Source organism: Mytilus edulis, chromosome 6, assembly GCF_963676685.1.
Source record: "Mytilus edulis chromosome 6, xbMytEdul2.2, whole genome shotgun sequence".
Lineage (NCBI taxonomy): Eukaryota > Metazoa > Mollusca > Bivalvia > Mytilida > Mytilidae > Mytilus > Mytilus edulis.
The window spans coordinates 23,009,741-23,114,694 of NC_092349.1; the positions used below are offsets into that span (position 1 = coordinate 23,009,741).

The 104,954-nt window shown below is 32.4% G+C and overlaps 2 protein-coding genes across 2 annotated transcripts; both read left to right on the forward strand.

Moving 5' to 3' along the window:
* Positions 1 to 4,735: 4,735 nt before the first annotated feature.
* Positions 4,736 to 5,698, forward strand: LOC139526283 (endonuclease domain-containing 1 protein-like). Its single transcript, XM_071321412.1, has one exon. It carries the CDS (start codon positions 4,736 to 4,738, stop codon positions 5,696 to 5,698), a length of 963 nt encoding a protein of 320 aa, XP_071177513.1.
* Positions 5,699 to 17,091: 11,393 nt separating this feature from the next.
* LOC139526031 (uncharacterized) lies at positions 17,092 to 79,035 on the forward strand. The gene is made up of 6 exons (XM_071321202.1): positions 17,092 to 17,131; positions 25,892 to 25,935; positions 49,564 to 49,640; positions 50,789 to 50,883; positions 57,159 to 57,358; positions 76,983 to 79,035. Exons 2-6 carry the CDS (start codon positions 25,923 to 25,925, stop codon positions 78,530 to 78,532), a joined length of 1,935 nt encoding a protein of 644 aa, XP_071177303.1. The 5' UTR covers positions 17,092 to 17,131; positions 25,892 to 25,922; the 3' UTR covers positions 78,533 to 79,035.
* The last annotated feature ends 25,919 nt before the right edge of the window (positions 79,036 to 104,954 follow it).

Sequence of the window (104,954 nt, forward strand, 5' to 3'; positions counted from 1 at the left end):
TGGTACCCTCCCTATTCAAGTAAGGGGGTTTCTGGCTTATCACGAGGTCCTTTATACTCCGTGGTTTAGCGGCCAGACTCAGACCTCTTGAGTCGACCCGTTGGAGTTTAACGGACCCTTGTTGTCCTGGAAGGTTACTTTTTTACCCCCAGGTCTAGGAGAATTAGACCTTTGAAACTTTGGGCATTCCCTTTTAAAGTGACCTACCTCCCCACAATGGAAACAACCACCATTACCGGCCCGAAGAGAGGGCTCCTGGATGGGGGTATAGCATTATTGCGGACAGCAAAAGATAGCTTTTGTATTTCAGACATGATATTGCCCAGGGTTCCGCTTACCTCCCCTTTGAAGGCATGAAATTGGTCCCTTAAATCCTGGACATCTTTAGGGGGGTGTTCTTTATGGGAAATTTTGCAAGGTGAAGCATTATTGGAGACTGGACCTGAGGTGGAACATACAGTATAGTGGTCCCCACCCCTGCCTCTGGTCTCCGGGCTTACACTTTTGACTTCCTTTCGGGCACTGCGGCCATATATGGTTTGGTGGTTATGTTGATGCCAGCGAATTTTATCCACCGCCTCCTCAATACTCTTAGGTTTAGTATTGGAGGCCAACATTCCCCCCTCCTTATCTGAGGCCTCTGACATAATCTCATGATGGCTTGTTGGTACATATGATCCTCCGGTAGGTGACGGAAGGCTTTTGTGGCAAGGGATTGGACCCTGTCGGCCCAGTCCTCTAAGGTTTCGTCCCCACCCTGCCTGGCAATGTTTAATTGGACTTGGGCTGTTTCGGGCAACTCATTGAACCCAAACCGTTTAGCTAACTTACTCACCAAGTCCTCATCAGACAAGTCATGCCTTCTTTCCACCAGCAAGGCATAAACCTCACTGGGTTTCCCATCGAGGGACCAGCACAATTGATCTTTGCACTCCCCTGAAGACCAACCACTGACCTGGCATAATCGTGAGAATTTGGCATAGAAAGCTTGCCAGTTGGTTTTCCCATCATACTTAAGACTTCTGTAGTATTGGAGGTCTAACCCCTGTAGACCCCCTTTGTCTTTGGTTATATAGCCCTCCCATGTTCCCCTGGTGGTCATATGCATCCCGACGAGAGCTTCTCTGGTCCCCAGATCCCCGTCTAGGTTCCCCTGACCCGGTGGGGTACCCCATGCTGCTGGCGTGCCTGGATGCTGGAGCCTCACTCTCTACATGGGCATCTCTAAGCCTTGGGCCCTCATTATCAGTATACCGGTTTTGAAAACCCCCTCTTTCCCTTCCTGTATCCCCGGCATTGTCAGTATACCTATTTGGAAAACCCCCTCTTTCCCTTCCTGTATCCCCGGCATTGTTATATCGAGATCTAGGTGTTTCCCCTTCATACCTGTAATCTTTTGTAACCCCAGAAGCCATCATGGGCCTGTCCCATTGGTCCTGGTGGGTCCCCATGTCTTCCCTGAACCGACGGTTAAGTTCCCCACCATCTTGAAAATTGAGATGCTGGGATGGAGATGTGGACCACGCCTCCCTGGCTCTGGGTGTTTCTACTGATTGACTGGGATACTCATTTTCATTTTGCCCTCTACCCCTTGCCTGTATGAGGCTATCAACCCGCTGCACCTTTTCTTGATGCCCCATCTCCTCTTTGCAAAATTTATTAGACCCCCTGTTGGTTGGCAAAGAGGTACTGAAATCTATAGATTCTAGAGCTGCTTCCGTTATCCTCATATAAGGTACCTCCCGTAGGTCCTCCAACTCTAGAATCCCCTTCTCCTCCCTCAATTCCCAGATTTTCGCTGCAATCTTAGACCCCACCCCTGGAATTGATAACAACTCCTCAAAAGTGGCAGAGTTTATGTGGACTCTAGCCATGGTTACCCTTGAAACACAATTAATAAACAATTTAGGGTTAAATTAGGGCTTGGGCAAGGGTATCTACTGAAAAGGGGTATTTATACTATCGAACTGTTTTGTATGGTTTTACAACAACAACAAACTTTTTAACTGGGGATCAAGCTTATAAGTTGACCCCAGAGGTATGTATGTAAAGGGCAAGTGTATGTGTGTGGGTTGTTTAAATTGACACTTACAATTTCTTCTTTCTGTTTGCAACTGGAAGATTCTTTCCAAATTCTGTTTGCAAATGGAAGTTGAACTGCGTAGGTCAACTGAGTGCAATACGCGGCGGAATTGGATTGGGGTTTACAAAATTCCCTAAGAGGGTTTTGCAGAACAATTAAGGGGTTTACACTTGTTCCTCCAAGGGCTCTGCAAACGGCCAAGTGTGAAAAAATCCCTAAAAATAAAAACCCGTGACTAAAACTTAGCCACAAAAGATTCCTTTCCCGGTGCTCTAACTTTTCCTCCCAAATAAACTAACCCAGCAAAGCTGTGGTTAGCGAAAACTGAAAATAGGTGACCTGTCAGGGATCCCCTAAAAACAAAATGGAGGTGCTGGTCTGGCCCCTTTAAAACCGCTATTTCCGATTTAAAATTTAACTCCCCGAGTAAATTTGTTCGAAAAAATGCTCGCAGCGCCAATGTAAGCTTTGTTAAAACTTACCGTGGCGATTTGTTGCAAGAATTAGCTATTCTACGGTATAGTTAGTCGTCCAAAGTCAGCGTCTCTGCTTACTGGTTTGGCTCTAGGTTTTCGACTGACAGATCCGAAACGAGGCTCTTACGTCTTCCGGATCTGTCTCCTCCGTCAGTGGAGCACCACCGACGACCCCGAGGTACTACAATATTGTTCCGATGCGTTGGATAACCTTTCTATCCGCCTTCTAATAAAAAAAAACACTCTCATTTCCTTAACGAGCAGCTGTATGTGATCGTATAGCCATTGTTTTATGTATATAAGAATACATGAATATCAAATAAAAAAAGAGAATTTTGTATAATATCTAGAAGAGTCTAGCGAGTAAATAATTAAATTTGACATCTGTGGAAAAACAATGCGAATGTTGTTTACATATTTTAATTAAAGCTCAAGTCTGATATGAAAACTCTTATAACGATAATCTGTCATAAGCAGACCTATTTTACATGTTTTTAAAGTTGTTTTTCAAATGAAAGAAAGACGATATTCAACAATGTACTGCTAACCGTAAAAAGTTCATATTATTCAAAATAATAACAACCAGGACGATTTTCAATAGAAGTTTTCATAAAAATAATGAGGAATCAATCCCGTAAATTATACGACTCTTTGTTAGTTGACGGTTATTACTTTTCTACATTTGCTAGAGGTATAGGGGGAAGGTTGAGATCTCAAAAATCATGTTTAACCCCACCGCATTTTTGCGCCTGTCCAAAGCCAAGAGCCTCTGGCCTTTGTTAGTCTTGTATGAGTTTTAATTTTAGTTTCTTGTGCATCATTTGGAGTTAAGTATGACGTCCATCATCACTGAACAAGTTTATATATTTGTTTATGGGTCAGCTGAATGAAACTTCCGGGTGCGGGAGTTTCTCGCTGCATTGAATACCTATTGGTGACCTTCTGCTGTTGTCTGTTCTATGGTCGGGTTGTTGTCTCTTTGACACATTCCCCTTTTCCATTCTCAATTTTTTTCAATTAAACCCATTAGATTGGTTATGTATAAATAGTAGAAGAATATCAATATTTCAAGTGAAACAAAGGTAAACCATTTCATTGGCTAACTCGATCCACACAGGACACATTCTTATACAAGTAAAAAGATAATCAACTTATGTTTAAATCTAAAACATGAAATCAAACAGACCTAAAATACAATCTAATTGCAACGAAGTTGTCGGTGCTATATAGTTTTACCTTTGTCCGTCATTCTGTCATTCCATAATTCCGTCATTCCCTCATTGACTAATTCCGTCAACCCGTCATTCCGTCATTCCGTAACAAACCATTATACGGAGTTTTTTTCTAAACGCTTTCACATATTGTGCCGATTTTTTAGTTGACCCTGACCAGTTACAGATCAAGTTTAAGTTTTGTTTCGCTCGGCTAATTTTTGCCGAAATTACGGGCTTTTGACATTGATAAATTGTTTTAAATCACAGTTATACGGACTTTTTTAAACGCTTTCAGATATCAGGCTTTTTTTTGGTAGGTGAGTTTATCATGAGGAGTTACAGATCTAGTTTAAGTGAAGTTCTGCTCCACTGATTTTTGCTAAAATTAAAGGTTTACGAAATTTGTTGAAAATCACAGTTAAATGCGTACGTACTGTTTTCTGATTTTGAGCTGATTTTTTTTTATATGTGAGACTATCATTATGTTTGTGTCCATATGTTATACTGAAATTGAAGATTTTTCAACTTTTTTGAGACGGGGATATTCATGTCGCTTTGACACATCTAGTATTATAAAGAAATGATAAAAAATTAAATTGCAGATTTAAAATAAGAATATGAAAAAGATTGAATTAATATGACACCGCAGACGACGAAAATCAGTAAATGGAAGATTAATTCAGCTGATCACTTGTTGTATTGTTTTAATGCGTATTAGCGTCAGTTAAGTCTTACATAAGTCGTTAGCTTTGCCCAAATTAAATTTGTATTACTGTTGCCTCATAATATCTTTTCTTCCGCTGACACAAACTAAACTAAAAGGATGTATAGATAATTCCATATATTGAGTAAAGGTTATGTGTACTGGCCTCATGTTTAGCACGTGTATATTCCTGCTTATAGAAAACATTGTGTGTTACGTGTTATGTAATTTGACCTTTTTATATAATTTCAGGCTAAGCATGTCTGTGAAGGCAGTATTGTCCTGTTGTCTTATGTTCATTGTCCTGAAATATATAATAGTAGATGTAGATGGTGGTCCTGCCCGCAGACCGAAAAAGAAAAAAATTACTTCCTACCCACATGTATATTACAAAGACCAATTACCTAGATTTAGAGGAGGAAAGCCATCGTATTATAAACGTATACCTCATACCTATTTTGAAACAGTTTATGATACAAAAAACAAACTCCCTGTTTACAGTGCATATATGCTGTATAAATGGAAAAAAGAATATGGTCGTGTAGATGGATGGAAAACCGATCCTCAGCTTTTGAAAGAAGAACAACCCAAAACGACTGACTTTAAAGATATAGCAGGACAACAACTGAATGGTGGACATTTATATCCACAGTTTTATAATTCTCGAGAGGAGAACAAGATAGAAACGAATTTTGTAACAAATATAGCACTCCAGTATAAAAATTTTAACCAAAACACTTGGCTTCGTCTTGAAAACGCACTTTACAAAGTGGCAAATACAATGTGCAATTTTAGGAGAGCCAAACGTCAATTTATTACAGGTGTTGTACCTAGTAAAACCAAATTCTCAAAAAAAGGTTTAAACATACCAGAGTCGTTTTGGACTGCTGTATGCTGTGATACTTCTCAAGCATTGGCTAGAGGTAAACAGGCGGATGGTTGGTCATTTGTATACATTATCAAAAATCAAAAACCCGATGTGAAAAGTCGTAATGTGGAAATGTATTTTGTTGATGATTTTGTAAAACAACCATTCTCTCCATTTGTGACCCTCTTTGGAAATATTGAAGGAGTACGAAGCTGTTTATTTAATGAAAACAGAGTTGTCGACGTTGTCAAACGAGTTATTGAACTAAACGGTCGCAGAGACAGATTTTACTTGAAGGGTAAATTGAACACCCTCTACGAAAATAGTTTGAAACAAAAACAAAAAAAAACGTAATAACTGATACTTGAATAAAATTTAATTACAATATATTTTTTGCCCGTAGTAATTCATTGAAAATTGGTAATTATGAAAACAATAAATTAAACAGTACAGTACAGTGTTGAGTACGTTTATATCCGAATATTCAGAATATGTAAAATGTGATTTAAAAATCAACGGAATATTTCTTTAGGAAAATAGCTTTATCATGTTTCATCTATTCAGGTGAGGTTGCATGCAGACTGATTAAAGAAACGACCTGTTGACTTCAAAGGGGGAGGGGCTCAGGTTATATTTGGTTTTCTTTAAAAAGAATATTCTGATCCCAGATGTGATGCAAAATTACTAAGGTAAATCAGATGACAGCATAAATGTGTTAGAATGTTTACACAATCACTGGGGTAAAGCTGATGACCGTAACTGCATTCACGGTCATCCCAAGATGTCGGATGAAAAATTAGGTCAGTTTCTGTATTGTCTGTTAAAGTGTTTCTATATCATTTTCTTTATAAATCATACATTGAAACGATGTAAATTTATAAAAGAATCACTCGGAAATCACTAATTACTTCTGAGAAATGTGCATGAAACGGGAAATTCGATTTGAAAAAATCGCCAAGATGACCGTAAATCACAATCGAGATGACCGTAACAGAATCAGCGATTTATAACAAGGCTGACCGTAACTGCTTTTAAGATGACCGTTATTTGTAAATGATGACCGTAACTTTTAAAGGATGACCCTCAATTCTAAGAAATATCCGTACGTATATAACTATCTTTTTGTATCAAATGATTAATCGTGTTGGTATACACATATTAATATGAAAGTTTTATCCTATAGGTAGAAGAAAATAAGACGTGCTTCAAATGCAAAGATTACCATATGTATCTTTTTTACAGTAGAGGGTTCAATTTTTTAAATGAATTTGCCAAAAGACATGCGGTGCACAGCCTTCAACTGCTCGACAAAAGATTTTTTGTTTGTTTCTGGGATTCCTTTTAATGACATATAATAAATACACATTTTAAAAATGCCAAAAAATTGCATGTACACCCATTGATATTATATCGTCTTTCATTTTGTAGTGCAAATAAAATAACAGAAATATTTTGAAAATATCATTCGAATAAACTAGTGAAGGTTAGCTCCAGCAAAGTAGATCCTTAAAATAGTATTGTACGAAAAGCGTATCACAAGGCGGGACGTTGTCAATTTGTATATATACAGAAATGTTATTCATACAGTCAGGATTCTACTTCTTCAAAATTATCTCCCCATTACGCCAGTTCATGCTCACAGTCGTAGAAATGGAAGCCATTGTAGGGATGACGCTCTGCCAATTTTGCTCTTGAAAACTGATAAATTTATCCACATAGCATAGATAGGTATCTCAATTGACCCATATATTTCATCTTTTCGTACTGTCATTTTTTTACGTTATAAAGTCAACCTGTAGCTTTGATATATAATAATGATAGAATCTGAAGCGAGATGATATATAAAATACTCTTGCTTTGTACGTTTTTAAAGACAAAATATACACCCCAAACATGCCCTAACATAAAAAGGTGCACTCGATTTTTCTCTTTTCGATACAATCGTTACCTGTTTTGGGGAACTTTTTCTTGATTCACATAATGGAAGGGCAGACACGAAAATTTCTGAACTAAAAGATTGATATGTTCTCCGTCCGTGATAAAAATAAATCGGAGGTTATGCATTTTCTACATCCAACTTATAGATACTATATATAAAAAAGAAGATGTGGTATTATTGCCAATGAGACAGCTATCCAGAAAAGACCAAAATGATACAAACATTAACAACTATAGGTAACCGTAAGGCCTTCAACAATGAGCAAAGCCCATACCGCATAGTCAGCTATAAAAGGCCCCGATAAGAACCATGTCGTCGACTTGATATCTTATTGTTTTGCATTACTATGTAATAGATACATTGACAACTTATGCAAATGGTGTTTTTAAAATAAGAAAATTGTCGTTTTATTAGTTTCTATTAACTTTTTAAAATTTTGTTACTATATCAAACATTACAGTTAACTTTTATCGCTTTCTCGATAAACACAGAGCTTCGATTCTTTTGTTCTATTTCAAAAGTGTTTCCGCCTGCATATATCAAGACAAATTAAGATTTTAATCTGCTTCCTCTGGACCCATACACATGGGCTCGATTACCAAATATTCATATGTATTATTAATGTTTTGAATGCTCCATTTATTGGCATTATGTTTTTCTGGTCTGTGTGTACGTTCGTCCGTTCGTCTGTTTGTTTGTCCGTTTGTCCAGCTTCAAGTTAAATAAAATTGAAACTTAGTACACATTTTCTCTATGGAATGATCTTTTTAATTTTAATGCCAAATTACAGTTTTATCCCATTTTCATAGTCAACTAAACATAGAAAATGATAGTGTAGATGAGGCATCCGTGTACTAGGGACACATTCATTTTTCTTCAAATTTTCGTCGTATCGCTGTAAATTTGTGTTAAAATTTTAACGTCGATATTAATAAATATTTCATTGTTTACGAGAAATATGCAATTTACTATCATTGTTATAAATCCTAAATATGGCCAATTATATTATAGTTTAAAAAAAGAAATTTATGAAACATATCCGCTAACCGAGCCCCTATTGAGACCGACAAACTCAACAAAAAAGCTTTGAATACAATACGGATATTTCTTAGAATTGATGGTCATCCTATAAAAGTTACGGTCGTCCTATATAAATTACAGTCAGTCTTTACAAATTACGGTCATCCTTTACAAGTTACGGTCATCTTTTTACCAATCACGGTCATCCTTGTTTTATGTTACGGTCATCTTGAAAATATTTTGATTATGATTTACGGTCATCTTAACGATTTTTTCAAATCGAATTTCCCGTTTAATGCAAATTTCTCGGAAGTAATTAGTGATTTTCGAGTGATTCTTTTATAAATTTACATCGTTTCAATGTATGATTTGTAAAGAAAATGATATAGAAACACTTTAACAGACAATACAGAAACTGACCTAATTTTTCATCCGACATCTTGGGATGACCGTGAATGCAGTTACGGTCATCAGCTTTACCCCAGTGACAATGAGTATGAAAAAAAGATGTGGTATGATTGCCAATGAGACAAAAATGACAATGGTTATAAAAAAGAAGATAGGCATGAGTTCAAATGAAACAACTCTCCATAAGAGACGAAATGCCACAGAAACTATCAATTATAGGTCACCGTACGGCCTTCAACAATAAGCAAAGCCAATACCGCAAAATCAGCTATAAAAGGACCCGGAATGACAATGTAAAACAATTCAAACGATAAAACGAACGGACTAGTTTATGTACAAAAACTGAACGAAAAACAAACAAGTAACACATAAACAAACGACAACCACTGGATTACAGGCTCCTGACTTGGGACAGGCACATACACACAGAATGTGGTGGGGTTTAATATGTTAGAGGGATCCCAACCTCCGTCCTAACCGGTGACAGTGGTATAACCCTTTATAATGTTAAATGAAAGCGGGGGCATCATCTGTTATCAATAGAAACATTCCCTTTTTATTGATCAAAGCCTTTGATATAAATTCACTTTCCTTACAGTTATATTAATTTAAATTTACTGTCTTATTTGAAGAAAAAAAAAGATGTGATATTCTTGCAAATGAACCAATGCTATCCAAAAGCGTTCAAATGAGGAAGATATATTAACAACTATAGGTCACCATACGGTACAAATTTTTCCTATAAATACCCCAGTAAAAAAAATCATTTACAATCTGCATCTTGTTTTACATTGTTCGGCTGTGCTTTTTTTATGTGCTGATTTAGGTTGTTTTAGGGTTAGGGTGAGGGTAACCCTAACCCTAACCCTTATTCTAACCGAAAATACCAAGATTTAAGCAGGCAGATAACATTAGCCGTATTTGGCACAACATTTTAGAACTTGTGGTCCTCAATGCTCTTCAACTTTTCACTGATGAGTCTTATGTAAACGGAACGGGCGTCTGTCGTATTAAATTATAAGCCTGGTACATTTTGATAGCTTATTTGTGTATTTCTTTGTCCTGTATTTCCTCTCATTTATTTGTATTGTTTTCCAGTCATGTTATGTTGTCATTTAAATGATTTATTAAACATTGAAGTAAAAGCGGGAGGTCTGGCTAGCAACACAACCAGGTTCAACCCACCATTTTTCTTAAAATGTCATGTTCCAAGTCAGGGAAAAAGCATTGTTATATTAAAGCTCATGTCTATGTGTGTTGCATTTCAGTGTTGTGTTTCTGTTGTGTCTTCCTCTTTTATTAGATGTGTTTCCCTTAGTTTAAGTCTGTAACACGGATTTGTGTTTTTTTTTCTCAATCGATTTATGAAATTGAACAGCGGTTTACTACTGTTGCCTTTATTTAGCTGTTGTAAAATATCAGCGATGCTTTTCTGTTCTCGCTTATCCCCTCATTTAATCACAGTAAAGCATGTCATGCCAATCTTCATGATGTTCATCTGCTATTCAAACAAGAGAAGGAGCTAGAATATCATTTTGCTTTTCATTAAATTTTTTGTTTCCTCATATTATCAACTTTTTTTCATTGTTACACAATTGGTATTCCTCTTTCAACAATCGTCCTGAAATTTTTGCCACTAGACGTTAAGCATGAACCAACAACCAATCTTAACAAACTACAGATAAAAAGATTAAGCTGTGGAGTACCGTATAATTTTGGATACATTAAGTCCATATATTGATGATCAATGGTGATGCTAGCTGCGGAACCGTAGCTCTTAGGTCCTTATGTTATTTTTTTGACTATTTGCGGACCATAGAGCTTCGGATTTGTCCTATTTCAAAACGTTCGGAATTGCGACCAAGGTTCAGGTCGCACTTATTTCTCAAAAGAATATTATTTATCACCATGCAACACTTGTCAATATACATATAGTTCGTTTCGTTAGATATTTTTCTAGGATATGACGTACCTATTTATGTTTGAATATTCATTTCCTTAACACTATCATCTAATTATTTCCATTTGTATACATTCTGCGTCTCTTTTATTCGGCCATATTGAATCTCGTCGTGACGTCATGAGAATCAAGAAAAGATAACTCAAATATCCTCGATCTCCTATGTGAAAAACAAGAACAGATTACTCTTTTAGAAAAACACGTGTTGGTTTGTTTACTTATTTCTATGCGAGAATCGAGTGTTTTCAAGACTTTACAACATTAATTCATTCGAAATATTTAAAAAGCTTGAAAGAATTAATTTTTTTCCATTAGTATTTAACCTTAATTAAACGTACTTTCATCATGTTCATTCAAAAAGTCATGAAAATAAAATAAAAGACAACGTACACAAACCAACACGTGTTTTCCTATAAGAGTTATCTTTTCTTGATTCTCGTGACGTCACGACGAGATTCAATATGGCCGAATAAAATAGGCGGAGAATGTATACAAATGGAAATAATTAGATAATAGTGTTAAGGAAATGAATATTCAAAAATAAATAGGTACGTCATATCCTAGAAAAAATATCTAACGAAACGAACTATATATATTGACAAGTTTTGCATGGATTATAAACAATATTTTTTTGAGAAATACGTGCTACCTGAACCTTCGTCGCAATTCTGAACGTTTTGAAATAGGAAAAATCCGTAGCTTTATGGTCCGCAAATAGTAAAAAAATAACATAATGACCTAAGAGCTACGGTTCCGCAGCTATAGTGATGCTAGATAATCACTAAACATAAATGGGATGTTTTAAAATTAGCACATCTGTTATAATTTTTTTATTGTGATCTAACATCAGTCCTAATTTGAAAGTAAATGTTTTAAGTATAAAGCAGGAATAATCGTTGTCAGTTATTGGTGTCTTTAATTTCTAGCGCACTGGTCTATGATATATGAGTGATATAAAAGACTAAAATTCATATTAAAACATTACTAAATATTTTCTTTAACAAACATTTTCTATCCGTTCTTCATCAATGTTCAATGTGCTGTTAAGTCAAATCTTTTTGTTTACAATTCCTGGAAATAGCTGAAAAATAAATGGTCAAATGCATGCGGTACAAATATAACCCTAGGGCCCAGTGAGACAGATAAAGTAATCTAAAAGAGATTGGCATGTTGGCATTCCATAATCGTAGATACATAATTATATATATTTAGTTGAAATAATGAGATAATCAGCGAGTGTAAATTAACCAATATGAAAATATGTAAACAATTTTATTACTGTGATATTCTTTTTAATGACCATGTAATGATTCTTTTATAACTGAATCTGATTAATTTCCACTGATTTGATATAACGGTTAACCATGATATAAACCAAGTTTGAATTTGAGGGAATATATTTTGATTTTTTTGTAAAGTGTTACTTGGTCTGTCTCACTGGCCATGGGCTCTATAGTTACCCCAAGGATTTATACATTACAAGGTAAGCTTGGTGTAAATGTGTCTCCCAAAACGCTCTACAAGTACTAAAAGTGTTACATGTCCGGTCTTGCAGGTTCCTACAGTTACACTAAGGGTTTATACATTGCAAACTAAGCTTGTTGTTAATGTACCTTTACCTTTCTACTTTGTGTCAATCCCTGCTAAAATTGGCAGGTCCTAAATCTAAGATTATTTGTCTTGCTTTTTACACATTTTGAAAGAGAGGGGTGCACATGATGTAGATGCAGAGAGTATCCAAAAATGACCTTTTTTAATGTCTCCCTTCGTAACACTCTGTGCTGTACCAGTATCCACACGACAGGCATTGGAAATCCACTAGTTCTAAAGGGCAATCACAGAACATTTCATTTGGGGAGGATGACGATAATTTATATATAAACTAATAATTCAAACTGGCAAAACATATCCAGCATGTTTGTGGACGAGAAGAACCTGGTCGATGTTATTTTTCTGGACAGATGTTTTGGCTGTTCTCTTGCTCCTTGATATTTTCCCATAAGTTATAAAAAGCTCTTTTGGACGCAAGAAATTATTAAACGTGTTGTATTTATATACATTGATCATATCTTGAACTTCACAAGTGGTTTTTCTTTTTCTGCATTCTATAAAGCTTTCAATGTGTGTTCAGATGATGGTTGCAAATACATGGTATTATTTTCAAAATTTATTAAACCAATTGCCAAAAGTGAAGCTTGTGATTCATCAATGGCGGATCTAGAAATTTTCATAAGTGGGGGCCCACTGCCTGCCTCAGAGGGGCCCCGCTCCCGTCACGCTTCAGTGATTCCCTATATAATCAATCAAAATGTTTTCTCAAAAGAGGGGCCGAGACCCCTGCCTCCCTAAATCCGCCTCTGTTCATAGTTGAAAGTTTTCAATAATGTTTCAGTGTTTAAATGTCACACAATATGTCAGGAAATTGTTTTAAAACAGGACAAGCAACATTCATAATTCTTTAAATCACATGCTGTGGAATATTTCAATGATAATTGTTGTAAAGCTTTCAAACAGGAAATAGTGATCCAGATATAGTATAATCAAATTGTCTGCTGGATATTATTGCTGATACAGTTTTTTCTATCTCCTATACTTAGATTGTCAAAAAGGGGAAGTCACTCAAATTTTAAAGATTACATCCCGATTAGCTCGAGCATAATTTGTTCAATGTCTGGAATATGTAATAAGATATACGGACCCTCAAACATCTAAATTAGTTTGTTTTTTTTTTTATAAAAAAGGACTTATTTAAATGTGAAGGCGTTTTTTTAAGATGTTTAAAATGACAAAGTTCATGCAGATTTATGCAGATTTATGAGTTAGACGAGCGTTCTTATGTACCAAATAATCTATTTTCAATGGTTGATATCTTCTCTGATACCCGTGAAAATAACAAAAAATGATGCTTTATCTCTTTTTCACCATAACATGTTATGTTAGCCATTTCACCTAGCTATACTAAAATAAACATATGATGTCATATTGTTTCCATGGAAACCAGACTATACAGACTTTTTTTATTGATTTTTTTAAAAGTTTGCTTGTTAATTTTGACCATTTTAAAACAAGAACAAATCAAGTACTGTTAAATACATGTACCTAAATATTACAATATTTTTTGAGTAACAAAAAAGTACTGAATATTAAAAGTAGATTTCCCGAAATACAGATTTTTGGCACAGTAATAGTACCTATGCTGACGTAGGTGTGTTTGCATGATATGCTTTGACTTGTCTGCTTTCGCTTTCAGATAAGAAAATCGCTTCGAACGCATTCAGTCTCTATAGTACTATTTTCGTACCAAATGGTCGTTACCGCTGCAGATGGACAATTTATTACAGAAAAATACGCAAAGATCAGTGTATCAATAAGTGTTTTGGTACTGGCATAATTTTTGTAATATCTGGTCAAATATTCTGTTGAACAATTTGGAAATTATTAAAGAGTCAGGTATCACTTCCACAGGCAAAAGTGACCTTTCATTGATATGGCTTTTACGTGATCCTGTTTAATGATCTGATTCTCAACATGTTGATGTACCTATACATCATAGCTTTATAGCAGTTTGGTTTGATAGTTTTCAATGCTACTCAATAAAAAGAAAGCGCTTTGGTTACACGTGTTATTTAAATTTGTATCTCCAGTTTATTTATCAGTGTTTTGGTACTGACATGTTTAACAAATTTATAACATACATTTACCTTTCTTACACTTTCCACTGAAAATGATAAAACTTTGATTCCACTTACAATTTATATAGATTTTGTCAAGTCCCTTCCGGCAATATAGTTCTTAATATGTTTAAATATATATAATCCTTTGTAAACCTGTCAATAGCATTGTAATCACATGTGTTAAAGAGACCATAACAACCTGACAAAAGAGCAGAAAATAGCTAAAGAGAAATCCCGCATACAGAGGCATGCATCAGCTGACCCTGTTACAAAAATGTGTACTTGTTTCGTGATATAAGACGTCATACTATACTTCAAAAAATATATATTTACATACATTAAAAATCTTACAAGACTAACAAAGGTCAGAGCCACCTGACTTGGACAGAAGCACAAATGCGACTTTGATAAACATTTTTTTGTGAGATCGCAACCCTCACCTTTACCTTTAACCAATGTAGAATAAAAAAAAACACACATCAAAACGCACAGTTAATCTAAAAAAAAAGGTAACAAAGGACAGTTAAAAACATGAGAATGATACATGAAATAACAAAAAGACAACTAGAAGTTGCTGACCTGCCATCTCTAGACCTCAATTAAAAAAGATTATGTTTCCATCATATGCATATCAAGCACAATCCCTCCCTCTACGGGTTTAGTATCATGCCATCATAAAATATTTAAGAAGAACATGACCCGTATCATGTCAGCAACTGGTTTTAGAATAAATGTGTTCATTTCAGATACAAAGACCCTATAAGTGAATCTATATTAAAGCCAAAATATGCCATTTTTAGTGACCTGACTACAGTATTGTAACTATATATCTTCTTAATAATTCTGTTTAGAGGTTTTGTTAGCTTTTGAGGTGAATACAGACATTTTTGTGTTTGAAAAGAATTTACCATTAAATATTGAGTGTGAAATACATAATGCAGGTTGTAGTTTATGATATCGACTACCCTGGTTTAACAGTTGTTCAGTAATGAAATATTTATTTCGGGAAAATCTAATACGTGGTTACATACACGAGCAAATCGAACAAGTTGAGATATATTAATACCATGAGGTAATGACAAGGGAACGTCAACATCTAAAAATGGATATATAACTATAGAAAATGAAAAAAATCTTCTCAGTTCTCATATTTTTTATCAAGCTTCCCGGTAATGATATAGAAATGAAGATCCGGGAAATGGCAATGGTCATAATAAGTATTAGCTTTATTTAAAGTTGGTTCTACAGGATAATTAAAATTTAGTGTGCAAACTGAAGTCCTCATTATTGAAAGGCAATATATCATCCAAATATCTAAATGTATTATTAAATTTTTGTATCAGATTTAGTTCCAATTGTTATTTACTGTTTTTAGTCATAAATTGTAACTCATAAAAAAACAGAAACAGGTCCGAATTACAGTCCTTGGATGGTGTAAACTTCCCACTTACACCATACACAATTACTCCATACACCATACCCAATTACACCATACACCTTGTACCATTACACCTTACACGTTACACCTTTACACCTTACACATAAGGTATATAAGGTATAAAAACACATTTAAATCATCAATATAAGCATACAATTTATTAAGTGCTTCCAACAATTTTTTCACTATTTTCAAAGGCCGTATTTGAACAATTTATTATCAGGTTTTTGTTTGTACCAAGTGATCTAGTAAGTGGTATATACTGTTTAATAGTGACACAATGGCTTGAAGACGAATATATTGGCAAGGTGTTTTGTGAAGCTTCGGAAGCAAGTACAAGTTGAAACTTTAATTGCATTTTGTTCTGCTTGTAAAGAAGTAGCTAAACTTTTATGTGTGTTACAGTTGTCATATTCCGAGAATAAAGATGAGGAGCATTGATTACCCAAAATTCCAAAAAGTTGTCCCAAATACGACTAAGGTTATCAGAGCCTTGGATACGAAAATCTATAGCATATAGAATAATTCATATTTTTGCAAACAGTAATTTTATAGAAAAAGTCATATGATTAATATACATGTTAACACCAAAGTGTTGATTAACAACTTAATAAAATGATATTAGTGTTTAGTCGATAAAGATCTTCTTGAGTGTGACCGGGAGATGTCGACTGATGTGAAGGCCTGTTTTTGCATTTGTAGTCACTACACGCTTAATGCTTACCACATTTACACTGTTGAAGGATAAACACATCATTTATAGTCTTGCAATTAACAATGCGAAATATGTCAGACTTGCTAGCAAACACAGAATACCATGACTTTTAACAGTCAATCATCAGGTGCGAAATAAACAATATTTTGTAATTTTAACTTTTTTAAATAGTCATTAAAATCTGCTTTCCGGTTTAATATACGTTAATGCAATTTTGAAAATACTATTATTTTGGACCATTCTTTGATTCCTAATTGCGTATCATTTTCAAATTCTAAAGTTCTTATTTGGTAACTGATAAAAAATCTTAAAATCGCATTTTGAAAGTGTTTCAGCGATGTTATGATTTCATTTCTTTTGGGTATTATAAATTTTAAAGGAAACATAATGCTAATTTACAAGTACTGAAACCCCAAAAAGAATCCGACTATATAGATATTTTTATTTTATGTTATTGATATTTTACTAGATAGTTACATATATTAAACCAATATAATATCAAATAACGTTATTTTAAAAATCAAAATGATACGAATAACAATATGTTGCATCACCTCACGCTAGGAAGTCACGCGATTCGATTTATTTATCTTTTTCTGAAATACATTTTGCAGGAACAGTCAGAAAGTATTGGTATGTAGATATTGTTTGAATTTAATGTTTAATTTGATAAAATATAATCGAAACTTCAATATTCATTGTAAAATTCGAAGTTGGCTTGTTTACCCAAAAAAAATAAAAAAATAATAAGTTCTAAAAAGAAAGTTTAATCCAATTAGACTATCATTTATTATTTAAAATTAAATCAGTCAGTCATGTTTCCAACAATAAATGCAACCACGATGTCTTTGTCCTATATATCTATTACAGCGTTTTTGTTTTGTTTTTGTTTCTGCGATTCAGTACTTATTGTCATGATAATCTTACATGTCTTAATATCGATTTCTCTCACATAATGATTTTTTTCTGTTACAATACTTGAAGTATTATTAACCATTACGTTAAGCAATTCTTTGTCTCTCTTACACTTATTCATTGATATACATTGAATATACTTTTTTTCGTTCAAAATTTTGACAAGCAAAAATACTAATATCTTAAAAACCTCAGAAATCTTTAGGCCGAAAGAAGCCCTAACCGGACCTTCTTCTAAATGATCTATTATCAAATCATGTGTAAAAAGTAAAATCACAAAAATACTAAACTCCGAGGAAAATTCAAAACTGAAAGTCTGTGATCAAATTGCAACATCAAAAGATAAAACACATCAAACGAATGGACAACAACTGTCATATTCTTGACGTGGTACATAATGATTCATTTTCTTTTGAAAAATTGTCCCATTAATAAACAATTTGGAAATTGTTCATGTTCCTTATTCTTTAGTTTTCTATGTTCTAGCATGTGTACTATTATTTGTCTGTTTGTCTTTTTCATTTTTAGCCATGGCGTTGTCAGTTTATTTTCGATTGATAAGTTTTTCGTCCATCTCTTATATATAAAGGTTGAGGATGAACACGGATGTGGCCAGTTTTATTTTTGACCAAAAAAAAACCACCTGAAAAGTGACATTTATTTGCATATTTGAGAGAGTTTTTTTATTTAAGCTTGAACCGGAGCGTTTTTTAAATGAGTTATTCAGTGAAAATCTTTCACATGAACTAATTGAATCAACTGAAATAGACACTTTTAAAAAAAAGTGTTCAAAAGTGTCTAAAATCTTTCGTAAGATGAATCTGAAATTTAAAGCCAAATTCGGACCGGTCCTGAAAAAAAGTTATCAAAGGTACCTTGATTTAATTTAATACACCAGACACGCGTTTCGTCTACATAAGACTGAAATATGTAATCAGATATATACCTCGATGTACTACTTTTTGAGTAAAATGAGTTCGAAATTTCAGATATTTGCACAAAATTCGAATTTGAGGACGTATTTTTCCTTTTCTAAAGAAATACATAACTTTCTTATTTTAAAAGATAAATTCGAGCTGTTTTTCGTTAAATTATCTGTAATTTCTTTTTAAGTTCTGTAAATTTTGTGCATTTTATTTTGACCAATAACTCGTTTTTATCAAATATTTATAAATGTACAAAAAATGTCATTTTTTTCTGTATATTTATAAAATTAAAAAAAAAATGAATTATTGACACTTTCTTGAAAATTGGTACAACTAATCTTCATTCGTCATCAAATCAATTGTCATTTTAATATTTTAAAAAAGAGGTGTCCATTAACTCGTTTTCAAATTAAATCAGTTTTAATGATAAAAATCAGTGGGAAAAGGAATCTTTTCCCGATATGTCACAGTTTGACGACTCGAAAATAACATTTTACGTTAGCCACATCATTACCTCCTCTGTTATTGTATCGTATGCCCTTAAGGCGTGAATCAGCTTATGAAATTAAACTTATAAGTTCCTGAATTAAAACTATAAATGTATAAGACTATAATATTTTAGCGTGTTTATTGTATAATCTTAAACATTTATAAACGCCTGAAAAAGTGTACAAAACACCACCAGTAATAAAAACAGGAAAACATTAAGGAGGCTCGCGGGTATAAGATTTTTAGGGGAAAAAAATCAGTTTTTTTTTTCATTACAAATTTTATTTATTAACTTTAATAGTTGTTACTTTATCATATGGTACAAAAATCATTCCAAAAAATCAATTCGTATTGGCCCCAGATGACTTTTAAAATGCTGATATCATTTGTAAAAGCTCCAAATTATCTCCCTTTGGTGCAAAAATGCCATTTTTTAGAATTAAAATTGAAATATCTTTTATAGCTCATCGGTGACCTATATTTTTTATTGTTGTTTTCGAATAAACTGTTCATAAACTACATAATTGTAAAATTTAAGCGATTTCTGTAATTTTGTTCTTTTTTTCGATATTACTGCTATTTATCCTATTAGTTCAACAGAAAAAAAGGACATTAACAAAAATGTTTTTTTTTTTTCGAAGACAGATTGTAAGCGTAAATGAACGATGACCCCACTATTTTATTTTATTTTTTTATTAAATATAAGATAAAGTTCATTTATAGAAAAATATAGCGAAATCCTACATTAAATTAATAAAATTGATTTAGACCCGTGAACCCCCTTAGGTGTAATTATCCATAAATGTTTCGGATAACAGATTTCGTTCAATTGTATGCTTATGATGTAAAATGATTCATACCAATTTATTCTAATTTGACTATAACAATCTTGAAATTTAAACAATAAAATAGTTAAAACCGAACACAGAGACGTTTGTACAATTTCAAAAAATGACGTTGGCTATATAGCTATTTACAACAGAGACGGCAAAGATATGCGTCAAAGAAGTATAGCTTTGCGTGATATATTAACCTGGTAAAATTCTCAAAAAAATCCAAAAAGATGACAATTTGAGATGCTTCAACAACGATTGCGTGGAAAAACATTCCAAAGGAGAGATCTCGTGTAGAGCTTAGCTCATCGGCCTACTTACACAAAGATTCCTGATTCGGTCCCCGATTCGAAGATAAAATGTTAGGAAACTAAATTTGCGGCTCTTCTTTGACACCATTTGCGAGTATGATCTTGACAAGCGATGATAGTCTGTCGGAAGGGGATGATACATGGCTGACCCACGTTAATAGAGAGCAATATCTCTTCCATGCTAAATGAAACCCTAGTAGATTCCGAAAAAGAGCATGCAAATGCCGCTACAAGGCAGCACGCGCACCCACAAAGTGGAAAAAGATTTATATCAAAAGTTGAATTAACTTTTGTCCCTACCACTATAAATAAATATGTTTAAACTAACGATAGACGAATAAACAGCACTGATCGATCGAGTAAGTAAATCAAAACATTGAAAACAACACGTTTGATAATTTCCTGCGTTCGAAGCGCTTTTCTAGATTTACCTTCACCAGGAACGCTCAAACTCATACATTTGAAATTCGAAGATGTATAAGAAAATTTAGAGTTTACAAAGGTCGAGAATGTGTGATTTTTGTCTCTTGTGGAGTTGTCTCATTGGCAATCATATCACATATCCTTTTTTTATGCTATAGGTATATTTAATACCAGAAGAAAACAGTCGACCGTCATCCCATATAAACATTGCTTCCTATTGAGACATATTTATAATCAACTTACGGTGCAGTCCCCTCATCTTCAATTTTCAGTTTATTTTTTTTTTCTCTTGTACGCACTTCATTTTATCCTTAATATTGGAAATGTTGAAACAAATTCAGGCCCAAATTTTCGTAATGGATCGAACGCATAGCCAGTAAACAAAACACAACCACAAGAAAATTGTATATCCATTTGTAGTCTCAAAATAAGATCCTTGATAAATAAACTAAATATTCTAAATAATTTTGGTTAAGAATTTGATATTTTTACGTTGTTAGAAACACGCTTAGATCCCAACATTGCTGATGACGATGTAACAATTGATTCTTTCTCTAAAAATATAGTCAGAAATGATAGAGATAGCTTTTGTTGTGGTTTACTCATATATGTCAAAGGTGGTATCGGACTCAATCAAAAAAGGCACTCGAAAACAAAAGAAGACGAATATTTTCTTGTCAATTATCATGTCAGAAGTCAAGGCTTCTTATTGGGTCACACTTGTCGATCGCCTAATTCAGATTATAATTACCGGACACTATTTAACTATGCAATCGGGATGAGTTTGCAGGTCAATGAGAAGATAGTTATTACGGGAGATTTGAACTCTGATTTCCGTACTACACATAATAACAAACTGATTGACACATTACATTTGTTAATCTTACCAACGTTATTGAATTGCCTAAAAGAGTAACGGACCATAGTACATGTAGTAGCACTCTGCTAGATCCGATTATAATAAGTTACTCTATGTCATGTTCTTTAGAAAAAAATATCTGAGCGTCACTTGTTAGTCTTTAGTGGACGAAACACACGTCTTGCGTATTTAAATTTTAACCTGGTACCTTTTGTTGGCTATTATGTGTGTGTTTCTCTGTTCTATATTTTTGCCCATTCATTTGTATTGTAGTCTTGTCATGTAATGTTGTCATTTTAATGTTATAATCAACATTCTCATTAAAGCGGGAGGTTTGACATGCCACAAAACCAGGTTCAACCCACCATTCTTTTCTTAAAATACCCAGTACCAAGTCAGGAAAATGGCCATTGTTGTATTATAGTTCGTTTCTGTGTGTGCTAAATTTTAATGTTGTGTTTCTGTTGTGTCGTAATTCTTTTATATTTGATTTGTTCCCCTCAGTTTTAGTTTGTAATCGGGATTTGTTATTTTTCTATAGATTTATGAATTTCGAACAGCGGTATAGTACTGTTGCCTTTATTTAAAAACTCCATCTGAAATTAGAAATCATGATGCTTTTATTGCATTTCTTGAACGTTTAATGTCTGAGTTTAGGTCTTTTAAAAGAGAAATATGGCTAAATGATCGGGCTGATAAAACAAACTTTGCTGAAAAATTAAAAGAAATAGACTGGAATACCATGCTTCCGGACAGTAAAAACACTAATGAGATGTGTGAATGTTTTACAGTAGAATTTTGGAAAAAAGCTAACAAATGCATTTCTACTAAACTAGTAACTCTACGAAATAATGACAAGCACTGGTCCAATAATGACATCAGACGTGAAAATCGAATTCGAGATAGATTAAGAAAAAAGAAAACAGTATTAAATCTAATTGTGAAAATATTATATAATGAAGTACAAAAAACAGAAAAATATAGAAAATAGTATGAAAAAAAATCGCCAAAGAAAATTTTGAAACAAATTTGAAGTTTAATATCTAAACAACCCGAAAACTCAAAACAGTTATTGCAAATTAATGGAAACGTTAATTGAACCTAAAAAAAAAGGTTCAAAAACCATACCCCCTCTACAAAATATTATAAATGATTATGAACTGAATGATACAGTATACATATGAAGATGAGGAGAAATGTAGTTTGCGAGACAAATATTTAAGTATGATTTCAAAGCTAGATGGAGAACATGTTGATTTAATCGAATTTGATACAAAAACTGAAAGTACGTTTTCAGAAATCCAAGTAAGTATAAAACGAATAATAGATATTTTTCAGATATAAGATCCAAAAAAAACATCTGGCCCTGATCTGATTAGTCATAAGATGCGAAAGCTGTGTCCGGAAAAGGTAGCAGTTCAGCTCAATATTATATTCAATAAATTCTTAAGAGAGGGCATATACCCGACTAACTGGAAGTCTAATACCTTTTTTCAAAAAGGGAAATTCATCTTTGCAATTAAATTATAGACCGACATCGTGCTTTAGTTGTGTAGTGAAGTTATGAAAAGAGTTGTGTTTAAGCACTTATACAATCATTTACATGCTAATGAATTAACTATGAGTATCAATCAGGATTTGCCCCTTAATATTCAACAGTCCACCAACTCTTAGAAATATATATTGCATATTAAATTTCTTGGAAAAACAGATATAGATTGTTTTGTATTTTGTGACTTCTCTAAATCTTTCGACAAAGTGTGGCATAGAAGCCTTATATGTAAAATGAAAACTTATGGTATTGACGGAAACTTATTGAGCTAGTTTCAAGATTATCTTCACGACAGATAAAAGTGAGCACATTTTGTAGAAGTGTATGACTCGTCTTCTTCCTTTTGTAATGTTTCAACTGGTATTTCCCAGGGATCAGCTCTAGGCCCTCTGTAAGGACGGTGAATAGATTGAATCTGTTATCGATCGTCACCCGAAAGAGCTGAATGTGTGTGTATCTAAATTGCTTTTGTCAGTTAACTAAGATAAAACGTTTTTTTTTTCAAATATTGAGACTACAGACCCTAGCTTTTCCTTAAATGAGACAAATATACCTTAAAGTACAGATAAAACCGAAATTATGATTATTTTTTAAATATTGAGACTCCAGACCTTTGCTTTCCCTTAATTGATATACATATAACTCATAAGTACCAGGGAGTTAATTTCAGCAGTGGCACAAAATGAAACAATCATATTGAAAGTAAATTACAAATGTAAAGAAACACTTAAATGTTACACGTTAACTTAAATACCGATTATTTCGAAACAATTAAGAGAAACTATACTTAGTTTTTATTCGACCCATTTTTGATTATAACACGAAAGTGTGGGATAATTGTGGAAAAGGCCACTCACATAAATTAGAAAATTTGCAATTAGAGGCCACAAGAGCAGTAACCGGTCAACCAATATTTACTTAAATAGAAAGGTTGCATGGGAATCTTTTTTTTTTTGCAAGAAAAGGAGAAGAAAATTACAGATGTTTTGTAACATGAACCAAAATCATGCACCAGAGTACCTATGTAATGTTGTACCTCCATGTGAACAAAGTATTATCAACTATCCGTTTCGAAATGGTCATGATAGTATTGTTGCATTTTGTAGACTATCCTTTACTACTAAATCGTTTATTCTCTCTACAATACGTGTATGGAATTAAATATATATATTAGTCCGGCCGATTGCTGTAGATATAGAGCAGAATTGCTCACTTGATGAGGAAAACATGAGACTTCGAACAGTAGTTTTTGATCGTATACTCTTTGATTTCAGCTATGGACTCACTCAGAAAAATCCAATATGGCTGCCATTTTTTAGATGACGGAAAAACGTTATAAATATCAAGATTGTCCACAAAGCTTTTATATAATTACGGATATCGAAGAAATTATTCTTTAAAAAAGTCTGAATGTTCTTGAATTTGTTATCAATAAATTTGAAAATACAAATAAAATAGTTTGATTATTTCTAGAACACATACATTTGCAAATATGTCTGCATATACAACAACAAATAGTGAAAATCAAATATGTAACATGTTATTGTAAATGTTTTTTAATCGCTTTCAGTTGTAATGGTTGGAATGAAACAGGTTTAATTGAGGCGATTGAACGTTGATCTAGGTCGGTTAAATGTGGTGGCATATAAGTTACTTATCTGAACTTTGAGGTATTGTCGAGGGTTCCATGTCTCGTGTTTCTTCATGCCATGTCTTACGTTACTTATCGGGTTTTCATCTGCCGTACCCACCATAACGTCAAATTATTATATGTAACCATTGGGTGTACCTTTCTGCAGGCGTATGTGACGATTGCCATCATTTAAAATGGTTAAGGGAAAACTATTTTCTTTTCCAACTACGTGCAAAACCAATACGCATTTAGTCGTGGACTATGGTTTTAAAATGAACTGCATGGTCAGCGCTTTTGTTAGTTTTTATGATAACAGTCATTTAAGAGTTTGGCGAAACTGCGGAAATTTTAAAATATTTTGAATTCAAAGATAGATCTTAACAAAATCTTGCTCAGTACACCAAATCTTTCAAATATGTTGAATTTTGTGCTTCTAGCATCAAATCCACTATGGTTTGTGCAGTACTGGAAAATATTTTAGAATATATGGCTGCCATCTTGAAATAATATTGTTCAGTCCTCAAAAATGTACCACCATGCATAACTTGGTGCCTTCCTTATTATTTGAGCAAATTTCCAACCGATCGGCCGGACTATACATGAGTCTATAAAAAGAACCAACCAGCAAATTTACTATGTACCGGGTCGTCTAGAATAGACGATATTATGCAGTCTTAAAATTTGCACATCGGTACTAATATAAGATGTAATGATACGAAGAATGGTTATGAAATTTGATAACAACATATATAGATATATATATATATATGCGCTGAAATTTGTTTTACATGCACACGTATACAAATTGTGTTTTTTATCTAACGCAATCATGGGTTTAAACGTAGTTTTCAATTTAGATTTGTTTATATTTTTTAGTTTAGGCGTTTATCATATTTTCCCTCCGGTTCATATGATCCGTTCATCCTATATTGACTCTTTGAATTTAAAAGTCTTTTCTAAATTGAGGTAACTTATATGGCCTTCTAAATACCGTTTCGATCCCTAATGCACTAAAGAGACATTTATTGTCGAAATCCAGATCTGGTGTACAAAAAAATATTGACACCTCATGTTTGTGGTGTAACATCTTGGCCACAAGTTTATTGTTTTATGCTTAGTATTAAATTTATATTATGATCCATTTTATTACATCTTGTGATCAATTTTATTTGGTAATCGCCAATTGCAGTCAGCAGGGTTTAAGAACATTATTTGTTCGACCTGTTAGTCAAATGCATTTTGTTAAAATATACTTTTTCATTTTTTTGGTCTTTTGGAGAAAATATTGTTTGTGCTGTATTTAGACCCTTCTACAAAGAAATTTGTTTTACATGTACAAGGTTTTTATCAAACGCAATCATAGGTTTTAACGTAGTTTTCAATTTAGATTTTTATATATAAATAAATATATATATACTTTTTTCTTAAATAATTATTATATCTTTATTACAGGAATTGAAAGTATTGTTTGCTGTGTTCCAAAATGACGAATAATGGTAAGTTGGCCAATTATTGTTCAGTAGAACGACATGATTTAAATGGGTATATCAATTGTTAACATTTGGAAAAAAAAACAAACATTTTCTTCAATTAAAAACCAATTGTTCAGAAAACAATTGAAGGTCTTCCCACATCAATTATCAAAGTTATTTAAAAGAAGCTAGTTCCTCTTTGTTTAAAATTGAATTTTGTATTCAATCACAAGTTTTGTCATACTGATGCAATGAACAAGTGGTTTCATTTATTATGTCTGTTTAGTTCACACATCATTGTAAATATAACGGAATTTGATGAGACTGTCATTAAAGTGAGAGGTTTAGCGCTTTGAAACCAGGTTTAATCAACCATTTTCTACTTTTGAAAATGCCGGTACCAAGTCAGGAATATGACAGTGCATATCCACTCGTTTTTGATGTGTTTTGTCATTTGATTTCGCCATGTGATTATGGACCTTCCGATTGGATTCTCTTCTGAGTTCAGTATTTTTGTGATTTAACTTTTTTCTATATACTTTTGAATATAAAGTGAGATAATATGCTACTTCCGGTCTCATCACATAGCTTCTTTCACACTGATTCCAAAAATATATATTTTTTTTTTAATTTTTCATGTAAAACAGGAAATATTTGACCACTTCCGGTTGCTCGAAAACGACAAAAATAAGCCCTTTTTGGCTTATTTCGCTGGTTTAAATAAAAAAATATGGCAACATTTATAATTTTTTGATAATTGTTCCTAGTAAAACATCACATTATGTGTAAGAATACATACAAATAACAATGCTGTCTATTAAGTGTATGTATAATCTAACCGTTTCATTATGTCTCATTTAGTCTCATGTCCAAAATGGCTGATTTTGGTCATCTTTCAGAGCCAAAATACTCATATTATTATTGTAAAATAACATATCTACTTGCAAAGTACATGAAGTATAACTATATATACCCTATCAAAAAAAATATTGAGCTCGGCAAATAGTGTTGGTGTCTAGTATATGCCACAACAAAATGGGGTAGCCTGCATATTCAAATTTTGTCAATTTTGCCGTCTCATTTGTAACATCTGACATTTGATAGGATCTGGACTTATAAATAAGTATAACAACAAATGGAAAAGAATAATTAATGTTTCATTTAATACATTAAGAAAATAATCATACATAAATACAAATTGTTCATTATAAATCTATAGGCTCCAAGGAGCCGATATAGCTTGCATTGACCATGTTGACAAAGTGTGCACTTAAAAACGACAAAAAAAACATATTTAGAAAACAAAAAATTAAAATAAAAGAAGTTAAACACTTCAGAAATAGTTCAGACTGTAAAAGACATTTCTTCAGACCATTTTTGCAATTTATTCTTATAATATATTGATATATCTGTCGGGTAATAGCAAAAAAATGTGTGAAAATTTGTAAAGAAGTCGGTAAGGACCGATTTTGATCTCAAATTTCAGGTTCAATTGTCGAAAGATTTTGACTACTTTTTAAACACTTAAGTGTCTATTTCATTTGAATCAGTTAGTTTATGTGAAAGATTTTAGTTGATTAAGTCATTAAAAACATTACGATTAAAGCTCAAATATGAAAACTATACCAAATATACCGAAAAATGTCACTTTTCAGATGTTTTTTTGTCAAAAATGAAAGTGGCCGCATCCGTGTTCATCCAAAACCTCTATGTATGTTATGTATTATCATCAAATACAACTTACATTTCAATATTAAGGATGAACACGAATGCGGCCACTTTCGTTTTACATGGAAACCGCCTAAACTTTAACTAAAATGCTAGAATTGTGAAGACTTCAGTAATTTAGCATGACTTAATGATCCTAGTACCCGATATATGTGCATTGTATTGTCAAAAACAGTCCATATTTATGTAGCAAAAGCATTCTACTGTCCAATAAATAACTAAAATTTTACTTTGTAAACCTGCTATATTTTGGGGCCAAAAAGGGGTCTTACTGGACCTACTCCTTTACACATTTCAGGGACAATAGCTCATAGATGTTATGTCCAATCATTCAGAAAATTTTTGGGTACTTGATCTTGTCATGTTGATATTTTATATATAATATATATGTATGACACTTGTTCTTAAGTTATTAAAATAATGGTTTAAAGGAGAAAACTTTAAACCATGGAAAACAGTTACAATATAGAGATGATTTCTACAGACACTAAGAGATAGAAATTGTTTTATGAGCCTTTGAGCCTAGTATGCTAACAAGGTAACATTTGCCAGGTACCTATATCTATGGTGCTGCAATGTGATCAATACAAACATGAAAATCATAAATGCATCTATAAAAAATCCCACAACTAGACGAAAAACAAATAACCTAGTCTATATAAACTAGTGCGAAATTTATAAAGAATTTTGAATGAAATTGGAAAGCTGTTAAAATTGCTGTACCTATGAGGCTCTCCTGGGAAAAAATAAGTCACATGAGTTTTCAAATTTAAATTTACATGTAGTTGAATATGGGTTTCTTATACTCGAATGGCAAGGTTATACTATAAAACAAGTGTACATTAACTTTCTTGTAAAAGACAAACCATAACATTAAAATCTCCATAAATGATGAACTGCAATTTTTTGAGACATCATCCCATGGAAGATTTAACTGATGTTTTAAAGTTGGAAAGTTTCTGTTGCTTGTTTGGTTGGTTAAAGTTGTTTCTGTCATAAGTATTATCAGTCTCTCAATCTGATGTTGACTGCTGTGAAAGTTCAGTTGTTGTTGACAGAAAGGTTAGAAGCAAGCCTAGATCTGAAAACCACAAAAAATACATACATAAATCAGGCTGATAATTTTCATATTTTTTCATTTTCTTATTTTGGGGCCTTTTATGGGTGAATATACATATATATGCAATATGGGTCTTGCTCATTGTCGAAGGCCATAAGGCGTATGAAGACCTATAGCTTTACTTCAATGTCATTTGTTCTCATTGGCAATCATACCACATTTTTTTTTATTTCATATATACCACTGACAGGAAATAAAATTGACATCTAATACATCTTTATGCATTATTAGATTTAGCATATTAATTTAAAGAACCCAAATAATGTATTTATTTCAATTTGTTCTAGTCCTAAATATGCATGAACCATTTGACATTGGACATTAGCAACCAACAACCAATCAATTAATCAAACAGGTGAAATATCATCAAAAGTACCAATAAAAATCTCCCCCTTTTATATTCATTGATATTTGAAAAGGAATGTATGAACAGTTCATTAGTCATTGTTAGCTGTTGAATGGAAATAGAAGCCGCCCAACATTGTACTACAAATTAAATAAGTAGAGTAAAGTTAACATAGATCTGTTCAATAAGACTGATGTATAACATGCATAATAATGTTATTATATACTTTATGATTCCCATATATTACATTGTATACAAACAATTAAATTAATATATAAGTTAATATTATCATACCAATATCTTCTTCTATATATTATTTAGTTTGACCTGGCTATTGTCACTTTCACAAAAAATAAGAAGTGTGAAACTATAAAAAAAATTCTTCAATTTTGTTTTTCATGAAATAAAATATATCAAACAGGAAATTTAGGGTTGTGTACATGTAGCTTCACTGTGCAAGTAGTTTAAATATATATTTTTTTCTTTTAAAAAGGGCACTATAAGTAATCTACATACATCTAAATGTACAAATGTAGGGTCCTAAAATAAAAGTTTACAAAACTTTGCAATGCTTTTGTTGTTTTTTTAGTCTCCATGGCCTACAAGAATGATTAGTTCATTAAAAAAGATTATTCTCTGGATACAGTTGTCTAGTGTTACATGTACATTATGTTGTATTTAAAACATGTATTTTTATGAGACTTTTCCACGAGATAAAAGTTTTTTCAGTGGACAAATTTAAAGAGATAAACAACTTCCAGTTAGAACTGAAAATATAACTTAGGGGAAGAGAAAAAAACCCTACCTGCTTTATATTGAATATTATTATAATATTGAAAGAAATTTTGATTATTATAATGATTATAAATTTGTTTTATTTATATAAGCATAAAATAAATATATTGTACCCTGGTTAATAGCTTGAAAATTAAAATTCTGTCCTTAGCTGACAAGGACATAGCTATTTTGACCCTCCCTCTTTTTTTTATAATCAAATGGTCCAAAGACAGAAAATGTATATGAGGGATATAAATTATTTGTATGCAATTTGTCATTGGAAATAAATAAGATGTCTTAGAAACTGGTTAGGTGTAAAAGAATATTCCCATACCCCTTCCAATCCCCACCTTTTTTAATCTAGCTATATGATGTATCAAATGTTGGTTCCCTAATTTCAGATTTACTATAAGGAACAATAAAAAATTATTGTAAGATTTGTACCTGTTCCTACTGGAGTAACTCCTCCTGTGGTTGTATACAACCTGTTATGAAATAGTGAAAATCCTTGGTCAGCTTTGGCTTTGCTGGAAGAGGGTTGGACAGGATGTTGACATGTTGCTTGACCATAAAAATGTATTGTAATGTCAATGAATTCCATCAAAGTCCCTGTACTTCAAACATATTCTAACATGTATAAGACAAGATGTTATAACAACCATAGGAAAAAAAACCACTCCTCTTTTTATGTAAAATAAAAAGTCTGGCTGTAAATTCTACACCATAGTTTTCAGTATTTTCAGACTTCTGAGATGAATGGTAGTCTGTATCTGTACGAATATATTTGTTTACCAATGCTAGTTTCCAATGCTACTTTTAATACAACGGTAGAGAGAGTGTCTTTGATTTATTTTTGGTGTGCCAGACTGTTGTAAGATCTTGTAAAGCCAGACAGTTTTGACACTCTCAATCTCAATTTTAGTGCAAGCATAAGCAATGTCTTCAAGATTGTTCCATTCGCTCACTTTATTCTACGAAGAATGATTTAGAATATTTTTGTTTTGCTAGTTGAAATCTAAGAACACCTTTTGCAGTTCATTAACTTATTTTTTCCAATCAATATTTATCATGTTTATTCACTAAATTATTGTCTGGTAAATTATTTTCATTATTGTCAAATTTCTTGGCAGTTGTTATGCTATTTGGTCTTTAGTGCATTCAGATATCTTAAATACTTTGTTATATCTATAGTACTAAAATTACGAGGTCCAATTTGTCAGCCGTCATCGGGTAAAAACGACAAATCAAAGAATTCAACTCTATATATAACTAATATAGGACAATGGTGTAGATTCAAAATTACACCACTCCAGACCCTTTTGTTTTCCACATAATTAATATTGCCCATAATTAACAAGTTCCGGGTCGAATTCGATACCGATATCAATAGTATATTCACTTGTTAGCTATTACCTTATCTGTACGTTCCGCATTTGACAGGCGCACCACCAAACGGTGTATTTAGGATTTTGCTATATACACGAATCATAATCAAAGGGCTGACACTACTAAATTCAATCATTGTCAAATTGTTCCCTATTGTAGTTTTATTCAGCAATCAGCAAGACTTTCTAAGATAACTAATATAGGACAATGCTGTTGATTAAAAAATACTCCATTCCTGGATAGCCAGGACCTTTTGTTTTCCAAATAATTAATATTACCAATAATTGATAAGTTCCAGGTCGACGGGTTCAAACAGAAAGCAGAGAAAACTTTATATCTTATAATCGACATGACTTTATCAGATGACAATACTAATTACTAAAATAAGGCTTAGGCATAGTTATATACTTTAATTCAGTCACGGACCCGCGATATCACGGGTGTGTACTTGTGTAGTTGTATAAGGATGGAATAGCCAACATGCTCCTCCTAGATCATTCAAGTCACAAACTTCACTGTAAACATTTGTCTGCCAAACCATCACTGGGAGCTGATATGTTGCCCAAGGGAGATAAGTCAATGGAAGAGCATAAAAGATGTACTCCCTGGTTTCAGACAATTTATTGATTTTTGCACTTGCAGTACAAAAACGTTTTATTTCATTTTTTATACAAATACATTTTAAAATGATTTTATGAGCCATTTTATTACTAATTGTGTTTAGAATTTAATTAAAATCAAAATCAAAATGTGTCAATTCTGGACTTAAATCACCATTCTTCCAAGGCATGAAGTAACATGTAATAGTCATTTGCCAAGCTTAACATTTTGTTTTAATATAAAAAATACCCTAAAATTAAAACCGTTTTTGGTTACAAACATATCTGGAATGGATCTTGCAAGTTAGAAGCAAATAAAAACCATGTAAATTCATGTATGAAAAATCCCGCCTTTGTGTCCGTGCTCCTGGCAATGTGCCAAATCGTTTAAATTTTCAATTGTATTGACCATAACATAGTAAAATGGATGGGTTCCAACTTACATTACTCTAAAAACTCAACTACCCCATTTAATATGCTGCTGGGTTATTCTTAAAAGGCATAAAAACGTTGGATTTTTCCTTGAATTCATTATGAATTTGGAGAATTATGCAAATGAAGCTGTTACTAAAAATAGATACGATTCTGGGAAAAAATAACTGGCCAAATTCTTTTATTTTTTGTCAAGGATTAAGATGATGTATACAAATTTGTCAAGTAATTGTTAAAAGACGGTCAATTTAACATGTTTAAGTATTATTCTCTTTTAATAATAAGAACCATGCTTAAAAAATCGAAAGAAATTTGTTTCTGACCCTAATGGCAAGTAAGAAACAGAAAAAAGAAAAATTTCCAAATTGGCGCCAAATTATTTTTTCCACGAAATTAGCGCAATTTCAGAATGGCGGGTTTTAATATCAGTCCCATTGTTGTCTTAAGAAAGTAGCAACAACGGTCGTTTCTAAGGGCTTGCTTTCCGACTGCTACAAATACAAACCAGAAAAGTGGAAAGACATAATTAAGACTAATGCAAGAGTAAGAAATATAAAAATAAAAATGAATAGAAGGATACCAAATTATGGTTGTTAAATCTGTCTACATTCGAACTGACATATTATTTCTATTAGGCGTTGTCTTCACCTTCTAAACTTTCTAAACTTTGGAGTAAGTTCACCAGATTTACACTTCTTTGGAAAAAATTTTCAGTGGATGTTTGTTAAAATTGGAAATTTAAACTATAACCCCAGGATGAAAGAAATTGAAAATATCATAAAAAGGTGGACTTAGCAGTTAATACTCTCAGCAATTGGAAAAAAATAACAGTGATAAAACTCTATAAAAACATATCAAAATTGAACCATCTTTTCCTGTCCATACCTAGTCCAAATAGCACAAAGTTTAAGCATTAAATGAAAAAATATTTTCCTTAATCTGGGACAACTAACCAAATAAAGTGAATAGGGACACCTTAGCCAAACAAAGTAAATAGGGACACCTTAGCCAAACCACACCGTGCAAGAGGACTGAACTTGATAAATATTGAAGACTACATACAAGGTCTAAATTAACCTGGATACGGAGAATAAACAGAAATAATTCAAAACTAGTGAAACTGTTCAATTTTTTTTAGAAATTTTGAATTATTTTGGCCCCTATAAAAAGCTAAATAATCCATTTTGGAAAAAAGTATTTGATGCTTGGTAAGATCTTCAAAATGTACCAAAATAACTCTCAAATCAACACATGCCCTATATGGAAGAATGATAGAATAAAGATTGGTAACCATTCAGTTATACGTAAAGATTGGACAAACAAGCGGTTTTGCTGATTAATGACTTGTTAGAGGAAGGTTGAAACTTTTGATCACTTAATCATGTAAACAGTAATTAAACTCATTTTCTCACATATCAATGCCTAATTTCTCCAATAAAAAAGTATTTAAAAGAATGTAAAATATGTCCAAATGACTTATAGAGAGAAAACGGCCCAGTTTTGCCCTCAGTGATAAAGATGGGTTTTTTTTAATCCCAGAGAGGTTCAAAATACATGTATAATATTTTTAATTGTAAAAAGTCAAATCCTAAACAAAAATGTGAAAAAAATTTTCGTTATACTCAATACAAACTTCAATTAGAAAAATAGTCATTTATTGCCTGTATATATTACAAAAAAAAATCAAAATTGATGTGGTTTTAATACAGAAAAATACATCGAATTTTAGGCACGAATGAACATTTTTTGGAAAAGAAATTGAAGATAAAAATAAATGTAGTTTTTGGTGCGGAGGGGTCGAAACAATAGAACATATATTCTGGATCTGTCAATATATCAAAATAATGGGAAGACCTTAACCCCCTGGATATTTGGAAAACAGATATAGAACTAAATTTAAATATTGATTTGGTTTATTTGGTATTCAAACAAAAACAGATAAAATTACATAAGAAACTTCTGTTAGCAAAATTCTGCATTTCTAGAAACAAATTATCAATTGAACAAACCAATATAATTGCAATAAAATAACATTTATTATTTTTATATAGATTTCAAATAAATATGATAAAGTTTTAAAAAAGTTCACGAAAGGTTAGAATTTCCCCTTATATTGGGATGGTTAAATCAGACAAAATACTACAAGTTTCAACAAAAAACATTGTGATATTAAAATATATTATACAAAATAGTTTCATTTTGGCTCATCAAATTGAAAAATGACGAAAAATTAATTTCTAAAGTACTAGTTTACAAGTTTCGGTATTTTAAGTACTTGCTTGAAAGTCAGACATCGTATGTTTCTGCAAGTTTTTATTCATTAATAATTACATTAGATGTATGTTTCATTTAAACACGTTATTCTGATTGGCTACACTGCAATCTCGCGTTATTCCTCAAGAAATTGCATCACACAATAAAATTTACCACTCATGATGACTCATGCTGACACGAGGTCCCAAAATAAAGTGCACAGATAAATTTTTAAAAAACTTTATAAAAATCGTGTTTTCATGATCTTAGCTTAAAATGTAATTAAAAGTATTAAATGCTTCTTTTTGTAACTTCATACGGTTGTAAAAGCGTTGACTGTTCGCTTTGTAAAAAATGTACTCCGGTCAACGCTTTTACATCCCAATGAAGTTACAAAAAGAAGCATTCAATTCTTAAGTGAACACCTTTCCCGATTCTGTAACTCCAATTTATTTAAATACAATCACTTATTGTAAATAAAAATTATTCAAAGTAAAATTAAAGGTTTCATTAGTATCATGAACATAGGAATACAAATTTGCCACCAAAAAAAACCTACAAAAAATATGTACATGTATTCAAATGGTTATGCTAGTGTATCGTTTAAACCAAATTCGGAAAGTTACAGACAAGTTACACCCACAATAATAACCCGCTATATGGTATTTTAAAGCCTTGAAAAAAATAGTTATCAGGTTTAACATTTGACATATCTATTGTATACCAAACCTTCTAATAACATTTTTTATATTGGAAATTGTGATAAACATCATAACATGTACATGGTACAAAAGGAGGAGCGAAAATACCACAGAGACAGTAAAACTCATAAATCGAAAATAAACTGACAACACCATACATTTTGTAACTAGAAAATAAAAAGACGAACACAAATAGTAGTACAACAGACACAACATTGAAAACTAAAGATTTAGCCCCATTCAAAACTGGGGGTGATCTAATTGCTGAAACTCTATACATTTTTGGGTCAATCTCAACTCATTTCTTTTTAAACATATTTATATCTAATCTTTTATTATTCACATTTGATTAGAAATAAAACTTACTTATCCAGAGACATTTCAATACCTGATAGTTAACAGTGGTGCATAGATTTTAATAATAAAAAACAGAAGTATTGGCTTTTTAAACAATGCGAAAACAATTTCAGTTTTATTTTACATATATTTGTATAATTATTATATAAGATTAGGTAACAAAAACATGCATATGTACAAAACATACTACATTTTGTAATACGATGTTAAATAATGTCTTTTAAAATAAATCAATAATTACACATTTCAAAAATATATAGACATTTGAAGTGACTGATTACAAAAACGGTGTATTACGGTCATTGTCACGGTAACTGTTGAAAAGAATCCGTTATGTAAGTGAAATAAGCTTCAATTTATCGATTACCGATCATCAAAGGACATTTTAGTCCACGTGAAACAGGAGCGCTTAAGGCTGCATGTACTAGTGATAGTTAACAATTAAACGTTATGTTTGTATAGAAGAGGGACGAAAGATACCAGAGGGACAGTCAAACGCATCAATCGAAAATAAACTGACAACGAAAAAAGACAAACAGACAAACAAAAGTACACATGACACAACAACAAAAAACTAAAGCATAAGCAACACGAACCCCACCAAAAACTAGGGGTGATCTCAGTTGCTCCGGAAGGGTAAGCAGATCTTGCTCCTCATGTGGCACCCGTCGTGTTGCTTATGTGATAAAAAGACAATAACAATCAAAACATGGAGTAAACAAAGACTCACAAAACCAAGGGACATTTGCATCAACAGTTATAAATAATAAATAAGAAACAACACGAACGCCACGAAAAGCCGGGATGGAAATCATGTGCTTAGGAAGGGTAGGCATTTCCTGCACCGTATACGGCACCCATCGTTTTATTTTTTTGTTCAGTTCGGTAATGATGGAAGGTTTTATGACTGAGGAAGAATATCAGATCTGAATTCTGACACACTTTTGTCATAGTGGCCAATAAGCTCATGCACTAATCCGGTAAATATTCTCATTCGGTAGGTCACATTCATGAAAGGGAAGGGGAGTGCTTGTAGTAACGACGTAAGGAACATATCCGATATCATTTGTGAAACGGTTATTCAATAACGGTCAATCAACTCGTGATGGCGTCCGTAAAATTTACGAAGGGATGATTTCAACTTCACCATTTGGAACTCTTATGTTTTGTTCCTTGATATCAATATATCGGGCATTCAACAAACAAACTAGTCAGTGCATTCAGCTACATACGTCACTGGTGTTGTGCTTCAAGTGATAGACATATGTTGTGATTTAAATGTTTAAAAACAATATACACCGTACTGATTCCTATTTTTTTTTAACAGAACGTATTTTGCATAATGTGATTTTGTGCTTTTAATATAAATAAACTCATTATAGATACCAGGATTGAAATTTTGTATTTACGCCAGACGCACGTTTATTCTATAAAAATGTCTCATCACTGACGCTCGTATAAAAAATGTTACAAAGACCAAATAAAGTACGACGTTTAAGAGCATTGAGGACCAAAAATTCCTAAGAGTTTAAAGGACAATTTACAAAGCCAATTAATTTCGGCACCAGACTAAATCTTGCGACCAATTCAGCGATCACTTAAGAACACATTATGATTATTTGACAACTAGATTCTTAATGTGTTCTGTAGTGGTCGTTGGCTTAAGTTTGGTGCAATAATTGATTATTTTAAGGAATTATATTTTCTGACAGTTAGATTAAAATATACAAATACTAAAAAAAAATTTCCACAAATCCAATGCTTTGCATGCTATAGTTTGTGCGTTTAGTTTTCCTAAGGTACAAAGATCTCATTACTTTGACACGCTTCTGTGATATGTTGTTATGGGGGAAATCTAATAAATTGATACGTAAAAGAAACGAGGGAAAGCAGGACTGAGATGGCTAATTTAATTTTTCCGGCTTACTATTCAATAGGACAACAAAGGATATGAGTATCAATCTACGACATGCTCAGTAGTAACCGCAAAATAAAGGAAAGAAATAGCGCTGTAATTGTTATAATATAAATGCGCGAGCACAACTTTGAACTCTATTTGAATATTTTCATCATGATAACATTCTTTCATGTTCAGTCTTCATATCTGCATTTTAAAGCTTTGGACTTCATTCAAACTGCCAAGCGATGTAGGAAGGGTATTGCTTATATCATAGAGAATAAATGTTCTTACATCATGAGATGTCTTTCATTTACATCAGTGAAAAATTATATGTTTACTGTATATACCAGTATATAACAGTACTGTAAGAAGTTCACGGTACCTTTCTATCAAAAAATCATGTATTTAGTTTTGATGTTATATTTGTTATCCTCATCGGATTTTGTCTAATGCTAAGTCCGTTTCTGTGTGTGTAACATTTTAATGTTGTGTCGTTGTCTCCTCTTATATTTAATACGTTTCCCTAAGTTTTAGGGTTTTTTTTGTTTGTCCATCGGTTTACGAATTTTGAACAGCGGTATACTACTGTTGCCCTTATTTAATTATCCCTTTTTTTCCAATATAGTAAATGATTTTCTCCTTATAATTGACAACAATCGATTGATTACCTGCAGATTGTGGTATTTATGGAACTGCAAAAAGTCCATTAGGGGGTTGTTTCCTGGTCAATGATATAGTCTTTGCTGTTTAAAAAGATGAAAAAACATCCCCACATGATAATTGAACTTTTTTTATATGGAAATTTGATTCTATAAAACAAGATTTGCTTTAAGACTTTTTCATAGTTGTATTTTTTCTAGAATTATTGTGGTGTTAACCCTTAATTTCTATTTGATTAGGAAATATGATATTTGGTTCTATCAGCTTCAAAAGAAATTTCTAAATACAAATGTCATACACAACCAGAAAAGGGATTTTAAAACTTATGATTTATAAAAAATGAATGTGAACACAATTGGTGACATTACTATCTATATAATTATGTCAGTTTCACTTTGTTTTGTCAACACATTGATGTCCATAAAATAGATTTTTAGATTGAAGTCTGAAGTTTAGCTAGCTATACAATTTGGTTTAAGATCACCATTGTCCACACGAAGAAATTGCTATACTAAGTTAGGAACATGACAGTTTGTTTCACATTGTTTGGTGTGTTTTTTTTATTATTATTTTACTGTTAATATATTTCACCTTTGACCTTGATTTAACGAAATTGCACCATACAACTGGCGTCCAGCAAATTCATGAAGTGGAGATACTAAGCATTCGAATAAAATGTTATGTAGCCGTATGTTAGATGGGTATATTAGATTCATCAGCTAAGCGTCTTTTAAACAATGCCACTGTCATAGGTATTTTGCACTTGTTCCGTTGATGTTTAGCTTTAATATGTTATCTTTTTTTCAATTTGCCATTGAGGTAAGTATTTTTGTAATATTTTTGTAGAGTACAAAGACTAGTGTACATGTATTCTAATAGAAATTTCCAATAAAATGACTTTACTCGACATAACCAACCTAACTCAACGTATTTCGTCCTATTGCATTGAAGCATGACGGAGGGGAGCAAACACTGCATGTATTATTTGCTCTTTGAACACGCATTGTTTGCTGGAATATATTTTAAGTAAATTCAACCCTAACTAGTTTTTTAATCTTTGAATATTTTGCCATTAAACTTTGAACGATTTTATTGACACAAATATTATAATAGAATAAGTAAGTTAGAAACTTGTAATCAAATACACCCATCATTTCTTGTCATCACTTGACCCATATTTTAATTCTTCTCCAATTATGAATTTTAAAAACTTCCAAGACAAAATTTAGCATGAAAATATTAAAATAATGAATTCCGAACCTAGAAGGTTGCCTTTTAATTGTTTTTACAAGTTTTAACATTCAAAGAAGATTCCAACACACCCGAATGTAAAAGGTGTACTCAACTATTTATAATTTACTTGAAGATAATTTGATGTGGGCAGCAATTCATATCATTAATATATTCATCAAATAATAGTACTTTTTCGTTTTTACCTATACAAATGTACTATGTCCATGTATACCTTAACATGCATTCGAGATACAGGATAGAGGGCATACCCCCACCTTTTCAATCGCTGAAAATCTCATGTTTCCATAATATCTATACAAATTTTTAACGTATAATCGTCCACATTATTTTTCGCATCGCTTGTCAGTATGAATTCAATTATCGACAACTACAACATCTTTCAAATATCTTGGATCTGGCCATAATCCCAAATTGTATTGCAAGAAAAAATTTAAACGATTATCGTTCGACTTTGATAAATACTTCTGAAAAAACAATGTCTGAACATTAGGCATCTCGCATGAGATTTAAGAGTTAAGACTACATACTGAATTGGATTTTTTCCGTGATTTATTAGCGCGCTAAACACAAAAATGTGACACTCACGTGTAATATAATGGACACATGGAAACTACATATGATCTGCTATACAGTTATGACCACTAATGGTCCTACAGACACTGTGCTTTTGGCATGACGAAAGATATTGCTTTTCTAGACTGTCAATGAATTTTATATAGTTAATTTGTGATATGTACAAAAACCAAGGTGTAATATGATTGCCAATGAGTCAACTCTTCACAAGAGTCCAAATGACACAGAAATTTTAACAACTATAGGCCACTGTACGGCTTTCAACAATGAGCAAAGCCCATACAACAAAGTCAGCTATAAGAAGCCTCAAAATGACAAATGTAAAACACCTAAAACCAGAAAACTAACAGCCAAATCAATGTTAAAAATTTTTAACGAAAACACAACAACAAACGATAAGCACTGAATTACAGGTTCCTGACGTGGGACAGACACATCCATACTAGGTCAATGGTGTAACAGTACGAAATAATTGATCGGTATTATAAACTTGATAATTATTCTTTATTTATAAGTTGTAGTTGTTTTTAAGATAGTGTTCTGCAGCTCTGGTTACTATCAGATCGATACATAGTTTATTTGGAAATACTAGAAATTGCTGTTTTTATGCTTCGTTTCAGTCTCACGAGTCAGCCCTTTCTTACTGTTTTAATTCTAACCATTTGCTAAACATACTTGCATGATCTCTCTTGGCTTTAACTTTTGATATTCATTAATTGGCTGAAATATCATATTAGAATTAAGCTTCAAGTTATAATACTTACGACGAAGAAGCCTCAAGCTAAATATATAATACATGTACTTACGACGGAGATTTAGCCTCAAGCTATAGTACTTATGAGGATGATCATACTTATGTATGTCTTTTATCCAGCGACAAATATTACATACTAGTATATATATTAAGGATGCTGAATTGATAATGATAAATGCATATTCCTTTTTATACATGCCCAACACTTAAAGCCGCATGTTCAGTCGTGTAACACCTTCACTGGAGATCCTGTCCATGGAACTGTGGCATAGTTGTCACTTTTTATATATATATATATACCCCCAAAGCGAAACAAAAATGGAAACTAAAAATTTCTGCAAAATCAATCAATATACGTAATAGCTTTAAAATCTACTTCTATTTGGACAAGTAAGAGTACAAGAAAAGTCCCGTAAAGACTGAAAATGTAACAACTATGTAAATTGGCATTTTCAATCATGTTTAATCAGAGATATTTGGGGACAGGATACTTTTTAGCCAATTACTATGTACTATAAATTGATAGTTTACTATCCACAGTGGTCAATGTTTATATGCAGATTATTAGTTATCAGTTGCGAATCAAGTACACCTTCCAAATTACAATCTATATAACGAATTGATGTACACATGTTTTTACATACATTATTTTCAATTACAATACTTATTTTTTAATGTTCGTTGACTTTCATTTGAAAGAAAAGTGTATGTCAACTATTAAATTTTAAAAAGTACAAGACCTGTATTATTTATTTTTTAAATATACACTTCCCGTTGACGTATGTTTTCCCTATTGAAAAAAAAATCGGAGATGGTAAATTAAGGAGATTAACTGCAGAAGAAGCGAGCGTTTGAAATTATGCTTAATAAAGTATGATGCCATCCCAATTATCAACTTTAACAGAGACGCATTCCTATAAAACATTAAAAAATGAAAAGAAGAAGAGACATTAATCTGATAACGACAAACAAAAGCAATACAAATATCAAATAGGTTCATTAAATTTTGCAAAAGTATACCGGAAAAACAAAGTCATGGTCAAAACCATTAAAGACAATTCAAATGAATCGTATGATAGGTAAAGATGCGTATATACGTGGTCTTATGACAGTGAAGTTTAGGCGGGAAACTCAATAATCACGTGATACATAAAAATCATGATTTCTTTCGTTTTTCATCATCTTAGAAATATTTGATATTGATAAAATTTATTACGAATGGGTATCATAGTTTAGGAATACTTAATTAAAACCTGAGTAACGCATTTAACAAAATTAATTGGTTAGAAATAACCGGTCCCGTTACGTGCGTACGTCGAGTTAGATACGTGTAGATAACTTGTACTATACTACTTGTAATGCTTGTAGTCTGAAACATATGCATAATTGAACATGTTGAAGCAAATCAGTTTTAACTAATATTTAAATAAGTATAGTAAGAACAATTTACAATGTTATGATTTATCTTGAAATATTGAATTACTGTCATTTGAATATTTGATAAACAATTTGTAGTTCATGTTTATAATTTACCAGTTCAAAGTAATAATCCACTGTATTATCCACAACTATGTCTTTTTTGTGAAGATTCCTTAGTAGCAACTGTAGGTGATCGTAGTAAAAACACGCACCTGTGCTTGAATTTTATGAATGAAATGTATTGACATGCGAAGTGGAACCCATGTGTCACTTGAGCCGATTTTTCAATACAAACACTATTTTTACGTTGTGGCAACTGTTTTCACATACTCCTTGTAATTTCGTTTAGTATTTGTAGTCAACGTCTTCAATGTTTTGAAGATGTTAATGCTCACTATCCTTGATATTTCTCATTTTGGTCCGCCGGTGACACACATTACTTTTCTGCAAAGATGTTTAAGTATTGTAACTTCCGATGAAAAGTAAAACCATAAAAATACCGAACTCAGAGGAAAATCTAATCGGAAAGTCCCTAATCACATTGAAAAATCAAATGACAAAACGTATTAAAAAAGAATGGACAACAACTGTCATATTCCTGACTTGGTACAGGTATTTTTTTTTCAAATGTAAAAACTGGTGGATTAAACCTAGTTTTATAGCGCTAAACATCTCACCTGATGTTTTATTGGTGTATTTTTAGCTACTATAGAAAATGGTTCAGTACCATGCAAAAGTTGTTTATCATATGACTGTTACTAAAATTGTATATAATTAGGGTTTTTGCAATTTATTTGAGAATTCAAATTTTTCGTTGGACAACAAGCGCGCGACCCAACAACTTTTCAACTTTGCCAACAATCCAACATTGACGTAATGTCGACGCTCGTTCGTCAGTTCTGTTTAAAATTATTGTTATCACAGTTAGTAATTTTTTTTGTTCGTTATTAATTTTAGTCAAAATGGTTAATTTTTCTTAGAAATTTCATTTTTTAAAGGTTTCACTGTAAAGGAAAATAGTAAATTTAGCGTTTTCAAAGTTTAAAAAGGAATATTTCATTTTAGCGGACTCTTTGGAGCCATCCCCTGTAATTTTATCATTTGCCTAAGTATTGAATTCTTTTGGAAAATTTAGGAAATTTCTTTCAACTGTTTTAGAATATATTTTGGATTAATTATCGTATTATTGCTGGCAAAGCTTTATTTCTAGTTTATCTTTTAAAGTTAGGATTATTGAAATTGATCATTGTAGTTCATGTTTACTGTTAACGTTTGTCTTTTTCTAAATAATAGAATTAAATAGGAAACATTTGGAAATTAAGGGATAATTTGGCCATGAGCATCACTGAAGAGACATGTATTGTCGAAATGCGCATCTGGTGCAGGAAAATTGGTACCGTTAATGTTATTCCTAAAGGTCTGGAAATTATAATAAACAAAACAGTTTATTTAAGGTATAAACTGTATTTCATTGTTAGCTATTCAGGAAAAAGTAAAATCACAAAAATGCTGAACTTACAGGAAAATCAATTCGGAATCCATATTCACATGGCAAAATAAAATAACAAAACGCATAAAAAACGAATGGACAAGAACTGTCATATTCCTGACTTGGTACAGGCATTTTCAAATATAGAAAATGGTAGATTAAACCTGGTTTTATAGCGCTAACCCTCTCACTTTGATAACAGTCTCATCAAATTCCGTTATATTTACAATGATGCGTTAACTAAACAGACACAATAAATAAAATAGTCAAAATATGGGTAGTGCAGTCATCATCGTGTTACAATTGTAAAAGGAACAATTTAACAGAACACTAAAACTTCTATCTACAAACACATTCATTGATTTGAGTGCCTGACGTCATAAAATTTTATACGTCACATATATTTGTCGTTCCATGTACATACAAACAATTTTAAAATTTTACATAGGCAATGTTAGCATACAGGGTTAAAAAAATCAAAAGTATGTACGAATAAATTTCAGAAATAGACCGAGATTTAAAATAGTCCAAAGGTTATATAGAATTTATTAGAATCCACAAATAGTTAATTCCACTACGCGATTGAATAATTTTGACGTTTGTGGTTCAACGTATTTTGTAACTCATAATAGAAATATTTCATAGTGACATGAAATAGAACAATATCATACTAATGGGATCTTTTAAAGTACAGAGTCATGTTATAAATCCAAAGAAATACAAAAAGTCGCATATACAAAACACACTACCAAAATATGAAAGACAATACAAACACATTGACGGGATGTTTAAGTACCGAGCAACATTAAACGGATATCACATAAAACAATCCAACAGTAAAAGTAATATAAATAATAAAACAAAGAAAAATGAAAGAACACTAAAAACACGTTGTTAAGATGATAAACAACATCAGTACGAAGAATCTATACATAAAGACCATTATGTATTATTTGTGACGTTGATACGAAATATTTATCAACAAGGTCTTGGTACCTTCCGATGAACTTTAAAAAAAAAAGAACGAGACGTTCTTTGACATATCCCTGGTTCATCAACTTTCTACTCAGATACTGATGACGTTTTACAAAGTCTGAGTAGGAGCTGCAAGCTCTTGAATATCGAATAAGTTGGGAAATATATATCCCATATTCAGAAGAAGTTGGTATATTGCTACTAAGGTGTGGGACATTTTTATTTCAAAGTTAAAATCGTCTCGTTTGTCATAGATTCTGGTGTTGAGATGACTGTGTAAGTCAAATTCGAGATATAAGTCTAAAAATGAGGCGACGGAAGCCGTGTCTGTTGTTTCTTTAATTTCTAGTTCTGGGGGATATATTAATGGAACCCAATCTGAAAAGTTTTGATTGTTTATGGAAAGAACATCATCAATATATCTGAAAGTGAAATTATATAATCTGGCTTCTTTGATCCTCTTGTTTTTGACATGTTTTGGGAGGAACTCCGATTCATATGAAAATAAGAAGAGGTCAGCAAGAAGAGGCGCACAGTTAGTTCCCATAGGAATAACGACAATTAGTCGGAAAAGTCTACCTCCAAACTCAACAATTATGGTGTCGATAAGAAACTCCAGCATACTGATCATTTGTTCTTCTGTGTAGCATGTTTTATCTTTTTTTTGTCACTATTAACGAAATAAGCCTTATGAAATCCCAAAGTAATAAATTTATAGAGTATGCTACCATTTTTATGTTGAAAGGCATTGTGGATTATTTCTTTTAGGCGATTTTTCAATTTCATATGGGGAATGGTGGTATAAAGGGTTGAAAAATCAAAAGTTTTGATAGAACTGGGACAACATCCCTAATGCGCCTCGAAATGAGGAACTTAAAAGTCACGTGTAAAGAAAAAATCTCTGTGTAGTGATATTGGACATGTTTCTATTTTTAACAAATGACTGAACTTAATTATTTGTGGTGATTAGGAAAGTAGAGGAACATAGAATAAATGTGTAAAAACTATGGAGCTATTGAATATGTTCAAAGTATTAAATTTTCAAAGAACTTATTGTGTTAAAAAGGGGATATTTTACCACAAGGAGCCGCATCACAAAAGGATGTTCGGGGTTTGCTAATTTACGGAAAAAGTAATCTCACTTCGTACCCCGAAAATTTAACCACATATGTGAAAATGTCACAGCTTCGAAACGAGCTATCATACATATCCAAGTTTACGATATGGACTGAGCTACAGGAAAAAACGTTACCATTACCGCCTATGTAAAAAGATATTGAGCCAACTTATTTTCAGAAAAAGACCGAGATTTAAAATTGTCTAGAAATTCTATAGAATTTTTAAGAATCCACATAATGTTAATACCACTACTCGAGTAAACAGTTTCACAGTATTTCTGAAGACCCTCTTTCACTGCGGACAGAATTTTAGTCAATCTAATGGACAATTCTTTAGTGGAACATGAAGATGAGCCAGCAATATACCGTTGTTTGTACGGAATTTTATGAAGCTTTGGTATCCAATACAAACAAGGTAAGTCCTCCGATTCGGTGTTCAATGTAATGTTTATTGAAGCCATGAAGGACTTATGATTTGCTAAAATATCATCCTTGTCAAATGATATGTCTTTGAATGTGGGATTACCTGAGTGCTCCTTTATACCAATTCTTTTACAAGACATTCTTAGTAATACGATTTACATACAAAGACAATATTATTTGAAGCTTTGTCCGCAGGAACAACAACATACTTATCATGAAGAGATGATAGACATTTCATGGCCTCTTTGTCTCTGAAAACGGACTTTGGTCGATCGTTCACAGTTTTTCAACTTGTGAATGCGACGTTGTATCAGAAACCTGATAGTTTTAACCCATTCTGACAAAGTGTCCAGTTCAACTTCTTCTCGCTTAGCCAATGCTCTGGCGTAGTCCTCAATGGAATTCATAATTATTTTGAAATTATGGTTCTAATTGATGTCTTGGGGTTCTCTAAACTTAGGATCATGAGATATCACCTTTCGGAGATTTTCATGTTGACATGGTTGAATTATGTTTAGATCCCCAGTTATAACATGAGCAGAGGGGCTGTAATTATAAGGCGAGTGATAACAGTCACATGTCGGAGGTTTTTTTAGGTATTGTTCTAGGTAAAGGTCCTGCACTGCTTAGTTATAGTTAAATATTTTAGGTGCAAAGGGTTTTGGTGTAACTTTAAGATACAATAGGAACAGACTGATTTTGAAAATAAATAGGAATTTTAGATGTTACCTCCTTGTGATGTAGAACGTTGCAGATATTGATTGCATCAATTCCTCTATTGGCAAAATCAATAGGAAGGAATTTCCTCTTTTCCTCATGTAAAGGTTCCAATCTTACTGGTTTGAAAAGACGGAAAAGAGCTACATCACAAATAATACTGACTAGTCTGTGTATTGCAGAAAATGTATTGGTGCCTCCTTTGTCAAATGCATAATCTCTCAAACGTTTTAGAAAATTCACTGGCAGTGAAAAGAGAATATTTCTTATGTAATGTAAATCTAGTGGACGATGAAGATGTGAAAGAAGGTCATCAAAGCTCCCAGAAGGAAAGGTTCTGAATAAAACTAATAATAATAAACATTTTTTTATGTAACTGATGAGGTATCAGTTATTACTAATTATTTTTGATAGAATTGCATGGACAAAGTTACCCATAATCATTAAAATTATAATAAGTATTTCTTGAGTGTAAAGATAGGTTAATCAGTATATCTTGAGTGTAGAGATAAACTTTTATATGTATTATACTGAATAGATTCTTGTCATATCATCTAAAAGTCTATAATTTAAGTATATTATTATTTAAATTTTTGTTGTTTATCTTGAATATAAATGAAAATACATAATTCTTGTAATGAATAAAGTGTAAAAACTTATTTATGTAATTTTTAGCAAATGCCTTTATTGTACTGACCAGATCATATCTTGTCATACTAACTTTGCAATTTATATAATACTCATAAAGTATGAGTAAAACATTTGAGTCAAACATTTCAAGCCCCTGCCCGCTACACTTTTTTTCATATTTATTTAAAATGTCTATTTAGCAAATAGTATTGAGACTTATCCAACTTTTTATGATAGGCATGTTTAAGTGTTTACCACTAATGATTAAATAACTATAACATTAACCAGAGTTGTCTTACGTTATTCCTCAAAAAATGGCTAAAACACAATTTGTATTTAAAACAAAAGAAATTCTAAAACTATTTTTCATTGAAAAGCATTGTTACTTTATTCAATCACAAGGACTTTGTCAAATCTAGTAATTGTATTGAATATTGTAACAGTTATGACCATTAATACAAGTGTTGAAGTAGCATTGTCAATAAAAAATACATTGATAATGGAAAAACATTTGGTAGAAATGCAGCAGTATACAAAGGAAAAATTATTTGTTAATTGATACCAGTAGATAGATCCGATAACACAACTAGTAACTGCTAATAAATATGTAAGAATTTGTTTCTCTTATGATGAATAAAACATATTTTCTTTTTGTTTCAAATTAAATCTCCTTTAAGTGCATTCTACATTCCAAAAAGTTGTCAATTTCATAAACACCTGCTAGCATAGTTTGATTCATCCAGTGAATTGATAAAGATTTTTACCATGAAATTAATTCAATCATTTACTGAGATCATTGGTAATAACAACGTGATTAATGTTTTTATATATGCAATGGGTTCGGAAAGGTATAACATGTATAACATTTCATATAATTAGAGAAAACTAGGTTAACGATTCAGTAATGTTTCCTTTGACGAGGATAAATAGTAGACACATGCTTGATAATAATGTTAAAGTTGATGATAAATGGTTTTACAGCTAATAGTTTATGCCACACTGTTGAAATGCCGATTTTGACAACAGATAGTGTTAAACTTAATACAAAAAACTGCATCCCTCCAAATGTACGCCTGGAACAATTCATCTGATTATCATGTCTATTTTCTAAAAGTAAATTATCATATCAGTAACAAAACTGTTTTTAATTTACCTATTTATGCAAAACATAAATGATGTCTGAAATGTATAAGAGGGACGTCAAATACAATAGGGACAGTTATCTCATAGATCGAAAATAACCTGTCAAAGTTATGGACAAAAATAGTACACAAGACACAACATAGAAAACTAAAGACTAAGCAACACGATACCAACTAAAACTTAGGGTAATATCAAGAGCTACGGGTGTGCATATCCTGCTCCACACGTGGCACTCGTCGTGTTGCTCATGTTATTAAAAACTCGGTAAATCGTCTAATTTAGTAGGTCACATTAGGGAAAATGGAGGGGATTGTAGTAACGACATAAGTAACATATCCGACACAGTCTGTGAAACGGTAATGCCATTACGGTCAATCGACTCTTAATGGCGTCCGTCAAATTAAAGAAGAGATGGTTTCAACTTTACTATTTGGAACTTTTGGTTTAATAACTTCCTTGTGAGCAAAAACCCTATATCAGGGAAAAAAAATTGGATACCATCCTGGGAATATAATATTAATTGGGAAATATATACTCCGTTCGCCAACGCTTCTAGAATGTTGCTACATAGAAATAAAAAGTTAACAATTCGGAGGCTGAAATCATCTGTTTCGTCGTTAAGTTTTGTTTCAACCGACCTGCATTGTCAATTTCTTAATTGTAGGTCAACCTATGAATGTATGAGGCAGACTTAAATGTATCTTTTGTATCCTTTATTCCAAGACCTATCATCGAGGTGCATGATGCATGATAGGTTATCCTATGAAAGTTCCTATATTATATTAATGCCGTCTTATAAAAATCCAACGATATTCCAGTTATTCGTGCTGTGTGAATCTTTGTTATATTTAGAATTGTTGTATTTCCCCGCAATCAATTGGTTATTTTATTATTGTAGAACGATTGAAAAATAAGATACGGAATGACATCGTCACTGAAAACCAGTTAAAGAACAAGGACAAATTGAAAACAGAGGTACGATATACACATGTGCCTGTCTTCCAAAACCATACGTATCTTGTCTTCTTGACTTAAAAAAAGCTATTGCTATTTCAAGCCAAAATTATCAAAATGTACATACTAAATAAACATAACACCATTGACAATAACATAAAATCTCCCTATATGTCTATGGATAACTATCTGTCTTATGTTTTACCGGTAGATAAATGTGCTTAGGTTTGATTTTGCATTGCTGTTTGAAATGGTACATGAAAAAGCGTTACGACTGATTTTAGTATATCTCTTTCTTTTTTGGATTCGAGCGTCACTGATGAGACTTTTGTAGCAGAAACGCGCGTCTGGCGTATAAACAAAATTTAGTCCTGGTATCTATGATTGTTCTGAATAATAAGGATGTTCTTATCCCAAGCGGCAATCTTAGCAGTATTTGGCACAACCTTTTTCAACTTTTGATACTCAGTGCTGCACATCTTTGTACTTTTTTTTACTTTCGAACTTTTATATCTGGGCTTCACTGGTGAGTCTTGTGTGGACGAGGCGCGTTTATGGCGTATTGGACTGTAAACCTGATGCCTTTTGTTAGCTATTATCCATGTGTGTCTTTGTCTAATATGTTCTCCTATTTATTTGTATTGTAGTCCTGTAATATTATGTTGTAATTTTAATGTTATATTTAACATTGCCATTAAAGTGCGAGGTTCGGTATGCCACAAAACCAGGTTCAACCCACCATTTTTTTCTTTAAAAATGTCCTGTACCAAGTCAGGAATATGGCCATTGTTATATTATAGTTCGTTTCTGTGTGTGTTACATTTTAACGTTGTGTTTCCGTTGTGTCGTTCATTTTCTCTTATATTTGAGTGTGAATTCATATTACAATAAGACGTATCACCTTACTTTTCTATCCCAAATTCATGTATTTTTTTTTTTTAATTTTGTATTTGTTATTTTCATCGGATTTTGTCTAATGCTTAGTCTGTTTCTGTGTGTGTTACATTTTAATGTTGTATCGTTGATCTCCACTTATATTTAATACGTTTTCCTCAGTTTTAGTTTGCTACCCCGATTTTGTTTTTTGTCCATAGATTTACGAGTTTTGAACAGCGGTATACTACTGTTGCCTTTATTTATTTTCTTGTATTTTCTTCTGTTTATTGTAGGTAAAGTGTTTAACAGGGAAACTGTTACTTGGCTTGATATTCATTGGAGTATCATGTATTGCTATTTTTTCTACTGTTAAGCTACACATGTCTAGGTAGGTCATCATTTTACTATTTGATAGCATAAGAGTGTACTTAACAATTGCAATTTGAATCAGAATTGTTTTATAATTGTTTTCTATGTAAATTACTTGAATTTAACGTTGAAAGAATATTACGTTATGTCCCATTAAAAAATTTCTCATTTTAATGCCCATAGTACAATTCAAATTTACGGTTTTGTAACTAGCATTTGCAATCCTATTAAAACCTAACAAATGTAAAATTCTGGAGTAAAATTGCTTTTCTCCTGGAATACCGACAAAACAACTTCTATCTAAAACTTGATATCTCACATTGCCTTTTGGTTATTCAAATTTTAACCAATATTTTTTAACAAATTGCTATGTTTAAAGTCCCTGTTATATTTTTCGTATTAATTAGATATAGGACGATGGGGTATGAGTGCCAATGAGACAACGCTCCATCAAAATAACAACTTGTAAAAGTAAACCATTATAGGTCAAGGTAGGCCTTTAACACGGAGCCTTGGTTCACACCGAACAATAAGCTATAAAAAGCCCCAAAAGTAACTAGTGTAAAACCATTCAAACGGGAAAACCAACGATCTAATCTATAGAAAAAAAAACGTGAAACGAGAAACACGTATAAAATACATAAACAAACGACAACTACTGTACATCATATTTCTGACTTGGGACATGTGCAAACATTTGTAGCGGGATTTAACGTTTTAATGGTACCAAACCTTCTCCCTTTTCTGAAGCAATAGTATAAAATCACAACATAGAAAAAACACATGATAAAATATCAATTGGAAGGCTTAACTCAATCAAAAAAGTAAATTAACACATTATGAACGAAAAAAATTGATCTGCGATACCTGAATGCATTATATACAAAGTTAATAAAATTATAAGGGAAAAATTATTAAATACAAAAGTAAATAAACAGATTTAAACAAATATGAAGTAAGATACTACTCTGAAATATTTAACATTTATTTAGAAAATCATCACTTTTGAAAAATATGTCGAAATAGCTATTAATCGTTAATGCATTACGATAGTATCTGAATTCTGGCAAAACATCATGTTATCATGCATTCTGTCAAAAAAAATCTTCCAAACATTGAACAAAGTCAATTTCTATAAAATATGCGTTGGGATACCCACTTTTCAACCCACTGTCTGTGTAGTTCTTTGTGGCAAGGGATGACTATTCTTTGATAAATATTTATCGATAGTTCTCCAATGGGATAGCAAAGGCCGAACCCTGTCATCAAACAATAGAAAACTACAATTTCACTTAAACAGTCGAAAGAATTGCCCATTTTGAACCAATTGTCTATGCTTTAACAAATAATTATCGGATAGTGAAATAACGATATAGTTAACAATTTGGGGATAAGTATTTTTAAAGCCCCAACAATCTTGATATTTTATTTTTCAGTTAAAACATGATTCAGGAAGTCGCAATAATGAGATTTGCAGTTGCATTGAAAAATACGATTGTCGGTATTACTTGATAAAATTAATTAACTCTAAATTTTGCACTGTAACATGTGTAAGGTAGTTCAGGGGTATAGAAAAAAAATGACAGAATGTTCTTATACTTTGTAAAATTTAACTTTGAAGTATTGTAAATGAAAAAATGCAAAAAAAAATTGGAGGTCACCGGCCATCTAAGAGATATTTTGACCTCTGAAAATGAGTGCAAATAGGTTTTATGGAAATATAGGGAAAATGGACAAAAATACACTTTAATTGAATTTTCAGAGCAAAATAAATGACAGAAGTTGCTCATTATTTCAAACTGTAAAGCTTGATGTCTCTATTTTATAAAATTGAAATAAAATTTGAGGGTCACCGGCCATCCAAGAGATTTTTTAACCTTTGGACATTTACAATTAATAAAATTCCAACTTGAAGAAATTCGATCCAATAATAAAAAAAGTTATTGCAATTTGAATAATTTTAGTCGTATATTTTCAGGACTTTTAAGGTCTTTTCCGGTCTTTTCAGGTCCACTTTCAGGTCTTTAGTGTAACCCTTTTTGGGGCCCTTTATAGCTTGCTGTTCGGTGTGAGCCAAAGCTCCGTGTTGAAGGCCGTACCTTTGCCTATAAAGGTTTACTTTTACAAATTGTTACTTGGATGGAGATTTGTCTCAATGGCACTCAAACCACATCTTACTATATCTATTGACACATCTGTGTCATCTATGATATCGTTCACTAAAATATCGTCATTTGAGCTTGATGGACCAGCAATAGGTTGTAATTTAGGTTGGATTGGTCGGTCCGGCATCTCTGCTTGATCAGGATTCGTTACTATCAGACTTTCTGGTTCTATATCAACCCCTACCACCACGTCCACGTGTTCTAGTAGATTGTGGTGGCATGACTGTATTGTTTCCGAGAAATCTACGTATTTATTAGAAATAGAAGGAATGGGACTGTATTGATATGGAACACGATGTTGACGTTGTTGCTGAGAACGTAGTAAGATCGCGGTATGAACGTAGTATAATCGTGGTAAGAACGATTTATAATCGCAGTAGAAGCGTGGTAAGATCTTGTTGCAATAAAAAAAATCGTGGTATGGTCGTAGTGAGAACATAATGAGCGTAGAAAGATCTTGATAAGCGTAGTGAGGTCGCAGAATAAGCGCGGTGAGAACGTGGTATAATCGTAGCGGGATCGTTGTTTCAGCGTATTGAGGATGTAGTAGCATCGTGAAAGCAACGAAAATTTACATGTTCATGCCGCTCATACCGCGACCTCACCACGATCTGAGTTTATTTTAGATCGCGGTGAGCGTGGTGCGATCGTGATCTAGTGGGACTGGGGCTTTAGACTTTTCAATACATAACGTACTGTTAAATTATTACATGTAATATACTATGCCATTTGTAATTTCCTTTCTATTTAAAGTACATTTTGTACATATGGGAGCATTCAGAGGCGGCCCTGGGAAAGATTTGGTTAATAATATAGGGAATCACTGGAGCATGACCTGAGCGGGTCCCCTCTTAGGCAGTCAGTGAGCCCCCACTTATGAAAAATTATTGATCCGCCACTGGGATTATTTATTCAACAAAAACATTCACGAGTTTTAAATTGCTGGAAAATATCAAATCTTTATACAAGACCTCCCCCCCCCCCCACTCCCCCCCTTTTCATTCAAAAACCTACTAAACATGCTAAAAGGCACATACTCATACATTTTTATAATTTTGACTTTTGAATAATTTTTAATTTTTATACATATCTGATTCATGAACATCAAATTAGTCTTGAAAACATTTTGTCTATAATATATATCTTATAATTGCCATGAAACTTGGTCAACAGACTTTTAATTTAGTAAGCTCTGCTCACACAACGTTGGTTAAGATCGGTTAATTCCTAATATCCTATTAGATTGGGGAACATAGTTAATTTATTATCCTTTGATTTTATCTTTATTTACAAAATATAGCCTCTTGTGTGAACATTACATATCTTGCAATGCATGTAATGTTCACAATACATTTGTAAATAAAGAAAATAGACATGCATGTAACAATGAAGAAAAACGGGGTGTTAAATTATAAGAAGTACAGAAAAATGGAAAAAACAAAAAATAAATAGAGATAAATGGTATATATTTTTTTATACAAATAAGGCCGTTAGTTTTCTTGTTTTCTTGTTTGAATTGTGTTACATTGTCATATCGGGGCCTTTATTGCTGACTATGCGGTATGGGCTTTGCTCTTTGTTGAAGGCCGTACGGTGACCTATAGTTGTTAATGTCTGTGTCATTTTGGTCTCTTGTGGATACATTGAAGTTGTCTCATTGGCAATCATACCACATCTTTTTTTATATAGATGGAATATGTTCTAAATTTTAAGTGTGCATGCTTACCCAAAAATGTTTCAACTAGGTTTACAACAAGAAAATTCTGTTTGCATATACATGTTATTATATAAACCACCTACTTGCATAAATCATGACCTTTTCTCCCAGAAACCCAAATGGTCTGAACCCTAAGCAGATGACATATTTCTAAGGTCTATGCCTATGGTTACATGTATACTTAATTATATTGTTTTGAAATTATTTCCTCTAATTTTACGCTTACATATTATTTTTCAGTGATCGTGAATCGCTCTTTTAGCATGTATATTCAATTCATTAGTACTTACTTTTCAGTGTAAATTTCCCCCTTTTCATAATTTGTTTACATCCAATCCATCTTTCTCATGTTTGTCGGACCTTTTCTAGTGTAAGACAAGGGTGAAACTGCTTCATAAGCTACCAAAATGAAGATCGTTATCTATAATTTCGATCTGCATTACAGTATTCATGAAAAGCAGTTCACGTGTTCGATTATTAATATGAGTTATTTACTCTTCATTCTTCTCATGCTTATCCCATATTTATTTTTAGAACGGAAGTACTATTTCGACAATGACAATTGTTACAATAACCTTTATTAAGTTTTAAAATTGCATTTAGAAGTTATTCAACTCTTTCTCAATGTATTTAAATAAAAAAGAAAATTTAAGTGATCATATTTTATTGTTATGGAAAATTACGACAATGGTAGTACTTCATTCGCCACAGCGGCTTAACCCGGGTTAGGCCGGTCGACGCTTCCTGTATAGGCACAGTCGCTTCATTTGCTGTACAGTCAGCCGCCGGCGCAAATAGGCATACGCCGCCCACGCCGATCTTCACTCACCGGCAGGCAATCAGCAGTCATAAGTATGGCGGGAAGCGTAATTTTTGATAAATTGTCGGAATTTGAAGATTTGATTTTTTCCAATTAGACTATATTATATGATACTGCATTGGTCAACTATGACGATAATATATTGCCATGCTATATTTTATTTTCAAGTTTATAAAATTTATGTCGGAGAAACGTTTTTATAATGAATAAGGCCTAAGTAAAAAAGATTGCATTTTAAAAATATATATTTATATTGTTAACAGGTTCATTTTTTATATTCCCGAGCTTAGAAAGCTAAACAGTATAAATTTGAACTTCTGTCGCCATTTTTAAATCAGCCGGTTCCACTCGTTTTATTTTCAGTCATCTTTAACCCGGTCACGTTATAGGGCGAACCGGGCATAGCCCGACCTAGAACAAATGAAGCAGCCCCAATTGTACATGACTTACGATATCATTGCGCAACTTTATGCGCAGACGGCGTGAAAACTACCTTAAAGTTGTTTAGATGAATTAGAAATTCGCACTAAACGTCCATTTAGAGGTGTTTTATAGTATAACAACTTTAATGATTATTGTTAATCGCAGGTGTATGTATTGCTGAATGTATAATATTTGAAATAATGATAATAATAATAAGAAGAAAAGACACATTTATCATTTGAATCAGCCTAAAAGAAGGAAAGATATTATTTTTATCCATTTTCTTGGAAATGTTAACCATTATCAATCTGTTTTCCTGATTGTATATTTGGCGCCTACTTATATATGTAAGCAAAAACATTTGTTGGCGAAGGGCATTTTGAATATGATTTCATCAAATTTTCAACACATTTTCGAAGAGGAAAAATTCCTAATTTCTAAGGGTTTATTTTCATCTGTAGAAATGTAACATTCTTTTAATCTTTTAATGAGTACATTGATAAACAGAACATTGTGTTTCGTTATTATGAAAATGAATCAATTTATGGTATGACATATTTAATATATGCTACGCTACTGGTAAATAGCAAGAGGTGGAGTTATTCGGATCAGTTTCTCGTATTTCAACAAGGATTTGTTTTAAGAATGTCTTTACGTAATGTTTATTTAATAGTGAATTTTACTGTTTTAATGATAATGTTATATAAAAAAATACAGTTAAATGGAGAACAAATAATGTTTATTTAAAGGATGATAGTGAATAATGATGTCACGAACACACTAAAAATTCACTAAAGTATTTTCCTCTATGTCATGCACGAAACGTCAGTATTCACAGTTTCGTGATAAGTTCCCAGTCATTGACGCTGATGAAATACAGTTTGTTTGTAAAATAGGCAAAATGTTTTCCATTTGATTAGGAACTTTTCGTTTGGAATTTTCCACGGAGTTCAGTATTTTAGTGATTTTACTTTCAACTTGCTTGTGTATGATAGTTCTTACCAATTAACATTACGTCAAGTAAAGCTACTTTATTTTACGCTTACAGTTTTGTTTTTTAAATTGTCCTTTTTAGAGTAAATTGCATTATTGCAGAAAAACGCCCGAATTCAGAATATTGATGTATCATATTGCTGTCGACGCATCTGTATAATATTCTTACTTTGCAGTGATAAAAACAATGAGATGGATTTGAAACGAGATGTACAGAAAACAGAAAATTCAAACTTTGATAAAGTATTATTGAAACTTCTTTTGGGACAAAAGAAACGCAATGTTCAGACTGAAACAACAGAAAAACCAACAATAGTTAGTGTAATAAAAAAACTGTTATCCGGAAAAGACACATCGAGTTTTAATGTAAATGTTGGTAAGTGGAGATCATCTTAATATTTGTACATACTCATGTATTGTGTGATATTTCAACCAATTCTCAGTGGTAGGTGATTTTAAAATGTACCCCTGATTAATTTGGATGAGGTTTGTTTGAAATTTGGAAAAAAACCTACCATGTTGATACAGATGTACCGATTACATAATCAATTTTACAAATACACATTTTCTGTAGTTCAAATTTTGTCAGCTAAAAATAATGGAATGAAATTTCAACAGGTTAATGTAAATTTAGTTGTTCATGCAAGAAATTTTCTTTTTGTTTAAGAAATCATCTCTGTGTTCAAGAATAAGAAAAGAGTTTTTCCACTTAACGTTTTTTTATCCATAATATACGTCAATGTTAAAATATACGAAAAAATTAAGTCATATGGTTGCAATAAAGATTCACCTCAGTCAAAATCATCTCCCCATGATGCCATGTAATTTTTACATTCGTTAAAATGAAAGCCATTGAAGTGATGATGCACTGTCAATTTGGCTCTGGTAAAAGGATCAAATTATCAACACAGCATCATTACGGGCCTTATATTCAGGTTGGATTTTAAGGAACGAATGTATCTACTGACTATTTATCATCAGTTAATGTTATTGTTTGGTCCTTTTTAAACTATTATGTGATCGGAACTATTATGTAATCGGTTGTCAGGCAGAATTTCCAGCTGTAATTTACTGGATCTTGATCAGACTTTTAGAAATATTAATCGGGAATTATCCTATCAAGAGTTGCAGTAAAAATCGTGAATGTGAAACACCGTCTTTAATCTTGTTGATGTTTACAGCTCTCTTCTTGCTATCTACTATAGTGTCTGATAAAAAACAACATGAGCACTGACATATCTCTCTATCTGTCATATATTTTCATACAAAAAACACAAAAATTGTGGAAATAGTCGTTTAATCGTTTTTTATTGGTAAGCGTATCTCATATTCCCTTTGTATCCTGTTCTATCTTCAAAGGTAATTTTAACTTCTATAATGTTTAAATTGTCGATTTGTTCATTAATTTGGCCATTTATTTTATGTTTTTTTTACATATAGCTCTTCAACGGTTTCGGTACTTATACATCTTCGGATTTTGAAAGTTTGGCTTTGAGCGTTCCTGATGAAGGTAAATCCAGAAAAGCACTTTGGACGCAAGAAATTATTAAACATGTTGTTTTAATTTTTTTGGTTGGACAAAAATTGCTGACCCTTCTGCTTTTTACAATTTCCCTTGTTTCTGCTATTATAAGTTCCGCTATAAATTTTTTAAAGGTGTAATACTACTAAATTATGGTACGTCATACCCGGTTTTTTACTAAAAAGGGTCGACAAAAATATTTCCTTGAATTTGACATGTGGAGTCAATTAATCCTACATTTCATTGCATTTAACATATATCTGTGGTGTTTCAAAGCACCATTCTTTTTAATTTGGTGTTTCTATATAGCAAATGTATAGAGTATTTAAGAAGCTTTGGGTTACATTATTACTAAAGCTATGTGACTTTGAAATACAGGACAAAACTGGAAATTTGGAGGAATTCAGCATCCATATGAACTTAAATGAAATGTTTATATACGTATTGGGAGAAAATGAAGGAGGAAGATAATTAATAAATTTATCAAACCATATTTTGGAGATTTTCGTAAACCTTTTCTACCACAAGAACATCTAAAGATGACAACAGCTAGTGGGAAGTGATAGCCATAGTGAGCTAAAATGTGCTTTTCCTTCCTGATACCTACTATGAATCAATGCCAGAGCATAAAATACAAATAGGACAAAAGAAATTTACATGCTAGTGATTTAGGTTTATTGACTTTACCTTTTACAAATTAGTGGTTTCTACAAAGCTGTCAGACAAAAAATATGTTCGATACATCTGGTTTACCTGTTCAAAACAAGACATGGAAAAAAATCTATTTCTAATTATTCTCACCTGTATTGTGTGTAATGAATTTATAACAGCATCAGCATGTACATGATGAGCAACAATCTTTGCTCAAAAATGCAACAACTTATTTCATTCGGGATCCAAAATGTGAAAAATAATATAATGATGAAAGCTTCAACTTAAGTTTATACTTTTAAACGTTACTTTGAATATCAAGCCTATATTGCTAATGATCATTATGTCATGTGGAACTCGCATATTTAATCGGTCATGCATGAACTCATAAGGATTTGAATAGTTATCAAAGGTACTATGATTATAATTCAATACGCCCGACGCGCGTTTCGCCCTCATAAGACGCATTAGTGACGCTCAGTTCAGAATATTGATAAAGCCACAAAGTTAAACAGCATTGAGGACCCAACATTCCAAAATAGTTATCAAAAGTACCAGGAGTATCTTTTAGTACGCCAGTTGCGCGTTTCGTCTAGATAAGACCCATAAGTGACGCTCATATCAAAATATTTATAAATCCAAACAGGTACAAGGTTGAAGAGCATTGAGGATTCAAAATTCCAGTTGTGCCAAATACAGCTAAGGTAATCTATGACTGGGATAAGAAAATCCTCAGTTTTTTGTAAAATTCAAAGTTTCGTAAACAGGAATTTTATAAAAATGACCACATTATTGATTACGACTAAGCTAATATATTCCTGGAATAAGAAAATTCTTATTTTTTTCAGTTAAGTCAACAGGAAATTTACTAAAATGACCACATGTCATGAAAATATGCAATGTCTCAGAATTGGCTCCACTGCTAACAAAGATTTTCAGACTGAGCATGTGCCTGTCCATTTCCTAACGTCTGGCATGTTTGTAAATTCTTCCCAACAGAACTCAATTTTCATTTCCCAATGTCCGCAAGATCATCTCCTGAAATGTCAATTTCAATACGGTCAAACCTGAGTAAACTGGGTTATGTTGAGTCATGTATATAAACACTGCATAATCCTTAATGCTCTTCAACTTCGTACTTGTTTGGCTTTATAAATATTTTGATATGAGCGTCACTGATGAGTCTTATGTAGACGAAACGCGCGTCTGGCGTACTAAATTATAATCCTGGTACTTTTGATAACTATTTTGGAATGTTGGGTCCTCAATGCTGTTTAACTTTGTACTTGTTTGGCCTTATCAACTTTTGATAACTATTTACACCACTGGGTCGATGCCACTGCTGGTGGACGTTTCGTCCCCGAGGGTATCACCAGTACGGTAGTCAGCACTTCGGTGCTGACATGAATTTCAATTATGTGGTCATTTTTATAAATTTCCTGTTTACATAACTTTGAATTTTTCGAAAAACTAAGGATTTTCTTATCCAAGGAATAGATTACCTGAGCCGTATTTGGCACAATTTTTTAGAATTTTGGATCCTTAATGCTCTTCAACTTCGCACTTGTTTGGCTTGATATATATTTTGATATGAGCGTCACTGATAAGTCTTATGTAGACGAAACGTGCGGCTGGCGTACTAAATTATAATTCTGGTACCTTTGATAACCATTTGAAAGCTGGTGCAGTTTTAAAATGAAAAGTAATCAGATACTTTACGTAACACTAGTATAAAGCATTTTTGAGATTAATATACTTCCAATCTAGGGGATATTAGCTGTTGAATTCATGTTCACTCATTTGACTCCATTCTCATATTTGATCTAAAATATACTAAAATGAATAACAAAATTATAATAAGTCTGAAATAAACAATAAACAATGCATCGATCCGATTATATAAATCAACATTAAGTGTGTATTTTAGTTTAAACGTCATCTAGTTAACCATCGAGACGACATCCAAAGACTACCGAGGTTCACATAACCTGATATAAACATAAATATAAACAGATTGCGACCATATGCAATTGGAATTTTCTAGGGCTATTTGATTGCATGATATAGGTAAAAAAAAGTTTAACTATCGTCTTTACATGTGTAAGGATATTTTTGGAGATCAAATTAGTTTACCTTTCTTTTAGTTTCAATTTTGACATTCTTTTCTTCTTCATGACTGAACACGCCTTATATATGCGTAACCAATCTGTAGCTAAAGGTAGCATAAAGACGGATTCAATCAGCTCGAATTATTTACTTGCAAGGGAATAATTCATCACTGATGTTTCATAGCTTATTTTGTTAAATCAAACTAACCTACATGCTAATAGCGAGATATAACTTCACTATTTTACGTTCATTAATGATTGAACATGTTTATTTATATCTTTAAGTCATTTGTACGTCATTTAATTATATTTCATTTTTATTTCTATTAAGCTTTTTCGGGCTAAAAGCACGTATTACTGTAGCTTGTGTTTATCTTAATTGATATGTTCCTCCTATTCATGACGGGATAATTTTAATCCATTGCGACATTTATCTTATAGAGATAAAGGGAAATTATAAATTGCATGGTAAGTTCGTTTCTGGGATCTAAATCTACCTGTCGTTGCTAATTCCTTGACCTTGAGTAATTAATATTATGATTTTGATTCTGGAGCGATTTTCTTATTTGTCCCCAGATTCTTCCGTAGTGATGTTTTGAACTTTAACTCGATGGATAGCTACGCTTATCAAAAGCACATTAAACCTAAACTGGTTTAACCTCATCTTTGGTAAGCCGTTCTCGCCAAGACTATGTTTAAAACATTTTTCGAAAAATTTACGCACTGAGAATCTAAAAAAAAACGTGAGATTATAAGGCATAAAAACACACACTGAGAATATGATATTACATACTGAGAATTGAAAATTATACACTCAGATTTCAACAAAGCACAGTGACATGAAATAACTTGAAAAATTCACAATGAGAATTCAAAATTATATTATTATGTAAGGTATACTACCGTCATTTCGAGGTAGCCTAGTCCTAAAGACAGATAGATTGGTTATCTTCTCTTAAAGAAGGAAAGAAGGGTAGTTTACTTAACATAATAATGACTTAGCGCTTCAGCTAACAAGAAAGCTAACCAAAGATATAACATTTGTCTACACACTTAATGCAATCGGCTGTAATGAAACACATACATTACGTCAACCCATATACAGATCAAGTTATATTAAAAAGCAGTTTGCCCAATGACACAATCGCATTAAATGATATTAAAACTATATTAAGTAATGACAAACCGTTTGCAGTGCAATACGTAACCATGTCCTGATGTTTAAAATTTTAAATGCTATTTAGTTTTTGTAGATAAACCAGTAAAAGCTCTAGGAATTTATATTGAACATGATAATCAATAATATGAGAATTTAATAGACAAAATGGGTCAATTATTTAGTCTTTGGAAAAAGCGAAATTTCACTATCCTAGGAAAAGTTTTGATCATCAAATCTTTGATTATACCACTCTTCACCTTTTTAGCTAGCTCATGTGTATATCCAGAAAGATCTAAAAAAGAAATAAAAGAAAATGTTTTAAATTTATCTTGAATGACAAACCTGTTCGTTTTTACGACTGAGTATTGTATGAACCTGTGTTACCTCAGAATGTGTATTGCAGTCGGATCCAAATGACGTATTGTTTGACCTTATGAGAATGATTATTTTTTTACGTTCTGTTTGTTTTCAAACTTATCTTTAGAGCAATAAGAAATACGTCAGTTTTCTGAGAACATACACAGTACACATGAACAGCAGTTTTTTTCTACGATGAAAATTATCGATTTCAAAACTTGAATGTGTATGATTGTGTAACAAAATCAACCATGTCAATTTCAGCATGCATGTTTCGTGGATGTCAAGTCTGAAGCGAAGGACAACCCGTACTCTTCTGTTTCAAATTGGACAATATGTTTTTTTTTATTTATTTCGACTGTTGACATTAGTTGTTATGTTAAAATGGATAAGTATTCACCTTGAGCGATGTATTATAGTTGACCCTTAGGGATTTTAAATCGAAAATAAATGCACAAAATGAGAGTTTTTGTGTCTTTCAAAACACAAACAATATACAGAATTAATCGCAGGATAAAGACAATAACTGATTAGTGTCTTTAAATATCAGCTGTATTTGTAATCGGCTCGAAACAGGAGCAATAGCCCGCTGCAGCTCGCATTACACCTGTTGCTTACCCTCGTACAAATACAGCTGATATTCAAAGACACCAAACTGTTATTGTCTATCTTACGACAAAGCAAATATGGCTATATACTGGGGAAAATGCTTATGTATTTAATTCAAGTGATTGGGGAAAATAAAAATAATGAATTCCTAATTCAATGTAAGGAGAAGTCCATTACTAGTTGTGGACTTGTGATGTAACCTTTGATACAACGTTGTCCAAAACGCACCAAAAGTTTATTTTTCTATTAAATTATATGATATTTGTACCTGCATTGCAGTTCAAGTTATTATTGTTTCTGCATGAGAACAGTGCTTTGAGAATTCTTCCTTCGTTATTTTCTTTTATTTTTCAATGAGCATATAAAATATATTAAAGTCAGATGTGCCATTTCTGGAATGTAATAGTCCTTCACAATTCTCTAATATAGCCATGCAAGATTTCCAAATATTTCTTTTAAAGCAAACAACCATATTAATCTTTTCCCAGTTCCCAGTTTCTTCTGCTTAAATTATTTCTTGATTTGACCAAACACATACAGGTGTATAGTGTGTTTCTCTTTTTTTATTAGATAGAATAATTAATAGTACCTAAAGTTATCTCAGAGTCTGTATCATACTCTATCATTCTTTGATCAGTTCCAAATAGTCAATCAATTTGTATATGAATAATTGCCCTTCAACAGCTATTGTGTGTATTCATTTTTGTTTTATTCCAGGCAACTTAAAAACCAATTATGGTGTGTTTCTATAACAAAAATAAATGATAAAAAATTTGCAAACATCAAACTGATCACAAAAGGAACATGTAGAAATAAATTGACAGTTTTATGTCATTATAAATTTATATTTTTAAGGACAGAGAGATCCCTAAACATGAGATAAATTGAGTACAGTAGTATTTTTTCATTTATTGAATATTGCTTGTGACAATAAAACAAAACGATACCAAGCTTCTCTTTATGTACCCTTTTAAACTCCACCGACTTCCCAGTGAATAATCAGCTGAATAGATTTATTGACATATGTATACAATTTTGTACAACTGTAAACACTACTAAAAAATATACATTGCTTATGTCAGAAGCATTGGATTTATTCCTTTATGTTCATTAGTATTGGTGTCTTCTCCTCTAAAGTAATCATTCACAAAATTCGGTAGACATCTATGTTTTGTGGTTTTTTTTTTTGGTCTTCAGCTCAGGTACATAGATTACTTACATGTAGAAAAAAACAAACTATATTGTAAATATAAAATTTATTGAGTAATACTTGTTGTTACTTATCTGTATCAAAATATTAGGTGTTATAGTTTTATTACAAAAGTCTATATTACTTTTTTTTTAGAGATCTTGTATCTGTTGCGGAAATCTGTTAAATAAGAACAATTAAATAATAATGAGCATAGTCTTCTTCTAGATTACAAAATTGACACTTACTTTTTTTATTTTGCGTTGAAATAAATGTTGTCTTTTTTTTATTTATAAAAAAAAAACGTATACAGTGAAATTATAGTATTTTAAATGTTATTAATGAAAGAAAACTATTTTCAAAGTATTTTAAAATTCATGAAAAGTATGGCAGATGCATACATTTTTTTTATTTGCAGTGGTTAATATCTGCACTTTCTGTAGAGTTAGTTTAGAGTCGGCGTGATGAACTCATAATAGATACTTGGAGGAAAATTTGTATTTGTGCCATACGCGTGTTTCTTCTTCAAAAGACTCATCAGTGACGCTCGATTCGAAAAAAAGTTAAAAGGGCCAATTAAAGTACGAAGTTGAATTGCATTGAGGACCAAAAAATTCCCTTAAGTTTTTTTTTAAATACAGCTAACGTAATCTATTCCTGAGGTCGGAAAACCTTAGTATTTCAAAAACTCAAAGTTTTGTTACCAGTTGATTTATTCAATGATAATTCTTGTCAACACAGAAGTGCTGAATTAGTGCTTAAATGAAGCGCTGTTGGTACGGACAGTACTAACAATTTTGAACATAAATATCGTGTTATGGAGTGGTATTTGAAAAAATACGTGTTAAGTGGCTGTCAATTGTCCTTAGACGGTAAACGAGGTAAATTTGGTCTCAAGACTGGTATTTTTGGCAAATATTCCTCCTTAACATGATATATCTGTTTAATTACATTGAATGTATTTTGACCGAAACTCCTTTTAAGTTAAGGTATTTGGTTTTTTTACTAGTAAGCTGTAAGCCATTAACATTTATATGCATAATGTTGGGGATAGTAGAGACTACTATAGTACTATGTGATGATACATGTACGTATACGCGTTAGCGCGAAATTTATGTGACACGTAAACATTATGTATCTATGTGTAAATGTCATTTTTATTCTATCATTAAATTGGCCATTTGTATAAACGTCTTTTCCCGCCTGATATACGCAACCCATTCTTAAATATACAAGATTGTTTCCGTAAAGTCAGGTTGTGTGGCATTTTTGTTTAAAGTTTTCGGATTACCTGTTTCAATTAATCGATATTGGTATATCATGTTGCTTTAATAACTGGGATAAATATAAAAAAAAATAGAAGATTTAGTATAATTGCCAATGAAACAACTCTCTACAAGAGACCAAATGACAGAAATAAACAGCTACAGGTCACCGTACGGCATTTAACAATGAACAAAGCCCATACTGCATAGGCAGCTATAAAAGTTCCCGAAATAACGAAAGTAAAACTACAGTGGCGGATCCAGGGGGTGGTCCCACGGCGCACCGGACCACCCCCATGACGAACCTCATTTTTTTTAAAGTGTCTATTTTTTCAATAACTAGCTAATTAATACATTAACACTTAAGATTAATCCTTTCATCGCACTAATTGGTTATGAATTACCTGGATACCTGGAGGTGTCACAATGATAGAATACGGATCAATGCGTTTCACCTGTATACATGTAATTAAATTGTCAAAACAGCTCGTCAATATGAAGATTAGTTGATTGTTGGTTGCTTAACGTCCAGTGGCAAATATTTCATGCCTATTCAGGACGAGAACAAGTTCACTAAAAAATACAATAGGTAGGTGGATACGATAGAGGCCATCTGGGATGATGGTCGGGGGAATTTGGACTGCCACTGAAAAATGAGGGTATATTGGATAGGGACAGAAATTTTGCCTTGCAACAGGCCACCTACGGACCCCTCAAAGAGTTGTTGCAAGGGTTCTTAACGTGCAAAGAGCGTGGCACTCTCTTTACACGAGGCATCGGATTTAACGTCCCCCTTCTGACTGGACGTGACTGCGAACTTGATACATTCCGCACAGCCAAACGGACGCCCCACTTCGGCAAGCGTTTTACTGCCGGTCAGGAGAAGACCAAGTGACCATATTTGTATACCCCAGTCACCTTAGGGGTTTCAATATGAAGAAGTTGACTTTCCAAATATTTCTGTTATCTTAAAAATCATAGCTACCATGGGGGTGACGAGTTGCGAATGTAAGCGATCCAAGAGTGAGTTATCACTTTTAAAAACCTACCTGAGAACAACTATGGGGCAATCGCGTTAAACGGACTTGCGTTGATGCATGTGCACTACAGTTTGGAACTTAACATAAAACAAATTATAGATAACTTTGCAAGGAAACACCCGTGATGCATGATGTTGAATGACCTGATAAACGACTCTTTGTTTAATTAGTAAATTTTGAACAATTTTACGTAGAACTATTTTTACCGATTCGGAACATTTTAGCTAAACTTTTTTTACAGCTTGCCTAATTCAGATGACAGTTGTATGTTGTGCTATTTTAGATTGCAAGATATTGTATAGAGTCTTAAATAAAAATCAGTTTTACATGTCTTTAAATTCCTTTACCTAGGAATATGTGCATTGCATGGTGTTGTCCAAATTCATGATCTTCCATAATGTCGAAGGTATTTTTTAACCTTTTTCATACCATTCAATATTCATTTGGGACCACCCCCAAATTTTTTTCTGGATCCGCCACTGAACTATATAGACAAGAAAAAAACAGGCCTAATTAATTTACAAAAAATGAACGAAAATAAAATATGTAACACAGCAACAAATGACAACCAACGAAGCTGTTAAATACCACGGCATGGAGGTGAATTCGAAGTATAGGAGTAAGGGCTATAATGGCCTAAAATGGCACCAGATTTACAAGAAAATAAAAATTCTAACATAGCAGATTTTTCTCCATAAATTATTAGAATATGAGTCAATGATTTAAAAAAAAAAGAGGTTTTTATCTAACGAATAAAGGTTAAATGACGTCACAATGGTATGTGCAAATGACGTCATAATTGAGAAAATAAGCAAAAATATAGAAATTTGGATTTTTTTTCTTACTTTTGATCACTGCACCATACTTGCACCAATTAGAAATTTTAACATTTTGACATGTTCATACATATCAAACTTCGGATAAAAATCTTTTTGGTTCAAGGTTGGTGCGATAGTTTACTTTTATTTTTCATAGCCAAGCGGAGCAAAAAAAAAAGCTGAAATTTGCCGTCCAATTGGGCCTGCTCATCTGACAAAGTTTAGTTTATACATTCTTATGCCTATAGGAACTTTATTTTTTTTTTTTTTTTATGAATGTAACGTGTATTCCTAATATTATTTCCGTAAGTAAACTAGTTAAATTTCTTTAAAAAATCCAAAAGCAATGAACTACATGTGTAAGGGAGTCAATAACAACTTTGAGGACATTTTTTTTTTTAATTATGAAATTTAAGATAGACCTTTAATACAACAAAATCTGTATATTTCTTATGTTTCTGCTAATTACCAACTCAAAATCTGGTGTTTGAATCGGCAATCCTCTCTATCTGGTATAAGGGTCGGATCCATGATTTATGTTATGAGAAAATGGGGGGGGGGGGGGCAAATTAAAAAGATTATTTTGCTTAAATTTACATAATTGGCGAGAAACACAAAATTTATTTTCAAAATGAAACTACCTATATTCTAATTGGATATGTCTTTTTTGGTAATGAGCAACAAGTTCTATAAAATTTGATGGTAAGAGAACGGAAACGGCATAAGGTAGACTATCCATATATCCGTATATATATATATGAATAGTTGACCTTCTCATGCATAGAAACAAGTGCCTGAAGTCTGTAAGCATCATCCATGTCTATTACCTTTTTAAAGGTTATGTTTTGCATAGTTTTATAATCATGTGTATAAATAAAGTGTAATTTTAAAAATGTGACCCTGTTTTGTTGTTACGCCCCATTTGTGGGTATTATGTTTTCTGTTCTGTGTGTCCGTTTCTCCGTGCGTATGTTTTCCCATCGTCCTGGTGTCCCGCTTCAGGTTTAAGTTTTCGGTCAAGGTAGTTTAATCTGACTTCAGACTCAGACTTCTTTTAAACAAAGTTTTACTGTGCGTATTGCTGTGTGTTTGATTTTTTCTGCTTTGGCTAGAGGTAAAGGGAGAGGGGGGTTGAGATCTCAGAATAACATATTTAAGCCCGCCGATTATTGTGCCTGTCTCAATTCAGGATTCTTTGGCCTTTGTTAGTCTTGAGATTTTGGGCATCCAAGTACTAAAGACACATTCTTGCTTTTAACTATTTTGACGTATATATAATGAATATTATCATGATAGACAGATACCAAGTCATAAGACACTAAGATTAATGAAGTCGAAAGATAAACTAGTCAAAGTGACAAGAACTACAATAAAACAAATAATATATCTTATGAATATAGAATTTTTTTAAGAATACAGATTTATCTGAGATAATAGCATGTACCCGTTTTGTAATGCTATAGAATGATATAGTTATAAATCTGGACGACTGAAATAGATAATCAAAACAAGATGAAATTCAAAAAGTCAACCCTAACGATCCTCTACATATGTCTAGAGGGGAGGTGGGGGTGCACTTCAATACTTAATTGATAGGGGGTGTCGCTGTTTTGTTACCTCACCCTGTTTTACATTTTAAAAATATATAACTTTTCATATATTGCGTAGGAAAAAAGTTATCTTTTCCCATTTTGATTTGGTTGCATGTGGTTTTATGTAAAAGAGGAATACTTAAGTGTCAAAAGAGAAAAAAAATGGTTGATAAAGACACAACGGGAACACCAAATAGGTTGACAGTCAAAGAAGTTATGGGAACTTTATTTTCCTTGTCATATATATCTGATAGTTTTCTTCACTTTTCATTTTTTTAAGCTTTAAAATGTGAACTATTCCATAGGCACGTCCTATCACCTTGTAAAAAGAAGTGCCCCCTCCAACCCTAATCCCTACCTGAATCATAACTACTGTAATGGAAATACACCGACATTTATAAACACCCTTTAATGCATGTGTCTGTATCTATTTATTTTAAATAATTAACATTAAGATTTCTTAGCACTAAACATGTGCTATTGTCTTTATATTATTCTTCTTGTCGTTGATAAGTGCGACCCCACCCAGCACCCATAATTCAATTATTTTCAGAAGGTCTATGGTATAGACTTGCAACATGACAAATTAAATGAAATTTGGGGTGGGGTCAAAAATGGCCCTATAGCCCCTACCGTTTAAAATGAGGGAAAGGTTTATAATTTGCGAAACATTCACTTCGCTTCCAACCAAGCAAAATCCCGATTCTGATATAAGGTGTAAATGAGTTTTCCCGCGTTTGGACTAGTACAAGCGAGAACATGTCTGTATTAACGGATTTTCAAATAAGGTATTGTCCAATCAGGATTAGTCTGTAATAAAAAAAAAAATACAGGTAAACGTTATACATGAAAATGTATCTCACTTTCAGCCGTCTTTTAAAGCGTACACATCCAAATTACATTTTTGATTACAATAGATTTCATATCGCAAAGCTGTGGGCGTAGTGTATATTTTTTTTATTTTCTGAATTTAAGAAATAATTGATGCAAGCTATATACTTTATGGTAGTTTTAACATGGGTAGGCTATTTATTTGTGATTGTTTTTGCCTGAGCGATAGTGAGGACTAAAATAACACGAATATAATGCCTACATGTGTTTAAACTATAATAAAGTATAGCTTGCATCAATGATATCGGTCCTGATAATGACAACTAAGGTTATTTCTATGTCCAATGTGTATGAGTGTAGAGCATTTGTGAACATCCTTTTTGTTTTGTAAGTGAGAAAACGACTGTGATTTTTCAGAGGGAGTAGTTTTGTTTTTGTTTTTGTAATTTTTATTAATTTCAAGAATTACAGCAAATACAAACATATCAAACATACATACAATGATATTATCAATAGTTACCATCAAAGGTACCAGAATTATAATTTGTTATGCCAGACCCGCATTTCCTCTTCTTAATTTGCTCCGCCTCATTTCTAGACTTATATCTCAGATTTGACTTACACAGCCATCTCAGTACCAGAATCTATGACAAACGAGACGATTTTAATTCAGAAATTATCAATTTCCCCCACCTTAGTGGCAATATACCAATTTCAGCTGCATATGGGATATACATTTCATAACTTATTCGATTTTCAAGAGCTTGCAGCTTCTACTCAGACTTACTAAAAAGTCAGCAGTGTCTAAGCAGAAAGTTAATGAACAAGGGGTATGTCAAAGAACGTCTGGTCCTTTTTCTAAAAAAGTTAATAGGAAGGTACCAAGACCTTGTTGATAAATATTCCGTATCAACTTCACAAATAATACATGATGGTCTAGATGTATAGATTCTGCGTACTGACGTTGTTTATCATCTTAACAACGTGTTATATTGTTCTTTATCATATACTTAGCATTGATATGATAGCTTTTGCATATGTGTAATGAGCGGAAGTACACAAGCCATAATTTCCCACCCGGGCTGATAACCCATATCAGGTGCATCTCGTGCACAAAACCCATAATAGTGCCTCTCGTGCAAGTTACTTCCGGTGTTTCTGGTATCGATTGTTTACTTTTCCATTGTGACGTCAGATATTTTTTATGACCACGTCAAAATTTACGGGAACTTTTCTGGGGATAGTTTAGTACTTGCTAACAAATGCCATTGACAATTATGAATCATTTTATAGTACAACAAACATGGAGTAATAATGATCATAAAACTCTTTCAAATTTTCAATGTTTCAATATGCCTCTATAGGAAATGTTACCATACATATATATGCAGGTAGTGAAGCTGTTGTTGGACAGTTATAGTATATTTGATTCATAATTTAACTTCTTTATAATGTTTTTGACTGTTTTAGTTATTGCATTTCTTTATTTGCCTTACATAAAACTATTGTCGGAAATATATGATAAAGCGATTAATACATGGCCTTTTCCATACCAGCCTGGGTATCATCCCGAGACCCATATCAGCACCTCGACTCCGTCTCGGGCTGATATGGGGGTCTTAGGATGATACCCAGGCTGATATGGAAAAGGCCATGTATTAATCTCTATCTCATTTGTCTTTGGTCTATTATAAATATTACTTTTACTGTTGGATTTTTTTCTGTGATATCCATTTAATGTGGCTCGGTACTTATACATCCCGTCAAAGTGTTTGTATTGTCTTTCATTTTGCTGGTGTGTTTCTGTGGTTCTATTAACGTTACTCTGTACTTTAAAATATACCGTCAGTATGTTATTGTTCTATAATATGTCATTATGTTATATTTCTATTTCAAATTAGAAAATACGTGGAACCACAAATGTCAAAAATTATTTAAATTGAAATGAACCGTTTATGGATTCTTATAAATTATATAGAACGTTTGGACTATTTCAAATCTTGGTATATTTCAAAAATGAGTACTTACATTCTTTTAATTGTTTAACTCTGTGTGCTAACAATTTGCCCATGTGAAATTTTAAAATTGTTTGTATAAACATTGAATGACAAAAATATTTGACGTATAAATATTCTGGCGTCAGACACGCGAAGCAATGAATGTGTTTTTAATTTGAGAGATGATTTTGTGTTCTTTGAAATTGTTTCTTTTAAAATTGTAACACGATGATGACTGCTGTACCCATATTTTGAATATTTTATTTATTATGTCTGTTAAGTTTACGCATCATTGTAAATATAACGGAATTTGATAAGACTGTTGTTCAAAGTGAGAGGTTTAGCGCTATAGAACCTAGATTAATCCCCCATTTTCTACATTTGAAAATGCCTGTACCAAGTTGGAAATGTGACAGTTGTTGTCCATTCGTTTTTGATGTGTAATGTCATTTGATTTCGCCATGTGATTAGGGACTTTCCGATTTGATTTTCCTCTGAGTTTAGTATTTTTGTGATTTTATTTTTTTTAATATATATTTATTTATGACAATAATCATTGATGTAAATTCATTATTTTATTATTTATATGAAAAAAGATAACAAAAATGTGTAAGAAAACATAATAAGAGTTAAATGTTCATTTACCATTGTGTGGCACTTGAGAATTGTAAAGTATTTTATCCAAATAATAGTATGTAATTGAATTATAAAAATAATTCTTTAAATGCATTCCAAATGGTATCAATGTGCTCTTGTCTCTTATTTTTGACTGCCATTATTTTTTTCTAAATTGTACAGGTATTGTAGCTTTTCTTTAATGAGTGAAAGATCTTTTGAAAAACATCTACTGTTTTATTTTAATAGAAGAAATAATACTGAATAAAGGCAACAGTAGTATACCGCTGTTCAAAACTCATAAATCCATGGACAAAAAACAAAATCGGGGTAACAAACCAAAACCGAGCGAAACGCATTAAATATAAGAGGAGAACAACGACACAACACCGAAACGCAACACACACACAGAAACAGACCAATCATCAGACAAAACACCACGAGAATAACAAATGTAACATGAAAACCAAATACATGAATTTGGGATAGACAAGTACCGTGCCACGTCTTATCTCAATATCTCAAAAATAAGAGAAAACACAAACGACTCAACGTTAAAATGCAACACTAAGAGAAACGAACAATATTATAACAATGACCATCTTCCTGACTTGGTACAGGACACTTTTAAAGGGGAATAAAAGTGGTGGGTTCAACCTGGTTTTAAGGCATGCCAAACCTCGCACTTTAATGGCAAAGTTAAATATAACATTGAAATGACAACATAATATAACAGGACTACAATACAAATAAATAGGAGAACATATTAGACACAGAAAAACATGATTAATAGATAACAAAACATGATTAATAGATACACTTATGTAATTAAAAAAAAATAACATTGATATCATAACATTGCTGTAACAATTCGAAAATGAAATAAAACATCCTTTTTTATATATTACATCATTTACCTAAAGTATTGTAAATCAGCGTTAAACCAATGTTGATAAAAAAAAAACTGGTTTATTACCATTTCTAATCATATTGTTAAACCAAATAGGACTAAATAAAAAATATTCATAGTCCATATTTCTCTCTTTATCAATAATTAGTGCTATGCTCTAAATTCATCTTTCCAAAAATTGTGTTTGATTAATAAACTAACTTGTTTGACATGCTGAAAACCACAATCAAAAAGTTTATTTTCATCAATATCAGACATTTTGTGACCTTCTGATGTTGTCTTCAGTTCTATGGTCGGGTTGTTGTCTCTTTGACACATTCCCCGTTTCCAGTCTCAATTTCATTTTGGATCCTCAATGCTCTTCAACTTTGTACTTGTTTGGCTTTATAAATATTTTGATATGAGCGTCACTGATGAGTCTTTTGTAGACGAAACGCGCCTCTGGGGTACTAAATTATAATCCTGGTACCTTTGATAACTATTATCAAAATACTCTGCCACTTGTTATCTCTCTAAAAAAATCCTTCTTAGTCAAGGTCAAAGGTCAAAGTCATATTCTAAATTTTGATTTTCGCTTATTTTCACTCATATCCAAAAACTGTATTAGATATCGACAAATCATTTTTCTTAATTGTTAGTTGCGACATGTCGTATCACGAAAATTTTGATTGCAAGGGTATGTTGAACGTTAAAGGGAGTTTTCTCCCCTCTTGGATTTAAAAATTCGTGTATGGTAATATAAATCATAAACCAAATATAATTAAGACCTATGGTATTTTGATTTGAGGTTCTTGGTTTATAACCTTGAAATTGATCTCAAGGTTATTTATTGATTTGACGTTCTAGATTTTGACCTTTGCTTTTATCTCATGATAAAGCCATGAGACTCTTTGCAACAGCTTTCAAACCATTTAACCTTGAAAAAAACAACCGGGAGTGACCTTGTGTAAACCAGAAGTAGCTCTTTTTTATACCTTATTGAAATAAAAGTATATAGATAGTTATCAAAGGTACCAGGATTATAATTAACTACGCCAGACGCGCGTTTCGTCTACATAAGACTCATCAGTGACGCTCAGATCAAAAACGTTATAAAGCCAAACAGGTACAAAGTTGACGAGCATTGAGGACCAAAACATAAAAGTTGTGCCAAATACGGCTAAGGTAATCTATTCCTGGGATAAGAAAATCCTTAGTTTTTCGAAAATTCAATATTTTGTTACAGAAAATTTATAAAAATGACTATAAAATTGATATTCATGTCCTCACCGAAGTGCTGACTACTGGGCTGGTGATACCCTCGGGGACGAAACGTCCACCAGCAGTGGCATCGACACAGTGGTTTAAATAGTTATCAAAGGTACCAGGATTATAATTAACTACGCCAGACGCGCGTTTCATCTACATAAGACTCATCAGCGACGCTCAGAAAAAAATATATAAAGCCAAACAAGTACAAAGTTGAAGAGCATTGAGGACCAAAAATTCCAAAAAGTTGTGCCAAATACGGCTAGGTAATCTATTCCTGGGATAAGAAAATCCTTAGTTTTTCGAAAATTCAATATTTTGTTACAGAAAAATTATATTAATGACGATATAATTGATATTTATGTAGTATCAGAAAATTTTCCCCTTCTGTTTTTAAAATAAGTAAAATATAAATGTAATTGGTAAACCATAATTGATAGAGACCTAGGGTCTTTTGATTAGAGGGCCTTGGTCCAAACAAAAGAAAATAGAGTCAAGATCAAAGGTGACGGTCATTTCTTAATTTTGATTTTGGCTTTATTTTCACCTCTTTTCCAACATCATATAAGATATCGACAACATATAGTTTTACTTAAAACACCTAGATATTGGTTTAAAGGGTACGCTAACATTAAATTAGAGTTTCCTGCCCTCTTTTATTTAAAAATATGCGTATGGTGATATAACTCATCAACCATCAACCTTAAAATTGAGCTCAAGGTCATATATTAATTTGACGTTCTAGATGATCTTTGCTTTTATCTCATATGTATGTATGATAAAGCCATGGGATTTTTTGCTTTAAGTTGCAAGCCATATGACCTTGAAAAGAAAACCAAAAGTGACCTTGTGTAAACCGGAAGTAGCTATTTTTTGTACTCTTGGAATTTAAAAGTATTAAGAACAATATATTTTCGGAAACAGTGTCAATTAAACAGCTAAATGATACAGGAAGTAACATTTTTCAAACTGGAAATATTTAGTTATATACCTTATTTAAAAAATGTTCTATCGAAACCATATATTTGTGGAATCATCGTACAATAAGCTATCAATTGAAACTGTTAATGACATTTAACATCTATTTTTACTAGTTTTCATATCAAAATACTTGTTTTTTGTTGTTTTTTTGGAAAGACCTTCAATTGTTCTCTGAACAATTAGTTTTTAATTCTCAATTGAATATCTTCATTATTAATCTCATCAATACTGTCAAAATTATAAACATGTGCACAATATTGCGCTTTGATTTCACTAATCTTTTGTTTTACTGTATCTATATATTCTAATTTATAAAGTAAGGAGTTGTTGAACTTCCATAAACCTTTTACTCTAAAAAAATGATTATGAATTCCAGTTCAAGTAATACCACAATTATCTGAACAATAACCTGCATGTACTTCACTGTTTTTAAGATGATTAAAAATATTATCTGTAAGAAGAAAGAAGTCTAATCTAGCCTGTTTAAATGGGTTTTTTTTCCTACAAGTAAACCTTTGAACATTGGGATACAACTCCCTAAATGGATCTATTAAACTCCTTTCTTCAATTGCTTCAAAAATACTGTCTCTAGCCTTAGGGTTATTAGTATTTTTGTAGTTACAATAATCTATATAAGGTACAAGAAAGAAATCACAACAAATAATGTACCTTTTATTTTCAAAATCATTAACAATGCCCATAAAAAAATTATCAAAAAAATCAGAACTATCCATATTTGGTCCTTATAAGCACACTAAAGTAGTTTTTTGCTATTCTACAAAAATTTCAAAAATAAAATAGTTACCATTTACATCTTTATTTTTCTTTTAACACTTTGAATAACACTTCTTGAATATTATAGAGGGAGTAGTTTTAAACAGCCAACATGAACGTTGGCGTATCTAGGTCAAATATGTAAATCTCATATTGCAACACTTTACAGTCATGACAAATGAACTAGTAACATCAGGTGCATTCATTTGTTTTTAATTTTATACATTTTCTTTGTACATGATCAAATAATTTTTTTCAAAGACTCATTCTGACTTTGAAATTTGCAAATTTCATCAATTGCATTTCTTTTTATTATTGCCTTGTTTTATTGCAGGCATGAGACAGGATCAACAAATGCAACAATGTGAAGGGTCACACTTTAAGCGAACTTTCCCTGATATAGATTACGCATTCTTTGGATATGATGTCTTTTTTGGTTACCCATTAGCTAGTGGACATGATCCTGGCTTTACATATCCTATATTTGAGGCAGAATATAGCGAGGGAAGACAAACGTCTGATTGCAGATATAAAGTTCCTAACGGGTTAGTGGTTGTTCCTGATGTGTCATGTGTTACATCGTTTTCCTCAACAACTATTCAAAATAAGTATGAACTTTCAAAAGCATTGTCAGCTTCTGTAAATGCAAATGGGGGAGGATATGGTATCAGCTTTTCTGCGTCAGCCGGTTATAAAAAGTCTTCATCTGAAATAACAACAGGGGAATCAGTGAAAATTATTTCCACAGCAAAATGTATTTACTATTTTACCAAAATCTCTGAAGAGTATATGCCTAGGTTTACCAAGGAATTTGTATCTTGGGTGACAAAACTTGACAAATCGAACGATTCTCAAATCTATATAGACTTCCTTAGAAAATATGGAACCCATTTTTTGACCGATACGTCATTCGGTGCAAAATTTACATACGAAAATACGATGAACTCTAAGACTTTTTTCACAAAGCAAGAAGCAGGTGTAAACGTTGGTGTGCAGGCCAGTTATTCTGGCATGGTTAGTGCTGGGGCTGGATTTAATATGGATTCGTCTCAAAAAGATGAAGCCTCTGATTTTCAGAAATCAGTTACAACCAAAACTATTACAGTTGGTGCATCACCCCCAGCAAATGGTGATGCCATGGAATGGGCCTCGGGAGTTAAAGATAGTCCGGTTCCGGTGAAATATAGTCTTAAACCGATTCGTAATCTTTTCAGAGATAAGTATATGGCTAACTTAAATGTAGACACTAATAACATTTTTAAAAAATTGGAAGATGCCAGAAACACATACTGCAGATATCTGAGAAGGCGTGGTGAATTAGATTCTTGCGATCCGATCAAGCCTGCTTTAATTCTAAGGGAAACCCAACTGAATTACTGTTATAAGACCATTCCAGCTGCAAGTTTTAGAGAATGCATCGATATATGCGAAAATGAAAAAGATTGTTTAGCATCTTCATTCTGCATAGGATGCAACAGGAATACATACAGATATAATACGTGCGCTATGTACAATAGAGCGAAAACTCACAAAGGTTTCTTTGCCGTCGACACCACGGATAAGTCCATTCGGTGGGATGCTGCTGTATTTAATTTCAAAATACCGTACACAACGCTCCTTCAGTTCGACAGAACTGCTGTAACTGGGAAATCAAGATTACCTACGAACACAGATATAAGTACAGATGTTATGTGCTTTCGATATTGTCTTCAAGATGCACACTGTGTTGCGTTTTCGTTTTGTCACAGTCCCTTACGTATAAGAAAATGTGAAACATATGCTGAATATAGAATAAATGGTCTGAAGACTGATAGGGAGACAACGACTTATTTCATGCCTACATTTAAACGCGACAAAGTTATATTTACAGGAAGAAAAGGGTAGATGCGATAAGGGTCAGTTACCATAATCAATAGTATAAAGTTGAATAAATGTAAATATCAAGATGAGAAAAGATTAAACAATACGTTATATCAAATATAATGAAGATTTTATCGTAAAAGAACAGAAAATTATTTTCTCTACAAAATTTAACTGCATATTAGTATTTTAACACCTGTTTGTGAGTTGGAAATATATGAACACACTTATGCCAAAGAAAAATTAAACGAACTTTAATTTCCATGATATTTTTCAACATGAACACATCAGTGATCAGACATGAGTTATGCCAACAGATCCAGTTTTTTTTTTTGTGAAGTGATTCGTCGTAAATTGCCATTTCGGAACTACTACCATTTTTAAATAGTTTTTTTTTTTGCTTTTCAGAAAGCCAGGCGGAAGGATTGCATTTTTTTTCATTTTGCAACAAATTGTATTTTGATTATGATAACAAAAAGGCGTTGTTTGTAACAGAAATCTTCAATAAAACTACACAGAACATTGTAGATGGATTTATTGTATGTCCCTTTCGGATGTGTTACTCTTAAAAATAGTTTCCAATGAATTTTTCTATCAACACGACACTCCAAATATCAAATGGGGCACACATTTTATCATATTATACAACCTCAATCATAACTGTTATCATATTTTGCAGAACAATTGGTCTATTAACTAGGGTTTTAGTTTGATGTTTTTATCATTTTCGGGGACTCTAAACTAGTTACATATCCTTCAACTCTTTAAGTATTTATATTTCATCCACATTTTCATGCGGAAACCAAGTCTGTTGTCTGTCTCATTTGGTTAATTGATATGTGTCTGCTAGATTTTCAGTGGTTTATTTTAAAGTATCCATCGGAAGAAACAAACAAAATAACAATAAACCCTTTATCTTATGGCCAGTCGGGATAAATGGAACAAATTTCGGTCGTCACAAGAAAATAAGGGCACGTATGTTTGACAGTGGAAGAAATGTTGCCATCCAACAGATATCCTAGAGATACAGGCCCTTCGTTTAAGGTGTCGCAAGGGTTCCATATTACACAGAGAGCATTGCACTCTCCCTTCATGGAGTATCAGATTTAAGGTAAAGGAACAGTAAATGGAAATGTCAGAGAATTTGGTCAAATTTTGCATACAACTTTGACTTGTTTTACTATAACTGAAAATCGAAAAAACAATGCATTTATGTATCTGTAATATAAATGAATAAATTGTTGATGATCAAGAACACCTTAGATTAATTACTCTTGCTCTCGTGTTGCTCAATCTTTTGTTTTCTATGGGGTTGTTTTTTTTGTTGTTTTTTTTTTGGTAAATCGTTGTTTTTCATTTAGTCCTATTTGTTTGCAATGGTGTTTTTTAAAGAAAAAAGCCTAGGGTACAGCAACTGGCTCGTATTGACAGATTTATAGTACGGCAATATTTTTTTTTTGTAACTGTATGGCAACGTGCTAGATTTATAATATCTATATACTTTTCGATATATGAGATGAATTGTATTCGATGAAGTTAGGCTGAAGTGTTGTGAGAGACTATCGATTATTATGATAAAAAAAAACGTTTTTGTATATATTTGACATTGTATTCAAACAGGCAAGTTAGTTTGGTGTCTTTTTCGAGGTCCACTTTTACTTAATCACTATATAATAGTAACTATTAGTCTTATGCAGGGTCTTTCAAGGGGGTACTGTTAATTAAAGAAAGATAAAAGAGGGGAGAAAAATACCAGAGGGACAATCAAACTCATAGATTGAAAATAAACTATCAACGCCATGGCTAAAAATAAAAAGACACAGTACAGAAGACACAACATGATTTTTACTCGTAGTCTTTTTCATTGCAGCGTTTAATAAAATTGAGAAATATACAAACAATTTTGATCCAGATCAGAATGTTAACAATCTTGCTTAGAGCAGATGTACATATATTGTTAACGTTGAATCTTTTCATCAATTTATAGCAACACATTTTTGATTAATGAATTTCAAAACAAAATGAATTTTAAAAAAAAAATCAGGTCAGATTTTTTTAAATGCTAATAGGCAAATGAAATGAAAAAGAAATACCCAGACGTGTTTTGCATCTATAATGACCACTGCAACTATCTTCGTAACTGAACAATGATAAAGCAGCAAAAATGGAGTTACTAATACCCCTTATATGAAACCATATCACTTTCTGCATTTTTAAGACTGGTATGTTTAGATCTAAAAACCAATGTACCCAATTTTCATAACCTCTGCAAAAATATTTTCAAATTCAATGTTCAACGAATGAGGATCTCGCACGTTCAGCTCTATTATATCACCTAGTTCAAATTTTCAGGAGCCGTGGTTATGGATCCGTCGTTAATTTTCTGAATCGAAGATCATTTTTTTTTTAAATCTGTGGACTAACAAAATAAAACTAGAGGCTCTAAAGAGCCTGTGTCGCTCACCTTGGTCTATGTGCATATTAAACAAAGGACACAAATGGATTCATGACAAAATTGTATTTTGGTGATGGTGATGTGTTTGAAGTTCTTACTTTACTGAACGATTTTGCTTCTTACAATTATATCTATAATGAACTTTGCCCATTAGTAACAGAGAACTATATTTGGTAAAAATTTACATAAATTTACCAAATTAATGAAAATTGTTAAAAATTGACTATAAAGGGCAATAACTCCTTAAGGGGTCAATTGACCATTTAGGTCATGTTGACTTATTTGTAGATCTTACTTTGCTGAACATTATTGCTGTTTACAGTTTATCGCTATCTATAATAGTATTCAAGATAACCAAAAACGGCAAAATTTCTTTAAAAATTACCAATTGGAGGGCAGCAACCCAACAACCAGTTGTCCAATTCATCTGAAAAATTCAGGGCAGATAGATATTGACTTGATTAACAATTTAACTTCTTGTCAGATTTGCTCTAGATGCTTTGGTTTCATAGTTATAAGCCAGAAACTGCATTTTACCCCTATGTTCTATTTTTAGCCGTGGCGGCCATCTTGGTTGAATGGCCAGGTCATCGGACACATTTTTCAAACTAGATACCCCAAAGATGATTGTGGCCTAGTAGTTTCAGTGGAGATTTTGTAAAAGATTACTTAGATTTATGAAAAATGGTTAAAGATTGACTATAAAGGGCAATAACTCCTAAACGGGTCAACTGACCATTTTGGTCATGCTGACTTATTTGTAGATCTTACTTTGCTGAACATTATTGCTGTTTACAATTTATCTCTATCTATAATAATATTCAAGATAATAACAAAAAACAGCAAAATTTCCTCAAAATTACCAATTCAGGGGCAGCAACCCAACAACCAATTGACCGATTCATCTGAAAATTTTAGGGCAGATAGATCTTGACCTGATAAACATTTATATCCCCATGTCAGATTTCCTCAAAATGCTTTGGTTTTTGAGTTATAAGCCAAAAACTGCATTTTACCCCTATGTTCTATTTTTAGCGGTGGCGGCCATCTTGGTTGGTTGACCAGGTCACGCCACACATTTTTTAAACTAGATACCCCAAAGATGATTGTGGCCAAGTTTGAATTAATTTAACCCAGTAGTTTCAGAGGAGAAGCTTTTTGTAAAAGATTACTTTAATTTACGAAAAATGGTTAAAAATTGACTATAAAGGGCAATAACTCCTAAACCGGTCAACTGACCATTTTGGTCATGTTGACTTATTTGTAGATCTTACTTTGCTGAACATTATTGCTGTTTACAGTTTATCTCTATCTATAATAATATTCAAGATAATAACCAAAAACAGCAAAATTTCCTCAAAATTACCAATTCAGGGGCAGCAACCCAACAACCCATTGACCGATTCATCTGAAAATTTCAGAGAAGATAGATCTTGACCTGATAAACATTTTTATCCCATGTCAGATTTCCTCAAAATGCTTTGTTTTTTGAGTTATAAGCCAAAAACTGCATTTTACCCCTATGTTCTATTTTTAGCGGTGGCGGCCATCTTGGTTGGTTGACCAGGTCACGCCACACATTTTTTAAACTAGATACCCCAAAGATGATTGTGGCCAAGTTTGAATTACTTTGGCCCAGTAGTTTCAGAGGAGAAGATTTTTGTAAAAGATTACTTTAATTTACGAAAAATGGTTAAAAATTGACTATAAAGGGCAATAACTCCTAAACGGGTCAACTGACCATTTTGGTCATGTTGACTTATTTGTAGATCTTACTTTGCTGAACATTATTGCTGTTTACAGTTTATCTCTATCTATAATAATATTCAAGATAATAACCAAAATCAGCAAAATTTCCTCAAAATTACCAATTCAGGGGCAGCAACCCAACAACCGATTGACCGATTCATCTGAAAATTTCAGGGCAGATAGATCTTGACCTGATAAACATTTTTACCCCTTGTCAGATCTGCTCTAAATGCTTTGGTTTTTGAGTTATAAGCCAAAAACTGCATTTTACCCCTATGTTCTATTTTTAGCCGTGGCGGCCATCTTGGTTGGTTGACCGGGTCACGCCACACATTTTTTAAACTAGATACCCCAATGATGATTGTGGCCAAGTTTGGTTTGATTTGGCCCAGTAGTTTCAGAGGAGAAGATTTTTGTAAAAGTTAACGACGACGGACGACGACGACGGACGCCGGACGCCGGACGACGACGACGGACGCCGGACGCAAAGTGATGGGAATAGCTCACTTGGCCCTTCGGGCCAGGTGAGCTAAAAACTTGATAGTGAAAAAATATCTGACGATTTCCCCTGTATCATAGCAAATGAACCTCATGGTCTTGAGACATCTGAAGATGTCTTGAGACAAATTTCCAAGACGCGTCTCAAGACGGACTTAAAGACGCGTCTTATAGACACCGTGTCTTGAAGACATGTCTTTAAGACATCTTGAGACATATGAAACTGTGTCTTGAGATATGCCTCAAGACACATTTTTGTCACATCCATGTCTTGAGACACTGGTTTAGAATAGTGTTTGGTGTATTTGAAAACACACCACATCCTTTATTCTGTGTATGAATTAAGGAAGATGTTTGCCGTAATGAAATCTTAAAGGCAATAAAATTCAAAATAAACCCCCATATAAACCAAATAAATAACACAACCCCCCCTCCCTTTCTCCATTTTTTTTAAATCAATAAAGCAAAATCTTTATGGTAAGTTAAGGTTAGTTGTGGGTTTTCAATAAGTTAGAATTTGACATCTTCAGCTTAGATGTAAATTTAATTTTCAAGTAATATGAAGAAAGAGTTTAAAAAAAAGATGGGAATGGTGGAAATGACAAAACTCATAACTTGATTAGGGAACAACAACACTGTGACTCAAAAATCAATGAAAACACAGTCCAAAATGCACTACACAGTAAAGAAGATTGTGTCACTTTAGGGGAGAATGCATCATACAAAAATATTTCAATCAGTACAAGTTTATTCTGTATAAACTTGGTAGAATGATGAATTATGAATACTGGTGAATAAACATGTTTATGCAATTGATTGTGGAAGGAATATTTATAAAATTTTTGTTAAATGCTGAATTTTAATAATGAATGATGAACAAGAGCAACAATTAACTGCAATAAACAATTTGTTGTGTTCAGACTACTGATATCTGCCGGAAAATATCATCATGAATATTTCTGAAATTTCAATTCTATCTTCAAAATAACACAGACACAGCCAATGAATATTTTAACAATAAAAGTTTAAACCCATCTAGAAATGAAAAAAACACAGAGCAATTCAAATGTACGATTCTTACAAAATGATACAAGTCCAATATAAATAACACATTGTTGATTTTCCACCAAACCTGCCCAGTCAATGATCAGTTTTAACATTCAATTTAAATCAAAACCTGATCACTTCCCGGAGAGGAGTGGATTATTATAAGTCTAGAAAAGAAACCAAATGAGCAAGCAAGCCACAAGAAACATATATAAAAGGATATATGAAAAATACCAATTTAGAGACTTAACTGACCTTTTAAACAATTCAAATTGAGCTCTCATAAATGCCATATAAAGATCCATGTCTGTTCCATAAATTGATGTCCAAAATGACTTCTTTATAGGGCAGGATTCCAAATCTATGGCAGATTTTATGCACTTTTAATAGAAGTCTTCTTATGTTCCCAAATCAATGTCTAGATCTTGGCACTAGTACTCTGAAAAAAAAAATAATGAAAAATTATTTGATTTATAAACGTTGGTTATCATTCTTTTATCCTCGAGATAAACAGAAAATGATATTAACTAAAGAGAGCTGGCGGGTATAAATCACTTTTTTTCTGAAATATAGGATATTGCTATCTTTTGGTATAAATTAACTTCATCCAATACTTTGTAGAAAAATAAAATAAAAATATGGAGTTACCGTTCATTAAGCTCACAATTTGCATTAAAAAAAAGCATGCATTTTTGTTAAGGTTCTTTTTTTCTGTTGAACTATTAACAGTAGGAGAAAAAAAGGTATAATCAAAATAAAAAAAGAACCTAATTACAGAAATCACTTAACTATTACAATAGTTTATTTTAAGTACAGCTTGTATGAAATTTTTTTTAAAATAGGTCACCGATGAGTTAAAAAAGATATTTAAATTTTAATGAAAAAAAAAGGAATTTTTTCACCAAAGGGAGATAATATTTATATTTTTGCTGAATTGTTTGTACCCTCGAGCCTCCTTAATTCTTAATTGAAATACTAATTTTTCATCAGATCATTGGCAAGGCAATAACTACGAATTGTTGTAATTATTTTTGGTAAACTATTTCCATGACCCAAGTTCAGAACCCCTTCTGTAGTTGTTTGCAATATCTGAATATTTCCGTTAGTCGATTAAGAACTTGACACATTGTATAAGCAGCTATCTATTGAAGCTTGTATTTTACCCATGTACATGCTTATATAAATGTTTTAATTGATTCTGTTGGATGAAATGTTTTCCTCCGACCATTATTTCTTTCTATTAGTTAACTGAATAATTATGATTTGAAGCCTATTTTGTAAGTACTAGCATAGTTATTCAGCTAGAATTGAATACTTATAAGGTCTACTAATATAAGAAAAGCTTTTAGTAAAATCCAACAGTAATCAAAGTCACTTATAAAAAGTAGATCCTTCCCAGATGCAGGATTCCAAGATGAAATCATGTTAAAATAAAATTGTATAGTAGGAAGTTACATATATATATTTATGGTGAAAAAATATCCAAAATATCTTTGGGGTCAGATCATACATTAGGATCTGTCAAAAAAATAAACATAATATATCTGAAAAAATCACAGGTTTTTTCAGGGTTTTATTCATATTGTATGTAAATATAAATACTTACTTGTCAGAAAAGCTCTCTTCTTTTCAAAAACTCAGTTGAACATACATACTAAATTATGGAAATTTCTTTGCTTTAAAAAAATCTACAAGTAATCAAAGTGGACACATGTTACAATTTGTCATTACAAGTTATTATTGACCCATTACAAAAATCCCAGCAGCAAACCAAGCTTAAGACATTATATTTTTTGTTCTGTGCATCTGTTTGTTTGTCTGTCTGTCTGTCTCGCTTCAGGTGAAAGTTTTTGGTCAAGGTAGTTTTTGATAAAGTTGAAGTCCAATCAACTTGAAACTAAGTACACATGTTCCCTTTGACATGTATGATGATGATCCTTCTAATTTTAATGCATAGAAAATGATATTTCAGATGTTCAGGTTTCCATTTTTGGTCAAGATAGTTTTTGATGAAGTTAAAGTCCGATTGACTTGAAACTTGATACCCATGTTCCTTATGTCATGATCTTTCAAATTGCTAAAACAGAGTTTTGACCACAACTTCATGGTCCACTGAGCATAGAAGAAGATAGTGCATGTGGTTCACCTGTGTACTATGGACACATTCTTGTTCATTTATATTGGGATGTGTGTAGGTATATATGTATAATATAATAAAATAGGAAACATTGGCTCCATGAATGAATGAGGAATGTATCCATGGGACACATATGATGTCCCCACTTATTTTATAAATTTATAAAAGTACAAAAAATGGTAAATTAATAGTGAATTGGCTTCTAGGCACATTAAGCAGGCGTGGCTTGGTTTCCTTTAAAGGGCTTTGACTTATTTGTGAATGTAATATCCCATCAGTAGCCAGCATTTACTGTTGAGTCAAAAACCAGTTATTTTGTATCAATTTTGTTTGTTGTTATTATTTGACGCCATCTTGTAACTCCACTAAATCTGCTCAGACCCAGGGTTGATGATGCGTTAACTCAAGAAGGTTCAAAAGGTCAAACTAGGGGGTTTGGTTGTCAGTCGACAGACTATAGTAACCTAAGTTGGACAATTCAAAGCAGACCCTAAAGACCCGTTGTTGTGTCTTTGACACAATCCAAATGTTCCATTCCCATTTTTTTAGTGGTTTCTAAATCTGTCACAAACGTCTTCTTTGCTCTGCTAGTTTCAATTTTCTCTGATCAACATGTATTTTTGTTTGTGGTATATTTTCTCACAAATAATGACAATTGCTGATGAGTCATTAATTGAGAGCAGTATAAATTACTCCAATATTCAAAATCTTTATAAGGTGGGATCTTTTTTGTAATACAAATGAGAGTAAAATTTACGTATCATTGATTGAAACTGAAAGGATTTATAAAATCTAGTACTGTTGTTTCACTCTGTTTCTGTAGCCTGGATAATCTTGATAATAGCAGTTAGTTTTCAAGTTTGAATTTATAGTTATACGCTTTCTTTCAACATGTTCAAGGCCTTTTATAGCTGACTTTGTGGTATGGGCTTTGCTCATTGTTAAATGACGTACGAAAATTGTTGAAAATGTTTGTTTACCTTTGTATCAGTTGTTTCTAGTTGCTTTTCTATGAGGTTTCTCTTAATCACAAGCACTTCTTCAAGCTTCGAACTTCATGTTTTGAAGCAGTATAGTTCAGCTGTTTTTCATTATTTTACAAATTAGACTTCACTATCGCTCATGGAAAAAATATTTAGCATAAAGAGCCAACATATAGTAAAATCAGAATAAATTCAAGCCTCATAAATTTTTCTTAATTGATGTCTTGTGTATATATATATATCTCTGACTGTATCTTACATTAATTTGTAGATCCTTTACTATAGATAATTTAGCTGATCTGTAACAATAACATCTTCATGCCTTATATATATCATGTACTGTAGTACCCTGCTAGATTAAAACTGACGAGGAAAGGTAACACATGGCCAGCGAAAGCTCTATTTTTGTAGAGCCCAGGTGGTCGTGTGGTCTAGCGGGAAGGCTGCAGTGCACACGATTTGGTGTCACGATATCACAGTAGCATGGGTTTGAATCCCGGCGAGGGAAGAACCAAAATTTGAGAGAAGCAAATTTACAGATCTTATATTGTTGGGTTGATGTTTAGACGAGTTGTATATATATATATATATATATATATATATATATATATATATAAGTACGTCTGAGTCAGTGACAACCCTACAACAGATGTATCCATCGGATTGCCATCAATGATGGTGATACATGGCTGTGTACATTATGTATATAAAATATATACAACTCGTCTGATACGCCCGACGTCTTGTGTGGAAGTTTTATGCAATATAACCATAAATAGTTTCTGAGGAAGTTTTAAGCAATAACCTTATATCATTTTTGAGACACGGCGGGACATGTGAAACTGCCCACCCTGTTTTTTTTTTACAAAAAACTTTTACAAAAAACTAAAATAAAATTTTGAATCAAAACCAAAAAGTATACACTACAGATCTTTAGATTAATATAACAAAGAAGTGTGTAAAGTTTTAAGCAATAATCATAAATTATTTTTGAGATACAGCGCGACATGTAAAAAAACACTCCCCTGTTTTACAAAATACTCAATAACTCAAAAATAAAATTTTGAATCATCACCAAAAAGTATACAGATCTTTAGATGAATATACCAAAGACATGTGTAAAGTTTTAAGCCATAATCAAGAATCGTTTTTGAGATACAGTGCGACATGTGAAAAAAACACACCCCTATTTTAGTTACGAAGTGCCGTAAGTCAAAAAGTTTAAATCTTATTTTCACCAAAAGTATACAGATCATTTGACCATCATAAGAAACAACTATACATGTATTAAGTTTCATGAAATTTGGATAAGTTGCTTTCAAGTTACGGTGCCACATGTTTACGCTGGACAGACAGACAGACGGATAGACAGATGGATGGATACCAGACATTTGTATACCATAATACGTCCCGTAAAAATTTTGACGGACGTATAAAAATGCTTATTTGGGCTCTTTTTGGCCCCTAATTCCTAAACTGTTGGGACCAAAATTCCCAAAATCAATCCCAACCTTCCTTTTATGGTTTTGAAGGCTGTACGGTGACCTATAGTTGTTAATGCCTATGTTATTGGTCTTTTGTGGATAGATGTCTCATTGGCAATCATACCATATCTTCTTTTTTATATTATGTTAAAATTTAATAGATTTCTATTTACTTATACTAAAGGTATAGTGCGAGAACCCAATGTCTTCTGACAAAGACGACAATGACGACGACGCCAAAGTCATACCAATATACGACCAAAAAATTTTCAGAGGGTGATAGAGCAGATTGGTACCCCGAGAAAACATTGTCAACCGCGGCATTTTGACAGTTAAATAATAAAATCTAAGCCAAAATGTAAAACTTAAGCATTGTATTCAATAACTTGATGTAAATTCAATTCATTGTCTTTTAAATTGTCGATTTTGATTGGTCTGGACGAGAGGGTAACATTGAAAAAAATTGTCACCCACTCAGCTATATGATAGAGTAAAAGTATAAGCCAATCAAAATATGGCATTTTAACGTGAAGTATAATGATTAATTTTGTGATACATGTAAAATCATCATCCATTCTTTACTTACTCTGATCAACTTTTTAAGAAGCTAATCCTTGACTAGTATTAGTATTGCATTGCCTTCATTTATAACTCTCAATCTTTAAAAAAAAACAATTATGTGATCCTTTTAAAATGGATTTTCAAACTCTTTTGCTGCCTGCTTTCATAAAAAATATGTTTTTGTATACTGATTTAATAATAATTAATTCATTTTTAATGTCATACTGACCTAATCAGTTTTCTTTTCTCTAACCAATACATCTATTCACACATGTATTCGGTTCTTCTTGAATATTTGGTCATTGCAGTTTCAAATGCCTGGAAAATTTGATAATAAATATGATGAATGAGTAACAATTGGTTGTAAAGTAACAAGTAATTAGTTTTATTTAGTAATTTTTTATAAAAATTATCATGAATATCTGACACAAATGACTAGTATGAATAAATAAAATTTGCCTTTACCATGAGGTCAGAAGTCCTCGAGTTAACATATCGTTATTCATTTATAGAAATATCAAATGGAATAAATTGGGAAAGTAATATTTGAATTTAACCCTTTTATTACTTTAAACCATGGATGGATCAGTGTATTTGTGTGTGAGCTCTGGGTACAAAACTTCAAATCTGTCGGTCATAATTTTCAGTGAAAGTTTATAGTTATTCTAATTCTAACGTACATGACATATGTATACTTTAAAATCATATCAGTTCTCTAGATGTAGAGCAGACAGACAGACAGACAGACAGACATGACATATGTATACTTTAAAATCATATCAGTTCTCTAGATGTAGAGCAGACAGACAGACAGACAGACAGACAGACAGACAGACAGACAGACAGACAGACAGACAGACAGACAGACAGACAGCCAGCCAGCCAGCCAGCCAGCCAGCCAGACAGACAGACAGACAGACGAACAGACAGACAGACAGACAGACAGACCGACCAACTGACCGACCGACCGACAGACAGACACAGACAGACACAGACAGACAGACACACATAGACAGAGACAAATAGACAGACAGACACAGACAGACACAGACTTTTTAAGAAGCTAATCCTTGACTAGTAGTAGTATTGCATTGTACTATACCTTCATTTATAACTCTCAATCTTTAAAAAAAAAACAATTATGTGATCCTTTTAAAATGGATTTTCAAACAATTATTATTCGACCGACCGACCGACCGACCGACAGACACAGACAGACAGACACACACAGACAGAGAGATAGACAGACAGACAGACAGACAAACAGACAGAGACAGACACAGACAGACAGACACCGACAGACCGAGACAGACAGACAGACACACACAGACAGAGAGATAGACAGACAGACAGACAGAGACAGACAGACACACAGAGACAGACAGACACAGACAGACAGAGACAGAGACAGACAGACAGACAGACAGACAGACAGACAGACAGATACAGTTAGACAGACAGACAGACAGACAGAGATAGACGACTGATCACTATAGGGCAACCTGCCTTTCTAATGGGCCCTTATAATTTTGGATTTATATTCTAAATTAAGCAAATTTGATTCATTCAAATAAGTCTCATGTTCAACTGCAGTTTCAAAAGTAAAAAACTGAAACTTCAGATAAAAACCTTATACAAATTATTTATTTATAAAATATCTTAATTTTAATTGAATAATAATTGAAATCTATTAAAACTAACTAGAGTGCACACAATAATTTGTATTGATAGTCCCAGAGGTAAAGTTTACTTCAAATTTAATATAAACTTAACATTATATAATTAACAATGATTCATTAAAATGCAGTCAAGGTCAGATAAACGAAATCAGACACACATGTTCACCTTACAATTATTACATGCAAAAAATATAGTTGGCATACTGTTAATAGTAAACATGTACAAGAAAAGACCAAACAAGGAAAACTTTTAATGAACCATGAAAATTCAGCCAAGGTCAAATGAACCATACCAGACAGACATGTGCACCTTACATTCATTCAGACATCAATTATACATGACCTTCTCACTGAATAGATTCTGAAAAACTGACTTTAATAAAGCAGAAAAAGTTAACATTGATATTCTGAACCGTTAGCCACTAGTCCAATACCCCAGACTAGTATTACATTTGTAATTGATTTGGACTGGTGTAAATATGACCTTATTACTGAATTGTATCTGAGGAACTGACTTAATCAGGAAAACTAAACATTGGCCAAGGATGGAACCATGAAAATGTGGTCATAGTCAGATTAACACTGTCAAACTTACATGTACATGTATTTTACAACCATTCCATACATCAAATTTAGCTGACCTTAAGGTTTATTACTGGTACCAGTACATGTAGTGTCTGAAAAACTAACTTTTAAGCTTGTAGACTTAAACACTAACCAATGAAACATAAATTTGGCCAGTAGTTTTTCTAAATAGAATGGCGTCATATTTTTCATGTTGGGTTCCTTTGAAGCTAACTATACAGTTACTATGGTTTTTTTTCTCATTGTAGAAGGCTACAAAATTTGATTGCCAATAAATAATTGCTTACATATCACCATCATAAGCTGATTGGCCATTATGACAAAAGTGTATCAGAAATCATATGACATGTATGATATATATCTGATATACTTCCTCAGTCATAATAACCTTCCATCATTACCGAACTGAACAAAGAAATAACACGATAGGTGCCGTATACAGTGAAGGAAATTCTTACCCTTCCAGACCACCTGATTTCCATCCCAGTTTTTAGAGGACTTCGTGTTGTTTAATTAATATTTATAACTGCTGATGTAAATGTCTTTTGGTTTTGTGAGTCTTTGTTCATGTTGTTTAGGCCATAATAAATAATAGGTTTGTTTGCCTAAACGCTACCTACCCAGAAAAAAGCTGCCTACTCAAATTCTTTTATTGTCCTGATTTGAAGAAGTTTTTTTTAATCAAATAGGCATGAAGACTAATAAACATCTGATACGTAAATTTCTTTTTTTGAAAAGAAAAAAAGAAAATGCCTACCTACCTAGCCACTGTCTCAACCTTAGGGTAGGGTTTGGGCAAACCAAAATATTTTTAAGTGTGGCCTTACTTCTTGGTTTTGATTGTTATTCAATTCTTACATGTACACCCACTCATTTAAACTTTGGTGAATTATAAGCTGTCTCATTTAATAGGAATCATATCTCCTTATTTTATATTGGTGTTACAAAGAATTGTAGAAATATGAGCTGAGGCTCAGTGGCGGATTCAGCCATTTAAAAAAGGGGGGTTCCAACCACATGTCCCCATTCAAATACATTGATCGTCCAAAAAAAAGCGGGGTTTCCAACCCCGTAACTCCAACCCCCCTGGATCTGCCACTGGAGCTTGTATGACCATTTGATTCTGACAATGTCTGATGGCAGATTCTGGAAATAAATATTCTGTCCCCCATTATAAGCAATTAGCAAATGTTAAGTTTGAAAGAAATAATCTTGTCTTATCACAAATGAAAATAATAAGTATTCTGGCCACAAAAAAGAAAAGATTATAAAATAGTTGTCTCTGTCTGCTTGCCATATATGCATATAATATTCACACTTATTACTATCATGATTAATAGAATAGTAGAATAGAATACAAAGAGAATGTGTTCATATTACACGGATGCCGCAATCACACTATCATTTTCTATGTTAAGTGGACAGTAATATTGGGGTCAAAACTCTAATTTGGCATTTAAATTAGAAAGATCATATCATGGGGAACATGTATATTACGTTTCAAGTTAATTGGACTTCAATTTCATCAAAAACTACCTTGACCAAAAACTTTAACCTGAAGTGGGAAAGACGAACGAACAAACAGGCAGAACGACGAACGGACCCTAAGACCAGAAAACATAATGCCCCTCAACTATCGTAGGTGGGGCATAAAAAATGAATTGCTAATCACAGCATCCAACAGTCCAAAGCTTTCAGAGCTGAATAATTAAATTAAGGAGGCTCAAGGGTATAAAAATTTCAGAAAAAAATTAAACATTTGTTTTTCATTACAAATTTTATTTATTACCTTTTGTAGTTGTTACTTTATCATATGGTACAAAAATCATTCAAAACAATTCATTCGTGTTGGCCCCAAATGACTTTTAAAATGTAAACATCATTGAAAAAAATCCAAATTATCTCCCTTTGATGGAAAAATGTCATTGTTTGGCTTTAAAATTGAAATATCTTTTTTAACTCATCGGTGACCTATATTTTTTAATATAATTTCCGTATATGCTGAGCTACTTAAACTAAATTATTGTAAAATGTGAGCGATATCTGTAATAAATTTCTTTTTATTTTTATATTACCTTTATTTCTCCTAGATTATTTCAACAGAAAAAAAACACCATGCTTCTTTCAAAGGCAGATTGTGAGCGCAAATGAACGGTGACCCCATTTTTTTATTTTCTTTTTCTTTAGACCCGCGAACCAGAGGCGGATTTAGGGGGGCCCCCAGGCCCCCCCTTTTGAGAAAAAAATTTGGTTGCTTATATCTATAGGGAATCACTGTCACTGAAGCCCGACTAAATCGGGCCCCCTCTAAGGCAGCCAGTGGGCCCCCACTTGTGAAAATTTCTGGATCCATCACTGCGAACCCCCTTCCTAAATTTAAATGCAATGATTACAATGATTGTTTAAACAATTGCAGAAATAAAAACTAAATCAAATCATTTATCAAACTATTCAATTAAGACCAGCATTGGCAGCAATAGCAACCAGAATAAAACATTATTACCTCAACAAAATTAACATCACGCCCCTTTTTTCCACTAAGGTAATCCCCTATTTTTAAAACTTTATCCTACCAAAGTTTGATATCAGTGGCAGATCCAGAAATGTTCATAAAGGGGGGGGGGGGGCACTGACTGCCCAAAAGGGGCCTGCTCCAGTCTTGCTTCAGTGATTCTCTAACCAATTTGGTTTCTGAAAAGGGGGCCCCTGCCCCAACCTCAATCCGTCCATGGATCTGTACTATACAAGCTGGGATTTTACAAGGGTACGACCATTTGGGGGGAGAGGGTTGCAGATTTTCTGTCACTTTTTAGAGTAGCAGAAAATAAATACGCTGGTCCTGGTCTGGCCACCTTCAGTTGGAAATAAATATTCTGGCACTCAATGACCATGTTTCTACATTCTCAGGGACTGTGCAATATTTATCTGAGGGTGGGGCCGGTGTACAGCAAATATTAAAAAAAAAAAACTGTATGCCCCGCCAATATTTATTATAAAAAAAGTTCTTGCCCCGCTTCAATTAATGAAAAAAAAAGTCCTTGCCCCGCTGGAAAAAAAATGAAACACATATATGGAAACATGATATTTTTTAACTAAAATGCACCACATTCAATAATACATGTATATCAGAGTTGATATTTCAACTCAAATGCATTTAATTCAATATTATAAAGATTTTATTTTTGAAGGAAGTCAACTTAGGAGCGCTGTGATTGAATGTAAGGGTACAATATATTTTTTTGTATTTATCTATGAATAATTGCAGTGTGTATATTTACAAAATAAATTTGATAACCTATTGAAATATTTTCTAGACAATTATTTGAAAAGACTTCCAAAATTTCATAAATTTGGTGTAAAATGATAGTGGGCATCAGACTTCAGTTATTTTATACTATTTTGAAGCTTTTTATAAGTACATTTGATTTTTATCACAAAGAATAAAAATTATTCACTGAGAACAATACTGTGTTGAGAAAAGTGCTGATTCATCATAATAAGTCAAATTGATGGGTACTGATATAAAACTTTATTCTGGGAGTTCAATATTAACTATATTGTATAAAATGCACCAAACTATAGTTCTTTTGTATTTCTTTTCACCTTTCGCAATAAATAGTTCAATTGGAAACACCAGAATTCAAGACGCGACAAATGTTTTTAACTGAGATATTTGCCTTCTTTGCTGTGTAATTCCCTAATGTATCACTTGGGTATTTCTCTAGCTATTAAAATTGGAAATGTTCTGGTTAAGTTTGTACTGTTTATGGAGTAAGGCAATATTTAATCATACTAGAAGCATTTTCAGCGTTAAAATTGTCCATCTAAGAAAAAAAGAGGCCCACTTGAGGCCAAATTTAGATAGAATTTATATTCTCCTGTGTAAAGAATTTGTTCACATTCTTGGCAATTCATGCAGAAAATATTTCAATAGTGCTTGATTTTGTAGTTTATATCTTTAATTATATCAGGCATACATAATTTTTCATTTTCTACTGTTTGCAAGGACTTTTGTTGGAAATTAATACTCCCAAGGGACATAATTCAGCTTTTTCATAGATTAAGTTGTAATTCTTTTAATGTTTAAGAATTTAATTTTGTCATGTTAAAGATTTATTTAAAATACAATTGAAGTTGTTTTATGTTTAAGCATTTATTACCATATGTTATGTCATATGTTTAATTTTCAAAACATTGTTTATAGTTTTCCAGAATTTTGATGATCAGACACGTGTTTAGTTGTTTTTAACTTTCGAGGTAAAGTGTTGACTTAAAAACAATAATAGCTTTAATATTCATTCTAATCAAAATAGTTACAGGATTCAATAAGTTTCAGGTATATCAAATGGTAAAAGAAATATTGACTTCTGATTATTAATATTAAGTCTGGTCACGCATTATCTTTCACAGATCAAAATAATGCGTTGCCTGATCTTTCACGATCAAGTTTGATAAAAATTCAACAAAATTCAAGGATTTCATAAACAAATTAATGCTTTTAATGGAAGAGCATACTTTTATTTTACTGTTCTATCAGATACATCAAAGATTGAATTTCAAATATATCATGATATATTGAAATATGACCATTATAGGTACAAATAGCGTGTTTTTTTTTTAAATCAATTCCCTAGACATGCATTGCGCCTTTTTTATAAAGTACTTCATATTTTCATTATCTTATTGCACAGTAATTTTGAGATAGTTGAACCATTTTGACAGACGAATTTTTTTTGTTCGGATTTGTTCCGCGTTTTGAAAATTAAGCGATTTTTTCACAGATTCTGAACTAGAATTTACATCTAATGTCTTTCACGATCTGTCACCAGAGCTTTCACGATCGTCTCGCTATACTTTACCCCCGTTAGATATTCTTTTACGATCACTTCTCTCGTTAAACCGAATGACATCTGTGAGTTAGATACGTAATATAAATCTCATCCTGAATTTCATCCAAATTCTTTCTTAATTTTTGGAAATCGTTTTAGAAATTCAAATGTGACGTCACTTTGGGCGTTGCAATTGCTTTGTCTAACACGGTTGTGATTTTGTAATGTATTCGTTTTTATTCTATAGCTTGTCGTCACTTCAGTTTAATCATGTATATGTATTATATAGTCATTTTATAAAATTTACTTTTTGTAAAACTATGTATTATTGTTGATAATAATGATTTTTTTTTGTCCCAGACGGAAAAAATGGCCGTATTGGTCACAACTTTTTATAACTGTTGGTGCTCTGCGATCTTCAACTTTGTACTTGTTTTGGATTTCAAACTGTTTTCATCTGAGCATAGTTTTGTGTGGACGTAACGCACGTCTGGTGTATAAACATTTTTAACCTGGTACCTTTTGATGGCTATTATTCGTTTGTTTCTCTGCCCTTTATTTTCTCCCATTTATTTATTGTAGCCCTGTCGTGTAATGTTGTCATTTTAATGTTATAATTCACATTGCCATTCAAGCGGGAGGTTTGGCATGCCACAAAACCAGGTTATATCCACCATTTTTTCATAAAATGCCCTGTACCAAGTCATAAAATGGCCATTGTTACATTATAGTTCGTTTCTGTGTGTGTTACATTTTGGTGTTGTGTTTCTGTTGTTTTGTAGTTGTATTATATTTGATACGTTTCCTTCAGTTTTAGTTTGTAACCCGGATTTTTGTTTTTTTTTTCTCTATCGATTTATGAATTTCAACCAGAGGTATACTACTTAGGAGATAACTGTATTTTAAGCTCCGACGGCATCAAAATAAGTTTACTGGCGACGCGTTAGCGGAGACAGTAAACGGGTATTTGCAACCATCAAATCCCAAATTGATGCCGTCGGAGCTTAAAATACAATATTGTTATCTCCATTCTAATGAAACTGACAGAAAACAACATTAAAACATGTATTCAAAATCTGTTATATGCCGTCTGCACTTGCGCGAACGTTCCATAGCATCAATTGCCAATTGATGCCAAGTAAATAAGTGACGTTATCCAATCAAAATGAACGTTACGAACGTTGTTGCATTGGAATGTTGCTTCTATTCCTTCTATTTAGTCTAATAATTTCATTTTCACTCAGTTTTAGAAACATTCACTCATTTTCATTTCCACTGAGTGGATACTACATACTCATTATAAAAACTGCCCTATAATACTATATAGTACTTAAATAAACAGCTCCAAGAATATTGTTTTGCTTTGTTATATCAGTTTGATATCCCCGTGTTGATAACACATTGAGAACCACCATGTTTCAAGAAAATCTGCGCTATAGTTTTTATTTCCTTACTTATAATTTCTTTCGCTGTGCTGGTTATAAACGGTAATAAGTCTTTGAAAATATAGATTCGGTTTTCCGTTGCACTCACCATATTGGCGTGTATGATCCAAAAGCGAGATATTTATATGATCTGATTATTTAAAGGAGAAACTTAATGGCCTATCCGAGAAATAACACATAGGCTTCGTGTATGACTCCTAAATCTTTAACACAACCACTTGTCAACTTTTAATTTTATTTAAAAATACATAACCATCGTTTGCACTTATAACATGGGTTTCAAGTAATGATAAATATCCTATGACCAGAAATTACTCTAGACCAGGAGGTACAGACTTTTGTTATCTTGAAAAAGTAGAAAACTAACTCATTGTTACTGCAAAGGTGTCAATATGAATAACCTATATCCTAGTATTATTCTTATATCAGTTGGATTGATTGATTGATTGTTGGTATGTTAAGCGAAAGTTTTGGACTTTTTCGTGGCGATCAGTTATTATGAGTGGAGAAAGCCGGAGTGACCGGAGAAAACCACCAACCTTTGAACTGATAGGAAAAATTTTGCATTTTGACGGATAAAGCATTTTGTCATGTTGTAAAAATGCGTGAAAATAAGAATTTTAACATAGTTTTCTTTGCATGGTGTTTTTGGTATCAAAAGTTATTATTATAATGAGTAGTTAAGAGTATCAAAAGCTATTTTTTTTAATGAGTAAGTTTTGATTTTTTTATCAAGCAAAAAGAATTTTGTTCGGGTAATTATCGTTTAAAGATTTCGAACAATGCTATTAGAGACATCTTTCAGTCGTATAAGAATGAATTATGGAAATGTATGGATTTGGATTAAGATTAATTCATGTGAATATTTTTTGGCAACAATGGTCATCAGTTTAATTTATTTAGGATATAGCGAAGTGCCCTCAACCGATGAAATTGTATGATTTTATGTTTCTGAATTGTGAACAAATAAAGAAATGATGTTCTTAATAAAGGATTAACCGTTTGTTTGGGCATACTTAAAGTTTAAAACAAAGAGTTTCTATGAATGAGTTACAAATGCCCCAAAGCCCATTTACCAGCTTGAAAGAATTTGTAATTAAAACTGACTAAAAGTTGAATTTTGAAATGAACAAATTAGATTGTACTGGTGCAGTGATATTAATACCGTAAACGTTGTAATGGGAATATTGTAAACTTCACCACTGGGTCGATGCCACTGCTGCTGGACGTTTCGTCCCCGAGGGTATCACCAACCCAGTAGTCAACACTTCGGTGTTGACATGAATAATGTGGTTTATTCTATAAATTTCCTGTTTACAAAACTTTGAATTTTTCGAAAAACTTAGGATTTTCTTATTTCATATATATATATATAGATTACCTTAGCCGTATTTGGTACAACTTTTTGAAATTTTGACAAATATCCGATATCATCTGTGAGACGATTATTCTATAATAGTCAACCAACTTGAGTTGGCGTCCGTAAAATTTACGAAGGGATGATTTTAACTTCACCATTTGGAACTCTTGGTTTGATAGCTTCCTTGTGAGTGGCAACCCTCTATCAAGGAAATCATGATAGGAAATACAAGCGCGGGAATATCGTATCAATCGGGATATATATATATATGGAATGTTGCTTCATAGAAATGGAAAGTTCACAATTCGGAAGCTGAAATATTCTCTTTTGTCGTAAAGTTTTGTTTTCGACCGACCCTCATTGTCAATTTCTAAGGACAAAGGAGAAGGGTCATTATGGGCCATTTTTGGCCCAATCTCAAAACTAGTGTTGTGAAGGATTTCCTGGTGAAACAAACATGACTATGCCATAAAATGTGATTTTCTAACATTTTTGGTAATTTTTTCACCATTTTGGGGCAAAAAAGTAAAAAAAATCAAGAAAAAGTGAGAATTTCTGGATTTAAGTAATAACAAATTTATTAAACACAAGTTAAATGTATCCAATAATGAATATGTTATATAACAACACCAACAACTATATCAGAGTTTTTAATTGACATTAAACTGCAGTCAAATGTCATTTTTGGGGCAAAAACCATTAAACATGTTTAAAATATACATAAAATGAGGATTTCTGGGATTATTTAATAACAAACACTGAACAATTAGTTAAAATAACAAGTATGGTGCATATGTATTGAATTGATACAGTTTACAATATCAAAGTTATAAAAATACATAATCAAAGAGCTGATAGCTCTGAGGTGGAAGAAGGTGAATAAAATGTAACCTGAATTTCCATAAAAGCAGCCCCACTAAACCAGCCTGCTTTGTTCCATTATCGTTATGACCTTTTTTTTCTTCAAACAAGAATGTGTCATAAGTACATGGATTTCCCATCCGTACAATCATTTTCTATGTTCATGGGCTGTGAAAATTAGGTAAAAGCTTTAATTCGGCAGTAAAATTAGAAAGGTCATATCATAAGAAACACATGTGTACTTAGTTTCAAGTTGATTGGATTTCAACTTCATCAAAAACTACCTCGACCATAAACTTTAGCCCGAAGCAGGACGGACGGACAGACCAGAAAACATAATGCCAATAAATGGGGCATAAACATAGTAAGACTTGTTACATACCCGCCAACTTTTGAAAGTTCCAATGGGAATTTTTAGTACGCGACAACAATGTTAAAGGTTACAATTTTTAGCGAAGTATTTTGCACTATCTGGATTGTCTAGAAAAAGTGTCATATTTGTATGATGAACTTACATGCCTTTAGTTTTTAGTTATTAAATCGGTAGAAAGATAAACATGTACCTAGCAGACCAGGGTTTATTTTCTTGTGTAAGAATATTAGATGCTTGTTGAAATTTCCAATTTTGAATTATGCACAAAGATGTACCTTCAACAGGTTGGGAACAAAACTCCAAATGAGGGGTAACCCTCATTGGAAGAACATTTAAAACCACTGTAAAAAAAAATAGCACCTTTATATTCATATTATTTGATGAAACTTTTCCCCAAAAACTATGCATCTATCAAGTATTAAATGGTCAAAACATTTCTAAACTTATATCTTCTTTATTAATTTGACCCCTCATTTACAAAAGTTGTTCCAAATATATGAATTTTCCCACTTATGAGTTAAAAATCTTTAAAATTTTCTTTCTTTTTTTTAACAGTAAAATGACCCCTTGTTTCAGGGACAGTCCCTCATTTAAGGGACACCACTCATAATGGGGGGGGGGGGGGTCCCAATCTGTTAGTTGGTCTTTGTGAAAAAAAGAATAGTACATTGTCCTTTAAATGATTTAATTGAATACAACTATAAAATATGTTACAACAAGTATTATGTCAATAAATTAGTAAAACAAAATACTATTTATTATCTTTATGGTATTACTGCATCATTGAATTTTGTCAATCAGCCATGCTTTTATCCTTAAGCTGTGTAAGAACCTGCTGGCAGATGAAAATTCACATGCCATGCTCACGATTTTACAACACAAGTTCAAAATCTAGCATGTTAGAATAATCTTCAGAGAAAACGTTTTTGATTGGCTTGTTAATTGATCATGAGAAACACAGAATTTGATTGGCTGAACACGATTGACCTACCTTGGGAACAAAATAAGGAACAGATGACTTTCAATAATCATGTTTTAGAGTTTTTAAACGATACCCTTAATATTAATATTTTCTAATAAATGCAAACGTCATTTAAAGAGAATAAACACAGGGCGAACGTACTATACGGGCGAAAGAACTCAGAACGAACAGACCAAGGGCGAACCTGTAAACAGGGCGAGTTGTACCGATATTAAATGCACGCATGCGTACTACAAATATCTACAGTAAAAACATCCCGTTACAAGTAAACAAATAACGTTCATGTAGATGAAATGAAATCTAATAATTTACATAAATAAAAGGGTACATATTTACGATAGTGATTGTTTTTCAATCCTAATTTACAAATTAAATGATTCAGATGCTTAATCCTGTGTAAAAATCGGTGTCAGGAATCGGAAGTTGTTATGACATTGTAATACACAGAAACGAATGCGGCATACGGAGGTTCAATGATTTTAGATTCATAGGCTTCAGAAGACATGAAGTGTTCTTCCACCAAAAATGCATTTTAAAGTAATTTTTTGGTAAAATAATGTAAAAATCTTAATAAAATGATTTAAATGTTCGGCTGTTAGCTTTTCGGGTGAAGGTTAATCCAGAAAAACGCGTCGGATGCACGTCATTTACAAAAGGTTGTTTCATTTTTATCGTTTAGATATGTATTATTGGTCGGTTCGAATCACATAAGTTTTGCCATATGTGGTTTAATATCGGCATTAAAGTTAATTATTGTAACATTTTCAGCCATTTTGCATACTCCGAAAAAAGTATTACTGTGATGTAGATTCTCTAAGTAAATTAAAACATATTTTCACATACAAAAATTCGTTAAAACTTAGTACTTTGTAAACCTTTTCAAACTATGTAGTTTTCATCGCTTTATTATGTGTTTCTATTGATCAATTCAACACTAATGGTTCACCTACGTCATATAATTAATTAACTTAGCCGGCCCGGTACTAATTTGACAGCACAACGTTTTTACAAGAGTCACCTTTAGTGAAGCTCGAGGTAAAAGTTTTAAGCTTTTGAAAATTCCTAATGGAAGGAATAATTGTAACCGCTTGAAATTTTAACCTTTGAAACTACCTTAAACTGTTGTTGTCACTATTTTTATTATAATTAGAAATCGCAAGACGTGTAAAATTTAAAAATCAATATAAAAAAAAACATTCTGTCCAGAATGATATTTTGATCAGCTTTCGGTATTTTTGTTATTATATTTTATTCTGTAAAGAAGCTTGATTGTTTGTGTTTAATTCTAAGATAACATTTATAATTGAGGCAATGCTAATAAAAACTATATTAAGGATTCCAATAGTAACTCAAAGGTATATTTTGGTGATTAAGTGATAGACAAGTAAATGAACATTTTTTTTTATACTGTACATTGACTTCTTGAAATCGTGAAAAGGATTCGTACTTTTTTTAATATTGTTGTTTTCTGGGTGTCATATAAAACCATAACACTTGTTTGAAACTTTAGTGAGAGAAATAGGTAAAAAACAACAACAAAAAACATGTTTGCCAAGTGTTACCTCACATGCTATGAACTATACATAATTATCATTTTACATGTGGTCTACATCTACATTACCCTAATTATTAGTATCATGTTAAACTGTAAAATGTCAATTTTATATACATTTTACATACACGGTGGGTATGGTTGTCCTGCGAGAGAACGTTCTGTGCTGGTGATTTGGTCCTGTCAGGTGCTGGTGGGTCCTGATTCTGTGCTGGTGAGTCTGTTTACATTGTATCAGAACGGCAATAAAACGACTGTTTTGTTGCTTAAGTTTTCTCTGATGCGTCATAAGTACATGCAAAGTATATTACAACAATATTATATTGCAAAAGTCGTGCAAGATCGTTTAACGGAATTGTCCTGACGCTGTGCTGGTGATAAGAAAAACGGTCCTGGTTCTGTGCTCCTATGTCCTGGTTCTGTGCCTTTATATTTTAGTTAAAAGTGGCATATATTCAAGATCATTGATGCTGTACTATTATTGACTAATTAACTGTTGTCCGCTTTCTTGAAATTGACATTGTTGTGAATCTGTTTACTGTTATTATGAGAGAAAAAAATATCCCTATTTTTTTATTTTGAATTAACTGTAATCTTATTTATTGGCCTGTTAATGGAACCCTTCTTGCCCCCTTTTAAGATAAGAAAATATGTTTACGATTTTCGGGATTACAATCATTTTGCAAGATCACCAAAATACATTGTAATTTATACAATACTTATATAAAGTAGATGATGTGGCATGTTTGTTGTCAATGGACAAATTTCCATAAGAAACCAAAGGAAGTATGTGTTAACAACCATACGTAATCGTACGACCTTCAACAATAACCCATAAAATAAACACGTAAAAGGTTTTGCATAAAAATTGAAAGCAAAAATATAGAACAAAGGACTTTCTGAGCGTTTGAATCATATGTCTTTAGCAGCTTAAAACACATTTGTTTGTGAACAATTTAGTGCTGACTATAAGAATGACAATAGTATTGCGGGTTTGTTTGTTTGTTTTTTTGGGGGGTGGGGGGTGGGGGATAAGTTAGAGCGAGGTTACAGTGAAAAACTTGGAACAGTTTCCCGAAGGATTAAAAGTTGTATTTTAAAAGACAAATGTATCTCATAGCTATTAAGAATCACTTGCTGTATCTGTAAGATTTTTTCAACATAATTTTTTTGTCTGAACGGTTATCAGGTATTTTTTTTCGAAAGTTCGATAAAACACTAAAAAAAATCACTATTTTATGAAAGGGCAGACTAGAATATGTCAATTTCAAAAATTAAAATATCTCGTAGCTTCATACTTCAAATTGAGTATAAAACAAGTATGTAAGTTTAAAAAAGAAATTCTTAGATTAAACACCTACATTTAACTTTGAAAGGTCATAACAGTTTAAAACAATACAAATCTACACACACAAAAAACTGGCTTAATTTCAACTGGTTATCAACCCGAATCGCTACAAGATCATATATAAGCTCACCTGTGTCGAGGGGTCGTGTGAGGTTCATGTACTGTTTTGGCGTCCGCAATTACAAAAAGATCTTTTCTAAAAATACTTGACCAAATGTTACCAAATGATTTTTCAAGAGTGAATTTAGGAAAAACAATATTCATCAACAAACATGACCACTGTCTGTTAAAATGTATTCGAGTTTTTAGTTACAGCCGATTCCATTGAGTATGTAGGCAAAGGTAATACCTTTGGTTTGCTTGCTTGTTAGCTAAACCATGAAGTCATTGTTAGGTAAGGTATACTACCCTCCTTTCGAAGTAGCCTGGTCCTACAGACAGAAAGATGTATCATTTGTCGAACTAGTCTACTCTTAAAGTAGGGTAGTTCACATAACCTAACAATGACTTTTCTGTTC

Excerpts from the sequence above, each read along its gene's own strand:
- LOC139526283 (XM_071321412.1), top strand. The coding sequence starts at position 4,736 with ATGTCTGTGAAGGCAGTATTGTCCTGTTGTCTTATGTTCATTGTCCTG.
- LOC139526031 (XM_071321202.1), top strand. Across the intron at positions 49,641-50,788 it reads AGGACAAATTGAAAACAGAG|GTAAAGTGTTTAACAGGGAA; the intron begins GTACGATATACA and ends TGTTTATTGTAG. Across the intron at positions 57,359-76,982 it reads GAGTTTTAATGTAAATGTTG|GCATGAGACAGGATCAACAA; the intron begins GTAAGTGGAGAT and ends GTTTTATTGCAG.